Source organism: Budorcas taxicolor, chromosome 18, assembly GCF_023091745.1.
Source record: "Budorcas taxicolor isolate Tak-1 chromosome 18, Takin1.1, whole genome shotgun sequence".
In the NCBI taxonomy this organism is placed as follows: Eukaryota; Metazoa; Chordata; class Mammalia; order Artiodactyla; family Bovidae; genus Budorcas; species Budorcas taxicolor.
The window spans coordinates 56,444,150-56,560,042 of NC_068927.1; the positions used below are offsets into that span (position 1 = coordinate 56,444,150).

Sequence of the window (115,893 nt, forward strand, 5' to 3'; positions counted from 1 at the left end):
CCTGATGCTGGGAAAAATTGAGGGCAGAAGGAGAAAAGGGCATCAGAGGAAGAGATGGCTGGATGGCATCACCAATGCAATGGACATGAACTTGGGCAAACTCTGGGAGATGGTGAGGGACAGGGAGGCCTGGCCTGCTGCCATCCATGGGGTCACAAGGAGTTGGACACAACTGGGCGACTGACCAACAACAGGACAACTTTATCATTCTTATCACTTAGGAAATTCCAAGGGCTTTAGGAACTCTGTGGAACAAAATATATATTTCTTATTTTGAATCACATTAACACGATATATGACAAGATTTTAATGCATTTCAAAGTGAGTTGCAGAAACGAGCACACTCTACCCCTTCAATGAACATTTTAACTAGGGTTCCATGTTCACAGTTGTATTTTTTGGAACAGGGTGAAATTTACAGGATGTGAAATGCACAGATCTTAACTTGTGTTTCAAGAAAGAGCTAATTTGTGTGACGATGTCCTTTTGCTGTTCTAGGTGCTGAAGAGCCTGGTATATTTTCCCATATGGAATGTCCCACCTCCCTGACTCATTTCTTTCCTTGTAAATTTTTTTAGCTTGCGCCTTCCCCCTACCCTCCCCACCCCACCCCACTCCCTGCCACCTGGTGTTTCCCCAACACTAGAAGATGTGCCTGGAGCAGGGCTCCTCACCTTGGCCCTGCTGCCACTTGAAGCTGGAGGAGTCATCCCCGTGGGGCCACCTGTGTGCTGTCAGACGTTGAGTGGCCTCCTTGGCTTTGACTCGTTAATCCCAGTAGCATTTCCTTCCCCAGCTGCAACAACCAAAAGATATATCCAGATATGTCCAAATGTCCTTTGGAAGGGACAAAACTGTCCCAGGTCGAGCAACCAACAGGCTCAACATTTGTGTTTTGACTTCTTCCCAGTTTGTTCCAAGAGCCTTGGGTCCCTGTTGCTGAGCGGGGCAGACAGAATCCCCCCTCCAGAGACCACCAACCAACCCCCAGGAGAGACTGATAGTTACACGAGGACCTTGGAGCTTCTGACTTATCTCAGCCTGGGGAATGGCTTTTAAAAGGGATTCTGATGGGCAGCCAGGATGAGAACTGGTAACCCTGAGATACTGTTGATTAAGCGTTGATGGTGGGCCAGGAAATGTGCAAGAAGTTTTTCCCTCCAGCCCTGTTTATGCCTTTATAGTAGCAGCACTGGTTGCCAGGTTCAAATCCAAGCTGGACAAGTGGTGTTTGCCCTCTGTGTCTGTTTCCTCATCTGTAACATGGACTTAATAATAGTGCCAGCTGTATAAGGTCATCACGGGGGTTAAATGTGGAGCTGGGTAGGCCTCTTGGCACTTCGTCAGGCACTGACTAAGGGCTACGTAAGGGTTTGACAGATACAACAAAACTATGACTGTGTATTTTGGTATGGCAAGCGTGTCCCTGTGCCTTGGGAAGGCGTGTCAGTTTCCCTGAGCCGGGAGAGAACCTGCCGCATCACAGGGGACCCAGCTCCCTCCGTCTCTCCATTCTGCCTTTTGAGGGGCACAGTCCCACCTCTGAAGCTGTGCCCGTGCTGTCTTCTTTATCCTGTTCGTCTAATTTGAAAGCATCAATTCTTCGGTGCTCAGCCTTCTTTATGGACCAAATCTCATACCCATACATGACTACTGGAAAAATCATAGCTTTGACTATACAGACCTCTGTGGCAAAGTGATGTCTCGGCTTTTCCATATGTTGTCTACATTTGTCATAGCTTTTCTTCCAAGGAACAAGCCACTTTTAATTTCATGGCTGCAGCCACCATCCACAGTGATTTGGGAGCCCAAGAAAATAACATCTGTCACTGTTTCCCCTTTAATCCCCTCTATTTGCCATGAACTTATGGGACCTGATGCCATGATCTTAGTTTTTAGAGTGTTGAGTTTTAAGCGAGATTTTTCACTCTCCTCTTTCACCCTCATCAAGAAACTATTTCATTTTTAGCTGTTGGTTATCTTTCTCCTTGACCACCATATTAGTTCCCTGTTGCAGCTGTAACAAATTGCCACAGATTTAGTGGTTTAGAACAACCCAAATCAGGACTTCCCGGTGGTGCAGTGGCTAAGACTCCATGCTCCCAATGCAGAGGGCCTGGGTTCAATCCCTGGTCAGGGAGCTAGCTATATCCTACATGCCACAACTAGGAGTTTGCATGTCACAACTAAAGATCCTATGTGCTTCAACTAAAACCCAGTGCAACCAAACAAATAAATAGGACACAATTTTATTCTCTAACAGTTCTGGAAAGCAGAAGCCCCAGATGGATCTTGTGCTCAGTCGTGTCTGACTCTTTGCGACTTCATGGTCTGTAGCCTGCCAGGCTCCTCTGTCCGTGGAATTCTCCAGGCCAGAATACTGGAGTGGGTAGCCATTCTCTTCTCCAGGGGATCTTCCCAACTCAGGGATCGAACCCAGGTCTCCCGCATTGCAGGCAGTTTCTTTTACCGTCTGAGCCACCAGGGAAGCCCAAGAATACTGGAGTGGGTAGCCCATCACTTCTCCAGGGCATTTTCCCCACCCAAGAATCAAACCAGGGTCTCCTGCATTCTTTACCGGCTGAGCTACCAGGAAAGCCTAAAAGGGATTTTACTAGGCTAAAATCAAGGTGTCGGCAGGGCTGTTTCTTCTGGGGCTTCCAGAAGAGAATCTCTTTCTTTGCCTTTTCCACATGATGTCCACTGAGTCACTGATGCCATCCAACCATCTCATCCTCCTCCTACCCTCAGTCTTTTCCAATGAGTCAGTTCTCACTTCAGGTAGCCAAAGTATTGGAGTTTCAGCTTCAGCATCAGTCCTTCCAGTGAAAAATCAGGACTGATTTCCTTTAGATGGACTGGTTGGATCTCCTTGTTGTCCAAAAGACTCAAGAATCTTCTCCAACACCACAGTTCAAAAGCATCAATTCTTCAACACTCAGTAAATTACACTGGGCCCACCCAAATTACCAAGGGTCACCTCTCCGCCTCAAATCCTTAACTTTTTTTTTTTTTTAACTGGCAAGGAAGATTTTATTCAAGAGTATTGTAATGGTGTTTATTGCAACCGGGGAGAGATTGAATTCAATTCTGCTAAAACAAGAGAGGCAGAGTTCTTAAGCATTGGGGTGAATTAATGGAAGCACTGGAGGACATTGATAAATGTGATGAGACCATCTGGGTTTGCTAATTATTGTTTATCAGAGTTTAGCTCCTGCCTCCCCATGAAGACCTGGAGATGGGGTATTATCTTTCTTTCTTTTTTTTTTTTAAGTTTTGCCCAGCTTTTCATTCTGATAAGAAGATACATATGCATATGCAAGCTACAAACTACCAAATGTGTAATACTGGTGATTTTGCATACAAGTTACATGTTTTAATATCAAATCCTTAACTTGATCACATATGTGCAAAGTCCCTTTTGCTAGTCTGAGGTCACTTATTTATTCATTTATTTTTTTAGCCTGAAGGCTTATATGATCTTAGTTCTCCAATCAGGGACTGAACCCAGGCCCTCGGCAGTGAAAGCAGTGAGTCCTAAGCATGGGACCACCAGGGAATTCCCGATCCGTGTTCGTTCTGAGGGTAGGAGGTAGGGTCACTATTCATTTTTTGCGCCCTACTATATCCCCAGTGCCTGGAACAGCGTCTGGCACAGAACCGGGGCTCTGTAGGAGTTACTGAATGAATGAATGGAACAGAAGGAGCAGGACGGGCAGGACGGATGTTCCGTGGAGCAGGTTTGGGGAGAGACTGAGGCCAAGGAGGAAGTGCCAACCCCAGTTGCCCAGGGCGGGATGATCGAAGGATCAGGGATCAGCTGGAGCAGCAGGGCAGGCAGGAGGCAGAAAAATGGAGCACCAGTGGAGTCCTGGTCTCCAGGACTTCAGCCGGCGCTCACCCACCTGCTCACCCACCTACTCACTGCCATCGCCTTGGAGCACCTTAGGGGGAGGGGGTCATGGGGATGCCCAGCTAGCACAGCTGGTTTGTCTGGTTCTGGCCTCTTGGCCGAGGAGAGCCCTAAGGAAGGGTGAGGATGCTGCTGGGAGGGCCCACCGGAAATCGCTGGGGAGGGACAGCGCCTTTGTTCTTGGGCCCACGCCTGTGGACCCCAGATTCTCATACCCAACACCCTCATCCCAGAAGGCTCCCTGGGCGCTGTCTGGCCCAGCCTCAGGGACCAGAAGCCTAACCTCTCCATCCCTCACCTCCCCCTCTCAGACCCAGGAGTCCGGGTTTCCCCACACGGCGTCAGCACCAGGCTTGATCTCTCAGGATTCCCAGCTTTCTGTACACGTGGGTCCCTTCTTGCCCTGTTTCTTCTTTTAAGACCAGACAGCTGGTAAGGATCCAGGTTCTCAGCCTTCCCTCCTCGCCCGGAGCATCCGTTCCCCAGGGGTCTGTCCAACTCCAGCATCCCAGAGCCAGGGTCCCTCCAGCCGTCCACTCTTCCAGAGAAGGCCAGGTGTGGCCCCGCCCTCGCCCAGCCCCCGCCCTGCTCCTGGAGGGGCGCCTGCGTGAGCGTGTGGGGTGGAGCCCGGTCTACGGTATCGGCCCTGGGGCAGGCTCCTCCACTGGGATGGAGTAATCGGGGCGGGTAGTAGAGACGAAGGTTTCTGCAACGCTGCACACCCCGAGATGGACCCACTGATTAGAGGGCTGGGGGCAGGGAGCCGTGCCGGCTTTGAGGTGTCAGCTGCCTGCCCTTTCCCCACCCCTCCCAGCCTGATTCTTCCGTTCCTCCGCAGAGGAGCCGTTGGTCGCCCTGGGGACAAGGACATCCCCCTGCCTCCCATGACCCAGTCCTTCCCGAGGTCCGGATGTCCCAGTTTCATCTCTGTCTGGGTCACAGGAACCCCAGCCCCCATCCCTTCCTCCCCCAAGAGCCAGGATTCCACACCCCCTGCCCTTCTAGTGGCCCACTTCCTCATCCCATTCAAAGTCTTGGTCCCCCACTCGAAGATTTGGGAACCCTGCCCCCAGCCTCTGCCCTCTGGGGAACCCAGCCGGAGCTGGCCTGTCTTCGGCTTTCCCAGAATTCCCAGCAATTACTAACTTTTAATGGAAAGGTCAGGCTCTGGAGGTGACTGTGGCCCGGATTCTGTGGAAACGTGACCTCATGACCCAGTGACCTCCCTTTGCCCATGTCTGAGCTCCAGGAGCAAAATGGTACATCCTGAGACCTCCTGGGGGCTCTGGGGGAGTCTGGAGAGAACCCAGAGAATTGCGGGGGTGGGAGGATTCTGGGGGCGGGGGTGGCACGCTTGAGAGCTCCCATCTCTGCCCTCAGCTCCAGGCGGGAAGACCACTTTTTGCTACCCTTTCACATTCAGTCCCTGAGGTCAGGTGGAAGGAGGTCCCCTCTGGGTCCAGTGACGCATGCAGGTGATGTGTTCATCTTCTCAGGGGCTCACAGGGTGGAGGGCATGTCCTGACCAGCCCAGCCCTACCTGGCGTTGCTCCCTGCTGCCTTTAAGCCCCCAGGGCTGGGTGTGGGTTTCCACCCCAGGACCCAGGAATGTGTGCTATCCCTGGAAGTCCCCTCTTAGGACCGGAAGAAATATCTCCCAGCTGTCTCCCCAGCCTCTGTGCCTTTGCCAGACCCTGTCTCTGGTTGCTTTGTCCGCTCAGGTCGCTCACCAGGTGTATTTCCCCTATTGGGCCATCCTTGCCCCTGGGAAACCACCCCCTTCCTCTTCAAGAGACTTGAATCTACAGGCATGATACGAAGTAGACTGAAAGTCCCCCAGGCCAGCAGTGTCAACTCAACGAGTATGCTAGCTCTGCGTGGCATTTTATACTTTCTGGCAGCCACATTCTTCTAGGAAAGAGAAAGGAATGAAACTAATTTTAGAAATATGTTTTGTTTAATCTCGTATATCCAAAACATCATCATTTCAACATATCATCAATACAGAAATTACCCATGAGATAGTTCACGTGCTTTATCTCAGTTCTGATGCTCCGCCTCCAAGGGTTAAGTGAAATACAGTCTTCCCAAAGTGTTAATGCTGCATCTAGAAGGACTGATGTTGCTTCTGTTTATTTATTTATCTTTTGCTTCTGTTTTTCAAGTTAAATTTAAGTTGATCAAAATGAAATGAAATGTCACAGGCATCACATTTCTAGTGCTGGATAGCTACCCGTGGCCGGTGGCTCCTGTGTTGGACAGCACAGCTGTAAGGTGTATCTACTTACCTGTCCCGCTTGTGGACCCAGTGCCTGGTCCTGAGTCAGGGGAGGCCTCCCCTGGTCTTAGTCAGAGGAAGAGATGGATGGATGTTTGGAGGATGGATAGAGAAGTGGATGCTGACTGGAGACAGGGATGGATGGAAGCTGGATGAATGGATAGATGGATGAATGGATGGAGCGTGGACGGTTGGATGGATGGATGGGTGAACAGACGGATGGATGGATGGATGGATGGATGGATGGACAGGTGGATGGATGGATGAACGGATGGATGGATGGATGGATGGATGGATGGATGAACAGGTGGATGGATGGATGGATGAACAGATGGATGGATGGATGGATGGATGAACAGACGGATGGATGTATGGACAGATGAACAGGTGGATGGATGGATGGATGAACAGATGGATGGATGGATGAACAGACGGATGGATGTATGGACAGATGAACAGGTGGATGGATGGATGGATGAACAGATGGATGGATGGATGGATGGATGAACAGGTGGATGGATGGATGGATGGATGGATGAACAGGTGGATGGATGGATGGATGGATGGATGAACAGATGGATGGATGGATGAACAAATGGATGGATGGACAGATGAATGGCTGGCTGGCTGAATGGGTGGATGAACAGATGGATGGATGGATGGATGGATGGATGGATGGATGGACAATCAGATGGATGCTGGTATAATCCTATTCCTCCCAGTGCCCACCCTTCCCCCAGAAGCTGGCACTGGGTTTCCCACTCTCTCCTTCCGAACCCCTTCTAAGTCTCGTCCCTGTTCCCAGATGCCAAAGTGCCCCCAACTCCATGTCTGTTTGACCAGGGATGTCCATTCCTGCCCCTCCCCTCCTGTCTCCAGATAAGATGCTATTCTGGTGTCTTCTGGTCCCTCTTGCCACCTCCGTAGGACTCTGGGCCCCTCACCTTCTACCATAAGGCCTTCCACCTCCCCATCCCCATGTTCTGAAGGGACTCAACCAACTCCTCTGTGTGGCACTGCGACCCGTCACCCATTCCCTGTCACCCATTCCCTGTCACCTGTGACATTTCACACACTCCATCCGCAGCATTTATCAAACATCCTACCACATTCTAGGAGCTCCGCCAGGCACCTCTCTTGGGCTACAACTGGGGACAGATAGATAACCAGCCCTGTCTTCAGGGGGTTGACAGCTGGAGGAGGAGACTGTCAACAGGCCAAAGAGCAGAACACTGAGGCTGTCAGGTGGTGCTGAGCGCTGCTTGGAAAAAAGCGAAACAGGAAGGGTGGGGGCGGGGGGAGGTGGAGAGGTTGGGGGAGGTGGAGAGGTTGGGGGCAGACTCTGAGGAGGTGAGACCGGGCAGACTGGTATAAAGGGAGACGTTGAAGCTCGCAGGTGTCTGAGGAAGAGCATGTCAGACAGGGGAAGCGCAAGTGCAGAGGCCCTGGGGTGGGAGTGTTTCCTGCGTCCTGGAACCCCTTCTGCAGCTGGTCCCTGGCCCACTCAGCCACAGCCTCCAGGCCTGCCTTCTCCCTTAAACACCTTCCTTGAAACTTTCACGGGGTCTTCCTGGATTTCCTGGTCCCCCAGGGCTGCGCCCCCAAGGTTTCCCCACCCGCAGTGGCCTTCAAGGATGGGGCACCCCTTTTCCCCTAGACTCTCCCTCTCTTCCGGAACTTGAGGCTTCTGGCTGGCATGCGTGCCCTCCCCCTCTGGTTCTCTGGGGGCCCTGGGGACACGGTTCAGCAGAGGTTCCCGTGGGAAGGGCAGGGCAAGGTTGTCACCTCTTCAGAGCTAAGAACAAAGGGTCATTGAAGGCAGAACAAAGGCCAGGCAGTCCAGACCTGAGGGCCAAGCAGGATGTCTCGCTCAACCCCCTACCATCGTGGTGTGGGAAATCCACTCAGCCCCAGACCAGAAGAGAGAAGTCCCTCTCGATTTCCCTCCTCCCTTTGAGGGAGGCCTTTTCACAGATGGGAACATCAAGGTTGATAGTGAAAGTGGATGAGGTGTGGGAATTCCCTGGCCGTCCAGTGGTTAAGACTGTATGTTTTCACTGCCGAGGGCATGGGTTCAGTCCCTGGTCAGGGACTAAAATCCCGCAAGCCGTATGGCATGCCCACCCCACCCCCAGAAAAGTGGCCAAGGCAGAATTTGAACTTAGTTGAGGTGGCTCCCCATTTCACCGCATCCTAGAGATGAGCCTCTGGGCAGATAAACTGAGAGGGCGAGACGCCCCAGGACATGTGTCTTCTGCCTGTTTTCAGAGTGAGGGTGTGCAATGCTGTGTAACCCTGGGCAAGTCACTCCACCTCTCTGAGCTCCCTGCTGCATCTATTATTTGTCCCACATGCAAAAGATGGGAGACTGTAATTGGTCAGTAAAGAGAGGGCTTCCCCCACCGCCACCGCCCAGTTTTCAAGTCTTCATTGAATTTGTTACCAAGTCACTTCTGTTTTATGTCTGGATTTTTTGGTCAGGAGGCATGTGGGATCTTAGTTCCCTGACCAGAGCTGGAACCTGCACCCCGTGCATTGAAAAGGGAAGTCTTAACCACTGGAAGGCCAGGGAATTCCCAGTTGAGTTTTAAATGATGGTATTTTTGTACTTACTCATCCAAGCAAAATTTCTCTGGCACATACTAGACAGATGAGAAGAAATTTCTAGAATGACACTGCAAAAATATTCATGGTGTTTGTCTCTGCGGGTTGAAGGAGGGTCCCAAGGATCCCTATTTTCTTTCTGGACTTAGTGGCTCAGATGATTTTTTTTTTTAAAAAAAAAGGTACTTCTGTAAAAAGAAGTCATTTCTGGTGAGGAGATTGGGCATCTCAGCCAGACGCCAAGTCTCTGAGGGGTCAGGAGACCAGTAGGTGGGGAGGAGCTGGATTTGGGAGGGAGAGAGCGGAAGGGGGACGTGGGCTTTGCGGAGCCTCTTGTGTGTCAGACACTTTAAGAAGCATTTGAGAAATGTCTCATGCGGTCCTCACAACAGCCTGATGACATGGATATCACTTATAGGGCGGCAGGGGGTCGGGGTGCGCAGAGGACTGACACCCAGGGGGCTGATGAGACTGGTTTCAGGCCGCACCTCTGGGAGGTGTTGGAGCTGAGAGTCAGACCAGGAGCTCTGAGCTTCAGCTCCCCCTACCAACCAGCTCCTGCCGTCATCTGTTGCATCTCTGTAACTCTTTGCATCTCCCACCATCTCTGAGCGTCCGTGTTTCTCGCTCCCCCTCAGCTTCTCCCTGTCTCTGCCTCTCTCCCTCAGTCTCTCCGTGTCTCTTCTTGCCTCTGACCCTGTCTCGGTGGCCTCTCTCTCTCTCCCTTTGGCCCTGGTCGCATCTCAGCCTGTTTCTATGCGTGCCCCTTACAAATGTCAGCCCGCGAGGGCAGATTCTGTCTGTCTGGTTCCCAGTGGCATCCCAACCCTTCCAACAGTGCCTGGCAGACAGGAGGCGCTCAATAAATATTTCTTGAATGAATAAAGGCATGAAGGAATGAATGAACTCTCTGAGATGGGGCTAGCTCCTTGAACAGATGAGCAGACTGAGGTTCCGTAGGGTCACAGGCATGCCCTGAGCCACCAGCACAGAGGGTTCCGTGTGGCATTGTCTGTGACCCCCTGGACTCTGTCCCCAGCCACTGGCGTGGTGCCCAGGAGGTGCCCGTCACCCCTCCTCTCCACCCTCAGAGAAGGGTGGCTCCCTCCTGGCCTCTCCCCGCTGTTGGAGGCGTGGGTAGCAGCTGGGAGAACCGGCTGGATGCGGCCCCTCCCCTTGGGCGTGGAGGTAGGCACCTGGCGGTTCCCCGGGTGGCAGACGCCACCGCTGCACACACCTGGTCCCCGAGCCGTCTGCTCCCAGCGCGTCCTCCTCTCCCCAGCCTCGCCCGCCTGCCATGGGTGAGCCTGCCGAGCCCAGGAACCAGGCCAAATGGGACCCCTATGAGAAAAACATCTCGGCGATCAGGTGAGGCCCAGACCCGCAGGCAGCACGCAGGGAGCCCCCAGAGGAGGTGGCCTGCGGGGAAGCACCAGGAGCCTCTGCAGAGGAGGCCCAGACCTCCCGGAGCCTCTGAACTGGCCGGGCTGTGGCTGGCGCGGCCGCCCTGGGGTGCAGGTCCCTCCTGCGAGGGGATTCGAGGACCCAGGTCGTGCTGAGCCACCTGTTGAGATGCTTGGGGGGTCCTGTCCCTCTCGAGGCCTCAGGTTCCCTGTGTGTCAAATGTAGGACCGGAGGAGGGCAGGGGCTTGGTGCGCCGTCGTTGCCAGGGAAACAGGAAAGCTGTTGTCCCTGGTTTCCTCACAGACACCCCCCCCTCAGAAGCCCTTCTCGTGGGGGTGCTTTCCCTCCAGGGGTTTCTGTTCTGTTTGGGGGAGGATGGGAGAGCAGAGGTGAGCAGGCTTAGATACAGATAAAGCTGAGTCCCCGAGTCCGAGGCTGTGTCGTGAGGGACTTGGGGGCCCAGAGGAGGGGCCTCTGACTCCTCCTGAGGGTGCTTAGGTCAGAGCTCTCAGCGCTTTGGAAGCCTGACTCCCATGTTCCCAGGCATGACTCAGACACTTTTTATAGTCCCCCACTTTCCAGATGGGGAGACTGAGGCTGAGAGGGAAAGTAATGAGACCATGATTATTACGCAGCCAGAAGCGAACTGAATCCCGTCCATCTAACCCTGTCCTCAAGGGCCTCGGTGATACCCCCACAGCTCCATTTCTCAGAGGAGAAAGCGGAGGCTCAGAGGGGGCAGGCAGGGAGCTGCTTAGATGATCCCAACCCTCGCTGCCTTGCACTCTGCCAGGCGAGTCTCCCATCGCCTCCCGAGCCCCTCCAGCCACCCCTGGCTATACTGTTTCAGGTTCTTCTCCTCCCCTCCCTCTCCCTTGTGCCCCCATTTCCCCCAAACTCCAGAGACTGGAGTAGTTGAGGTCCGAGTGCTGTGTGACATAGACAAGCCTCGCGACATCTTGGACTGAGAGTGGCCACCGGGCGGCTTCCAGCTCTGTCTGAGGAAACCTCCAGCATCCATTTCTCTGGGTCCCCTGGGTTCTGCAGTTTCTCCCTCCCGAGATAAATAGGTTCCCCTTCTGGGTTCTCATAGCTGGGAGATTCTCCTCCCACCAGGCCCCGGCAGCCCCCCTCCACTTTGCTCCCACACAGCCAGCTGATCATACGATCCCCAGCCCTTTCTTAGTGAGTGAACTTGACCCAATCACCTGTCCTCTCCCAGCCTCAGTTTCCTCATCTGTGAAATGGGGGTACATAACCCTCATCTATGACACACTCACAGACCTGAATTCTGCAACTCCTTGGGAAGTGACCTTAGGATTGAAAATCTTCTTTTCCACGAGCTTCTGGAATCCCCTGGACCAGAAGAATGCTTCTCACGAGGGCCCTCACCATCCTTTCTGGACCTCCCGCTGCAGACCCCCTCAGACACACGGCATCCCCAGCATTGGGTGGGAACTCAGTGGCTCCCCCACAGCTTCCCCCTTCCAAGGCTGTCAGCTCAGGGTTGGCCCCCATCAGTCCCTGGGCCCGACACCACGCCCCGCCATCATCCTTCTCCTTTCCTTCCTCTCCCTCCCACAGCCCGTCACTCCCCAGCCCTGCTCTCCTGTTCCCCGACCCTCTCCATTTGCATGGTCCCAGCTCTGACCTCATCTGCCCCTCGAGCCTCACCCTGGCCTCCCTGCCTCTAGTCTTTCCCAGAGCTGCTGCACCACTCCTCCCAGTCCCAAGGCCCTCCAGAGCCCGGCACCCTGGCCTCTCCAGGTCAGTCCCCACCCTTGCTTGTACTCCGTCTACCCCAGCATTTCAAATTCCCTGCTTACACCTCACTCTTCCTGCCCTGGTGCCTTTGCATATGCGGTTTCCTCTGCAGAGATTCTCAGAGGTCTCTACACCTACCCGCTGACCATCGCCCCGGCTCAAGTGCCTTTCTTGAATCCCTAGCACCCACAGCAATGGTTTCCCTAAAGCTTTATAAGACACAGATTCCTTTGTCCAGGAGAAATCTTATGTCCAAGCCGAAATACGTGATAGAGATCAAAACCGAGCTGCTACGGCTTAAAATGGGGGAGTGAGGCTGGGGTCCCGCCGCTGCCCATGCTCCCTCTGTGAGAGTGCCTCTCTGCACACACCTTTCCCTCAGCTCCATCCTCCACCTTCCTGGCTGCCTGGGCCTCACCTGACAGCTTCCACATCCTGTCTGACCCAGATCTCACACCTTCAGGCCTTTGCTCCTAAAATGACCTCGCTCCTTCACCTGGCAAAATCCTCACCCAATTTAAGACTCTTGGCCCCCATAGGTAGGTTTCCTGATCATACTTCTGGTTTCAAACATATGCCATGGTTCTCAAAGGTGGACTCGTCCAGAGACAGGGACGAAGCTGGGACCACCTCTGCCATCCTCTGCTGGGGGCGGGTGGGGGAGGCGCCCTGGGAAGGCTCTGAGAATGATGTCAAGGAATGAATGGAGGAGAGACGAGGCAGGCTTGGAGCTGGTGCTGGCAGGATGACTCAGGGTTGGAAGACAGGTGAGGAGGGGCGGGGCACGCAGGGGAGGAGACTGGAGAAAAAGGACCATGGCTGTTGGAAGTGACGTGAATGACTTTCAATGTTAAGGGCTAGAATGGACTCCCAGGAACTGACTACAGCCCACTCCCATTTTTAAGCTTCCCCTTCTCCCAAGCCAGGAAAGCTATGCCATGTATCATTTTTTTAATACAAGCATAACAATTGACTGGGACTTCCCTGGTGGTTCACTGGTTAAGGTTCCTCACTTCTAAGTCAAGGGATGTGGGTTTGATCCCTGATTGGGGAACTAAGACTTCACATGCCGCACAGTGTGACCAAAAACCCAAACAAACGAAAACACACAGTAGTTTTTTTAAAAAGTCCAATTGAAAAAAAAAAAGACTGGTAAGGATTTAATTCAGGATGGTTGAAGGGGGAGGCCAATGGTACAAGGAGGAGCCCAGAGCCTTACTGTTTGGAATGTTCCAGTAGTTCAGGTGATAAAGAATCCGCCTGCAATGCAGGATACCCAAGTTCGATCCCTGCGTCAGGAAGATCCCCCAGAGCAGGAAATGGTAACCCACTCCAGGGTTCTTGCCTGGAGAATCCCATGGACAGAGGAGCCTGGCGGGCTACAGTCCGTGGGGTCACAAAGAGTCGGACACGACTGAGTAGCCAACACATATGCATACATACACACGCATCACAAATCATGGTTTAGAAATGTTATACGTGTTCCATGGAGACGTGTAGGTATCCAGCGGACTAGAGAGGGCTCATTAAGTGCAAAATTAAAATTTTAAGAGGAAGAAGTTAGAAGCAAGAGGTAAGCAAAACCCAGGCAATTATGCTAAGTTTCAGGAGGCAGAGATGATGCAGGGACAAGCCCAGAGGAGGGTAATCCCTAGAGAATCTTTTTAATATCACTTTGCTGAGTATCTTCCACCCATTATCTCATTTAATCCACAACAACCGGTTGAGATTAAGCCATGTGAATGATTAACTATGATCATTCTATTTATGATGAAGGCCACTGAGGCCCAGAGAGGTTGAGTGACTTGTCCAGGGTCACAGAGTTGTCAAGCAAGATGTAGTCAGGACGTGAACCGGTACAGGCTGACTCTATCACGCCCTGGAAGGGGTGGGCAGTTACGAAAGGAATTTGGGAATGAGCAAGGTGAGGAAGCAGGTGGATCTGCGAGGCAGCCCTGCCCAGACGGGAGGCTTAGTAGATATATTGCTGCATTTCCTGGAAAATGGTGTGCGCTGGGCTGCACCTTGACCAGCCCTTTCCCAAGAAGGTCAAGGCCGGAAGCCTCGTGGGCAATTGGATCTGTGCTTGCTGCACCCCTCCCCTCCCCTCCTCTCTCTGATCTTGGAGAACGTTCCCCAAGCAAGGTCCTTTCCGATCTCACCCTCTGAGGGCACCAAACCAGGTTTTACAGCCCCGGCTCCTCCTTTCTTGAGGAGGGCCAAGCTACTAGGACGATTTTAGGACTTTGGGACTTTAGGGCTTTGAGACTCTGTGCTTCCACTGCAGGGGGGAAGGGTTCGATCTCTGGTCTCGGGAAATAAGATCCCTCATGCTGAGCAGCACAGTTCAGTTCAGTTCAGTTCAGTCGCTCAGTCAGTCATGTCCGACTCTTTGCGACCCCATGAATCGCAGCACACCAGGCCTCCCTGTCCATCACCAACCCCCGGAGTTCACTCAGACTCAAGTGCATCGAGTCAGTGATGCCATCCAGCCATCTCATCCTCGGTCGTCCCCGTCTCCTCCTGCTCCCAATCCCTCCCAGCATCAAAGTCTTTTCCAATGAGTCAACTCTTCGCATGAGGCACAGCCCCCCGCCATAAAAAATTTTAAAGGCAGTAAACATGTAATCAAACCTTGAGCTTGTTGCCTGGGTGGAATTTGGGCAGGCAGAGAGGAGGTGGGTTTCTGGGCCTCCATGAATGAATCAGATGCCCTGTGGAGAACTAGAGAGAGATGCTCACATCCCCTAGCTCCTACATTCCCTTCTACCCACCACTCACCCCAAGCAGGCTGGGAGAGGGGAGGGAAGGAAGTCTTTCGGTCTCCACTTGCTCTCCAGAGGCCAGGGAGGGGGTGGTGGGAGGCGGGCCTGCATCCCACCTGTGGCTGCAGTCCTTCGCAGGGATCAGGAAGTGGGAGCATCCAGGCCCTCCTTGGAAAGAATGAGAGAAGCCCGGTTTGCCAAAAGTAGGCTCTAGGGGAGGCAGAGTGGGCCCTGGTGGACCATCAGTGGCATCAAATGCCAAGACAAGAAGGGAGACCCTGAGGACTTCCCTGGTGGTCCAGTGACTAAGACTCCAGACTCCCAATACAGGGGGCCTGGGTTTGATCCCTGGTCAGGGAACTCGATCCCACATGCCGCAACTAAGTCTGCATGCTGCAGCTAAAGCTTCTGCATGCCACAACTAAGACCCAGCGCAGCCAAAAAAACACAGGCCCTTAGTCTCACTGGGAGGTCTGAATCAGAGGGCCTAGCAGAGGGCCAGCTACTCGTGGGGTTACCTGGACCAGTGCCCCTGAGGACTCTGCCCTTGCAGACAGGAATGCCTGTGTCAGGAGTCACGCAGCCCGCAGGAAGGCAGGCCTGAGTTCCAATCCGGCCCCGGACACCCACCAGATGGAACCCACTGGGCACACAGGATCCTCCTGGGAGTTCAGCATCCGTGAAACAGATGATGCCCCGGGACAGGCTAGACTCGCCATACTCTGCTGAGTCAGGGATCACGGGGTTTTCCTTCCTCCTTCTTGGATTCCTGTGACCACTTCTGAGCCAGGAGACCGGGTGCCAAAAAGGGTGGGGACGGGGTGAAAGATGGTAATAATTATGACCTTCCTAAGCACTGGCCACGCGCCAGGCTTGTGCTCGGAGCTTTGTGTGGGTGCTTTCCCATTTTCACAACCGGCTTGTGAGGGTGGTGCTGTCAGGGTTCCCATTTTACAGATGGGAAAACTGAGGCCCCGGAGAGGACTCATACATCTGGGATTTGTTCCAGAGATATTGCTCTTTTATCTCCATGCTAGAAAAAGAGGTCAGAGGGGGGCCTTGAACTAGAAGGAGGGGCTACTCCTCTGGGGCCAGCACCTTGGGAGGGGGCTGGTCTACCTCAAATAGGGTCAATGAGTCTGTGGTCTGACCACCCTCCAGACCAACACTGCCCATAGATACATAACCCAAGCTCCCTTGGTAAACCTTGTCTTAGTCCTACAAAAAAAAAAAAGGTAAAAGAAACAGGTGAAATTAATTTTAAGTCTGTTGCTGTGGGTGTCGCTTCAGTTGTGTCCAGCTCTTTATGACCCCATGGATTGCAGCCTTCCAGGCTCCTCTGCCTGCTGCTGCTGCTGCTTCTGAGTCGCTTCAGTCGTGTCAGACTCTGTGCGACCCCATGGACGGCAGCCCACCAGGCTCCACCGCCCCTGGGATTCTCCAGGCAAGAACACTGGAGCGGGTTGCCATTTCCTTCCCCAATGCATGAAAGTGAAACGTGAAAGTGAAGTCGCTCGGTCGTGTCCGACTCTTTGCGACCCCATGGACGGCAGCCCACCAGGCTCCTCCATCCATGGGATTTTCCAGGCGAGAGTACTGGAGTGGGGTGCCATTGCCAGGCTCCTCTATCCGTGGAATTCTCCAGGCAAGAATACTGGAGTTGCCAAGCTTTCTTCCAGGGCATCTTCCCGACCCAGGGATCAAATCTGCATCTCTTACGTCTCCTGCCTTGGCCAGGAGGGTTCTTTACCACTAGCACCACCCGGGAAACCCAAGTTTAAGTATGTATTTTATTTAACCCAATATACCTGAAATAGTATCAGCCTTTAGGCTAAAGGCACAGCACGTGCAGAGTTCCAGTGGTGTGGTGGAGCATGAAGTGTGTAGGGAACAAATTGAACTTGCTGCTGGGAGCAGAATAACCCTGGCTGTGCTGGTGTGGGGACCCAGTGGAAGGGGGGCAGCGCAGGTCAGCGAGCCCACAGAGAATCTGCTGGGCTTCGAAGGACAGAGGCAGGGATCCAGTACAGGGAACACTGAGATTTCGAAGAGAGTAATCCACAGACAGAGCTAGACTGTGGTCTATCACCGTCATCAAAGTAATAATCAAAAAGTCATTGAAAAGTACGTACAGATTTTAAATGTGCGAGGAGAGCCAAGGGAAGGGAAAAAAGGAACGAGGAGGAAGAACTGACCTTATCAGATTTCAAAGTCTATAGTTACTATCATCCAAAGAGTGTGATGCCCTAGCAATTCCATTGCTACTCAATAAGGGGCCCAAGAGAAATGAGAATGCGGGTTCCACACGAAGGCAAAGGATGGTCCCAGTGGGTCTGTGGGCACTAGCCCAAGCTGGAAACAGCCATGAACAGGAGAAGGGGGCAACATGCCGTAACCTAGTCCTACCGTCAAATTCTACTCAGCCATGAAAAGGAACAAACTCTAGATGTAATGTGCATTTATGTTTATACAAGGATGCACATCAAAGAGGAGTATGTTAAGCAAAGCCGGGTGCCGCTGAGCTGGCTCTTCACATCAGGTGCCCAAAGTATTACAGTTTCAGCTTCAGCATGAGTCCTTCCAATCATTGGAAAAGACCCCGATGCTGGGAAAGACTGAAGGCCAAAGGAGAGGCAGGCAGCAGAGGAAGAGACGATTAGATAGCCTCACCGACTCAAAGGACCTGGATTTGAGTGAACTCCGGGAGACAGTGAAGGGCAGAGAAGCCTGGCTTGCTGCAGTCCCTGGGGTGGCAAAGAGCTGGACATGACTGAGCAACTGAACAGCAGCAAGTCAGATACCCGAGTGCTTTCTGTAAGTTGTTAGCTCTAGAAGGTCCAAGACAAGCCGAGTCGATTTACGATGGAAAAGCTCCGAACACCGGTAGCCTCGAGGAGGGGGCTAATTGGGAAGAGGAGGTTTTCTGGGGTGATGACCTATTCTGTATCATGATAACGGGACTTTCCTGGTGGTCTAGTGGTTAAGACTGTGCTTCCAATGCAGGGGCTGTGGGTTCAACCTCTGGTCAGGGAACTAAGATCCCACATGCTATACTGCTCGGCATGGCCCCCCCAAAACTTTTAAGTGTATTGTGATAGAGATTTAGATTACTTGGAGGTATTATGCATTTGTCAAAACTCACTTGAAATGAAGAGGTTTCGAGAAACAAAGTCATTTGTTTCTAAGTAGGGGAATTGCCTATGACATTTATTTTCTTCTCTATTATTTTTTGTATCTTCCAAATGTCCTATACGTTATTTTTCGTGAGCAGAAAAATAATGATTCCAAAACTTTAGGTGATAATAATTTCCATATATCATTAAAATAATTGAAAACATGAAAAACCAGATTAGGAGTGTCCCTCAACAGGAAAATAATGTCAAAAAGGTGGAAACGGGATGTCTGTCTTGCAGCTATGAAAAGTGTTTTTTATTGAATGAAAGATTCTTTAAATTCTGTAATTTTCAAAACTTTCACACACAACTTCATAAAATCCCATAATAACTCTTTTATCATTTTTTGACATTTATTTTATTGTTATTGAATTTCAGTTGCTTTACAGTGTTATGTTAGTTTCTACTGTACAGCAAAGCAAGTCAGCTATATGTATACAGACATCCACTCTTTTTCGGATTTCCTTCCCATTTAGGTCGGCACAGAGCGTTGGGTGGAGTTCCCTGTGCTACACAGCAGGTCCTCGTTAGTTACCTGTTTTATACCTAGCAGTGCATATATGTCAATCTCAACCAATAACCCTTAAAAAATTTCCCTCCCCCTGCCCCTCCCTGCTTCCCTCTCCCCACTGCTAACCACTAGTTTGTTATCTGTGTCCACCAGTCTGCTGTTTTCTGTTTTATTCACTAGTTTGCTGTATTTTTGAGATTCCACATATAAGTGATAGCTACAGTATTTGTCTTTCTCTGTCAGACTTATTCTACTCAACATAATGTCCTCCGGGTCCATTCATGTTGCCATTTTGGCAAAAGTTTCTTTCTTTTTTATGGCCGAGTAGTATCACACACACACACACACACACACACACACACACACACACACACACATATGTATATCACATCGTCTGTATCCATTCATCTGTTGATGGACACTTTTTTGGCTTCTCTACCTCAGCAATTGTAAATAATGGTCTGGCAGCTATTTTTAAAAAGGAGGTGGCTACAGATTTGAAAAAATTGCCATAATAAAAAATCAGCAAGATGCAGAGGAAGGTGTAAGGTCTGATATCGATATTGTTTAGAAGGAGGATGAAGGGCAGCAGAGAAGAGATCTCAGTGCCCACACCGTGAACAGGATGGCACGTACTTCTGTAAGGATGGTTAGGTTTCACATCAAGCTGGTAATACAGGGGGCCCCTGAAGCTGGCATGGCAGCGTTGGGGGAGGCCATTAACTTATTAACAGACCCAGAGGATAATAAATACATATAACTTATTAATAAACCCAGATGATCAATAGATACAGAGATACGATCCAACAATTTATTTTCCTAATTAGATTTTCTTAAAAAAAAAAAAAAGGAAAAAGACGCCTGTGCTATATCCGGGCAGTCTAGGGGACTTAAACTCCCCTCCCCAGCCCCCAGGCTCTCTCCCATCCCCACCCACCCATTGAAGTTCATTTCAAGCTCATATTTCACCCCAGGTGCGCTCTCCTGATCACATGATGCCCGGTCTGGGCTCTGCCATCCTCCACCCCTGACTCCCAAGTCTCTGGAGACATCTCGCTGATCCCACCAGCCATGGGGCGGGGGGCGAGCACCTGGCAGCCACAGCTGCCCCGATCACAATTCAGAATTCAAGACGTGCAAAGACATAAAAGGGAAAATTCTAGTTCTCACAGCCCCCCCCAGACACAGCTTCCCCAGACCCATCCCCTGAGTAACCACTTTTAATACTATACTGCCAGAAGATTTCTAAGTGTGTATCTTGTCTTTACTTACTTATTTGTTATTGTTTATTATAAAATCTTTATTTTTGGCTGCTGGATCCTAGTTCCCCAAAGAAGGATCAAACCCATGACCCCTGCAATGGAAGAGCAGAATCTTGACCACTGGACCACCCGGAAAGTCCCACTTACTTATTTTTTAAACATAATTAAGACACTTTTCGGAGAAGGCAATGGCAACCCACTCCAGTACTCTTGCCTGGAAAATCCCATGGACGGAGGAGCCTGGAAGGCTGCAGTCCATGGAGTCGCTGAGGGTCAGACACAACTGAGCGACTTCACTTTCACTTTTCACTTTCATGCATTGGAGAAGGAAATGGCAACCCACTCCAGTGTTCTTGCCTGGAGAATCCCCGGGACGGAGGAGCCTGGTGGGCTGCCGTCTATGGGGTCACACAGAGTCGGACATGACTGAAGGGATTTAGCAGCAGCGGCAGCAAGACACTTTTATTTCTGGCTCTGCCCTTCGTCTTTTCACTCTCTGCAATATCTCAGACATCTTCCCAAATACATGCCATCTCCTTACTCCTCCAACCTTTTGTTATGAAAATTTCAAGACCTAGAAAAACTTTGAAGGACTCATCCATGGCACACCTGCTCTGTATCCACTACCCCTACAGCTTTACTATACTTGTTTTATCATAGATCTGTGCATCCTTCTATGCATCCAGCAATTCTTACTGGTGATGCATTTCCAAGGAGTAAACTGCAGACGTGGGAACACTTCACCTTAAGCATTCCAGGCTGCATATTATGAAATAGACTTCAATACTTGTTTTCGGGCTTTTTGAAAATAGATGATGTTTATATTCCGTGCACTGCACAAATCTATTAAGTGTGCCATTTTGAGAAATGCATGTGTAGTCCAAATCCCTATCAAAACATAAACGCCTCCTTTCCAGTGGCTGGATTCCAACGTTTTGCCGGCCAGTGATTTATTCACTCAGTTCTGATTTATTTAACCAGTTCTCTTGTTCAGAGAACATGTTTATACCTCTTATAAACAAGGTTGCAATTGGTACTTTGGTACCTACAACATCACCTCACTTCAAGGGCACCCATCTCATAAATTTCTAGAAATCACATTCATTTGTGCTTCCAACAAATACAATGGAGTGCCGCTTGCCTGATGCTGATTCTTGGAGGTGGGACATGGGAGACGCAGAATTTCTGTTCCCTTGTAGCTCTATTACTAGACAAAGAAAATAGTAACAAAGTATTAAAAGGGCCGTGAAAGAAGCAAACAGGATGCCGCCCGGGTGAAAAAGCACATCGACCAGGTCTGCTTGAGCGGGGGGTGGCTTGTATAAGACAAATGTTGCCAAACGATCTCCCAAAGAGGTTACTCTGATCCCGTCTCCCCGGCTGCCTGCCGCAGCCCACAGCAGCAGAGGGGAAGAGCCCGCTTCTCTGAGCTCTGGCCAAGGCGTGAGTCATCCCACGGAGGTGGAGGTGGCCGCAGGAGACGCGGGCGCGTGCCCCAGATGGGCTCCAAGCGGAGGAATTTCGGGAGGGGAAAGAGAGAGAACAGTCCAGGCAAAGGAGGGCGGCTGCCACTGCACAGGGTGTCCTGGGACTGAGGGCACTGAACCCAGCTCAGGCTGGAGGAGCCTTGGCACCGCTCTCCCTAGACAGGCAGGCAAGTTGACCGCAGGCACCCGCTGTGAGTCAGCAGCACCGCGCTGCGGAAAGGCGGAAATACTCCCCTTGCAGCCGCATCGCGTGCTTGGAAGCGCGGGAGTCGGGGCGGAGGGGGTGGGAGAGTTCCCCTCCCACCAGCTTCCAGAGTCGCAGTAGCCTGCCGTCTCCCGCTTCCTTTGCACCCAGTATTCCCTCTGGTGCCCACACTCGGCTCTGCCCTCGCCTCCTGCCGGGCTGCTCAAAAGTCACCTTCTCCGAGAGGGACCTCCCCTGACTCCATCCATCTCAAATTACAAACCCTTCCGACCCCAGATGCCTCCTTTCCCTCACCGGCTTCATTCCCGCCCCGCCCCCCATCACCATCCCATACACTACATTTAAAACATTGGGTTAATTTTATTGTTCATTCGAACGTAAGCTGCGATAGGCTTTTTTTTTATTGTCAGTTGTACTCACTTTTGTATCCCCCTATGGCAATCCACTCCAGTACTATTTACCTGGAAAATCCCATGGACAGAGGAGCCTGGTAGGCTACAGTCCATGGGGTAGCAAAGAGTCGGACACGACTGAGCCACTTCACTTCAGCCCCTACCCAGCGACGGGGGAGCCTGGTGGGCTGCCGTCTATGGGGTCGCACAGAGTCGGACACGACTTAGCAGCAGCAGCAGCAGCGGTGCATACCAGGGATTCAATAAAATACCTGTGGGCTGAATGAATGAATTTGCCTCATTGCAGGCAAAAGGCCTAAAGCTCCCTACACCGAGAGCGCTCTTTGGACATCAGACTGGGAGGTAGGTCCCTGGGAAAGAGGCCTCCAGTCTCTGCCCCCATTCCTGCTCATTCTTCAAGTGAGACCAGAGAGGGTTTGCGAGTGGCTTCAGGTCACACAGCAGACCCGAGGCAGGCCTATAAAGTAGGCAGGAGTTGCATTGTTGCACAATTCTGTGTCACCAAGAGGGACGCTGGCCAAGAGGGTGTCTTGTTATAATGATGGCTAGTGGGAGTTAAGTCTTTATATAAAGAGTTGTTGTTTTTTTTTTAAGTCAATCAGTAAAATTGATTTTTGTACTGGGGGGCAGTGTATAGGTCTATGAATTTTAACACATATATAGATTTGTGTAACCATCACCACAATGAGGACCAAACCCACACCATCACCCCTTTGTAGGGACCCCTCCCTGCCCCATCCCTAGCTGCCCTCTTCCCTTCCACTGCCAACCTCCCGCCCCCACAGCTACTAATCTATTCCCTGTCCAATACCTGTTAACAAATATTTATTTATTCGGATTCACTGGGTCTTAGTTGCGGCACGCGGAATCTTCGATAGTCATTGCAGCTTGCAGATTTTCTTTCTTTCTTTTTTCTTCTTTTTAAGTTGCGGTATATGGAATCTTTAGTTGCAGCATGTGGGATCTAGTTCCGACCAGGGATCAAACCCAGGCCCCCTGCATTGGGAGCGCGGAGTCTTAGTCACTGGACCACTGGGGAAGTCCCCATAGACTTTTGTCCAAAATGACACATTCGTTTCTTGTTGCCACAAACTGAGTGGCTTAAAGCAATATGAATTTGTGCTCATCCATTTCTGAAGGTCAGAAGTCTGCAATCAGAGTCACTGGGCTAAAGTCACTGTGTCAGCAGGGGGCGTTCCTCCCTTTTCCTCCTGTGCCTTTTTCAGTTCCCAGCGGCCACCTCCATCTCTTGCTTTGTGGCCCTTTCCTCCATCTTCAAAGCCAGGTGCGTAGCCTCCTCCAATCTCCTTCCTCTCTGGACCTCTGCTTCTGTTATTACATCTTCTGTCTCTGATTCCAACCCTCCTGCCTCCCTCTTAGAAGGACCCTTGTAATTCGGGGCACACTAAATTCCCTCTCCATTTCAAAGTCCTTAACACGGCGCTTCCCTGGCAGTCCAATGGTTAAGACTCCACAATGTCAACGTAGGGGATGCGGGTTCGATCCTTGGTTGGGGAACTAAGACCTCGTGTGCCACGTGGCCCAGTCAAAAGATTTAAAACACACACACACTTTAAAAATTCTGAACATAATCCCAGTTGCAAAATTCCTTTTGTGGAGCAATGGAACACACTTGCAAATTCCAGAGACTGGAACATGGACCTCTTTGGGGGGCATCATTCAGCCCACTACAGGCGTATAAATGGAAATATACACATTGTGACCTCCTTAGACTGGCCTCCTTCACTTAGCCCAATGCCTTTGAGACCCATCTGTGTGGTGGTGGGTATCAAAGGCTTGTTTCTTGTCATTGCTGAGTAGTATCGCATGGTGGGCGTGTACCACTGTTTATCCACTCACCCGCTGAAGGACATTTGGATTCTTCCCCGTTTGGGGAGATTATGAATAGGGCAGCTATAAACACTTGAGTACTCATGTTGATGTGAACATCATTTCTCTTGGGTGAATTCCCAGGAGAGGGAGAAACTCTGCTTTAAAATCTTTGCTTATATTAAGATATTTCATGGAAGTCTATTAATATACAATTATTGTTGTTGTTTAAGTTGCTAAGTCATGTCCGACTCTTTGCGACCCCACGGACTGTAGCCTTCCAGGTTCCTCTGTCCACGGAATTCTCCAGGCAAGAATACTGGAGTGGGTTGCTATGCCCGCCTCCAGGGGATCTTCCCAACCCAGGGATCGGACCGACGTCTCCTGCAGGTCCTGCGTTGGCAGGCAGATTCTTTACCGCTGAGCCACCCGGGAAACCCTGGTATACAGTAGAGTACTCACAATGGTCACACACATGAGTTAAACGGTCCTGTGACCAAGGGGAAGGAGGTGGACTCTGAGACCCGGGTTATGTGCGTTGCCTGAAGCCAAATCGGTGTCTTCCTGACCCCCCTCCATTCTCGAGCCCCTACAGCCTGTGCCCAGGATGAGCTCACCTGAGCACAACTGAATGGCGAGTGGGGAGGGGCTACCCCCATGGTGAGGGGCGGCTCAGGGTGCAGACTGCAGGGCCACGCTGCCTGGGTTCAGACCCCAGCTCTGCCCTCTGCAGCTGTGTGATAGCAGCCTAGTGACGCTGCCTCTTGGAGCCTCTACTTCCTCATTTGTAACTCGAGGGTAGCAATGTCGGGTGGCCTCCTAGGGTTGTTCAGGGGATAAGCAAATTAAGGCTTATAATGGAATGAGGAGTGTCAGGCCAGGAAGCACTGTGAACGCTATTTTTATTTCTTCAACACACATATTTACTTATTTGGCTGCACCCAGGACTTAGAAGGCAATGGCAACCCACTCCAGTACTCTTGCCTTAAGAATCCCATGGATGGAGGAGCCTGGTAGGCTGCAGTCCATGGGGTTGCGAAGAGTCGGATACGACTGAGCTACTTCACTTTCACTTTTCACTTTCATGCATTGGAGAAGGAAATGGCAACCCACTCCAGTATTCTTGCCTGGAGAATCCCAGGGATGGGGGAGCCTGTTGGGCTGCCGTCTATGGGGTCGCACAGAGTCGGACACGACTGACGTGACTTAGCAGCAGCAGCAGCAGGGCTTAGTTGCGGCATGTGGGATCTAGTTGCCTGAAGAAGGGTCAAACTCGGGCCCCCTGCATTGAGAGCACAGCCTTAGCCACTGGACCACCAGGGAAGTCCCTTCAACAAAAATATTGATGGATGGCACCCAAGTTCTGATACAATTCCCCTCCACCAGGCTGTCGGGCCTTGAGCTCTGGGCCAATCAGAGATGAACAGGAATGAGAAACTGGAGGCCAAGAGACTGGGGAGGAGGCTGGGTTGAGGATCCAGAGGGCAAGGAGGAGAGCTGAGCTGGACTGGGGTGGTGGGGACCGAGAGGAAGAGCCAGGGCCTGAGGGACTGGGAGGTCAGGGGTGGCAGGAAGGAGGGTCACCAGGTTGGGCCATTCATAGTCTTGTGTCCTGGGGTCTCCCTATCAGGGCAGGCCAGGCCTTTTTTTTTTTTTAAGTTTTTATTTATTTTATTTTATTTATTTGACTGTGCTGGGTCCTTGTTGTAGCATGTGGGATCTAGTTCCCCTAGCAGGGATCGAACCCAGGGCCTCCTGTGTTGGGAGTGTGGAGTCTTAGCCATGATCCCCAGGGAAGTCCCAGGCCAGGCCCCTTTGAGGAGGCTAATTACGACCCTGGCCCACTGCCCATCACGTGAGCTGTCTGCTGTTCCTCCTGCTGCAGGTCTCTGCCCCCAGCCCAGTTGTCATCTTCATTCCTCGGCTCCAGCCAAGCGATCGCTGCGTGTCCCAGGGCCTGGAGCTGACCTGGAAACCAACTGGGCTCAGAACCCAGGGAGAAGCAAGGTCACCCCGGGGCCAGATTTAATTTACCAGGTGGGGAGAGAAGACAGGGTGCATAGCACCTGTCTGGGGACACACAGTGAGATTCAGCCAAGCAGGACTCCAGATCCCCGCCCCTCCACCCCCACAACCCCAGCCAGGCCACCATGCTTAAGAGCAGGGAGAGAGCATTCCTGGTGGGAGGAATGGCAGATACAAGGCCAGAGGCTGGAATAGTGCTTGGGGTGTTGTGTGGCTTTGGCGGGAGTGGGGGGACGTGAGGAAGGAGGATCCAGAACAGAACTGTCTGCGGGGCTCAAGGTCACATCTCAGCTCTGTTTGGTGCTTGCCAAGTGGCCTTGGTCATGTGGTTCCCTCTCCCTCAACCTCCGTTTTCTCACCTGTAGCCTCGTGACATACGGGGAGGTCCCAGCTCGCCCCCATCACGCCTTGATTGTTAATTGAATATTGATGTTCAGTCATTTATTGAGTAGCTGGTTGTTCTGGGCTCAAGGGGCACAGTGGTGAGGTTTGGACACTGTTAACCTGGAATGAGGCTGGGCTTCGGGAGTTTCTGACGTCTCCCTGGGGGATTCTAAAATTGCTGGGGACTGAGAACCCTGGAGGAACGAGAACGGAGGTAACAAGTGCTCTTTAACTTTCCTTAACTTTTTCCCCAGGTGACCCCCTTCATTCACTCACACGTTCATGCATTCATTCATTTACTCAAACATTCAATTGTCCATTCATTCACACATTCATTCACGTATTCATCACATATTCGTTCCTTCATACATTCATTCATTCATTCAGTCAGTCAGTCGAATACTGGTTAGGCACCAACAATGTATTAGCACTGTGGATTCCACCCTGGCTTCCTGGGGTAGGGTCCTCTGGGGGTAGTCCCCCAATTTGGAGATTGTGCTGAAGGGGAAGGAGTGAGTAAAAGTCGCTCAGTTGTGTCCAACTCTTTGTGACCCCATGGCCTATACAGTCCATGGAATTCTCTAGGCCAGAATACTGGAGAGATTAGCCTTTCCCTTCTCCAGGAATCTTCCCCACCCAGGGATCGAACCCAGGTCTCCCGCATTGCGGGCAGATTCTTTACCAGCTGAGCCACAAGGGAAGCCCAAGGGGTGGTGGGACACCCTCATATTTATGCATGTATGCATTCAGTGACTATTTCGGGGACTCCTGAAGGGCACAGGATCTTTTCCTTGTTGACAGCTCCATTTTCCTGTTCCGTAAGCTGGGGAGGACATTTCTTCCTTAAGGAGCTGTTGGTGAGATCAAAGTCTAAAATAGCCCTGAACGCTAAAGGGAGCTTCAGTGTCTTCAGTATCAGTCAGGAGTCAGGGACTTAGCATATATTATCCCTTTTAATCTTTAGGTAGGATTAAAACCCTGAGGTTGAGATTACCGTTATCTTCACGTGTCAGACGAGGAAACTGAGGCTCAGAGAGGTGAGATCTGCTGCCTAGGGCCCACGGAGAACACAGGGAACCCACCAAGCCAAGACCCAGGCACTTAGCAGCTAATCTGCCTAGTGACTGATACAGTCACGCCCACTGGGTTAAATCTGCCTGACAACTAGTGACATCACTAATTCCGCTGCCTGTGCTCAACCTCTTAAATCACTGAACAATAAAGTTAATTACAACGTGCTGAGGGCCAGCAGAGGGCCTACTGTGTGCCAAAGGTTGTGCCCAGTAACCTCTCCTTTGGGCTCACACCAACGCCTAGTGTTGCCTCTATTACTGGGTATAATAACAATAATTTTAGTCCAGATTTATTGAACATGGACTACGAGTCAAATCCTATCTTGACTCGACTACAAGTCAAATGATACATTAAATCCTCCCACCGAAAATTAAGAAACACTTATATAATGCATACTCTTATGCCAGGCCCATTTCTAAGCACTTTTTACATGCTCACAACCATCCTATGAGGTAATATTTACTTATTATCCCCATTTGATGGATGAAAGAACTGAAGCGGAGAGAGGTCAAGTGAGTTACCCACAGCCCCACAGCTGGAGGGAGGAAGAATTCAAACTCATGGATTCTGGCTCCAGGGTTTATGCTGTTAACCAAGACACTATGTGACTTCTTCTATCCCCACTTTATAGTTGAGGAAACCAAGGCACAGAGAGATGAAGCGCTGGGCCTTACCTCGGCTAGAGAGTGCCAAAGCTCAACTCTGAACCCGAGACGCCCAGCTCCAGAACCACACTTTAAAAAAATATTTGTTTTTAAATATTTATTTATTTTGGCTGCACCAGGTCTTAGCTGTCGTATGCAGGATCTTCGATATTCATTGTGGACATGTGGAATCTATAGTTGCTGCTTGAGAACTCTTTAGTTGGGTAAGGCATGTGGGATCTAGTTCCCTGACCAGGGATTGAACCCAGGCCCCCAGCATTGGAAACTCAAGAGTCTTAGCTACTGGACCACCAGGGAAGTCCCTCAGAACCACACTCTTATTCACACTTGCCCCACTTTGGATACTAAGAAGCAGGGCTTGCAAAGCCCCTGCCACCACCCCTCTAAGGCAACCAGCCCTTCCTTCCTAGTCCCCTCACCAGGGATAAAAGAGGCCTTGGCAAGTAGACCATAGCCCACCTGCCAACTTCCTCCATAGCCTCCTCTGAGCCCCCCCACCTTGGGACTCTGGCAACCCTGGCTGGCTGGGCCAAGCCTTACCTGGGCTCCCCAGAACCCTCCTGGGATCCCACGAAGAGGAAACAATACCCTAGCCTTTTTTGTCTTTCTCCTGCAAGCCTGAGCCTGATTCCAAGCCCTGGAGAAATTCCCCATCCCTCAAATCTTGGAAGCTGGTGGAGGCCTTCAGGAAGGACACTGGGAGATCCCTGGGCAAGTTGCAGACTTCAGTGGACCTCAGTTTTCTCATTTGTCAACTGGGTAGATGAGGAAGAAATAACAGAAAAGGGCTGTGCAAGTCAGCTGGGGTTTCAGCCTCACTGGGTCCAACACTCGCCTCACTTCCTTTTTATTAAAAGCAGTTATTTTAGGGACTTGCCTGGCAGTCCAGCAGTTAAAATCCCATGCTTCCACTGCAAAGAGGTGCAGGTTCCATGTGCCTGGTCAGGGAACTAAGATCCCACATGCCTTGTGAAGAAAGTGAAAGTGTTAGTTGCTCAGTCGAGTCTGACTCTTTGTGACCCCATGAACTGTCGCCTACCAGGCTCCTCTGTCTGTGGAATTCTCTAGTCAAGAACAGGTTGCCATCCTCTTCTCCAGGGGTTCTTCCCAACCTAAAGATCAAACCAAGGTCTCCTGCGTTGCAAGCAGATTCTTTCCTGTCTCAGCCGTCAGGGAAGCCCATACCAAAAAGTAAAAAACAAAAACCTGAGTCTCCTCCCATACTCCATACTTTTGATGCCAAGCTCCCTTAGATGTGTGATATTGTGATCTGACTTCCATGTCCCTAGCCTTCCTGTCTTTATGCCCAACCAGCGCTCCCAGAAGCAATTCCTGCACCCAACCAGCTCGCCATCCCTGTAACTATACACAGATGTGCCGGCCAACCTTGTAAATATCCCACAGAAGTCCAGTGAAATGTATCCTCAGCTCAGTTTCACCTTAGCTGGGTCCCCCAAATACCTATCTCTCTCCCATGCCACAGACAGGAAACCCCAAGGGAGGCTGCCATAGCAAAGAGTCACAGAATTAAATGGATTGCTCTCAAAGCATCTCACTTTGGGAAACAGTATGTCCGTGTATGGCTCTGTGAACGCACTGCAGGGTTTTGGGGAAAGTGGCTTCAGCGAGGGGCTTGAAGTTTAAGACTGTTCCGGCTTCCCGGGTGACTGCACATATGGGTTTCACAGGTCGGCTCTGCGTCTCAGCGGCCGTGCAGGAATGGGCAGGGCACCTGACTCCTCTGGCCTGTGTTTGTAAAATGCACGTGGTGACTGAGCATCTTCCTTGAGGATTGGGGGGAAGAGTATACATAAGGAGAGCACTTAGTCCCATTTTGCAGAGGTGAAGTGCCGTGTGTCCTGCCAGCTGTGTGACTTTGGGCAAGTCACTTGACCTCTTTGGGCCTTGAAGTCTTCATCCAGAAAATGGAGATACCAATCATTGTCATTTCATATGAACGTTATGAAGTGAAGTAAGAGTGTTAGTCACTCAGTTGTGTCTGACTGCTTGGGACCCCATGGACTGTAACCTGCCAAGTTCCTCTGTCCATGGAATTCTCCAAGCAAGAATACTGGAGTGGGGTACCATTCCCTTCTTCAGGGGGTTTTCCTGACTCAGTGATCAGACCCAGGTCTCCTGCATTGCAGGCAGATTCCTTACCCTCTGAGCCACCGGGAAAGCCCAGAATTGTTACCGGCTGTTAGTAAATCAGCCTTATTTTGCAGATGAGGAAACGAGGTGCAGAGAAAGTCCTACTAATGAACAGCGTGTCCCTCGCCCATGTCCTTGGTCGCCCTCTGTCCTCTGCTCCAAGATCCCTCCTCCACTTCTGTCGCCATCAGTTCTGGAAGCTTCTGCTGTAAAGCTGGACCCCTGGGCAGGCTCCTGGGACCTCGAAGGACGTTCAAACGCAGGCCCCTTGGGTCTTCCCTGGCAGTCGAGGGGTTAAGACTCCGAGTTTCCACTGGGAGGCGTGGGTTCTATCGCTGGTGGAGGAACTGAGATCCTGCATGAGGCAGCGTGGCAAAAAATAATTAATTAATTAATTAAAATAAAAAAAAGGCTCTCCAGGGGTGACCTCTGTCCATGCCTCGTCTCCGGTCCTCACGGTGTCTCCCCTACCTTCCTACAGCCAGAATTTGTCAGGCGAATACTTCAGGTACAAAGGCATCCTCTTCCCCGTGGGCATCTACTCTCCTGAGAGCATCAGCCTGGTAGAGAACGCCGAAGTACAGGACGATGACATCTTCATCGTCACCTACCCCAAGTCAGGTACCTGCCGGACCGGGCCGGGAGGGGGGGCACTAGGGAGAGTGCTGGGTGAGTGTGGGGCCGAGGGTGAGAGGGGGACACCGACGACAAAGGGGGAGAAGAACGCGGGAGGGGCGGTGGGGACGGGGACCCATTTGGTCTGTTCAGATCCAAGGCTTTGCAATGGCCGGTCCCTCCGCCAGGGGGCACCCTTCCCCTATCCCCTGGGTGCCTCGCTCCCTCCCGGCCCCTACGCTGGCTCTTGGAGACCTTTCTGGCTAAAACAGCTTCTCCATCCTTGAACTCTCCTCACACTTGTCTTCCCTGCCAGCCACTGTATTATATTTCCATTGGTTGATTTAGTGGCCGTCTTCCTCACTAGAACCTGGCTCCATGAGGGTAGATTTTCTGGTTCCTCTTGATCGTGACCGTGTTCGCTGAGCCTAAAACAGTGAAACACGTTCAATAAATATTTGTGAAAAGAAGGGAGGAAGAGAGGGCGGAAGGAAAGATCTTAATTTTCTCCACTTGGTTACTGAAATGCTGCTTACTAACTGTCTGCCAGGTGCAGAGACGCAGCTCTGAACAAAGATATTTTTTCAAAATGTTTTTGAAGAATTTCAAAATATATTCACCGTTTTCAACATAGAGTTCTATGAGGAGTTTTTGGGTAACACTTAAAAGAATAATTCTCATACCATACGCTTTGTATACTTCCAGATCCACCCATTGGAAAATGTACACAGTTCTTTGGCTGTAGTACATTCACAGAGTCGTGCAAACCATCACTATAGTCAGTTTTAGAACATTTCCATTACTTACAGGGCTTCCCTGGTGGCTCAGATAGTAAAGAATCCGCCTGCGATGCAGGAGACCCGAGTTCGATCCCCGGGTCAGGAAGAGCCCGTGAAGAAGAGAATAGCTACCCACTCCAGTATTCTTGCCTGGAGAATTTCATGGGCAGAGGAGCCTGGCGGGCCACAGCCCATGGGGTTGCAAAGAGTCAGACATGATTGAGGCATTCACACATGCACTTCACTTTCAACAAGAAACCCTGTACCCATTAGCCGTCACCTCCCACCCCCCACCCCTCCACCCCCAAGGCTTAGGCACCGTTATTCTGCTTTCTTACTCTATGACTTTGCCCATTCTGGACATTTCGTGTAAATAGAATAGTACAATAGCTGGTCTTTTGTGTCTGGTTTATTTTTCACTTAGCCTACTTTAAAAAAAATAAATTTATTTATTTATTATTTATTTTTGGCTATGCTAAGTCTTCGTGGGTGTGTGGGCTTTCTCCGGCTGTGGCAAGCGGGGGCTGCCCTCCGGTTGCAGTGCCCGGGCTTCTCATTACGGTGGCTTCTCTTCCTGTGGAGCAGGGGCTCTAGGCTGCACAGGCTCCCGTCGTTGCAGCACATGGGCTCAGGACTTGTGGCTTTGCAGGCTCTGGTGCCCAGGCTCAGTAGCTGTGGTGTGTTTGGAGCTTAGTTGCTGAACCACGTGGGATCTTCCCGGACTAGGCATCGAACCTCTGTCTCCTGCACTGGCAGACTCTACCGCTGAGCCACCGGGGAAGTTCCAGCATGTTTCTGAGGTTGACACACATCATTGTCAGTGCTTCATCCCTTTTTATAGCAGAATAATATTTCGTGATATGGGTGTACTGCCTGTGTGCTCAGCCACTTCAGTTGACTCTCAGTGACACTAGGGACTGTAGCCCTCCAGGTTTCCCTGTCCATGGGATTCTCCAGACAAGGATACTGGAAGGGGTTGCCATTTCCTTCTCCAGAGATCTTCCCAACCCAGGGATCGAACCCTCGTCTTCTGCACTGCTGGTGGATTCTTTTCTGAAGGGGTATACTGTTGGGTATACTATGTTATGCTTATTCATTTATCAGTTGATAAGCAGTCAGTTGGGTTGTTTTCACTCTCTGACTCTTAATAAGGCTTGTAGGAACATTGATATATAAATGTGTCTATGGACATGTTTTCATTTCGCTTGGAGTTCTATGAATTTTGAAAGACATACACCGGAAACACTACAATTGAGATGTAGAATGGTTCAGGGAACACCCTGGCGCCCTGAATGGTTAGGACTCGGTGCTTTCCCTGCCCTCAAAAACCCCTTCACACCCTTCTGTGATCAGCTCTTTGCTCACCCCATCCCCCAGCAACCAGTCATCCGTTTGCTGCCCCTGTATTTATGCCTCTTCCAAAACGCCACACACGGAGTCATACTCCACGCAACTTTTGAGACTGACGTCTTGCACTCAGAGTAATGTATTTCATTTTTTTCTTAATTTATTTTTGATTGAAGGATAATTACAATATTGTGTTGGTTTCTGCCATATGTCAACATGGATCAGCCATTGGTATGCATATGTCCCGTCCCTCTTGAGTCGCTCTCCCACCTCCCACCCCATCCCGCCCCTCCAGTTTGTCACAGAGCCCAGGTCTGAGTTCCCTGAGTCAGACAGCAAACTCCCATTGGCTGTCTGTGTTACATACGTTTCCACGCTACTCTCTCCATCTGTCCCTCCCTCTCCTTCCTACACCTGCCCCCAGCGGTGCATTTCAGATTCATCCAAGTTGTTGTATTTGTTACTGCTGAGGAGTACTCCAGAAAATGGATGGACCGTGCGGGTTTTATACATTCATCTGCTGAAGGACACTTGGCTTGTTTCCAGGTTGGGTTGAGTATGGCGAATACAACTGCCATAATTCATTTCACACAGGTCTCTGCATGGAAATACTTCTCTACTTATCTTCAGTAAATACTTAGCAGTGGAATTGTTGAGTTTATGGAAGTACATATGCTTAACTTGAGAAACTGCCAAACTGGTTCCAAAGTGGAAACCATCTTGGACTTTTGGGAAAGCTGGTTTACCCTCTTGTGTTCTCACCAGCAAGATCGGTGCACTCCAGAGGCTCTGCTTCCTTGCCAACACTTGATATTGTCGAGGTTTTTTTTTAAACCATTCTTCTTTTTTTTCTGGTCACACCACAGAGAATGTGGGATCCTAGTTCCCCAACCAGGGGCAGATCCCATGCTACCTGTAGTGGAAGCAGGAAGTCTTAACCTCTGGACCACCAGGAAAGTCCCTGAAAAATCATTCTAGCAGACGTGCTCTAGTATTCCATTGTGGGTGATATTTGCATGTCTCTGCTGGCTAATGAAGCTGAGCATTTTTCCAGAGGCTTACAAACCATCATATATCTTTTTTGCAGCAGCAGCAGCAGCTCTGGGTCTTCCTTGCTTTCTGTGCAGGCTTTCTCTAGTTGCAGCAAGTGAAGGCCACTCTTCATCGTGGTGCGCGGGCCTCTCACTGCAGCGGCTTCTCTTGCTGCGGAGCAGGGCTTCAGTAGTTGCAGCACTTCAGCTCAGTAGCTGTGGCGTATGGGTTCTAGGGTGCTCAGGCTTCAATAGTTGTGGCGTACATGCTGAGAAACTTTGGCTCATGGGCCATAGAGCATGCAGACTTCATAAATTGTGGAACCAGGGCTGACTAATAGTGGTGAGCGGGCTTAGTTGCTCTGAGGCATATGGGATCTTCCCAGACCAGGGATCCAACTCATGTCCCCTGCATTGGCAGGTGGATTCTTAACCACTGGACCACCCAGGAAGTCCACCGTTATATACCTTTTTCAGCAATGTGTCTGCTCAGATTTTTTTTTTTTCACTCTTTTTAATTGGTTGGTTGATTTTCTAATTATTTAGTTTTGAGAGCTCTTTATGTAATCTGAGTATGCTTTCTACAGGCATTTTCTCCGAGTCTGTGGCTTGTCTTTTCATTTTCTTTTCAGTGTCTTCTCAGAGCAAAAGTTTAAATTTTAATGAGCTCCCATTGTCAGTTTGTTCTTTAATGGATCAGACATAGCTAAGGAAACTTTTCCTAAACCAAGGTCATAAAGATGGCTTTTTTGTCTCCTAGAAATTTTAGTTTTAGATTTTACACTAAAGTCTAAGATTCATTTTAAGATAATTTTTACATATAGTATGAGACATAGATCAAGGTTCTTTGTTTGCATATGATGTCTAGTTATTCTAGATATTTTTTAAAGTTTAAAATATGTTAATGTCTCTTAGAAAGTCATGTATTCATAGTTCAAAATTAAAGAGGTACAAAAGATTCCTCTCTTCCCAAGTCACCAACAGTCCCTGTGTATCTTTTCAGAATTTTATGTACAAGCAAAAACGTACATTTTTTGGTTACTTTTTTCCCACAGAAGTTAATAAATGATACACATCATTCTGCTTCTTTTTTTTTTTTTATGGTTTTGCCTTCTTTTTCCTTGTATTTTGATATCATCGCATCTTAGAACTGTAAACAAAGAGCTTCCTGGGGTTTTGTTGGTTTTTACAGTTCCATGGTATTTCATAACATTGGATGTACAAGAATCCTTGTTTAACTTGTTTAACGAGCTCCTTATTGATTCACATTTCCTGGTTTCCCATCTTTTGCATTTATACACAATAGAAACTGTATACACACTGCTGCGTCTTTCTGCGCACTGCGCTGCTGGCCTCCGTCCTCCACAAGAGCCATCTGGGGGACTTCCCTGGCAGTACAGTGGTTAGGAATCCGTCTGCCAGTGCAGGGGACACGGGTTCGATCCCTGGCCCAGGCAGCAACTAAGCCCATGGGCCACAACTACTGAAGACCACGTGCCTAGAGACCCTGCTCTGCAACAAGAGAAGCCATCTCAGTGAGAAGCCCTCACACCACAAGAAAGACCCAGCTCAACTAAAAATGAATTTAAAAAAAAAAAAAAAAAAAAAAGCCTTCTGGGAGAAGCAGAACCAGGAAGAGAAACCACATCCTTCTGCAGGGTTCCTCCAGCGCCCTCTACTGACCCAGCGTCACATTGCGCCAGGTTTCCAAGGAGATCTGATCATCCTCTCCAGCTCCAATGTCAAGGAACAGGGAACCCGGAATGGGTTTGGAGCTGAGAGACAATACACTGGGAACTGGCACAGGGTAGTTGTTAGAATCCAGGACGATGTAACACTAAGACCCAGCGACTGTTCATATTATTGTTATTTCTCATCTGACCTGCCGGCAGTCTCCTGGAACCCAGACTTGTGAACCGGGTCATGAATGAGATCCCCTTCCTATAACGTGATGCTTGTGGCACTGTGGCTCAGTTGGTTAAGAATCTGCCTGCAATGCAGGAAGGAGACCCGAGTTCGATCCCTGGATCAGGACGATCCCCTGGAGAAGGAAATGGCAACCCACTCTAGTATTCTTACCTACAGTTTCTTACCTACAGTATGCTTAGCTACAGTCCATGGGCTTGCAAGAGACCGACACGACTAAGTGACTAAACCACCACCAAAGAAATCAAGGGCTTATTCCCAAGAAGGGGTGGTGAATAACGCTGAGATTTTAAGTCCAGCCACCTGAATTCAGTTCCAGCTTCCTCTGTGTATTAATGGAGTGCTTCAGAATCTCATTAAGCTGACCCAATAGAAACTTATTTCTCGGGAATTCCCTGACAGCCCAGTAGTTAGGATTCCATGCTTTGATTGCCCGGGGCCTGATCTCAATTCCTGGTCAGGAAACAAAGATCCCACAAGCCATGCAGTGAGGCAAAAAAAAAAAAAAATCTATTTCTCATTCCTGTAAATTCTGACTGATCTCAGGTGGCCTCGGCCTGCAATGGCTTAGAGCCGGGCTTGGGTTCCCAGCCAGAGAGTGGCTGGCTCGAGGCGGTAAGAGCGCCAGATCCCAGCCACTAGACAGTGGGCAGTGACAAGGGCCCTGGCCCTCTGGCTTTGCAGAAAAGAATTTCTATCAAAAGGAGAGTCACGACGCAAGTCAAGTTATTTATTAAGAGGAAAAGGTACACGGGCCGACTCGGGGAGAGTCTCTGAGTCGCACCTTCGTGCAGTTTGAATTACTGTTATGGGGCATTTCTTCCGGGTTTCCTTTGGCCGATCATTTTGATTTGCCTGGTTCACAGTCCATATCTGGTATATCTCAGGGTTAGGGTTAGGGTTAGGGTTAGGGTTAGGGGTGTGCACACGCATCTCTTAGCCAAGATGAATTTTACTGGAAGGGGTCTGGGTAGAACATCTCTTGACATCATTCCCCTTTGAACTCCAAGGATCCTTTCTGCACAAGTGTGGCTGGGCAGGTCTCCTGATTTCAAGAACGAAAACTATGTGGTCTGGAAGGACCCAGCCTCCTCCCTTAACTGTCCTGGAGTTTGGGTCCATAGGGAATGAATTCTATGTACCCTGGGGGTGGAGATGGGGGATGGATGGAGTGAAGGGGGGGGTATCCATGCAGCTTCCGGCATCCCCGCTTCTTCTGCTTTATGGCTCTGCCATCCCCAGGAGCCCCAGTTTCCACTGGCATCTCTGCATCCAGCCAGCAGACAGGGGGGGAGTGAAAGTGTTAGTGGCTCAGCCGTGTCGACACTTTGCGACCCCATGGACTGTAGCCCGCCAGGCTCCTCTTTCCGAGGAATTCTCCAGGCAAGAATACTGGAGTGGGTTGCCATTTCCTCCTCCAGGGGATCTTCTCAACCCAGGGATCGAACCTGGGTCTCCTCCAGTGCAGGTGGATTCTCTACCATGTGAGCCACCGGGGAAGCCCTACCTCCGATTAACTCGCCCAGTTTTTCCCAACAGGGACCAACTGGATGATTGAGATCCTGAGCTTAATCCTGAAGGACGGGGACCCCTCCTGGATCCACTCGGTGCCCATCTGGAAGCGGTCGCCCTGGTGTGAAGCCATCATGGGCGCCTTCAGCCTCCCTAACCAGCCCAGCCCCCGCCTCATGAGTTCCCACCTCCCCATCCAGCTCTTCGCCAAGGCCTTCTTCAACTCCAAGGCCAAGGTACAGGAGGAGGGAGGGGTGTGTGTATCGGGGGGTGGAGGAGGGGTAGAGCACAACTCTCTGATGAACTCAGCATATTAAGCAGCCACTATGTGCCTGGTCCTGATCTAGAACAGCAGCAAACACATGCCCAGGAACACCTGCCTTGTGAGCCCACGCTCTAAAGGGGGCAAGCCAAGAACAGATGGAATAGATAAGGAAAATGCTGGGGCTTCCCCGGCGGTCCAGTGGTTAGGATTCCATGCTTCCATTGCAGGAGCCATGGGTTTGATCTCTTGTTGGGGGACTAAGATCCTGGATCCCAAATAAATTTACATAAGCATCTTTTTAAAAATAAGGAAAATAGTTAATACAGCCAAGATGATATATTCACATCGAGAAGAAGGAGAAGGCGGGGGTAGGAGTTAGAGGTAAGGGTTGCAATTCTAACTAGGGGAGGGGTCAAAGGAGGTCTCAGCAGGACAATGCCATTTGAGTAAAGACTTGAGATGTGAGGAGAGGAGCCACGGGGGTGTCGGGGATGGTGGAAGAATGTTCCAGGCAGTGGCCTGAGCAAAGGCCCTGGGGTGGGTGTGGCAGGCCTGAGGTCTAATCAGGAGGACTGTGTGGTTGAATCTAAGTGAGCAAGGGGGAGCGGAGTAGAGATGAGGTCAGGGATTTAACAGGGGCCACAATGTGCAAGGGCCATACGGGCTTTGGTGGGGAGTTTGCTTGTCTCTGAGGGGGCCAGGGGCCAGGGGAGGGCTCTGTGCAGAGGAGAAACGGGGACCAACTTAGGTTTTCCCGGGCGCCCTCTGGGCTGCAAGGCAGGGAACAGACGCTCAGGGCGAGGGCAGATGCAGAGTGCCGGGGAGGAGGCGACAGGCCAGGTGCAAGGTGGCCGTGGAGACAAACAGGGCAGTGCCGTGGAGGTGAAGGAAAGGGGCTGGGCTTGGAGTGCATTCTGAAGCTGGAACCAGGAAGATTTGCTGGCAGGTTGGATGTGAGTGTGAGAGGAGCACCAGTCAAGGGTGACGGCAGGGGGTTGGCACACCCAGTAAGGAGCTGGGAGGCTGGGGCTGCCATGGACTGAGAAGGGGAGGAGAGGTTCGGGGGGAAGGTGGGGGGCTCTGCTGTGGCCCAAGTGGAGGATGCCGGTGGGCAGTGAGAGAGACGAATCTGGGCTTGACAGGAGTGATGTGTGCTGGGCATATTTGCAACCTGTTGAGATGTGTGTGTGCATAAATAGAGACAGAGAGAAGCAGAGGTGGAAACAGACAGAGACAGACAGAGATAAAGAAATAGAGACGGAGAGAGGAATTCAAGCCAGGAGACTGGCGGGATCGCCAAGGAAGAGAGTGAGTGTGGACAGAGAAGTGGCGGGAATTGCGATCCAGGGGTCCCCAAGCCCACTTGCAGGCTCAGTGATTCACTGTAAGGACTCAGAGCTCAGCAAAGCTGTTACGATCACGGCTATAGCTTATTACCGTGAAAGGGTAGGCTTCCCCGGTGGTTCAGCGGTAAAGGCTCTGCATGCAGGGCAGGAGCCACAGGAGACTCAGGTTCAGTCCCTGGGTCGGGAGGATCCCCTGGAGGAGGGCATGGCAACCCACCCCAGTATTCTTGCCTGGAGAATCCCCACAGACAGAGAAGCCTGGCAGGCTACAGTCCATAGGGTTGCAAAAAGTTGGACATGACCGAAGCGACAGCACAGAGAGAGGATGGAAATTAAAGTTGGTGAAGGGAAGAGGTGCCTGGGAGCACATCCACAGGAGCCCAGGCACCAGCTTTTATGGGGTCTGTCCCGGTGGAGCTGTCTGGACGGTGGTCAGTCCTCTGGGAAAGACATGTGGTAACACGCATGGACTGTCACCCACCAGGGAAGCTCACCCGAGCCTCGGCATCCAGGGTTTTTGTTGGAGGTTGGCCACGTAGGTGTGACTGACCACCGGCACGGCTAACCTTGGTCTTGAGAGAGGACATATCTGATGGGGCTGGAGTAAGGCTCGTAGCAGAACATCAAGCTGGCAAACAGACTGGAACTGGGTCATCAGGGCCTTGAATGCCAGGCCCAGGGGCTGGGACTCCGCCTTGGGGCAGAGGGCCAAGGAGGGCACAGCAGGTGTGGGTGTAGAAAGAGCCTCTGGGGCTGTGCGGAGGCTAGGAGGCTGGGGAGGAGGCTGGGGCCTCAGCCGTGGGAATAGGAAGCAGAGGTGGCTGCCTTTCTCTGTTGGTCATCGCCCCTCACCATGATCTTCATCACCTGCCCTGCATGCCTGTCTCCTTCACTCTTTATGTCTTGAAGCCAAACTGCCTCTCCACCTGGTATCAAAACAGTCCCTCTCTTTTCCCAGAGTGTGGCTGGAGGGTGCCCTCCCCTGCTGTGGACCGAGGCTATCTGATCTGAACCCCGATTAGCTGGGAAGTCCCTCCAGACGTCTACCCTGAGTCCGTCCTGCTGCAGAGATCAGAAGAGAGAGGGCTGGAGGGCAGGAAACCTCAGGGGCTGACACCCTCTCCCCTCTCCCCCCGCCCCCACACAGGTGATCTACATGGGCCGGGACCCCCGGGACGTGGCAGTCTCGCTCTATCACTACTCCAAGATCGCCAGGCAGCTGAAGGATCCTGGCACCCCCGACCAGTTCCTGGAGAACTTCCTCAAAGGCGAAGGTGAGGACTGGGGCACGTGAGGTTGGGGCGCTGGTGAGCCCCGAGGAGGCCCAGGTGGGAGGAGGGACAGAGGAGGGCCAAGAAGGAAGTGGGGAGAGACAGCGAGGCAGCGACGGGGTGGTGGGGTGGTGGGGGCTTGGAGGGAGGCCTCCAGCTCTGAGGGGCCAAGCCTGGGCCATGGGGCCTTGGTTGGGCTCCTCCAAGCCCCAGGGGGGCTGGCCCGGCTCCCCGTCCCTCACCCTCCTGTCTCTCTGCTCGCAGTGCAGTTCGGCTCCTGGTTCGACCACATTAAGGGCTGGATTCGGATGAAGGGCAAAGAGAACTTCCTGTTTATCACTTACGAGGAAATGCAGCAGGTGATCCCTCCCCCCCCACCCCGACTCAGCACCCTCCCCCCTCCCTCCTCCCACTCACCAGCTCTGCTTCCCACAGAACAAAGGAGAAAAGGCAAGCTGGGAGCAGAGCATCCCTAATGCACATGGGTGCGATTTTCAGAAGGGAGGTCAGGGGAGAGCCATGGAGCTCCCCAGGGAAAATGTGTCTCAGGCAAAGGGAACAGCCGGTGCAAAGGCCCTGAGGTGAGAGTGTGCTTGAAGTGTTCCAAAGGGAGCCAAGAGGCCAGAGCTGAGAGGGGGTGGGGTGAGATAGGGCAGAGAGAGGATGGGGCCCAGAGTGAGGACTTGGGTTTTTTTCTGAGTAGGTGGGAGCCACAGGTGTGCTATAAGCAAGGGAGGTTATAGGTTAAGTGAGATGCTACAGAACCCTGACCCTCAAGAAGTGATGATGCTTCCTGATGGTTGTGACCTGAAACGCAGAGGGAAGCAGTGGAAGAAAATGGTCTTTGGAGGCAGATAGAGAGCCTGGCTGGACCCTGTGGAACGTCCTTGGGGCAGGCACCTGGGAGAGAAAGGCCTTCTGGCTGGGGCAATCAGGGAAGGCTGCCTGGAAGAAGGGGCCATGAAGAATGACTGCAGCTTTGCCTGACTGCAAGGAGGATGCTGGGCTTCTAGTTGGACCAAATCTACAGTGAAGGTGTCCAACATTCCATGTTCCTTTTTAAATTAAAAAAAAAATTTTTGTGGCACCTCAAGGAATATGGGCTCTTAGTTCCCTAATCAGAGATCGAACACAAACCCCCTGCACTGGAAGCATAGTCTTAACCACTGGACCGCCAGGGAAGTCCCCTGTTCTGTGTTCTTAACAGAGCTCTATTCTGAGAGGCTAGGAACCTAAGAGGTTTCCAATGTTCGTTCACCCTTGGCCCCAGACACATTCTCATCCCATGTGTGTGCTTCATGTATGTTTTGTGCCCTGGTTTCTGTCGACACTGTATAGCAGAAAGAGTCTGGATTTCAGGGTTCGAAAAGCCGTTGAAAGCCTCTTTAAAATCCCTCAGAACCTCAGCGGTCTCATCCTTAAAAATGGGTGGAAAATGCTGGCTCAAGGGTTGCTGTGAGAACCCCAGTCCCTGGCATTGGCGTCTCATAACCATCTGACAAGGGACAGCAAAGTGTTAGTATAGTGTGCAAGGTAAGAGTGATTACGTTCTGAGCAAGGGCGTATCTTGCTAATAATAACCATAATTGCAGAGGTTTCAGCCTTTTAAATTGCAAAAAAGTGGTATATTTTATTTTTTATTTCAGTTGCTCTGGACCCTTGCTGCTGTGTGTGGCCTCTCTCTACTGGTGGCAAGTAGGGACCCTGCTTCATTGCAGAGCATGGCTTCTCTTGTTGCAGAGCTCCAGGAACGCGGGCTTCAGTGGGTGCAGCACGCGGACTCTGTAGTTGTGGCGCATGGGCTTAGTAGCTCCAAGGCGTGTGGAATCTTCCCAGATCAGGGATCGAATCCGCGTCCTCTGCGTTAGCAGGCATATTCTTAACCACTGTGCCACCAGGAAAGTCCAGAAAATGGTATATTTAAATGGCTGACCCCAATATTATTATTGCCCCCATTTTATAGAGGAACAAACTGAGGTAGTATAGCCTCAAGAGAGCTGAGAACTTGCCCGAGGCACACAGCTCTTCACTGTGAATCCCATGGGTTTATTTTATTTTCCACTCTGGTAAATCTCTTTTGATGGAAAGATCCAGAAAAGACTTCAGCATCACCCCCTCTCCTATCTTTTCCACCCAGCTTTATCCTCTGAATCAAAAACTGGGCCACACAGCCTGACAGAGCTTCTGGGCTGCCCCTAGGTGTGAGGAACGGCCAACATGTTAGAATTTCTGGGACACATCAGCAGTTCAAGAGGATAAATGCTTATGAAACCAAGAATAACCTGGAAAATCAGGGCCATGGGGTCGGTGGAACTGACCACAAGCACCTATGCCAGGCGCTGCATGTCAGGGAAGGCAGGGAGAGAGACGGGAGTGTCATGAACTTTGGGGACTCAAATCTGAGCTCCTTGTTGGCTGTGTGACCCTAGACAAGTGTCTTTCCCTCTCTGAGCCTCCGTTTACTGATGGGGGTAATGACACCTCTCTGCCAAGCCATTGGGAGGATTGGCACAAATATACCTGAGAGTCCTGGACTAGAGATGGATACACAGTAGGTGCTTAGTCCACAGCGATTTGAACCATCAGTCATGAGGGAGGTGATGTTTGGGTGGCATCTGGAGGGGTAAGTTTGCCAGGCAGAGAAGGGTGGTGCAGGGCATTGTGACAGCCCTGTGCCAAATCCCACAGGGAGGACCGTGCAGGGAAGGAGATGAAAGACCCAGCCACACCTGGCCTTAAAAGCCAGACCTGGTGGGAGTTGGAGGAGAGGGGGGACTTCCCTGGTGGTCCAGTGGCTAAGACTCCATGCTCCCAGTGTAGGGGGCCTGAGTTCGATCCCTGGTCAGGGAACTAGATCTCATATGTCCCAACTAAGACCTGGTACAGTTAAATATATATATAAAAGCCAGGCCTGGGGATTGGGGCACTGGGAAGCCACAGGAGGGCTGGAAGTAGGGGAGAAACAGGGTCAGCTTTGAGTGTGGGGAACTGGAGGCAGGGAGGCCAGGAGAAGGCCAGGGCGGAGGCTGGGGTGAGAGTTCACAGGGAGAGAATGAGGCCGGGCCAGGGCTAGGGGCTGTGGGGGCACAGAGGAGGGGAGGCGGCAGAGAGCTGAAGCAGGAGGCTCAGGGGCTGATGACTGACAGGGGCAAGAGGGTGAGTGGGTAGGGAGGAAGGGGAGCTGAGGCCAGGCCAGGAGTTTGGCCCTGGGTGAATGGTAGGGCTCTTCTGGGACCTGGAGCGGGGCAGGGTTGGGCACAGACCAATTTTGAATCTGAAGGAGAGTTCATTCTGCATGAGATGGTGGACTGACCCCTGCCTTCTGCTGTGACCTCCGACCCAGCCCCATCTTTCCCTTGCCCCTACAAAACCCTCCAAAAGCCCACACCGCAGGAAACCCCAGAAGCCACGGCCCAACCCCTCCACCTGGAGGCGGGGAAACTGAAGCAAAGAGGCAGAATCCCAAACCCCGCCCCAGATTCCGGGGGTGGGGACTCAGGCATCCAGATTCTGGGTCTGGTGCCCCTTCCTGGCCTGGGTCCCCTCCTTCCGCTGACGCCTCCCCCCTGCCCCCAGGATCTCCACAGCTCCGTGCAGTGCATCTGCCAGTTCCTGGGCCGGCCGCTGGGCGAGGAGGCGCTGGAGTCCGTCGTGGCACACTCGTCCTTCAAAGCCATGAAGGCCAACACCATGTCCAACTTCTCTCTGCTGCCCCACAGCCTGCTGGACCAGCGCCACGGTGCCTTCCTCCGGAAAGGTGAGGGGACTCTGGGGCTCCAAGCCCCATTAGGCTACTGCCTGGCTGTGTGTCTTAGGCGAGTCAGTTAACCTCTCTGGGCCTGTTAGCACGGAGCTTGGCACACAACTGATGCTAAACGCTGGAGGGCGTTGACATAGCAGCTCTGAACGCTAGAAGGCTGTTTGGGGTCTTCTTCGTGAACCCTTCTTAGGGTTAACTTTTACCCCAGAAATAGTCAAGTGTTGGATGACGGGCTGAGGGTGGGAGTGTATTAATTTCCTATTCCTGTGGAACCAAATGGAACCAAATACCACACGCATAGTGGCTTAAAACACATGTTCAGGGAAATTCCTGGTGGTCCAGTGATCAGGACTCAGCACTTTCCACTGCCGTGGTCCAAGGGTGGGGGAGCTAAGGTCTTCCAAGTAGTGCAGTTGTAGCCAAAATAATATTAATAATAAAAGAAAAAAAACACACATTCACTGCCTTATCATTTTGGATGTCAGAAGTCCAAAGTCAGACTCACTGAGCTAAAATTAAGGTGTCAGGACCGTGTTTTCTGTGGAGGCTCTGGGGGGAACGAATTCCCTGCCTTCACAGCTTTCAGACCTGCCTGTATTCCCCGGCTCGTGGTCCCTTCCTCCATCTTCAAAGCATCTTCTGCTCTCTGACTCTGACCACCCCGCGCCCTCTTATAATGATGAGTGAGTGGGTGCTAAGTTGCTACAGTTGAATAAGTCTGAGATTCCGTGGACTGCAGCCCGCTAGGCTCCTCTGTCCATGGGAGTCTCCAGGCAACAATGCTGGACCAGGGGGTCTCCCCGACCCAGGGACTGAACCCGCATCTCTTACACCTCCTGCATTGGCAAGTGGGTTCTTTACTGCTAGAGCCACCTGGGAAGCCCCTCTTATAAGAATGTTTGCCATTGAACATTAACATCTTTACCTTAATCACACCTGCGAAGTCCCTTTTGCCATGTCGGGTCACATGTACATAGGTTTGAAGGGTCAGGTCATAGACATCTGGGGGGGGGGGGCGCCACTAGTCAGCCCATCACAGGGAGCGCCCCCCCGAAACCTCACTAGGGGTGTCATGTAACGTGGTATATGCATTTGCGAAAATTCAAAACACTGTGACCCAAATGACTTTGGCCCCAGGATTCCAAGTAATGGCTGGTGCCCCTGATCACCGCATGAGATGAGAAACTTGAGGGGGGATTTCCCCACTGGTCCAGCGGTTAAGGGAGTCCAGGTTCCATCCCTGGCCTGAGAAGTAAGATCTCACATTCTGTGTGGTAAGGCCAAACAAAACAAACAACCCAAAAAGTAAAAATTAATAATTTGCTAAGATAAATTTTTTTAAAAAAAGCAACTTGAGGGGGCCAAGTGTTTGCCTCGGGGCACATGGAGCTAGCAGTCACACCCCTCACCTGCTCCGTGGCTGTGAGACGCACGCCTTCAGCGCGATCCTTGAAAGCACGGGCTCCCAGTGTCCGAGCAGCGCTGGAGGCAGGAATCCCTGTTCTAGCCAGGGAGGTGAAGGACAGGTGGAAGAGGAGGTGATACAAAGCCGGGGAAGGATGCTAGACGGGGAGCCGGATGCTCTGGGTAGAGATTCAAGAGCTTGGTGGGAGAAGGGGAGAGGTCTGCTGGAGGGGTGAGCAGGGCAGAGAGAGCCTGACGGGCAGGGGCAAGAATGGTGCCCGGGGGTCTGGCCGGGCGACTGGTGGCCAGCAATAGAGTGTCAGCCGTCAGCAAAATGGAGATATGGGTGCGGGGAGGGGAAGGACAGCGCTGCGGCAGAGGCCAGGAGGTGGGAGAGAGGCTGCTGGCGTCTTGGGGGCGGGGGCACGACGCTCCGGCGGCGCCTCAGCTCCGCCTTCCCTCCGCTCCCTCCAGGGGTCTGCGGGGACTGGAAGAACCACTTCACGCTGGCGCAGAGTGAAGCCTTCGACCGCGTCTACCGCGAGCAGATGCGAGGGCTGCCGACCTTCCCCTGGGACGTGGACCCCGAGGACGCCAGTCCGGACTCCGACCCCGGTCCCGACCCGAGCCCCAACCCAGATCAGGCCTCCGAAGCACCCCACCCGTGACCCTGAGAATAAAAGCGTCTCTCTCCTGCGCGGGCTACTCGATGCGCCACGGAGGGGATGTGCCGCCGGAGGCTGGGGCCCCCAAGGCCTAGGGGAGGGCGAGGTCCTCTAGCCCACTCGCACGCCGGTGGGCCCGGTGACCCAGAAGCCTCTCCCAGAGGTGAAGATGGAGGCAGGGAGGCCAGCGCGGGGCGCCTGACTCCCCTCAACACCCCCAGCCGGGGTGCTGCGACCCCGACTCGGGATCCTGGGGAGGGAGGCTGATGGGGGCCAGGACTCCCGGGTCTGAGGGACGAAGGAGCCAGGTCTGGACTCCGGGGTCTCTCGTGAGGCTGCGGAAACGCACGTTTCTGGCATAAAGCAGCTTTATTCTGAGCAGAGGTAAAGGGCAGCCCTAACAATCAGCCACTTAGCCCCCGCGAAACAGACTCGGGCCCTGCTGGCTTCCCGTCTCTAGCCCGCACCTGTTCCCCAGGGCCTCGGGATTCGGCTCGGCTACCCCCTCCGGACGCTTCTCCTCTCCGTGGCCAGGCTCCGTTCACCCCACAGCTCCTGAGAGCAGGCGGGTTCAGGAAGCCTCCTCTCAGACCCGAGAACCCCATCTTCAATCCCCACACAATTCCAGCTCGGGGACCGCTCGGCCAGGCGTCTCCTCAGAGAAGTTCTGACCCGGCGGGAACAGCTCTGCTGTTAGGACCTCGCCTAATGGAGACCTCCTGCCCGTTTTCTAGGCTGCGACACTGAGGTCCAGAGTGGGCACTGGGCTTGCCCGCATTCTAGAACAAATGGGGGGGAAAATCCTTGGCATCTCCCAGACACCAAGGCCACAACCTTTGTCCCAGGTAAAACAGGGAGGCGGGGGGCTCTGAGTGACCGCTGTCTGACCAGCCTGGGTCACGGCTAGAGCCATTTGGCTTTGGCTACGGTCAGGGCCGCCCCCTGAGTCCTGGCTGGGTGGCCCTGTCTGGCTGCCGGATGCCTCTGGGTTCCAACAGTTTGGAGGCAGCATCTTCAGCAAACCTCATCCGGGTCGGGGACAGATAGCGGAGGCGGCGGCCAGGGGTGAGGGGCAGGGGGCCGCCCCAGGGCTGGGACCAGGCCAGCGGGCGGGCATCCGCCTCCCCGCCAGGGGCCCCTCCAGCACCCCGTTGCCTCATCAGGGCCTTGGCTGGTGTGTCCTTGGAGCCCCAGGACTTCTTGAGCTGTGGAGGGAAAGTCAGGGAGGTGAGAGGTGGTTCTTGGGGGTGCCAGAGCCTGGGGAGAAAGAGAGCAGGGCCAGGAGGGGGGAGCGTGGGGGAGGATGGAGAGGGTGCTTAGGGAGGAGGGAGGGGAGGAAAGAGGAGGTGGGCTGCAGGGAGATGAGTGTGGAGGGGTTAGGGGGAGGTGAGAAGGCCTTCATGTCTCCAGAACCAGGAGGGAAGTGAATGGGGAGGCTGGGGACCCCCAGACCTACAGAGGGGGTGCGGAGTTGTGTCCCCATGTGCAGCTTTGCAGTGGGGAGAGGAACAGGAAGCAGCAGCCAGCTGCGTGGGGGCGGCGAATGTTTGCCAAGGGAGGTGATGCCAAGTGAGGGCGGCTCAGGACCCGGAAGAGGCGAGGACCTTGCCCTTGCCCATCCCTCTTCTCCTCTCGATCGGGACCGAGGGAGGTAATTCCTGGGATATTCATTTCTCTCTGGAGTGGCTTCAAGCTCCCACTTAAGCAGATGGGGAAACAAGCTCAGAGGGGGCATAGCTCAGCGGAACTGACCCCAGGTCTGCCTCCATCCAGGGACACAGAGAACGGGGGCAGGCTCTGCCAAGTGTCTAAGCAGCTGGGAAAAGGGAGGGGAGACCCCCCCTGACCTCCCCGAGCCCCCTCCACAACATGCGCAGCACACTCGAACCCAGGAAGCCAGTGAGCAGAGCATTTAAATGTTCCACCTGGGAAGCAACCAGGGCTGAGATCCATTTCCTCCCTGGTGCCTTGGTTTCCCCACCTGTGAAATGGGCGAGTGGAGAGCTGTAATCACATCCACCTCAATGGTTGTGGCAGTTCAAAGTGAAAGTGTTAGTCGCTCACTCGTGTCCAACTCTTTGCGACCCCACGGACTGTAGCCCGCCAGGCTCCTCTGTCCATGGAATTCTCCAGGCAAGAATACTGGAGTGGGTTGCCATGTCCTTCTCCAGGGGCTCTTCCCAACCCAGGGATGGACGTGGGTCTCCTGCATTGCAGGCAGATTCAGACTGTTTGTGGCAGAGGTTACATTTAATCAACTGTGAGGAAGCACTTGGCATGGGGCCTGGAGCGTGGCAAGGTGCCCGAAAAAAGATCGTTGCTTTGACCTTGGGCAAGTGAAACTCAACCCCTCTGTGCCTCAGCTTTTCCATCCATATACCGGAGCATTAACAGGAGTATCGCCTCACTGCCATGGGAGGAAGAGGTCAGGAAATCAAAATAAATTCCATCCGGGGGCTTTATTGTAACAAGGGTGATTAATCTATTTCATTTGACCGCACTGACTCCTCCCAAGCAAACTGAGGATGGGGACAGTAGCTCAGCCCATGTCCCCAGTGAGAACGCTGAGGGTCCGAGAAGGAGGCTCTCAGGGTCTCTGCCCTGTGTCGCCAGTGCTCCCCTGCCCAGCACACAGTAGGGATACTGGAAGTGGACCCTGCCATCAGGAATGCAGGGAGGCAGTTTTGCTTCCCCTGCCCCAGGACCAGGCACCTGGCAGGGGCCCTCACAGGCCTCCATCCTCTTCCAGGCCCGCCACCCCGGTCTCACCTCATCGTTGTCTCCATCGCTAGAGCCCGACAGGCGACTCAGGTCCCAGAGGGAGCGGCTGGGCCGGGCTGGGGGGCCGCTGGGGACCCGGGAGCGCTGCATGCTCCTCAGGATGTCACTCAGAGCCGGGCCTGGCGCGGCCGGGGTCTCCTGCCTGTCCCCCTCGAAGACTCGGCAGGCGGCGAGGCGTTGGGTCAGTGAGCCATCGCGCGGTGCTGGCGGCGACAGGGGGGCCACAGAGCAGCGGTGGGCCACGCGGTTCGGGCTGTGGGCCAGCTGCAGCCCCCCCAGGGCTCTAACAAAGGGACCCGGGGTGGGCGCGGGCGGGAGCGGCCAGGAGGCTGCATACAGCGTCCGGAACTCTCGGCTGAAGGCATCGGCGATTTCACCGGTCAGCAGGGTCACCAGGCCACGGTGCAGGCGAGAGTCACTCCATGTGAAGCTGGGGGACACAGAGGGTGGAGGGGAGGGTCAGGATCTCCAAGCAGCCTCAGAAGTCTGGCCTGGCCCGCATCGCCCGCCCCCAGCCTGGTCTCATGGAAAGGCTGTGTGACCTCAACCAAGTCCTGCAATCCCTCTGACCTCAACATGCCCCTCTGTAGAATGGGGGCAACCAGGTATCTACCCTAGAGGGCTGATGGGAAGGCATGAGCTAACATACTTAAATGATCACCTGGGCTCTGCCCCGTTCCCACAGTTTCCACCTCTGGAAAGATGGGATTCTGACACCCTCTGGGACTCTTTGAAGACTCAGTTGCTTCCTATTCTGACTGCCACTTATTAACTGCTTGCTGTGTACCAGGCTCTGGGTGTGCCTGCTCCCTGCCTCTGTTTGCTCATTTGTCACACGGAACTAAAACACAGGAAGATTAGAGTCAGAAAATATGGGTCAGGCCCCCTGCCCAGTAGGTACTCAGCATTAAAAGTCTGGGAGTCGAGACTTCCCCAGTGGTCTAGTGGCTAAGACTCTGCACTCCCAACGCAGGGGACCTGGGTTCAATCCCTGGTTGGGGAACTAGATCCCACATGCCATAACTAAAAGACCCTGCATGCAACTAAGACCCAGCTCAGCCTAATAATGAAATTAAAAAGAAAAAGAAGCTCCACACTTGCAATGCACAGGACGTGGGTTCAATAAGTGTTCAGGGAACTAGATCCCACACGCTGCATGGCATGGCCCAAAAAAAAAAAAAATCCCCCCAAACTATACTTCAATTAAAATAAGTAAATAAATACTTTAGAAGAGTTAAAAAAAATTAAAGCCAATGGTGAGCTGTGCCCTTACTATCCCTGTGATCACACTGGTTGTGATTTAGAGAATCAAGTGCACGTGCTGGTACACAGCAGGTGCTCAGTAAATGCTCTCTTTGGAATTAAATGAACCTGGGCTCTCCTCCTGGCTCAGGGGAACTTGGATGTGTCACGTTCCCTCCCTAAGCTTCGGCTTTTCCATTGCAAAAGCAGGCTCGCCCTGATCCACGTCATCTTGCGCCTCGGCGGGTACCATCGCAGCACACGGCAGAGACGGCCACTTCGAGGCCGGGGTGACAAACGCCGGCCCAAGCATCCTTACCTCGTGGGGTGTCAGCATCCTCACTCCCCGGCAGGTCGGCGGGCCAGCCTGCCCGCTCGGATTGTGACACCCCTTCCCCACCTATGACCTCAGCCCCAGAGCGGCCAGTGGGAACCCTGGGGAGGGGGCGCATCTGTGAGGTCACCCCCATTCCGCTCCACAGAGACTCCTGTCGGGCAGCGGCCGCTGGCTCATCTCCTTCCCTGGGGGGTTTCTGAGACCCGAGGATTTGAGAGCAGTGGTCACAACGGAGCTTGGGAGAAGGACGCGGAGCGTCGGGAACTGAGGCCACGCCGGGTGCTGGGCCTGGGAGATCAGAAGCCCCGAGGGCGCGAGGCGTGTCGTTCAGCAGTTCCGGGAGGCCCGGGAAGCCCACGGCCTGGCTGGGGCACCGTCACCGCCGCCAGGCCACCATGGTCCTCGGCTGGCTGCTGCTTCTGGTGATGGTTCTGGCCCCCGGCACGACGGGCGTCAAGGACTGTGTCTTCTGTGAGCTGACCGACTCCACAAGCTGTCCGGGCACCAGCATGCGCTGTGGCGACGACGAGGACTGCTTCACGGGCCACGGGGTGGCCCCTGGCATCGGCCCCATCATCAATAAAGGCTGCGTGCACGCCACCTCGTGCGGCCACGAGGAGCCCATCAACTACATGGGCGTCACCTACAGCCTCACCACCAACTGCTGCAATGGCCACATGTGTAACGGGGCCCCTGACCCCACGCGCGGCCGGTTGGCGGGGGCCGCTGCCAGCCTGGTGCTGGGTGTGCTGCTGCTGCTCCGACACGTGCCATGACCGACCTGGAGGGCAGGGCCTGGGGCTGGTCTCCCGGCTGCATTGCTCCCCCTGCCCCCCACCTCCATCCCCTTCCCCCATTAAATGGCCAGAGGCCCTGGACAACCTCTCGTGGCCCTGGCCTCATCCATTCTAGGGCTGCCCACCGGAGGAGCCCGATGCTCTGGAAGCAGCCCCAGGCCCTCCAATTTAGTGATGGGGGAGCCATGTCCGACGGGTTGGACTGGACTACTGTGTTTCATTGGTTCTAAGACGCGTTATCTTTTCAGATTTGGATCAGGATGTTTCTTTCCTTTGGTGGCACCTTAGAGTCGATGAAATATGGTTAAAAAAAAAACAACCACACACACAAAAAATCAAATAATAATAAATGACAGCTGATGTTGGTGCAGCACATCTTATGCTCCGTGCCAGGCATGATTATCTTACAGAATCCCCACGTGAAGCTGAGAACAAAGATTCTCTGCCAAAACCTCCCAGTCTCGGGAATTCCCTGGCGGTCCTGTGGTTAGGACTCCGCGCTTTCACTGCTGAGGTCCCCCGGGTTCAATCCCCTGGTTGGGGAGCTGAGATCCAGCAAGCTGCAAGGCGCAGTCAAAAAAAAAAAAACAAAAGCAACGTCCCAGTCTTAATGCTAGTGGTTCTCAAAGTGTAGTCCCTGGACCAGCAACATCAGCATTAACCAGGAACTTGCTAGAAATGTCAATTCTTGGGCCCCAACCGAGGCTGGCTGAATAGGGGTGGGGCCCAGAAATCTGGGATTTATTTAACAAGTCACCCAGGTAACTCTGGGCCTGCTCAAAGTTGAAAGTCACCAGGCTAGGGCAAAGGTAATCAACTCTGCACTTCTGCCCCCGAGGGGGGGCACCTGGCAATGTCTGGAGATGGTTTGGGTTGTCATAACTGGGGAAGCCGGATGCTGCCCATATCTCCTGGGTAGGGGGCCATCCAGCCCAAGAAAGCTCCCCCGCAATACGGAATCATCCAGCCCCAAACATGAGCAGTACCTGTCTTGAGAAACTTTGCTCTAGATGCGCCAACCAGACCATCCCATTGTCTAGAGGGAGAAACATGGGCACAGAGGGGAAGTCAGTTGCACACAGTCACACAGCCAGTAACTTGGAGCTAGAATTTGACCCCAGGCCCTCGGGCTCAGAGTCCACGTGCCCTGCGCCATGCCGTTCCCAGGAAGTAAACGCTGCTATTTTCACACTTTGCAGGTGGGAAAACTGAGGTTCAGAGTAAGGGGAGGTACCAGCCAGCCCAATGTCCCAGAGCTAAGAAGTCATGGAGCCAGGTTCCAGGGTCAGCTGGCCCCCAGGGAGAGAACAGGACGGACAGGAGATGGTCTGAGGACCGGGCCGTTTGTACACCAGCTCTGATTTTTGCATCCTTGCATGCGTGCGAAGTCGCTTCAGTCGTGTCCCACTCTGTATGACACTATGGAGTGTAGCCCGCCGGGTTCCTCTGTCCATGGGATTCTCCAGACGAGAGCACTGCCATGGGTTGCCATGCCCTCCTCCAGGGGACCGCCCCGACCCAGGGATGGAACCCACGTCTCTTATGACTCCTGCATGGGCTGGCAGGTTCTTTACCCCTGCGCCACCTGGGAAGCCCTCTGATTTTTGCACAGATGCTCAAAGAGGTGGAGACAGCCACCCAGAGCAGAGCTTGGACTCCAGTCCGGGTCCCCCTGGCATGGGAGCTCCCACACACCAGGAGCCCAGTCCCCAGGCCACAACGCCGCCCGGCGCGAGGTTCAGTGCCAGCCTGTTCTGCTACAAGACCCCTCCTCTCCCGGGCAGGGTGGGTACAGACCCATCTTACAGAGGAGGAAAGAGAGTCTGGGGAAGGGCATGCCCCACTGCCGGCTGAAGGGGAGCTGGGGACCGGAAGCTGGGTGGTGGGGGGTCAGGGGTGCCGCACCTGTAAGATCCTGAGATGACCCGCTCGCCGTCCAGCAGCACGAACTTCTCCCGCACGTTGCCGCTCACCTGCTGACACCAGCGGCTCTGGAAACTGCATCCCCGCACGACTCGGATGTCTAGGTTCTGCAGTGGGAGGGCACGCCCTTGCTCAAGCCGACCCTCCCCTCCCCGCTGACCTCCACCCGGTGCCCTCCCTCCAGGCTGCTCCTACCTGGGTGTCCCAGCTTCCCCAGGGGTCTCCTGTGGATAGTCTTAACTTTGATGGACCCCACGGGAAGGCTCACCCCAGCTGCCCCACCCCCATGCCATGGGCATCAGATCTCAGGGGACACTCTCAGCCAGCATCCACCTTGATGACCCAGCACCCCCTGGAAGGGTCTGCCCCCTGCTGCTTCCACCCCAGTGCCAGGGAATTGGGGTGTCACCCTCCAGCCACCTGGCCCCTACCTCAGTGGCCCAGGGGTTGACCCCCAGCTGCTGGGCCAGCGTCAGAAAGGCAGGCAGCTGCTGACAGTCCAGGAGCAGGTAGACAGGCACCCAGCGGCAAGTGGCAGCCTCCACCAGGTCCAAAAGCAGGTCTGGGTCAGTGAAGACGTCCATGACCACGGCCACCAGCTGAGGGGTGGGGAGAGGGGCTGTGGGTGGAGCCTGGGGCTTGGGGGGCACATTCCAGGGGTGAGGTCCTCCAGAGCGTTTATTGGTCCAGGCTCCATGGGACATTCAGGGAAGCTGAGGGGGAGACCCTGTTCATTCAGCGCCTATATGTGAACTGACTCAAGGGACAGGAGTTTGAGCAAACCCCAGGAGACAGCGGAGGACAAAGAGCCTGGCGTGCCGCAGCCCATGGGGTCGCAGAGTCGGACACGACCGAGCGACTGAACAACAACGATGTGTGAATGAGAAGCAAACAGCCTTTCTGGAGCCCCTCCACCTCTAACTGCTGGAAAACTGTCATAAAGCACACATCTGCAGCAGTACCCCTGGGCTGTGACACTACATGGCTGCCAGGCTCCAGGGCTCGGTGGGCTGGAGGCCCTTCACTGGGGGCAGCTGCACACCGGGTCCTTGGGTGGGATAACCTGCCAGGCCTCCAAGGTGAGCTCTGGGGACAGGGAAATGCTGAGGAGCCTGGAGCTGGCAGGCAGAAAAAGTGGTGGTGTTGAACCCTGAGTCACCGGCCAGAGGGCCTTGGTTCAAAGCCCCACTCGGCTACTTAAAAGGCAAGGGACAACCTGCCATGCCTCACTTTCCCTGTCTCCTCAGTGGGTACATGAAGCCCAACCTCATAGGACCCTCCTTGGGATTAGGTGGATTAACCCATAAAAAAACACTTAGCGTGGCAGTAGAGACATAAAAAAGTTGTTATAGAATGGGCCGTCCAAGGGGCTGCAGGGCAAACATTTTCAGTTCAGTCGCTCAGTCGTGTCCAACTCTTAGCGACCCCATGGACTGCAGCACACCAGGCTTCCCTGTCCATCACCAACTCCCCGAGCTTGCTCAAACTCATTTGGGGCCCCCTGAAGGAGGATAAGGGCTTCCCTGGTAGCTCAGCTGGTAAAGAATCTGCCTGCAGTGCAGGAGACCCTGGTTCAATTCTTGGGTGGGGAAGTTCCCCTGGAGAAGGGATAGGTTACCCACCCCAGTGTTCTTGGGCTTCCCTGGTGGCTCAGAGGGTAAAGAATCCACCTGCAACGTGGGAGGCCTGGGTTCCATCCCTGGGTTGGGAAGATCCCCTAGAGGAATAAGTGGCAACCCACTCCAGTATTCTTGCTTGGACAAGAATCCCCACAGACAGAGGGGCCTGGTGGGCTACAGTCCATAGGGTCACAAAGAGTTGGACACGACTGAGTGACTAAGCGAGGCACAAAGGAGGATAAAGACATCCACCCTGGCCGTGGGGGTGGGGTTGAGTAAGTGACTGAGGTGTGCGGTCATACTTAGGTCCAAGAGGCATGGATGCCTGAGGCACCCAGGTCTTGGGGAGAGAGTGGGAACCCACAGATCTAAGAAGGTAGGGGTGAGATCGGGGCTGTGTGGATGCCTGGATCCTGGGAAGTGTGGGCATGCGTGGTCCAGAATGCCGGGCTCCCAAGTGATATTTCCTCACGCCCACATCTGGGGGCCGACCCGTGAGGATGGCCGAGTCTTGGGGAGGGACCCCCGGCGGCTCCCACCTTCTGGGCGGCCCGAATCTCCTGATGCACCAGCTCCTTGAGGGATGGCTGGCCCTCGCCAGGCGGCTGGGTGTACAGCTGGGCCCGGGTGATCCCTTTCCAGGCTGAGTCTTCCGGCCAGCCCAGGCGCAGCACGGGCACCGCCTCCTCCGACTGTCCCGGCCAGTAGGTCAGGCTGCCCGAGACCCCATGGGTGGCGTCGGCTCCCTCTGCTGCCCCGCCAGGCTCAGGCTTTGCAGCTGCCCAGTGCTCAGCCGCTGCCACCAGGTCCCGGAGCTCCTCTCTGCCCAGGAAGGGCCGCAGCCCCTCGCGCCGCAGGCAGGCCTCAAACGCCTCTACACCCTGGCCCAGCAGAGTCTCCAGTGCCAGACGCTGGCCCTCGGAGTACAGGAAGCCAGGGCTGGCCTCAGTCTGGGGTAGTCCCCCAGGCCCTGGCTCCGATCCTTCCAGTGCTGCCAGCTGGGAGGCCGCCATCGGGCCGTTTGGCGGGGAGGATGGTGAGGCTGGATGTCCGGAGGGCTTGGCCGTCTCTGGACACCGAGCATCTAGAGGTCTCCAGACAGGCAGACTCCGTGTGGCCGTGCAACGCCACCCGCACAGCCCTCAGTCCCGACGGCTCGTCGTCCTGACGATCGGACTGCCCAAATGAGGGACCGCCCAGAGCGTGGCGTTGCTCAAACCAACAGCCCGCCGGCCACCTGAGCTTCCTGCCAGACTCCGATGGTCTGGCAGAGCCCACGTGTGGCCCCCTGCGTGTCGGTCAGGATGACCGCCTGACCCTGTCTGCAGCCACCCAGCTCTGCTTCCTGACACGCCAGCCCCCCTCCAGCCCCGCTGGCAACACAAGGCTCCAGGTGACCCTGCCTCTGGCTCAGGCGGACTCTCCCGCCAGGCAACAGGCTGTCCGTTTGTCTCTGAGCATCCAAACGTCCCTAGCTAAAGGCAGAGTCGGCTGCCCAGTTGCCCCTGGCAGATAGCACACCTGACCCTCTCTGGCTGTCTCTTTGACGGTACGGAAGACATGGATCGCTTCCAGCTGACAATCTCAACATCTGACCGCCCAGTGGAGCAACCAGCAGGCTCCGACGGAATGGATGGAACGTTTCTCCCGACAACCAGCCGCCTGACTCACCGGTCCTCACTGGCCGACCATCCCGGAATCCTTCTCTGTGAACCGCCCCTCTCAGCCATGGGAGGGTGCACACCAGCCCTAAGTCTTGGCATCACCTTTCCCAGCTGGGGAATTCAGTCTGTCTCCTCTGCAGGGTGAAGACCCTGCTCCCTGAGTGTTCACACCCACTCAGGCTGCTGCGGGGGTGGGTGCCCTCTACAGGGAGTTTCGTTACAATGGAATCAGCCCATTCAGACTAATGGCCGGATCAACTAACCCCAGTTCCTAAGACCACTGATCCGGCCCTCTGAGTGATCTCAGGCCCACTCCAGGCAGGATTTCTGCCTTAACCCCACTGCCTCCGGCCAGCGGACTGTCCACTTATTCCAGGATGACCACTCTGCATCCCTCCCAAGCTGCCCCTTTGACAATTCTGACTCAACCTCTGCTCAGTGGACCTCCCCGATCCCTGTCAACAAGAAGCCCCCTCTCCAGCACCCAGTCGGCTCCCCTCACCAGACCACAGCAAACCAGCCCTGCAAAGAGAAGAGGAATGAAGCCAGGCCAGTCCCTCTCCCTCCAGTCCTCCCCAGACCCCCATCTCTCCCAGGTCTCCATCCCCTTCCCCTCCTCTTGCCTTTCTGGAGGTCAGATCAGGGGCCTGGAGACCTCCTTTATTCCTGTGGTTCTTCCGGCCGGCTGGCCTGCCTTATTCATCAGGTTTCTTCCTGGGATCCGGGGAACCCAGCCCCTTGTGCAAACACAGGGGGAGGGCCATCACAGGCCCCTGGAAGTCTAGGGTGTGGGACCAAAGTAAGGGAAGGTCCCAGCGGCCCGCCAGACTTCGGCTTCGGGGGTGGGAGCTCACATCACCTGTTCCCACACACCCTCTCCCTGTGTCCCAACCCATTTCTATTTCCTGGTCCAAGCCCTGCCAGCCATCCCTAACATGGAGATCCCTGAAGGGAGCACTGGTCCTTTAAGAGTAGGTGTGGCTGGTTCAAAAATGAAGCAGGTGTCATTAACACTAGACACCTGGGAAGGAGGTGGGGCTTCAGCCTTAGATGGCTGCTAGGTCCCAAAGGTGCAGCAGGGTCCAAGGGCGCCAACAGGGTTAGGGTGGGCACCACAGACACTCAGGCCCCTGCAGACTCTGCCCCCCACAGCACAACATTAAGGGGCTCATCCCAGAGGCTGGTCTACAGAGGGGTTGTCACTGAGTCACTATGTCCCACTTCTTGCAACCCCATGAACCTCAGTATGCCATGCTTCCCCATCCTTCACTACCTCCCAGTTTGTTCAAATTCATGTCCATTGAGTCAGTGATGCCATCCAACCATCTCATCCTCTGTCGCCCCCTTCTCTTCCTGCCCTCAATCTTTCCCAGCATCAGGGTTTTTTCCAATCAGCCATTCACATCAGGTGGCCAAAGTATTGGAGTTTCAGCTTCAGCATCAGCCCTTCCAATGAATATTCAGGGATGAGTGACTGGTTTGATATCCTTGCTATCCAAGAGACTCTCAAGAGTCTTCTCCAGCACATCTCAAAAGCATCAATTCTTCTCAGCACTCAGCCTTCATGGTCCAACTCTACATTCATACACGACTACTGTAAACACCACGAAAGTCGCTCAGTCATATCTGACTCTGCAACCCCATGGACTGTGGCCTGCCAGGCTCCTGTCCATGGGATTCCCCAAGCAAGAATACTGAAACGGGTAACCATTCCCTTCTCCAGGGGATTTTACCAGCCCAGGAATCGAGCCCAGGTCTCCTGCTTTGTAAGCAGATTCTTTACCATCTGAGCCACGCTTCGATCGTACAGATCTCTGTTGGCAAAGAGAGGGGCATGGTACCCACTGCCCAAAATGATGGGGTTCTCCTTGAGGGCTCCAACCCTCTCCGTCCTCCCTACTCCGTTCCCCAATAATATACAGAAGACTGTTAGCATCCAAAACCATTTTAATCGCAAGGTAGACTCTCGGGTTAGTTTTTGTAGCCACGGCTGGCTCGTCGGCCTCTGGCGCGCTCGAACTTCCGGCCCTTGGAGCGGACGTAGGGTCTGCGGGGAGAGAAGGGGCCCAAGTTAAGAGTGAGTCGGGGCTGCTGGGGCCCGCCAGCCAGCTGGGAGTTGAGAAATGTCTGCTCTAACAGAGCGGCCAGCACAGGGACACCAGCAGAGGGCCTCATCAACTGAGGCGGGGTCAGCGGGAAAGCCTGGCAGCGCAGGGGGCCAGATGGCCAGGAGTGGCTGAAGGGTCTGCACCAGGCCCTGGGGGTGTCAACCAAGGCGCCCCAGAACTGGACAAGGGGCAGGCCCCACCCAGGGCAGGACAGGCCCCGAAGAACCCACACCAGTGATGCTGGCTGGGCAGGAAGCTCAACACCCAAACAACAGAGCTTTAGGCAGAGCTGTGAAGGAAAAGCGGAGATTCTAAGCTGACGGAAATAGCTGGAAGCATGGCGAGGCCGATGTGCAGGGCATACTCACTTGGTGTGGCTATGTGGGGTTCCTGGGGCCTTGCCGAAATGCCTGTACACCTCTCGGCCCTTGCGAGGACCTAGGGAAGGGGAGGAAGGGGCGGCTCAGGCTGATCCGGGCTGGGGTGTGGGGCGAGGGCTGTCCCTGACCTCCCAGACCCAGAAAGGGAAAGGCTGCCAGGAGCCCCACGGCTCATGACAAACCCCTCGAGCCACAAAGCACCACTCACCAGAGAGGAGGACAGTGCCACAGCCCTTGGGGGAATCCAGGGCCAGCTGGTCAAAGGTGAGGATCTTGCCCCCGGCCTTGAGGATGCGACTCCGGGCGCGGCTGCTCACTCGCAGAGCACACACCTAGGGGACAGAGGACGGGCATGGTCAGAGACCCCTGGACGGCGACCCAGGAGCTGCTGGGACCTCTGGTCCCCTGCCCAGACCCAGCAGGAGTTCCGGCTGCTTATTCTGCCCGATGACCAACTACTGGAGGCAAACGCCTGAGCCCTAAGAATGCAGCCATTCTTACCAGTTTACATCTAGAAACCCCTGACACCACAAACCTAAGCCAGCACACAGGTGAGAAAGCTGAAGCAGAGATACTGTGGAACACTGTCCAGAGGTAACAAGGTGGCAGAGCGAGCACCATCAGCAGGGCCCCAGAAGGGGCTTGCCCAGGGACGCCCGCCGTCCACACCACCACCCTGCAATTCAGGCCTGATGCCTGCCTCACCCAGAGGCGAGACGAGCCTGACGGCACCAGAGCAGGACAAGGGCCTCTGCGTGACACCCCCCGTGCTGCCGAGCCACACCTCCCCACTCACCTTCAGTTTGGGCACCTCCTGCACACGCACATCATCGGTTACAGTCCCCACGACCACAGCTGTCTTGCCCTCCCGGCCAGGAAGCTTCATCTTCCGGATCTGGGATGGGCACAGGGGAGGGGACCGTGATATACACGTTAAACAGGTCCCTTCTGGCGCTTAGATCCAACCCCACTGATCCAGGCGTCCCAAGGGCCAACAGTTGTGCCTCATTTGGGCTAAACCCACCCATGCCACACCTCTCTAACTACCACAACAAGCCTACTCTCAGGTCCAGCCTGGGGAAACCTCCAAAAAACGTGCAAACAGATCTCTCCTACAGAAAGCTTTTGATACAGAGGACTTGCTCTAAGACTTCAAGCCTCAGGAAGATTTCATAAAAGACACTGTAAAGTGCAACCCCACAGACACGGCGAGAAAGAAAATGAGGCTAAGCCAGTCCAACGCTCCCACTATACTGCTTCCATCAGAGGGGGCAGAGTTCTGCACCCACCGCTGGATGAAGTTAAGCCAGCTAACAGCCAGGCTGCTACCAGAGAGCTCCAAGCCCACCCTTCTTCTCGAAGTCGGGCTCCAGACATGACCCAGTTGCTCCCCCAGGTTGGCTAAGCCCCAGCATCAGCCCCTCACCATCCGGGAAAGGGAGAGCGGTGGCCGGTTGGTGCGGCTCATGAACAGTCTCTTGAGGACAACCTGATTGAAAGTGGAGTTGGTTCGTCTGGCCAGGAACCTGTACAACTGGAGCGGAAGGAAAATGAAGAGTGAGAACCCAGGGTAGCCGAGCCCAGCCCCTTCCTCCCAGCTTTCTAACAAAGGGGCAAACAGATGACTGAAGGCTTTCCCCCATCCCATAGAGCCCTAGGGAGAGCTGGCCGAGTCCCGCTCGGCCAGGGACCCAGAAAATCCCCCACACCACCCCCTGGCTGTGAACAGGCCCAGAGACTGAAAAAGCTGGAATCTCCAGCAGCTCTGGGAAAGCAGCAGACTCGTGCCTGCACTCCAGGCCCCTGCAGGGAGCCTGTGAGCGAAACCACATGGAGGCTCTGAAGTTCTGTTTCTGGGGTGGCCTTAATGAGGGGTCTCTGGCCCAAACCTCACCTTGACCAACAGCCTCAGGTAAATGTCCTGGCTCTTGGGCTCCTTGCGTCGAACCTTTCGGTCCTTGTTGTGGCGGATGTCAACTCCCTGAAGGGGTGAAGGAAGGGAAGACCGTGAACCCAACCCTCGTTTGGCAGATACCACATAAACATTTTCAATTATTCCTTACGTGCGAGAAACAACTAAAGGCGAAGTCTCTGGAGACAACCAACGCCAGACCCACACTGAGAACAATCTGGGAAAATCACTTAAAACTCCCTGGGTCTCAAGTCATTTTTTTTTTTTTTAAAAAAAGGGAAAGAGTGCTAATTTTACACAGTAAGCTGTCAGCTCAGCACAATGACCTTAATGGCACCCCTATTAACTCAAATTTTTAGTTCTTTAGCAGCTATGTTTTTCAAAAATGTAAGTACCATTTAACCTCTCAACGCTTGTTCCCATACGTGGAGCGTTATCAGAAACAAACCAAGGACTGACTTTAAGTTATCATAAAAGCAACGAGCCTTTTTCTCAAATACTCTGTACAGAACCAATCTTAAAACCACTTTTCAAGCATTATCTTCTTAACTCCAAAAACCTGACCAGGTGCTTTCCCACTCTAGGGCTAAGAATGCTGAAGGAAGCCTATGACTATGTCATGAATTGTAAAGAACTACCTGTTAATAGCTCTCATTCATCCAGCATTTAGGTATGCAAAGACCCTTGGTGAGCACCTTCTGTGAGCACTTCTTACCCAACTCACATCTTTGAAACAAAATTACTGGGTCTCCAAAGAACAGACAGATGCTTTCCAGTCACAGGGAATGCAGAGGACAGGGAAATGAATCTCGAACGGAAGCCCGCCTGGCCCCCAAACACGGGCACCAGCCGCTTGACGACTCCCCCCACCAGCACCCAACTTTCCAGGCTGGGGAGTGACAGAATACAGGGGCAGCACAGGCAAGAGTGGCTGTGGAACCAGTTCCTGGGTCCGAATCCTGGCTCCGCCATTTACTGGCACTGTAACCCTGGTCATACTACTTAACCTTCTTGCCCCTCAATCTGGTCACCTACGATGGAACCTATACAATAGAGAAGTACAGGAAGGGTGGGAGACTGAAGAAGCCCAGCCCCGGCCTTCGGGCTTCCAAAACAGCTCCCCACCGCGGGAGGCGCCTCCTTCGAACACCCGTGAACCCCTGCCTCCCTTTGGAACGTCCCCAGCCCGGGGCCGCAGTGGATGGCGGCGGATGGTCGAGGCCAGGACGCCGCAAAGCTAGCTCACCATGATGGCGCCTCCTCCTTAGCCAGGTCCGGAAAGAGAGAGCAGACCCGGGATGGGCGGAGAAAGCCTTCAGCGTATGGCGCCTACCTGACATCACTTGGGCGACGCGGCGCTCTACTATGACTCACGCCTCTCTATGGTGAATCAGAAGGCCAGCTAGATGGGCGTTTCCGGAATTGAGTGGAGGAGCATCTAAAAGGGAACAAGGGCTGCGCCAAGGACGGAAGGACCCGCACGTCGGGGGCCTCTCTAGCCCTATCCACGCTCTTCTTGATAGTCTTCCGGAAGAAAAGGCTCTCGGAGCGAGAGAGATGTCGCGCGGAGCTAGTAAGAGGCGTCGCGCGGTGACGCTCTGGCCCGACGCCGACGGCCTCTCTGTGGCTCCCGGAGGACCCAGAGAGCCGAGTGTTAGAGGTGAGGAGGCGGGGCTGTCTGGCTAGTCCGGACCTCGGAAAACCTCTGACCTCAAGCTTTGGGCGTTTCCTCAGGAGGCTCTCCTCTGTCTTATTGCTTGCTGCGCCTCTCAGGTGAGGTTGCAGCTCGCGAAGTCTTACTTGAGATGTAACCCGAGATCATCTTGCTGCACTTCGTTTGTGGCATCCTGTATTACCAGTTTTTAGGTTCACCTCCTCCCTCTGGCCTCAGATGGCCCTTCCCTGAACCCTGCTTGTCCCTGCCATCAGGAGGCTGCTTTTCCCAGCGGGAAAGATTCAGGTGGTCCAGCGCGTTTCAGTTTCAGGGATGTGCACGGTACTGGAGAGTAGAGGAGGCAGGCTGAGGCCCCCCGGGCTTTGAGGATGGGGGGTAGAGAGGGGATGGGTAAAAAAAAAAAGGAAAAAAACCTCCTGAAAGAGGGGAGGGGAGCCTTAGGTTCCAAGAGGAGGAGGAATGGAGACCGAGAAGGGAAGTGGACAGAAAGTGGGGGTGATGAATTGGTGACCCGGGAGAGTGAGAAGACCTAGAAAGGGGGAAGGTGGAGATCCAGAGAGGAGCAGCGACATAGAAAGATGGTGATATTGTTTGTAATCTAATTCAGTTCGTGGCTTTGTTGTTAATCCTTACTAATGGCGTGACCTTGGGCAAGTCGTGTAACTTCTTGGTGCCTTACTTTTTTTATCTGCAAAAGGGGGATGACAGTAGGCCTGGCACATAGAGTGTTTTGGAGCATTTAGTTTAAAAATTAGTTTAAAAGCTCAGGACAATGTTTGGTTCATAATAAGTGCTTGCTAAAAATTAGTATCTATTCTTGTTATTGACTTTACTGGATGGGACCAAATGGACTGGTTGGGACAGTGATGAAACTTCTTCCTTGTGGAAGCCCTGCCTCTAGGGCCTGCAGTATTCCTATAATAGCTTGGCCTCCTTTACTTTGCCCTTCAGGCTCCTACTTACTTCTTCAGAGCCACAGACCAAACCTGCACCATGAGCCCTGACTCCTTGCCCATACCACCAACCCATGGCCTCCGAACCAGGCCCAGCGTCTTGCTGACGTGGTAACACAGCGGAGGACTAGCAGATGAATGGACACCTTGAAGCAGAGGAGCAGCAGGACCAGGTAAGGGTCTATGTGAAAGTCAAGCTAACCAAACCATGGGACAGTTTTCTTCTCCCCCTTGTCCCTGTGCCTTGGTCTTTGAGTCTCAGCCTCTTTGATCACTGTATCTTTCTTTTTCCTGGCTCCCTAAGCACACACACTGTTTCTCGGTCTCTCCATCTTACTGGGTGTCTGTCCCTCTCTCAGGGTCATTCTTTGGCACATATTAGCTGGTGCTGTTGCTATTCTCAGTTGAACGCTAGGTACGTTGTTTTGCAGGGAATGAACTTCATCCTCCATTTATTTCTTTGTAGCAAGTTCAGTCCCTGTCTCCTTCAGCATGTGTCTTTCTATCTACAGTTCTGTTTCTAGGTCACCTGATATTATTCTTGCCTTATTTCTTTCAGTTTCCTCATGTCTTTGCCTCTCTATGTCTCTTTGTCCATATGTTTGCTTTCTGTCTCTTGGTCTCAGTTCCTCTCAGCCTCCAACATTCTCTCCGTCCCTCACCTTTGACCGAGATACATATCTCTCTCATATACTGTCTCTCCCATTCTCTTTCTTGTGTCTCTGTCTTGCCGTTTCACTGGGCAAATATTTATGCCATGATGTCCCCAGTTTTTGCCCAAGGTAAACAGTTTGTGAATTAATGAGCCTCTCCTTCCTGGTTTTCATTCCAAAAGTGTCTGTCCCCATCTCTCTATGCGTCCATAATTTTCTGGGTTTTCTTATGTCCTTACCTTGCACATTCTTAATTCTGTTGTAGTTGTTTATATCTCTTTTCTGCTCTATGTCTAAGTGTGTTACCGCCTCTGCCTCTGCTTCTCTTTTACTGTTTTTGCATCTCTCTGCTCTTTGTTAGATGTGTTAAGATCATTCTCTATCTGCAGTTAACGACCTCCTCCCCCACGCCCCCTTGTCTTTTATAAACTCAAAGAATGGGCCAGGCCCACGTGCCCTCAATAAAGATGGGAACAGGGGCGCTGCCATAGGACCGTGTAGCCGCCTCTACTGCGCCTGTGCCCTCACCTTTAATGGCGGCTGATCTCGCGAAAGGCGATACCCCGCCCAGTTCTCCGGCGCTTCCGCGGCAAGCCCCTGCGCAAAGCCCTTGCGCGAGTCGACTGGTCACGCCCCCGCACCCTCTCATTGGTGCAATTCAGGCCGGCCGCGCAGCCATTGGCTGAGCGGATGCACACCCTCCCCTCCCCCCCAGGGTCTGGTGCGGACAGTTGATGACTAGAGGGGCTGTGTGAAGGAGGACCCGGCGTGTGAGGAGGGCTCGGGTCCGGGACATGGGCCCAAGTCAGGAAGACTCAGGGACCAAGAGGAACGTATACGCAGGCCCGAGACTGGGGTACTAGTGGTGTGGGGTGGAGATGGAGAACCAGAACCAAGACTGAGAGATCCAGGAATGAAAACTCAGGTCTGGAGCCGGGTTCTGGAAATGGGGTGGGGATGAAGGCCCGGAACCCAGGGAACCGGAGACAGAGACTTAGGCTTATTGATTGGGGGGAACCTATGGATGAAGACCAGGCCAGAAGCCTGGGGACCTAGGGACAGAATCGCCGGCCAGGGACTGGGGGAGAGCTAGGGCTCCGTGCAAACTGATTTAAGGTAAGGGGACTGGGGCGCGGTCAATGCAAGTTTATGGGTGAACCTTGAAGAACCCCCCTGGGTCGGAGACAGAGGTCACTCCTAAGAGTGAGTCCACAGATGGGGGTGTGTCTGGGGCAGTTCTGGGCCTGGGCTAGGTGAGGGGCAGAACTGATAGGTGACTGGGTGGGCGGGGCAGTGGGGAACAAAGGTGAGCAGGAAGGAGGAGGCAGGAACTGGGCAGAGGGCAGGGGGAGGGGATCTCAGGCCCAGCTCCCAGTCTCCCTGGAGAGCAGGCGGCCAGACGCCCAGGTCAGTGCTTGAGGCTCACCTCTTGGCCTCTGTCCCTTGCAGGTTCCCACATGTGGCTCTCCCTCTCCAACCCCTTAGTCTCTCCATGTCACACCCCTTTCTCAGTCTTTCCAGATACTGGACCCCCTGACTCCTGCCTCTTCTGTGTCTTTCTCTCCACTGTTATCTTTCTGATCCTCGGTGTGCCTCTGGAGCCCCTACACTCTTCCTTGCTCTCTAAATACCTTTCATTGTATTAGGTTTCATCTCGCTGAGGCTGTTTGTCTCCTCTCTGTTTCTCTGGCTCTCAGACCTGTTTTCCTGTGTCTGAGTGTGTGCCTGTGTGTGCTCAGTCGTGTGTGACTCTGTGACCCCATGGACTGTAGCCCACCAGGCTCCTCTGTCTGTGGAATTCTCCAGGCACGAATACTGGAGTGGGTTGCCCTTTCCTACTCCAGGGGATCTTCCCGACCCAGGAATCAAACCCACATCCCTTGCATCTCCTGCACTGACAGGCGGACCCTTTACCACTGAGCCACCAGGAAGCCCCATTGGCACATAGTATTGAATGATTATTGGGGGAATAAAAGAATGAATCTTTGCATGCCTGGGTGCGGACCGTCCCGGATGCTGGCCTTCTCGTCCACCTGACCTCTGCCCTGTGTCCTCAGAGTCTTCCCACACTCTGCCCGGGCCGGTCTCCCTCTGGTGCTTCCATCTCGCCTGTTGGCACCCCTCGCCTCACTGTCCTCCTGTCCACAGGCCTTGCCCGTGCTCCCCTCTGCCCACCACGGGGCTCCTGGACTCTGACTCCTGCCCTCCTTCCTCCCCCACAGAGGCCAGAGCAGGAGCTGACCTGGAGCTGGGGCTACCGGCCTAGAAGCGCCCTGGACAGGGTCAAGGCCATGGCCCCCCCACCGCCACTGACCCCCAGCACCCCACTCCTGCATGGCGAGTTTGGCTCCTACCCAGCCCGCGGCCCACGCTTCGCCCTCACTCTCACACCACAAGCCCTGCACATACAGCGGTTGCGCCCAAAGCCCGAGGCCCGGCCCCGGGGTGGCCTGGTCCTGCTGACCGAGGTCTCAGGCTGCTGTACCCTGCGGAGCCGAAGCCCCCTGGACTCAGCAGCCTACTTCTGCGTCTACACCTACCCCAGGGGCCGGCGCGGGGGCCGGCGCAGAGCTGCACGCACCTTCCGGGCCGATGGGGCAGCCACCTACGAGGAGAACCGCGCTGAGGCCCAGCGCTGGGCCACTGCCCTCACGTGTCTGCTCCGTGGACTGCCACTGCCTGGGGATGGGGGTGAGGCACTGGGCAGCCCCTCTGCCCTAAGGCCACCTCGGTGTCTCTGCGGCTCTCCCTCTGTGGGCGTCTCTGTGTCTCCTTTTCTGTGTGTCTGTCTGTGTGATGTGTCCCTCTGGCTTCGTCCTGAAAGAGTGATACACAGGGATGGGCTACAGAAGGAAAATCACAGGCCGAGGAGGAGTCGTGTTCGCTGCTCCTGCAGGATTTCAGTCTGTTCCCTTCCCCTTCCCCGGGTCCTGACCACAGATGAGTCAGAGGCACCTGGGCTGGTGAGAGCAGCCAAGAGATGTGCTCCTAGGCCTGGAGATGGCATCACATCCAGCTCTGGTTGGGGGGCGGGGGTGGGATCAAAGAAGGCTCTCGGGGAGAGACCCCCATCCAGGGTACTCAGATGGCACGAGGAGGTAAAGGTTCCGTGGGCCCCAGGTGGTGGGTTTCTTCCCACAGTGGAGTAACCTGACCCGGGGCCCAGGTGTTTGGGGGTGTGGAAGGTGGAAACAGCTCTCCTCCTTCCTCCCTCGAGTCCAAAGGGCACGGGATTAGACTCCCCAGCGCTGCCTTTGTCTCCTCACCTGGGTGTGGTGGGTGCACGGGGCTGTACACCTGGGCCTGAGCTGGTGAGGCCCGGGAGGAAAAAGCTGGACTTCCAGGTTTTGACGCCAGCCCTCCACCAGCTCCACTGGGGCTATTTGCAGTTACTGTTTCTGAGGTGAGGAGCCTGGGTCCCTGATCTCTGTAGACTCCTTCCCCTCTCTCTGCAGAAATCACCCCTGACCTCCTGCCGAGGCCACCCCGATTGCTCCTATTGGTCAATCCCTTTGGGGGGCGGGGCCTGGCCTGGCAGTGGTGTAAGAACCATGTGTTGCCCATGATCTCCGAAGCGGGGCTGTCCTTCAACCTGATCCAGACAGGTAAGGGCAGTGTCAGGAAGGAGGTGGGAGCTGGAGGCTAGGGCTCCGGAGTCTAGAAGCGGGGGGATGGGGGTGGGGGTGAGGGGGTGTGGTGGGTTCGGGGGCATGGAAGAGCCCGCCTCACTTCTGGTTCCCCACGTTAGAACGACAGAACCATGCCCGTGAGCTGGTGCAGGGGCTGAACCTGAGTGAATGGGACAGCATTGTCACAGTCTCGGGAGATGGGCTGCTGCATGAGGTAGGGCAGGACCACCCTTCCTCAAGCCTGAGCCCGGGGGTCTGCGGGGGCCAGGACCAACACCTGGGTGTCCGGTCTCCCACCCTCCAGGTGCTGAATGGACTCCTACAACGCCCCGACTGGGAAGAGGCTGTGAAGACCCCCGTGGGCATTCTCCCCTGTGGCTCGGGCAACGCGTTAGCAGGGGCCGTGAACCAGCACGGGGGGTAGGTGGGAGGAGCCCTGCTGGGATGAGGGGCCTAGCCCATCTGCTTTGCAGCCCTCCCCTGCCACCCCACCCCCCAGACATTTTTGCCTGCCTTGTTCTGAGCAGTCTCCCTAGTGCCTAGAACTGTGCCTGGCACACAAGAGGTACTCAGTGAATGTTTCTGCAGTGAAAGAACTGACAGGGAACCTGGTCCAGTAGAGCCTGCCTGGAGGTGGCCAGATGGCTGTGGGTGGGCCCAGGCCTGGTTCCCCTCCCCAACCCCCTTGTCTGCTTCCCTGCCAGTCCACGTCCCGTGCACATGCCTCGCCCCGGCCTGGGCACGGAGCGTCTCACCAGCCCTGTTTACTCTTTCCTGCTGTGTCTGTCCGTGTCTGATTGTGAAGATTTGAGCCGGCCCTGGGCACTGACCTGCTACTCACCTGCTCCTTACTGCTCTGCCGGGGTGGCAGCCACCCGTTGGACCTGCTCTCCGTGACTCTGGCCTCTGGCTCCCGCTGTTTCTCTTTCCTGTCTGTGGCCTGGGGCTTCGTGTCAGACGTGGACATCCAGAGCGAGCGCTTCAGGGCCCTGGGCAGTGCTCGCTTCACGCTGGGCACAGTCCTGGGCCTTGCCACGTTGCACACCTACCGCGGCCGCTTCTCCTACCTCCCTGCCACTGTGGAACCCGCCTCGCCTGCCCCTGCCCATGGCCTGCCAAGGGCCAAGTCAGAGTTGACCCTGGCCCCAGCCCCAGCCCCTCCCGTGGCCCACTCACCCCTGCATCGCTCAGTGTCAGACCTGCCCCTGCCCCTGCCTCAGCCTGCCCTGACCTCCCCTGGCTCACCTGAACCCCTGCCCATCCTGTCCCTCAACGGTGGGGGCCCAGAGCTGGCTGGGGACTGGGGTGGGGCTGGGGATGCTCCACTCTCTCCGGACCCGCTGCTGCCCTCGCCCCCGGGGACCCCCAAAGCAGCTCAGCTCTCACCCATCAGCGAGGGGGCCTCAGAAATGGCAGCATCCTCTGGGCTCCCATCTCCCACCCCTGGCGCCCCAGTAGCCATCTCTGCTGGGGGACCCCCTGATCACCTGCTCCCTCCTCTAGGCACTCCACTACCCCCAGGCTGGGTGACGATGGAGGGAGACTTTGTGCTTATTTTGGCCATCTTACCCAGCCACCTGGGGGCTGACCTCGTGGCGGCCCCCCACGCCCGCTTTGATGATGGCCTGGTGCACCTGTGCTGGGTGCGCAGTGGCATCTCGCGGACAGCGCTACTGCGCCTGTTTCTGGCCATGGAGCGTGGTAACCACTTCAGCCTGGGCTGTCCGCACCTGGGCTACGCCGCAGCTCGTGCCTTCCGCCTAGAGCCGCTCACGCCCCGCGGCGTGCTCACGGTGGACGGGGAGCAGGTGGAGTATGGGCCATTGCAGGCGCAGGTGCATCCTGGCCTTGGTACATTGCTCACGGGTCCTCCAGGCTGCCCTGGGCGGGAAGCCTAAACTCGACCAAGTTTGGGGCCCGCCAGGGGCGGGGCTTACATTCCCAAAGGGGCGGAGCTCGAGCTAGGGGGCATGGCGAGGCTGCTGGAGTGGGCACGGAAGCTGCACACCGGTCCCAGCCCCATCTCAGGATTGCGCCCTACCCTAGGGGACCAGAGGTGATGCTGGAGGGTGTCCCGAACTCCAGGGGCTTGGGGTCGGCAGGGTCACGGAGAAATGGGCTCGCCCCAAGGGTAGTGCCTGATCAATGAGGGCGGGATATACTCCAGGTCCTCGTGCCCGGCTCGTGAAAAGCCAGGTCGGCTGAGGGCGGAGCCTGTCTTAACGCGTCCAGTGACGCGACCTGGAATGTACGGGCCGGGGAGGCCTTAGCTAATTGGCCCCGTTTACTCCGGTGCCTCCATCGAGCTGGCCAATCAGCCCGGGAGGGGCAGGTTCCCCCGGGCCGGCGCTCCGATTTGCACTAATGTTCCTCTACCCCCGGGTGGGGAAGTTCGTGTCCTGTCTTCTGTGCGTTCCCCCAGCCCCAATCTTCAAAGCAATTGAAAAGGTCTATGCAATAAAGGCAGTGGCTTCATTCCTCTCAGGTCCTCGCCCCTTCCTCCATCCAGCAGCCCGTGGGAGGGATCGGACTCTGGGCACTCCTGCGTTACGGACCGAAGCCCAGACCTGCCTATGGACTGCAGCCAGCGTAACCCGCTGGCCTTTAACTAGGGCCAGGGAGCTGCCTCCTCCCCCACGACAGCTGGCTCTGGGGTTCTCAAGATTTATTCAGGATTGTGTTAACGGAGGCGGTGGGAGGATGGGGGACACACTGAGGACCCTCCCCGCCCCTGTGAGGGAGCGGGGAGGCTCGCTTTTTCTTAAAAATATAAATGTATTTATCTGCATCATCACGTCCCTGGGGCACCCAGCTGGCCGGCCCGTGGGCCACAGGGCAGGGAAGGGAAGAGGGTGTCAGGGCACAAGTCTGAGCGAGGCGGAGGAGAGCTCCGCCTGGGGGTGGGGGCGGCCTCACAGGGCTCCGTGCTGGGCCTGGTATCGGGACAGCACAGCGCGGTAGTGGGACAGCTCCTGGCGCACGGCCACCACCTCCTGCCGCAGCAGGGCGTTCTCCTTCTCCAGGAAGGCCGCCCGCACCGATATCTGGTTCTCCTTGAGCCTCCGGGCGTCGCGGGACCGTTTGGCTGCCTCGTTATTCTTGTACCGTCGGCTCCAGTATTTCTCGTCCTGGGTGGGCAGGAAAGCACTGAGGTCCAGACGGGCCCAGCCCCAGCGAGAGAAGGGAGGAACAGCTTTGCTTGTGCCTTCTGGGACCAGACTACAGCTAAGAGAGCCCCCACCGTCCCGGGGAGCTGCTTCTCCCCCAGCAGTGGAGCCGAAAGGATACTAGGTCTCCAGTGGATGGATGAGTGCCCGAGTCTGGCCTTCTAGGGCCCTTGTTGCTAAGGAAAGTGGACCCATAGCAACAGCTAAGGCAGGAGATAGCCTCCTACCTTAAGCAACTGCGCTTTATAGTCTCCACTGTGCAAAGCAGACCCAAGCTCTTCTAACTTGACAAAAGGCCTGCAGTTAGCTCCCAGGTTTGCTAAGGATACTGGTTCCCTAGCAACAAGGCCTTCAGGGCCTGAGGGCATCTCCTAGAGAAAAGCCCTACAGATCACCTTTTCAGATCCTGGTTGTTCGGCTTCCTAGTGATGGGGTTTCGTGTCCCATTTAAAACCTCTCAGAGCTGGGCCCTTCTGACCTGGTTGCCAAGGCGATCTTATCCCTCCTCAGCAAACAAAAGTGAGGTATAAGTGGTCCCAATGAACACAGCCAGTTTCTGATGCACTGGCTCAATTATTGTCTTGTTTTTGGCCACACAGTGCAGCATGCAGGATTTTGGTTCCCCAACCATGAACCAAAACTGTGCCCTCTGTGTTGGGAGCTCGTTGTCTTAACCACTGGACTGCCAGGGAAGTCCCTCTGAACCACTGGCTTTGCATAGAGGCCAGGGAGTTGCCTTCTCCCAACAGGCCCTGGGTGCAAAATGGTCTGTCCCGAGACCTTCCCACACCATGTTTAGAGTTCTCCAGTCCTTGAATTTGACTGTGAGGGAGGACCACTCCTTGGTAACAAGGACCACCCAGAGCTCTGAAAGATGCCCTTCCAACCTCATTCCATTAAAGCCTAGTCCCTGCTTGCTAGGGCAAATCCAGTTCCTAACAACAGAGCCCTGTGGCAGGAGAAACCACTGGTCTAGATTTGGTTTACAGGCCAGTACTCACTGGGCTTCCTCAGTGGTGCTAGGGATAAAGAACCTGTTTGCCAATGCAGGAGACCTAAGAGACACGGGTTCGATCCCTGGGTCGGGAAGATCCCCTGGAAGAGGGCATGGCAACCCACTCCAGTATTCTTGCCTGGAGAATCCCATGGACAGAGGAGCCTGGTGGGCTACAGTCCATGGGGTCAGAAAGAGAAACGACTGAAGTGACTTCGCACACACACACACCCTCACTCACTGGTTCAAGTAGTTGTATCTTACACAAGGACATGGCAAGGTCTTGTGAGACCAGGCCCAGGCACCCCTTGTTAGGGAAGACCCCAGGCCTGGCAAAGACAGAGTGCTAGAGAGATGCAGTTACTGCGCCAAATACCTCAAATTGGAATGTGGCCCTGGCTGCAAATGAGAACCTGAGGCCTAGAGGGGCTGGCAGTCTTCATCCTAGGCAGAATGCAACTGCCCTGAAAAAGTGAAAGTCGCTCACTTGTGTCCGACACTTTGAGGCCCCATGGACTGCAGCCCGCTAGGCTCCTCTGTCCATGGAATTTGCCAGGGAAGAATACTGGAGTGGGTAGCCATTCCCTTCTTCAGGGGAACATTCCCAACCCAGGGATCAAACCCGGGTCTCCTATACTGCAGGTGGGTTCTTTACTGTCTGAGTCACCAGGGAAGCCCTATTGCCCTGAAGGATGCCCCAAACCAGAGATTAAAGGACCAACCCCAGCCAAGCTGGCTGCTCAGAAGAAACAAGCTGATACCCCATTCCAAAGGGATGCTATCCTTAGCAACTGTAGTGACTAGTAGACCCTGAAGCCTGCCACAGTGAGGGTTTTGGGTCCAACTGACAGGAGAAACTCCAATCCTGTAAAACCAGTCCCAGCAGGGCTGGCTGAGTCTGAGTCCCATAATGATTTCCTTTTCACAAATCTCAAGCCCAAACCTCTGCCGCCCCGCCCCCTGCCCGCCATGCAGCTGCCCATGGTCCTTGGCTGTAGGTTGGAAGAACATGAGTGCTAATCCCGGTGAGAAATCCAGGTCTGACTGTGAAGGGAGGGCCATCCCAGGATGTGGGGCCAGCATGCACAAACCTGTGTCCCACACCCAGCAAAGCTCACCTTCTGCTCCTCTGGCACCTGGATCTTCCTCGCCTTCTTCATGATTGGCTGGGGCTTGAGTTCCTCTTCGGAGAAGCGGTGTCTCCGAGGGTCAAAGGTCTCATGGCCGGGAATGCTGGACAGGGCTAAATCGGCTGGGTCAGGCTCAAAGGTCATCAGCACCTCCACCGTATCTGGGTCCACAGGGCTGGGTGTGTCCCGAGAGGTCAGCCCTTGGGGAAACAGAATGTGCTACCTGAGGGCGTATTTATTTGGGGAAGGGGGTTCCCCAGAGGCTAGCAAGGAAGGTCCTTATGGGGTCAAACATAAAGCCCACCAGGGATTAACCTCCCTAATATATGAAGATTCCCTAAGCCACAAAGATGCTTAGCAATCATGAAACCAACTCCCGCTTGTCACACAGGAAAACCAAGGCCCAATCCTATATGACTTGCCCTAAGTAGCACAAGAACCTGGATCACTGCCTCTAAAAGCCTCAGGACTTTAGAATTAGCATCTTTCCTACAGTCCTACCCTTCTTAATTGAATCCCCGACCAAAGCCTAGATCCCAGGGAAAAGTGTCCTGATGACACTTCAAGTTAGCTTCTTATGAGTCATTAAGTCCGAAGAGTGAGAAAGCATAATGAGGTTGGTTCAAGCGTAAAGGCTGCCTGCATCTTTAAGAAAGAGCCAGCCGGGGCCAACTGAGGACACAGGTTCAGGGCCGAGTCACGTGCTGGCGCCTGCTTCCCGCCCCCACCCCACCCCCCAGCCCCGCCGCCACGGGCGCCCTCACGTTTCTCCAGTCCCGCCCTCTCCCTCGTGATCGCGCGTGCGCGAAGCACGGAGCAGGGAGGAGGACTCACGTGGCGCGGGAATGTGCGGCTGGGAAGGGGAGGGCCTTAGTCTTGCGGGGAGGTCAGGGCCAGGATCAGGTGTGTCCGGGAATTCCCGACCCGCTGTCCTCCCGTGGCAACGCCAGGGTGCCCACGTTTCCTCTTGCTCCCTGGGGTCTCAGCTGTCAACCTCAAGGCCCCTCTGCTCTCTAGGGAACAATCGAGGACGGCCCCCCTCTATATTCCCAAGTCCCAGACATTCTCGCCACTGGGATAAGCATGATTCTGGGACCCCGGGGCACCTCTTGCAGGAATATAGAAAGCTCAGTCCTTGCCCCAGTCAATGAAAGACCTAGGATGACGATCCCTTCTGAAGGACTCTGGGGATCCAGGGCGCCCGCCTCTCTCCACTAGGGGGACCGAGGAAGCAGGGCCGCCAGTCCCTTTTGTCCTGGAGAAACACGTCTGTGCGTCTGTGGCCGGCCCTTGTCTTTCTCGCTCGCAGAGGGCCTAGGAGCTCCGGCCCCTACCCCAGCTGCACCGATTCCGGGCCCAGATTCTAGGGCGCAGTCCAGAATAAACTCCGGTAAATAACTTCGGTGTTCTGGGATCTCGAGTATCCAGACCCTTTGTCCTCACCTCCCACATAAAAGTTCACACGACCTCACCACTGGGCAGGCTTCCTGGAACTTGGGGTCCCAAGTCCCTCATCTCCTATAGGTCTGGGAGACCCAGTTCCCTGGTCTATTAGGGAACACAAAATCTGGACACCTCCCTCGACGTCTCCCGATTAGGGGTCACGGACTGAGGCTGCCTGCCCGAACCCTTGCCACTGTCCCAAACCCTTGCGGCACAGCCCCGCCCTCTGGAGCCCAAGCCCCGCCCAACCGGGGCCCTGCCTCGCCCCCGCAGTCGCACCTGCGCGGTGGCCGCCGGCGGCCCCGAGAGCAGCCCGGGCGGGGGCGTGCCCGGGCGAAGAGCGAGGGGAGGCCGAGCCGCAGGAGCCGGGCCCCGGGGAGGGTGCGGGAGTGCGCACCGGTGAGGGCGCTGGCGACGGGCCGCCCGGGGGTGGCGGGCTGGGAGGGAGCCCGTGCTCGAGCAGGAAAGCGTCCAGGTCCACGTACTCCACGTCGCCGAACGGCAGTGTCCGCTCCCACAGTAGCGGCGTCAACAAACCCGGGCCGGGCGCAGCCCCCGGGCGTCCCCTCGGGGACCCGCCGCCCACCACCGCCCCAGCTGAAGCATCCGCCGGGCCCGCCGTCTCCAGGCCCGGCCCGGGGACTGTTGCTGCTGGCGGGGGCGCCTTGCGCTCCTTTTCCTTCAGGAGACCTGCAGGCCAGGGAAAGAGAGAGCAGGGTGGGGAGGAAGAGGAAGATAGAGATGAAGAATCAACTCCGAGTGGAGAGAAACGCGAGGAACAAGGGGATAGATCCCCGCACCGCAGAGATCCAGAGAGCGGGGACACAGAAAGGAGGTGGGAGAGAGGCCGGAGAACGAGAGCAAGGACCCAGAGACAGGAGGAGGTAGAGGCTCAGAGAGGGAGAGAGACACAGAAAGCAAGAACAGAGACGGGGACGGTGGCCCAGGAGATGGGGGGAAACTCAGAAAGATCAGAGGACAGGGATGCAAAGAGGGATGGGGACAGAGACCCAGGAAGGGGAGCGGAAGTTCAGACAGAGGTAGGTGGAGGGTTGGGCAGGTGAGAGAAAAAAACGACAACTCTGTAATTCCTCTGTAATCTACAACCCCCTCCTCCAGCCCCCACCCCCCCACACACACCCGGCGCACAGTACCCCCTTCTCCCCGCCTCCACACTCTTTAAGGGGGTAGGAAGGGGCTCTATTCCTGGGGCACATTCCTCATCCCTAGACTCCATGTGACCCCAGGAGGCCCCGCCCAAGCCCGTGTAACAACCGTGTGAGCCTTCGACACACCCCCTCCCTTCTCCCTGGACCCCAGGGGTCCAGGCGCTCGGAACCAAAAGGAAGACGGGGCTGGGGCCTAGAGTCTTGAGTCCTCGGGGTGGACTGGCATGAGGGCCGGTACCTTTGGGTCCTGTGAGCTAGGGCTCTAAACACCTAAGTATTGGGGTATTTAAAGGTTGGACTTTAAGTATTTAAAGAGGATGGACTCTTGGCACTTAGAAGGTAGCTGGGGACCCTCCCCGGACTTGAGTCCCTAAGGGAGTACGGTGTCTGAATTGGGTGAGATGGGGGCTAGAACTCACAGCTAGTTGGCTCTTTGGGCTTGCTGGTCCCCTGTAGAAGGCTTCGCAGCCCAAGCAGCGCTCCCCCACCAGGGGGGGCTCCAGTCGGGCCGCCCAGCAGCAGGGGAGCCGGGGTCCTGTCGCTCACAGGCCGCGCCATCGCCCGGCACCTGCCCGCAGGCTCACGGATTCATGGAGAGGCGAACAGCTGGCTTGCCAGTCAGCGGCACACTCCGATGGTTCGGGCAAGTGTCTGCCCAGAGGCGGGCGAGCGTAGCTTGCAAGCCTCCAGTATCCAGAATACTGCAAATCCTAGGAGCGACGGGGATTTGCAGTCCTCGGTGCAGAAACGTGCAACTCAAGAGGGTCCCAGAAGAGCATACAGTCTGGGTGAGGGGGTGATCAAATCAGGCGGCCGGCTCTTTGCAACTGAGAGTTCAGGGGGACACAAGGCGCTCCTTCTACAAGGTGGGCGAGCCTGGCTCTTGCAAAATCTGCAGCTCTCCCCAAGGAAGGAGCTTTGCAATCTGCACCGAGAGGTGTGCGCGGACCGCCGGGGGAGAGGGCAGAGGGAGGCGGCTGCCTTGAGGCGTGGCCAAAGCAAACTTCTTTCGCGGAAAAAAAAAAAAAGCCAAACCAAAACACCCGACGCCACAGAGTGCACCCCTCCTCTCAGCCCCCACCCGACTCTGGCCTTGCACCCCAGCCGCGTGCCTCCCTCCAGCTGAAAGCGCGAGCCAATCGCATCCTGACCCCTCGAGACGCACAGCCAATGGGACCCCTGGATCCGTCAAGGCCCAGAAGTGCGAGAGAGGGGCTCAGAGCGTGAAGTTACCTTGCCTTTTGGAGGGAGGCGGGACCCTGACCTACATTTACCCAATGGGAGATGGCTCTGGGGGCGGGACCGTGACCCAGTTCGGGCCAATGAGGCAGACGGGAGGGGGAAGCACATGGCTCTGCGCGTGCTGCCTGCCCAGGAGGGTGGGTAATTGGGTGGGAGGGGAGAGGCGCTGCTTAAAGGAGCCACACATCCAAGAAACTCTTTCTGGAACCCGGAAGCCAAAAAACCGATTAGTGGGGTTTAGGAAAAGGCAGATGGTTTCTAGAAGAAGGCTACTATTCTTTAGTACCCAAATGTTTCCCCGCCGTGCCTAGAATGAGACCACTGAGATACAGGAAGTATTCTGTCCCTTTAATAGCTTTGTTTTGGGGGTGACTCCCCTCCCCTCGTGGGGAGGCTTGGGAAAGGCAGGCGCAGTCCTCGATGGGGAGTCTCAGAGACCATGGGGGACACCATCCACTGTAAGATGACACGGGTAGAGGACGTTAGTTAGGGCAAGATAGGATGGACCTTGCAGGGGGCGTGCAAGGGGCGGGTAGGGGGCGGATGGGTGAGGGCCAGGCGGGGCTCTACCACAGGGAGGCTGCAAAGGGGGGAGTCGGAATGTACCAGGTTGAGAAGCTGGGGGAAATGGCCAGGTTGCCTGGCACTGGGCTGAACCATAGCGGGGCAGCAGGAGGGTGGAATAGGGACATCCAGTATCAGCATTAGGCTGAACTACGTGAAGGTATTCATGGCGAGGTCTGGGCTGTACCATGTTGAGAAGCCAGTGAGGTGGACTAGATCACGGGACTGAACCACGAGGAGGCAGCAGGGGGAGAAGGGGAGTGTACCACTTTTTTTTTTTTTTTCTTTTTTCTTTTCAGTAAGGGACATGCCAGATTATGGAACAGTATAGGGTTTTACCACATGAAAACAGGGGAAAGGATCTGGGCTGTACCATTTCGGAAAGCCCTAGTTACAAGAATCATGGACCAGTACAGGATCGTACCACAAGGAAACCAGGGGGCTCGGGTTATACACCGAGTTGCAAGTTGCAAGCAGTGAAGAATAGCAAATCACGGACCTGCAATGGTCTGTGACAGGAAGGTGGGCTGTACCACTTTGACACAAAGGGAGAAAGAGCGAGGGAGAGTTCAGGAGGCTGGGCACACAGAAGCAGCAAGGGAGGGGTTGGACTGCATCATATTGAAACATCAAGGGGAGACACATAGGTGGGTTAGACCAAGACGTGGAAGGGGTTGCAAACTGCATCATACCATGCAGGCGGTAGTTGGGGCCTCGGCAGCGCCTCTCGGGGTGCCGGGGGTCCCTGTTGCCCCTCAAGGCCCTGTGGGCCAAGGGCTGCAGGGGCCGGCCGTTACCGCTGAGGCTCTGGAAGATCTGGGACGGAGGATTCTGGCTCAGAAGTCTCAGGGAATGCATCTGCCACGGAAGCGGGGTGGGAAACTGGGAGTGAGTAATGAATGGCTCTAGAGGCAGCGGGCAGGAAGCCCCGCCCCTGGAGGCGGGTGGGCGGAGTCTTGATCAACTCCGCCCCCCACAGCCCCAGGGCGGTAGGACCCTCGAATTCCCTCCAGTTCCCTGTCAAGCGAGGGTAGAAAGGTAGGTGAGGCTAGGGGACACCCAGGCCAAGGAACGGGTTGGGGGGTGGCAGGGGGGGGGATGGGCTGACAGGGTCACCTGGAGGGAGGTGATATTGAGGGCCCTGTCAATGAGGATCCAGGTAACAGTCTCCGAGCAGGGTGGGGTGCTGAGAGAGCCCTGATAGGTGATGAAGCCAAAGGACTCGGGGAACAGAAGCTCCAGGCTCAGGTCTTGAAGAAAGTAGGCATCATCTGCAGGAATATCAGGTCAGAGTGAAGAGGGGTGCCCCTGCTGAACTCCCCTGTGTGCATAAGCCATCCCCCATCCACCCCCTCACCCTCCCAGTGCCCAGGGACTTACTCTTATAGGAGATGCGGGTGATGGTGTCACGGTTAAGGAGGCGGCTGAGGAACGGGTTTGAGCTACCAGCCACCTGTGTGGAGGTATGCAGTGAGGAGAGAGGAATCCAGAAATCCAAGCGTCCCCAAGCCCTTCCTCCCCTAGGACCCCAGAGACTGGGCTTCCTAGTTCCCTCTTCTCAGATCCCAGGTCCAGACCTTCCCTCCCTCCCTGGGCTCACATTGACAAAGAGGCTGAGAATGGCCAGGCCATTGGGGCCCCGGGTGGCGGCACTGAGGTTCCCATAGAGTTCTTGGTTGAAGTGGATGAGCTGCACCTAGGAGGGAAGCACAGAGAGTGGGGTCCTCCGGAAGAAGGGGAGGGCAGAGTGGGCAATGGGAGCAACTTTGGGGTTCCAAGTCAGGTTAAGGATTAGTGCTCACGAGGTGGGGGGGGGGGGGAGGCAGGCTGTGGATTCTATGGAGAAAGATGGGATGAGGCATGAAAAGGAGGGTGACTATGGCTGATTCACGCTGATGTTCCACAGAAAACAACCAAATTCTGTAAAGCAATTATCCTTAATTAAAAAATAAATAAAATTTTAAAGGAAAAAAAAAGAGCAGGGTGAGGTGGTTGGAGGGCTTCCCAGGTGGTGCTAGTGGTGAAGAATCCACCTGCCAATGCAGGAGATGTGGGTTTGATCCCTGAGTCAGGAAGATCCCCTGGAAGAGGAAATGGCACCCCCCTCCGGTATTCTTGCAGGGAGGATCCCTTGGACAGAGGAGCCTGGTGGGCTACCGTCCATGGGGTTGCAAAGAGTCAGACATGATTGAACATCTGAGCATGCATGCAGGAGGTGGGAGGAATTTGGTTGACTTAGAGTGAAGGCCGAGGGTCAGAGGTCAGCGGCCATCACCTCAGCAGAGAAACCCTGATGGTTGATCTGGTGTTCAGAGCCAGCTCCATCACGTGCTCCAAATAGCAGCCGCAGTTCACTGAGTCGGTGGCTATAAAGGAGGGGCCCCCCAGACACATTAACCACAGGCCTGGGTGCAGGCAGGAAGGAGACATGGCGACCGGTGTTGTACAGAGTTCCACGGAGCTGTAGGGGAGGTAGAGGCAGTCATGGGAATGCAGAGAAATCTCTTGCCGACTGTTTTCCATTCATACATTTCCCACAGCCAATATCCATTTAATCATTCAGCATAGTTTGAACATTGGAAAAGACCCTGATGCTGGGAAAGATTGAAGGCAGGAGGAGAAGGGGACGACAGAGGATGAGATGGTTGGATGGCATGACCGACTCAATGGACATGAGTTTGGGTAAACTCTGGGAGTTGGTGATGGACAGGGAGGCCTGGTGTGCTGCAGTCCACGGGGTCACAAGAGTCTGACATGACTGAGCAAGTGAACTGAAGTGAATGGTTTGAACACTAATGTCTTTCCAGGGTCTGGGCTGATCCTTGGTAGGTGCTCAATAGTGGTGAATATAATTAACAAGTATTTATTGAGCTGCTACTATGTGCCATGGATGCCAGGGAGAGAGCCATGAGCAAGTAGACAAAAACTCTGGGGCTCATGGAGCTTCTGTTCGAATGAAGTAGAAACAATAAATACTGACTCATATAAGTAAATGCTTAATTAATTACATCCTATGCCCACACCGAGGAGCACTGGGAGTTCTAATAAATGGAAAACCCAGGGAATTCTCTGGCAGTCCAGTGGTTAGGACTCCTGTGCTCCCACTGCAGGGGCCTGGGTGTCAATCCCACGTTGAGGAACTAAGAAGTTGCAAGCAGCACGCCAAAAAAAAAAAAAAAGGAAACCCAGAGAATGGAGTAGGGGTGGAGTGTCAGGAATGGCTTCCAAGAAGAAGTTACATTTGAATGGTGACCTGAAGGATAAGGAGGGGTTATTTGCAAGGAGCAAGGAGAAGGGTATTCCAGAAGGGGGAACAGTCTGTGCAAAGGCCCTGAGGTGGCCTATTTCAGTAACAGTGAAGCAGCCTGGGACCAGAGCCCAGTAAGCAAAGGAGAGTGTGGTGATGGGAGCCAGGTGATGCAGAGCCTTGTGGGCAATGATGGGTATTTTGTGTTTTTATTTAAATAATTGAATAGATATAACACATTTGGCACAGTACCAGGCACATGCTAAGTGCTGTGTAAATGTATGCTGTCATTACTTATCCTAACAGAAAGATTTTGAGTAGGAGAGAGTGGTATGATCCAGTTTGTGTTTTTAAACATCTCTCTATTTATGGGATGGAGAATGGGTTGCAGGAGGCAGAGAAGCAGGCCAGCAAAGATGCTATAGCATCAATCCCAATGCAAGATGATGGTGAGGCCAGTGGAGGGACAAGAAATGAAATGCTATTTAGCAGGAAAACTAGAAAGGGAACGGATGGAAATGGAAGTGAGGGAGGAAATGGGATGGGGAAGCTCTGAAACTTTTGGCTGGGTGACCGGAGAGTGCCAAAGAAATAATATTGCGAAGCGGGCAAGAGTGTGGATTCTGGAACCACGCTGCCGAGGTCTGAATCCCAGCCCTGGCACTCTCTGGCTGTGTGACCTCAGGTAAGTAACTTAACCTCTCTGTGCCTCAGTTTCTGCATCCATAAAATAAGGATAATAATAGCACCTATTTCATGGTGCTGTGAAGATTAGAGGATTCATCAAGTTTGAAAACAGTGCCTGGCCCAGGAGACGATCTGTTTTACCATTGCTTCTAAGAGAGAGGAAGACTAGGAGCCATGTCTGCGGAGGGAAGATTTGGTGATCATTTGCGAGTGTAAGTAGCCTCCTCTCCACGGAGTAGACTTCCTCCCCCAAGGCTAGCCTCCCAACTCAAAGCTCCACCCTCGATGCCCACTCAGGCCCCGCCCCAGTGGATTCGGTAACCCCTCCCTCCCACCAGGCTCCCTACCTTCTCTCCCCCGGTGCTGAGTCTCAGAGGGGGCAGAAAGGGGTCATAGAGGACCCTCTTCAGCTCCACATCCACGGGGCTCTGACGCTTCCCCACGGCACAGAGACTCCAGGCTGCGTTCACCAGGCCCCAGAAGGGAGGTCCTGGGAGCCGAGGTGGGGTAGGGAGAAAAGGAAGTCAGAAATAAGGACTGGACCCCTAGACTGGGACCCGCTGCGAAGGCTGTCGTCTGGATTCCTGGATCCCACGAGAGGAAGGGCTGGGAATCTGGACTCCTGGCTCTGAGGGAGGCGGGGGCTGGGATCCAGAATCCTGGGGTCCTAGAAGAATCTTGGAGGCGTTTCTTAAGGACCCCCTCCCCCTTACCGCCCTAACATCTCTAAGTCTCTTTGATCAAATCTATCTTAGTCATCGGGGGAAGAAACTACAACTCCCAGCAGGCCCCGGGACTGCCAAACAGCCCATTCACTGCCTGCCTGCCCCAGAGGTCATGGGAGTTGTAGTTCTTTCAGTCTCCTTGTCCCACAGCCGGATAATGAATGAAGTAGGAAGGAGTTGCAAGAGAGGGCAGGAGGAGGCGGGGGAACGGGGCCACTGAACCTCTGGTTCTCAGCAAGAGCCAGGACCTACCTGCCTCTTTCCCAGGAAACACACACACACTCTTCCACCCCCACACTCTCTTACCTTCCAGTCACTCCCACTCACTACTTGAAATGCGCATGTATAATGTCCCATGCTGAGCCACTCGGGTTCAGAAACTGGGCCTCCCGAGGGAGGGAGGAAGGGGCTGGGACTCTCGGGTCTGGGGCGGGGGGAGGGCGGGCGGGAAGGAGAGGACTTCTGGATCTCAGGAAGAAAGCGCCCGGCAGCCCAGACTCCAGAGTCCCCGCCCCGGCTGCACCTGGCACGAAGTTTCCCTGGAGATTATCCTTGTAGCTCCACCAGTCCTCTGGGTCAGGTGCGGGTCCGATGTGAGCTGGGGAGAGAGCAGCCTGCACCCCTCTCCTTGGCGCCCCACCCCACCCCTCCCTCAGGGGCTCCTGCCCCAACCCCCAGGCCTTACCTGCCGCTCCCAGTGCGGCCCAGAGTGCCAACACCCGAGGGGCGCTCAGACGAGGTGCAGCCCCCATCCCCAAGAGGCCTCGGGGTGACCCCTTCCCAATGTCCCGGCCGGCCCTCTCTCAGCTTCTCCCCCTGTTTGTGGAACCCTAACCCCTCCCAGGACTTCCAGCCTTCCGCTCCTCCCTGCAGGGAGTCCCAGTTCCTCAGTTACCGAGGCAGCCGGGATCTGGGACCCCCACCCCTCTCCTCTCTCCTCCTCTCCCTCGCTTTGCCTCCCCTTTCTTTTCCCGAACCCTCCAGGCTTGCTCTGCCTCCCAATCTTCCTACTCCTCTCTCTGCCTTCTGCTTCTCCCTCGGGTTCCCTCTGGGTTCCTGATGCACACTCCCCTTCTTTGCTCCCTTTTCATTAAAAGCTCTTCCAAGCCCCCTAACTCCATCCCTCCATCCTGCTTCCCTCACCTCCTCCTCCCTCCCTTCCTTCTCGGTCCCTGCCTCTCCCTTCTCCCTTCTCCCCTTCTTCTCCTCCTCACTCTCTCCCTCTCAGCCTCCAGCTCCTCTCTCCCTCCCCACCTCCTCCTCTCCTGCCTCTTCTGTTTCTCTGTCTCTCTCCTCCCTTCCTCCCTCCTGCCCCTCCCTCTCTTCTCTCTTTTGCAGTTATTTAATTTTTCTGTCGTTGTTTGGGGGTGGGGGTGGGGGCTCTCACAGCAGAGAACCCTCCTCTTCGGGCTGGTGTGGATGGAGTAGGGGCGCCCAAGGGGCAGGATGGAGGGGTCATTGGGGGGCTGATCCCCAGCTCCCAGATGCACTGGGGCCTTGGGGGTGGGGGTGGCCCAGACACCTGGGGCCCAAGAGCTGGCAGTTTCCATCCTCCGCAGAAGAGGGAAGGGGGGGCGCTTAAGGTGGAGCTGGGAGAGTCCTCGAGGTCTCTGAGCCCAGAGCCGCTGGCCCCAGAGGATCAGGGGTTCCCCCAGCTCACGGGGACCCAGGGTGGAGCCTGCATCACTGCCTGCAGCCCCCTGCCCAGTGCATCACTCGGGCCTCCGCCAGGGGCTCCCTTAACTCGGCTAGGGGATCCCCTGGGAGACTTGAGTGCGGTGTGGGCGGCTGACCAGGAGAGGGAGGCAGAGACTTGTAGAGAGAGGCAGGCGGGAGGTGGAGCCGGGAAGGCAGAGAAGAGAGAGCAGAGGTGAGGGCAGGGAACTGTGGCGGCTGGGATCAGTAGGGAGAGAGACAGGGCGGAGGGAGATGCAGGGTAGAGAAGAGAGGACAGGGTGGGGCGGCTGCGGGTTTGGGCAGGGGGAGATGGCTGCAGGAGAGACAGACAGACTTCCATACCTTGAATGAAAGGAGAAGGCAGAGAGAGAGAGATCCACCACCACCCCCACCCGCCCCGCCCCGCAAATGACTGGGGGAAAACAAACACAAAATGAGACAGATACAGATGGAGGCAGAGAAAGAGATACACAGAGAGAAAGACATAGACACACAAACTTAGAGATAGACACAGAGACCCACAGAGAGAGAGAGTGCGGGCACGTGCGTCAAACAGCAGGTTCAAGATGGAAGAGCAAGACGCCAGGCCGGAGGTGTGCAGGGAGAGACAGAAACAGAAGACGAGATCTGAGGACAGACATAGAAACACACGCCTGGAGAAAGCAGCAGAGAGAGGCGAGGACAGGGAGAAAGAGGCAGACATCCACGCACACCTGTAAAGAGAGACCCTCATGAAGAGGAAGAGGTATCAACAGAAACAGAGACCCAGGTAGGGGGAGAGAGACCCAGCAACAGATCAACTGATAGGAAGGATAAGGCTAAAGAGGGTTGAAAAAGACAGAGGCATTCATAGAGAATTGGAAATGGACATGCAAAGACTGTGTTGGAGAAAGACATCCCTGGGAGAGCTGGAAGTGAAGAGAGACACTGAGAAAACACAAGAAAGGAATGTGTATTCATGATCTGCTGTCACATGACAAATTACCCTGAAACTCTGTGGCCTAGAGCTACACATATTTATTGTCTCACAGTTTCTGAGGAGTGGGAACTGTGGAGCAGTTTAGTTGGGTGGGTCTGGCTCTGATAACAACAGAGAATTCAGTCTCTCAGGAAGGGGCAATAGGCTATGGGCCAGGGCTGCAGTCATCCGAACTCTTGACCGGGGCTGGAAGAATACCTTCAAACTCACCTACATGGCCCTTGGCAAGAGGCCTCAGCTACTCAACGTTAGGGTTCACAAGGGTCTCATGTGGGTGAAAGTCGCTCAGTCATGTCCAACTCTTTTCGACCCCATGGACTGTAGAGCCCATGGAATTCTCCAGGCCAGAGTACTGGAGTGGGTAGCTGTTCCCTTCTCCAGGGGATCTTCCCAACCCAGGGATCAAACCCAGGTTTCCCGTATTGCAGGCGGATTCTTTACCCACAAGGGAAGCCCCATATATATAGCGTATAGTTAAAATATGGCCCTTTGTGGTGACCTGACAAACAAGAGATGAAGTCACAGCGGCAATATTTTAATTATATGCTATGAGCCCCTTGTGAACCCTAACACTCACCACATGAGCCTCTCCATAGGACTCCTTGGGTCACAACACGGCTACTGGCTCCCCTTCAGAGCGAGTGACTGGAGAGACCGCAGAGTCTTATGTAACCTATGTCCAAAATCACACACCATCACTTTTCTTTGTGTATTGGCCATGCTACTTAGCCTGCAGGATCCCAGTTCCCTGACCAGGTACTGAACCCAGGCCCCAGCAGTGAAAGACCACCAGGGAATTCCTAGCACCATCACTTCTTTATTCTATTCATTGGAAGTGAAAGTCGCTCAGTCGTGTCTGACTCTTTGCGATCCCATGAATTGTACAGTCCATGGAATTCTCCAGGCCAGAATGCTGGAGTGGGTAGCTGTTCCCTTCTCCAGGGGATCTTCCCAACCCAGGAATCGAACTCGTCTCCTGCATTGCAGGTGGATTCTTTACTGCCTGAGCCACTAGGGAAGCTGTGGATGTGTATTCATTGGCGGTGAGCTGCTCAGTCTAGCCCACAGACAAAGGGAAAGGGATTGATGCTTTTTTTTTTCTCCTAAAATGTTATTTATTTTGGCTGCGTTGGGTCCTCAACAAAGACCCAGTGCAGCCAAAATAAATAAAACCTTAGGAAAACAAAAACAAAGAGAAAGAGATTGAGCTCCTCCTCTTGAACAGAGGGATATCAAAGAAGGTGGGCGTCTTTCAAAACCATCACAGAGGGACTTCCCTAGCAGTCCAGTGGTTAAGACTGCGCTTCCACTGCAGGAGCTGTGGGTTTGATCCCTGACTGGGGAACTAAGATCCTGCATGCCACATGACATGGCCCCCAAAAATAAAAAATAGAGTAAAATAAACTCATCGTAAATAGGGAGAGGCAGAGAGACAGCAAGGGAGAGAGATAGACTTTCAATGACTCTCAAGGCTTAGAGGTTGGTGAGGCACTTATTCAGAAAGGCAGGAATGTGTTGAGAGGGGGAAGACAGAGGCAAGATAAAGGAAACCAAAACAGTAGTAGCAGTAATAATAATGACGATAATAATAATAATAATTACAGTGACAGCAGCTAGCAGGTAAAGCACCTGCTAAATACCAGGCTAAGTTCTGAGCACTTTCTAAGGACTCACTCGTGCAATCACACAGTCTCTTTATGAAAAGGAGGAAGTTATTATCCCATATGACAGATGAGGAAACCAAGCCTCAAGGGGCATAAGTGACTTGCCCCAAATGACACAGGCAGGAAACAAAGAAGGATGGGGAAATTATGACAGAGACATATGTGCAGAGAAATGGGGAAAAGGCAGGAAGAGACTGGCAGAAGAACCCAGCTCTGATGGGAAAAATCCATTGGCAAGAAATGGCAGCCACTCTGACTGAGGGTTTCCTAGACACTGGAGCTGGACCATGCACTCTTTAGGTTTTGTTAACCCTCAAAGTTGCCCCTTCAGGTGGGAGTTGGTATTAGCCCCATTATACAGATAGAACCCCTGAGGCTCAGAGAGGAAAGTGACTCACCCAAGACGTTGTGGGTTGACTGGTGCCCCCCATCCGCCCCAAAAGAGACACATCTCCCTGAAACCTGTACATAGGACCTTATTTGGCCAAAGGGTCTTTGCAGTTGTAACTAAAATGGTGATCTTGAGATCAGATCATCCCATATTATCTGGGTGAACCCTAAATCCAATTACATATGTTCTTTTAAAATAAAGACATAGATAAACAACAGGGCTGTACTGTATAGGACAGGGAACTATATTCAATACATATATATTTTTTTTCTTGGTTGGGCTGCAAGGCATGTAGGATCCCAGTTCCCAGACTAGGGACTGAACCCATGTCCTTTGCATTGGAAGTGCAGAGTCTTAACCACTGGACCACCAGGGAAGTCCCTATTCAATATCTTCTAATAAACTATAATGGAAAAGAATTGGGAAGAAGTATATATATACACATACATATATATATATGTGTGTGTATATATGTATAGTTGTTGTTCAGTTGCTCAGTCATGTCTCTCTCTGCCATTCCATGGACTGCAGCACACCAGGCTTCCCTGTCCGTCACTATCTGCCAGAGTTTGATTAAACTCGTGTCCTTTCCGTGAGTTGATGATACCATCCAACCATCATCTCACCCTCTATCACCCCCCTTTTCCTGCCCTCAAAACAGAATCATTTTGTGCACACTTGAAACCGGCACAATATTGTTAATAAACTAAACTTCAATTTCAAAAGAAGGAGAAAAGAAAGGCAGAGGGGGATTTCAGACAGAGGGGATAGTATTGTGAAGACAGAGGCAGAGGGGACGTCCCCGGTGGCCCAGGGGCTGAGACTAAGACTCTGAACTCCCAATGCATGCATGTAGATCCTACATGCCGCAGCCAAGAGTTGGCATGCCGCAGCTAAGACCTGGCACAGTCAAGTTAATTAATTAATTAATTAGACAAAGAAAAGAAATGGCTAAGAGAAATTTTTTCTTGTATGGGGGTAAGAGGAAGTCTTCCCAGTGTAGGTGACATTTTTCTGACCCTCTTTCTGTCCCTAAAAGCCCAGCCCTGGCACTTTTCGCACCCGGATCCTCTCTCCAACCCCTCCCCCACCCCAGTCTCCCTGCCCCTCCAGTCTACCCTCTAGGGATCCCAGAGGAGTCTGCTATGTCCCGAGGTGACCTTGCCTCTCTTCAAGTCACAGTCATCCCGTATCTCCCCAGCACCGCTGGACAAATTCCCCGACTCTCTGCCTTTCTAGTCATGACCAATTCCTTCCTCTGTCCTTCAAAACCCACCTCTGATGTTACTTCCTCTGAGAACCCAACTTGCAGTCTGGGTTCAAGGCCTTCTCTGGGCTCACCCAGTGAACCCAGCCACCTCTACAATTGTCCAAATCATGTCTGTTGCTCATGCAGGGCTGACCCCGCCCCTCCACTGCTCATAAATCTCCCACCGCTCTCCAGTGCCCCTGGGGGAAAAACTCAGGCCCTCAGTCTGGTCTTAGAGGCCCCATATGTCCTGGTTACTGCTTATTCCAGCCTCAGATCTCTTCTCTGACCATACAGCGCCCTCTGGCTTCTGGACCTTTGCACCAACTGTGACTTTCTGAAAGTGTGGAAGTGTAGCCGCTCAGTCATGTCTGATCCTTTGCAACCCCATGGACTATAGCCCGCCAGGCTCCGCTGTCCATGGAGAAAGCAAGGAATGCAGGTTCCACTGAGATTTGAACCCAGATTGCTGGATTCAGAGCCCAGAGAGCTAGCCATTACAACTGTAACTTCTAACTTGGCCTTTCTTTCTATCTCCTCTGCTGGGCAAACTCGTCCTCAGCTCACACGCATTTTAGGAGTCTGCTCTTCCAGGAAGCCAACGACGATGCTGTGGAAGGCAGGGGCCTCTTCTGAGTTCTGGAAGCCACCTGTGCTGCCCTCATTATAGCAATAAGACAGACTGGGCTCAGCGCCCAGAGGCGGGAGGGAATGGCCAGGCCGGAGGTGCGGCCCAGATGTGGATTTCACGCCTATTCGTCTTGGGTGCTGGGAACAAAGTTTGGGTCATAAGGAACATATGGGGCTCGCCCTGTTCCTCACTTTCATCTCCTACCTCCCCGGCCCCTGGGTGGGAGGCAGCCGGGACAGGACTCTGTGCCTGGGTGGTTCCCACAGCCCTTCCTGCCACCACTCTCAACTCCCACTCCCCAGGGGAGCCCAGCAAAAATCCTCCTGACCTGTGATCTCACCTTCTGGGTTCAGCTCTCCTGGGGAATGTCTGGCCACCAGGTGTTTAAATCATGAAAACAAACTCCAAAAGCTCTTACTCTGTGCAGACACTATTTTAAGCTCATTGCATACACATCTCTTTAAAAATTAAGTATTTATTTATTTATTTGGTGGCGCCAGGTCTTAGTTGCAGCACTTGAGCACTTCGATCTTGGTTGTGGCATGAGAGATCTTTAGTTGTGGCATGTGGGATCTAGTTCCCTGACCAGGGGTCAAACCCAGGCCACCTGCATTGGGAACTCGGAGTCTTAGCCAATGGACCACCAGGGAAGTCCCTAGATGTTCACGCATGCTCAGTCACTTCATTCATGTCTGACTCTTTGTGACCCCATGGACTGTAGCCTGTCAGGCTCCTCTGTCCACAGAATTCTCCAGGCAAGAATACTGGAGTGGGTTGCCATTTCCTCCTCCAGAGGATCTTCCCAACCCAGGGATCGAACCCACATCTCCTGTGTCTCCTGTATTACAGGCAGATTCTTAACCACTGATCCACTGGGGTAGCCCTACAGACACATGTTAATTCATTTAATCCTCATAATATGCCCTGTGGGTTATTTCCTATCATCATCGTCATCATCACCATTCCCACTTTACAGATGGGAAAACTTAGGGGACAGAGAGGGATTTGAACCCAGGCAGTCTGGCTCCAGAGTCCATGAGTTTCATGAAAATCACCTCTAGAGCAATGCCATCTAATAGAAGTTTCTGTGATAGTGGACATGTTCCTTATCTACGCTGTTTGATATGTTAGCCACCAACTACCCATATGGCAGTGGCTACTGATTGGGTAGCTCAGAGAACTAAGTCTGAATACTGGCTACTTGCTGTGTGATGGTTGTTAAGATTCCCAGCCTCTCTCGTTCAGTTTCTTTATAGAAGAGGTAGTTAAGGATTCCAGCCAAACCCAAACACATGTGGGTTTCAATCCTTGCCCCCATTTCAAGGTGGTCTCTCTGAGAGCCTCAATTTCTTCAGAAAAGGATGGAAAGAGCAAGATCAGGCATCCAGTGATTCCTGAAACAGAGAACTCTTCTTAGAAAACCCCTTGACATGCTAAGTTGCTCAGTCGCATCTGACTCTTTGCAACCCTACGGACTGCAGACTGCCAGGCTCCTCTGTCTGTGTGATTCTCCAAGCAAGAACTGGAGTGGGTGGCCATGCCTCCTCCAGGGAACCTTCCCAAACCAGGAACTGAATCCTCGTCTCTTATGTCTTCTGCATTGGTAGGTGGGATCTTTACCACTAGTGCCACCTGGGTAGCCCTATAAAACCTCTGAAAGATGCCTAACTCTTGCTTCAGATATGCCCACAGCCAGGGCCCTATTGGAGGCTAAAGGCAAGCCTCCCCATATACAGGATTGTATTGGTAGCTTGGGGGTCAAACAGTCACCTCCTGCAGGCTATTTTCTGCCTTTTTCAGCTTCCTTAGGGGCATACTCAGAACAGGGGCGGGAGAGCCATACTCAGAACAGGGGCGGGAGAGCCTGTTCTCTCTGCCTAGCACCCAATGACATCATGGTGCAGCCAGACTCCTCATTGGCTCAGGCCTGCTTTTCCTCTCAGGGAAAGAAGAGGTTGCTCTCTAGGCCCCAATGAACCTTAAGTCATATCTCTTTGTCTGAGATTCCCTCAAAGTACTCACTGTCTCTCCTACAAAGGTCACTTAAATTTGAAATTTTGCTCTTCATTGTGGGTTCAGAGGCCAAGGTGACCTGAAAAATCATAAGTCCCATGACCTTCCATTCCATAGTACTTACTACTTGCTGCCTTTTTTAACCCCCACCCCTCTGGCCTGTTGGGGCTTCCCTGGTGGCTCAGACCTGTAAAGAATCTTCCTGCAATGCAGGAGGCCCAAGTTTCCCTGGGTGGGAAAGATCCCCTGGAGAAGGGAATGGCTACCCATTCCAGTATTCTTGCCTGGAGAATCCCGTGGACAGAGGAGCCTGGCAAGCTACAATACATAGGACCACAGAGTCAGCATGACTGAGCAACAAATACTCTGGTCTGTAGGTACCCAACTGCTGGGTGGAATACAATTCTGCTTAGCAGCAAATGAAATCAGACTGCTCTGTGGCTCCCAATTGGCTATTCTCTCAGGAAAGGGTTTAGCCTTTGGTTCAAGACCGGATGGACCCAACAGAACCCTCTTCAGATAGTCACTCAAAGTTCTATTATTTTCTAAGACCATCCTGGGGCCATTAGGAATCAAGTGTTTCTTAACTTGGAACTTTCTAGAAATGCGACACTGCTGTGCTTTCCTCAGGTGTGTTTCCCGCCTTTTCTAGCCACCCTCCCTTCCACTGGCTTTAGCCAATGGTTAAGCAACACAACTCTGACTAGCCTCTGTAGCCATGATTGGTTTCAAGACTTTCCTCATGGCCTTCTTCACTTGCCCCTCCTAGACTGTCCAGCACAGATCAGGCATCTGGAGCCGAGATTCCTCAAGAGTTGAGACTTTATTGAGGGGACTTGCTTCATAAGGCAAAGGTCAAGTGTCCGAGCCAGAGAGCAAGAGTTCTACCGCCTTTAGTTAGGGCCTTCCCAACTCCTGGGTGCTGACGCATGCCAGTGACGTCTGGCGCTCCGTGGCATCTGACTGGCTCGCTGAGGCTCCGTGGCATCTGATTGGCTCACTGAGGGACGCCTCAGCGTCGAGGTAAAACACTCCTCCCCTGATTGCTTCTAGCTCCTTCGATGGCATTCGAGGTCGTGGGGCTTCGGCTCTAGAGCCTGGGTTCGGGGCTCGGGGTCGAAGGCCGCAGGGTGCGGCACCCCCCGGCGCGCTCTTCCTGCTGCAGCCGCCTCAGCGGCCGGGCCCAGCGTGGCCTCCAGGGCAGCGCGAGGCCGTGGCGGTCGAGGACGAGGCGTGTAGGATCTGGGCCGCCAGCCGTGCTGCCCAGCAGCAGGTAGTGGTTGGCGAGGCGCAGGCGCAAGCATCCGCACGTCAGATCGGCACGGGGCACCCAAGCGACCTGGCTGCCACGGCGCACGGGCCTCGCTCGCTGCTTGTACACAGCCAGCACGCGCACGGCCAGCCGCTGCCATGTCGTGTCTGCGGCCTCGGACGCCAGCACCTGCGCGTGGAGCACTGCGGGAAGGGGAGAGGTCAGGCCTAGGTCGGGGGATAGCCTGAGGGCTCCGTGAGGTTAGTCTTGGTGGGGAAGGGCCTGGGACGCAAGGGTGGGCTTCCAGAATCGCATCAGGAAGAACAGAGACCTTGAAGCTTTGAGGGTGAGAGGCCCTGTGCTGTTAAGAGTGAGGTCTTTCTAAGGACACGGGTCAAAGCAAGGAGGGCGGGGCGTTTGGAGTGTGAGGTTGGGTCCCAGGATTGTGATTGTGAAGGGGAGGTGTGGGTGGGCGATCCCTCTGGAGTGGAGGTCAGGCTGGGCCAGGAACCCAGGTGCCCACCAGGAAATATGCAAGCACCACCAGGGATGCTTTTGAGATCATATTAGAAACAGCAGGTATGGGAATGAGTTAAAGGTTAGAGGTCTCCCGGGACCCTGCAGTGGGTGGGGCTGGAACAAGGTAGAAAAGGCAGGTCCAGGTCTCTAATGCCAGAGAGTCAGAAAGTATTAGGAGCACACAGAGCCCTTGGAAAACAGAGAGATTGCCCTAGGAGGGATCTGCATCTAGGATGGATTTGAGGGCCAGAAGGAGGTCAGTCCTTGGAAGCCCAGGGTTGAGGTCTTACTAGTGGTGATTCAGAGAAGTGTCCCCTCTAAGGGGGATAGATGAGATCTGTTGGCAGCAGCCCTCTGGTGGGCAAGCTGAATCTATGGGCTAGAAGATCCCGGTGGGAGGTGGGGGGAGAAGCCTCCACATTTGGAGTTCAAGGATCCTAGTGGCCAGATGGTGAGCCTCAGGGAGGGGAGGTCTGGGATCCTGTACCATTGAGGGGAGTAACTGGGGCTGGGCTGAACTCAAGTGTCCAAGAGAGTTGAGGTCATAGGCCCTGGACTCAGGGGGCTGGTGTAGACTGGCGGATTAGGAAACTCTGGGGAAGTCTGTGGGAATGGGGCTACAGCCCTGAAGGAGGGCAGAGGACCTGAGACAGACAAGACAGCCCAAGGGTCCCCTCCATTCAACCAATTTGCCTTTCTCCTTCCATCCTCAGGAGGCCACCTCCCCCACTCGGGGACGTCAGGCTGAAGGAGATTGTGAAACTCTGCAAGACCAAGAACGTGGGGAGAGAGGAGACTTAGGAAGGTAGGGAGTAACCCTCCCTACTCCCCCTTCTGCCCATTGTCTGCTGTCCCATTAGGTTCTAGATCAGGACAGGCCCTTTAGAGTTCAGCACGCCTTCCCATTTAAGATGAGGAAAGTGAAGGCCAGAGAAGAGAGTGGCTTGGAGGCAGATCAGAGCTCCTGTGCGCCCGCTGGCCCTTGTTCTCCCCAGCACTCACCGTAGTCCTGCTGGCAGTACCTCCGAAGGCTCATGTGTATCCTGGTGTCCGAGGTATTGCAATAGTTTTGACACTGAGGGTCTGGGGAGGGTCAGGCTCCTGAGGCCTGGACTACAGCATTCTGCCCCTGCCCATCCCCCACAATCCATCTTAATGGACAGCTAGGGTGCCTGAACCCTTGGGACTGCGCTCAGTGGACCACCCCTGGATCCCTGCCTGGTGGCCCAATCACCTCATCCCCTCTCCTTCTTGCTACCAGGAATTTGTAGGCCAGCCTGTCTTACCCGAGCTGTAAGCATGAGGGGTTGTAGCAAGGGTGGTTGTCGCCTCTGGGATTCCTGTGAGAGAGGAGAGGAGAGGTAGGGCCTCTTAGCACCTCCCACCAGCACCCCGCTACCCTCAAGGGAACCGGGCATCCATACCCTGTAAAGTCTGTCCCCTGAGGCCCAAGAGTGGAAGCACACTTTGCCTTTCTCCCCCAGTACCTGGAGTTCTGATCCCTCTCCACTTTCTGGACTCAGGAATCCCGGTCTTAAGACCTCTCTCAGACCCAGGAATCCAGGCTCTTAGCCTTTTCCTCCACAGGGTGAGAGACTGGACTTCAGTCTTCGCCTCCCCAAGGCCGCAGAGTCCGGCTTCCAGTCTCTAGCTTCCGTCTCCCAGGGACCCGGTCCTCACCCCTCTTGCCCCCTGGAGGTCTGGCTATCTCCTTCCCACCCAACTTGGGACTCAGGGCCCCGCCCCCAGGACTCACGCTGGCAGGGCATCCTGGGGGAGCGGCTCTGCTGGTAGCCAGGACCACAGCGGTTGCAGGTCAGGCCAGTGACCCCTAACTTGCAGGAGCACTGCCCACTGGTCTGGTTGCAGGCACCGCCTGTCGCCCCAATAGGATGGCACTGGCAGGCTGCGTGAGGAGAGGAGCTGGGGAGGTGGGGTGCGGGCTCCCAGCCTCTTCCTCCCCAAGACTGGGGAGGCTGGAATTCCCTGCCCCCTCCGCCCTCAGGCCCCATAGATCTGGCCCTCAGCCCTTCCTCCCTCAGAGCTGCCTGCCCCCTTTCCCTCTAGGCGGGGCTTCAGGCTGCACTCACGCCTGCAGGCCTTGCGGCTGTTGACGGGCTGGCCAGGGTCCCTCCAGAACCCTGGCTGGCAGTAATGGCAGTGCCGGCCGGCTGTGTGGTGGCGGCACCGCTCACACACGCCCCCGCTCCGGCCGCCCGACAGCCTGAACAGCTCAGAGTTGAACCTGCAGCGTCGCGCGTGCTGGTTGCAGGAGCAGGCTGGGAACAAGATGGAGTGAGTGCGCCTCAGGCAGCCATTCCGTTCCCCTTTCCCAGCTTTCCCCCCACCGCCCTCAGGAGAGAGACTGCCTGGGATTCCCCGGGTGACTGTGGTCCCCGAAGCCCTTCATTCTCATCTTTAAAACGGGCGGTGCTCTGGACTGGAGCTGGATGAGCCCGAGGGGACTGATGAACACGTAGGGTGTAGAGAGTGGCAACTCTGGGTGTGGGCTACAGAGTCAGGCCCTCGCGTGGAAGTGTCTCACTCTTTCCGTGGGCAAGTGATGCTTCCTTTCTGCAGCTCAGACTCCTTTGCTATAAGATGACATTTATAGTATCTACTTCCTTGCAGGAGGACCACCTACCATGTACATTTTGCTGGGGAGCATCGATCAGATTTCAAAGGCAGTGACTCTCAAACCTTACCACTTATTCGAGTTACTGGGGAAACATTTAAAAAGAGCAACACAGGATCTCTGTGCTAGGTCCTGTATTGGGCTGCATCCTAAGGACTTTATGTATATCCGTGATTTGAATTTCCACTGCAGCCTGTAGAGGAAGTCCTGTTGTTTTCCTCACTTTACAGACGAGGAAATGGAGACACAGAGGGGTTTGGTCACTAGTTGTGGGGGGGGGTCACACAGCCAGGAAGCCGACGAGCTGGGACTTGAACCCAAGCAGTCTGGCAGGCTCCTGAGGTCATGTGCCCATCTGCTGCCCTAGAACATCTAGTGTGAGCATGTTCAGGACAAGCTAGGACCCTTGGGATCATCCTCCTGAGCTCACGGTCCAGCCCGGCCACCTGCTGACTGCTTGTCCTTGGTACACAGAACTCCCCAGCTCTAGCCTCAGTTTCCTCATCTGTAAAATGGGCCAGATGCAATCACTGCCCGGCACATAGTAGGTGCTGGATAAAAATGTGTCTAATGAATAAAAGCTTCCCCCAACGTGGTTGATTTGATGAGTCCAAAAACATCCAGTTGCCCTGTGTTTCTGCAGCCTCTCACTAAGTACCACCTGAGCGCCCGCGCCAAGCCAACCCCCGGGTGGGGGCTCAGAAAGTGTCCTGCACATCACCGTCACTGTGATCAGGTGTTACCAAGAGGCTGGAGCACCCGGGTGGGCATGGAAGCAGCAGAGGTGGCAGGGGAGAGCCTGGGGAGCCAAGAGAGGTGCTGCCGGAGGACAGTGTGGGGAGAAGCAAGGGGCAGGCAGCTCTGGGGTAGGAGAGAGCCTTCTGCCCTCAGGGACACGGCCCGGCTGCTGGACCACGGGCCCAGCTCCGGGTCAGGGCAGGTCAGGGCGGCCCCAGGACTCACGCAGGCAAGGGTGAGGGTGCCGAGGCGTGGCAGGCCGCCAGGGCCAGTCGCGGTGGGATGGCCGGCAGCTCTCACAGCCTGGGCCGGTGGTGTGGTGGCGGCAGCGACAGCGGGGCGGCCGGTCGCGGGCAGCACAGCGGGCCGCGTGGCCGTGGCACTGGCAGCGGCCTCTCACGCCTGCGGCTGCCAGCCCCCCACGGCCCCCGAGCTCCAGGCGGAGGTGACTGGCCACCACGCTGGCCTTCGGGCCCGCTGGGACCCTGAAAGTCACCCTCTCGGGCCCTCCCAACGCCCCTGGCCAGGCGGGCCTGCGCCACAGTGACCTCCAGGGCCCTCCGGTGGCCCAGGCAGCAGACAGGACCAGGGCTGGGGGTCCTGGGGTGCAAAAGCGCAGGCTGACGGACGACAGGAGGAAAGGGGCCCCCAGGCCCAGGGTCAGACTGCCATTGCAGGGGGCCCGTGGGCCGAGATCCGCGCTTGGGGAGGGGCCACAGGCCTGGGGACAGGAGGCGGCCATGCCAGCCAGCTGGGTCACGGGTGGAAGGCAGAAGCGGGGGCGGCCCCCGGGGTGGTAACACGGGTCCGCGCTGGCCTGGCTTAGGAGGAGCCAGAGGGCAAAGGTCACGGGCATGGTTCCAGCAGAGGCAAGTACCTGCGGAGGAGAGGAGTGGCCAGGCTGGGGGCCTCAGGCTGCCCCCCGAGGTCAGCCTTCACCCCGCTCTCCAGGCTCCCTGAGGAACCCTGGCATTCCACCCCCAGCCCTGCCCCAGACCTCTCCCGGCTGCTTCTGAGCGAGGAAAATAGTTCCATCTGGGGAGAATTACTGTTTACATAAGCCAAAGGGGAAAGAACGCAAGCAAAATCGAGAATTTTGCCTGAACTAATCCGTAGCTTAACACCCCGGCGCTATCAGTCAGTGTCAAGGGGCAGGGGGCCCTGGGGAGAGGACGGGGAGGGGGGACAGATGGGGAAACTTCGAGCAAGGATAAGGGGGAGAAGGGGGGAGCAAGGCAGGGCAGACAGAGTTACAGACAGATGAACACTCTGTGACAAAGCAACAGAGACAGGGACAGATAGGGGCGCAGACAGATAGATGGAGGGAGAGGGGGCAAGGCAAGCGTAGGGCAAGGGCCAGGCAGGGAGAGGAACCAGGAGGGGCGAGGAGGACGCAAGGGGAGACCACGAGGCCCAGAAAGATGGCGGCTGGGAAACCGGAGTCCACAGGGTGTCGGGGGAGCGGGTGCCTGGGAGCCTGGGGGCCGGGACCTCGGAGACACCTGCAGAGCTGGAGGAGAGCGGGCAGTGCAGCAGGCCTGACCTGGGGGGAGAGCAAGGGTGCTGGGCCTGGGGGTCAGAAGCAGGAGGCAGGTCCACGGGGATCGGGGATCCAAGGGGAGGCCTCTTTCCCACATGGGGCCCTAACCTCGTTCTCCACACCCAGGGCACGGAGGGGGATTACCACCAAACACCCAGGCCTCCCTGCCACCCACCCCCAGCCTCCACCCACCCTTAACCCTTTCTCACCCAGACGCAGAACCCAGAGAACCGTCCGAGGGACCCCGGTGGGGATGCCTGGGGCCTGGAAGCCTGGGCTGGGAGGCTGGTGTGGAATGCCTGTGGGGCTGAGAAGGTCAAGCCCTGGTGTCCCGACTGGGATGGGAGGGCCCCGTGTGCTCGCATTTCTGAGGACTTCCTGATAATCTCAGCCCACCTGGCTCCCACTGCCATCCTAGGCCTCAGGGTCCAGGAATCAGAGCCCCCACATTCCCCGCTGGCTGTAAAGTCCCCAGAGCAGAAGGGGGAACAGACGTTGGGGGTGGCGAGTGCCAAGGGAGGAGAGAGAGGGGCCGAACAGGGCAGGGCTAGAGGCCAGGGCTACCGCAGGGGCCGGAAGTCCAGGCTTGGGAAGGCACGACCGGGGAAGGACTTGGTGCTGGAATGCTCCCCTCCCTGTCCAGGGCTGACAGCCCCCACTGGAGAGCTCCCTCAGGTCTGGGGGTCTTGCACCCCTTCTGGGCCCCACTGTCCAGGCCCCTGGGTCAGTCTGGACCTGGGTGTGGGCCCCCACTGGGAGTCTGAGGCACCAGTGGGTGCAGTGGGGTCACATCCCTCCCCAGCCTGATTTCACTGCCCCCAGGGTCCCCACTGCAGACGCTCTGCGCGCAGAGTGCCTCCCCTGCCCCAGATGACTGCCATGGCCTCCACCCCTCCCGAGGAGGAGCCTGGCGCCATTTTGAGCTCTGGCGCGGGGCATTTGCCCTGGTCCTCTGGCACCTGCCTTGTTAAGGCACTCACCCCATCTCCCACCTTTCCTCTCTCGCCTGGGTGGTTCAAGGGGCACTGCTTTCTGGCCTTAGTACACCAGGCAAACGGGTTGAGTCCCCCGGTGTTCCTGGGGGAATGAGAAGCCAGCCCCTGCCAATGGGGAGCCCAGATGTCCGGCCCCTGGTCCCTGCCCCTTGTGGGAACTGTAGCCCACCCTGACCGCCCCCACCCCCCATTCAAGGAGCAGAGACTAGCTGTGTTTCCACCAGATCCAGAGTCAGGCCCCTCGCCTGGGCAGTGTGGGGGTCCCTCTGGGACCCAGGCTCCTCTTGCCTGATTTCTTTGGCACCCACCCGACCCTTCACCCCGCCGTCGTCCAAACCTGTGCCCTGGAAGAGGTTGTCCTCTGCCGCTAGCTGCTCACGTGTTCTTCTCTCCCGCAGGAGCTTGGCGGCCAGCGTGGGCTCCGGGGAGTGAGTGCGGAGTGGCTGTTCTCAGGCCCCGGGCTAGTGGGGGTTCTGGGCGGGAGCTCAAAGCAGAGCCTAAGAATCCAACACCACCCCCACCACCCCCACCCCTGCCAGTCCCCTCGCTAAGGCAGCCACGCTCTCCCCACAGGGACCCCTGGCAGCCACGCCACCCAGGAAGAAGTGGGACGTGAGAGCCGTTGCCCCGCAGGGGCCCGCAGCTGGACATCCCCGAGCAGGCTGGCCCAGAAAGCTCAAGACAGGTAGGAGGGGACAGCGGCCAGATGACCTTCCCAGGTCTGGGGTCTGCGCTCCACTCACACCCAGCCCCTGCCCCACCACTCCTAAGGGCGGGCAGGCTGGGGCTCAGCCCCGCCACGTGGTGGTGGCTGCGATCAGGAAGGGGCAGACCTGCTGGGGGTGGGGGGCGGTGTCAGGGCCACTCATATGGAGGTGGGACCCCACGCCGGCCCCTCCTGCCCTCTGGAACCTTCTGCCAGCTGTGGGTTAACTGAGCATGAAGGTCAGGCACTTTCAAGTCCTAGAAGTCAGTGCCCTTTGAAGGGTCACACCAGCCACCTGGAAACCCAAAGACTTGGGCCGCTTTCTGAGTCGGTGGGGTGGGGGTGGGGGAGAAATGAATGCCGGGACCTCGATGGTTCTAGCAGCTGGAGGGAGAAATCGGGGACCCCCCCAGGGGTTCAGAGCTCAAAGCGGCTTTCCCCAGGACCAGGTCACTATGAGGCCTCAAGACTTCGGGGGTGAGAATTCCATACAAATGTTGCCCTCAGCTGTATTACATACCTGAGTGGTTTTGACTAGAAGGGTAACATTTTTTATCACTTCCCACTGGGAAAGGTGCGGATCTCGGGACGATGGGGCACCGTATTCGCTACTGTGGCCTTGAGCACACTGACTGCGGCACAGCGTGGGCCCATGGGGTTTGGGGACCCACTGCTCGGGCAGGAGGGCACAGCTGAGGCAGTCTGTGCTTCTGGCTCTGGGTGACCCGCACAGTGGCAGAGGCAGAATGGGAACATAGGATTTAAATGTAAGCTGTGAGGAGGGGTTAGCTGCCAGAAAAAGAGACACCCCCAGATCAGGGGGGACACATGGGATCTGGGGCAGGCGGCATTAGGGGCAGGCGGCATGAGGGGCAGGCTAACTCGTGCAGAAATTAGAAGTTTCTTAAGCTAATGTTCCCTGGAGGAAAGCTTGCTTTCTCACTTTTGCTTTTAATAACCTGAACTTCCTGAGGTGATGATCATCTCGAAAGGAGCCAATGAAAAATCCGCTGCCAATGCAGGAGACGCAGGTTCGATCCCTGGGTTGGGAAGATCCCCTGGAGAAGGAAATGGCAACCCACTCCAGTATTTTTGCCTGGGAAATCCCACGGACAGAGGAGCCTGGGGGGCTATAGTCCATGTGCTCACAAAGAGTCAGAAACGACTGAGCAACTCAGCAACAACTGCATTGAGAGTGTCATCTGAGTATCCCCTTCTCAGGGCAGAGTAGAAAAACTCAAGACAGTAATCAGGATCCCAGATTCCTGAACCACACTGGTTCCAAATCCAGGCTTCACCGCTTTCCTAGCTGTGTGACCCAAAGAAAGTTTCCTAACCTCTCTGTGCCATAGTTTCCTTTCCTGTTAAATCGGCATAAAAATGTACCTTCCTCATGGGAGATCATGAGGACCAAATGAGTGAAGATAAGCCTACAGTCTAATATCTGAAACTCTGTGCACCAGACATGCTGCAGAAACTATTTTGACAGCACCATGGGCTGTGCAGGTTATACATTATACACCCCTCAGTGGGGCCTGGGCAGCATCCCATCAGTTTAGTTCAGTTGCTCAGTCGTGTCCGACTCTTTGCGACCCCATGGACTGCAGCACGCCAGGCCTCCCTGTCCATCACCAACTCCTAGAGTTTACTCAAACTCATGTCCATTGAATCGGTGATGCCATCCAACCATCTCATCCTCTGTCGTCCCCTTCTGTTCTTGCCCTCAATCTTTCCCAGCATCAGGGTCTTTTCCAATGACTCAGTTCTTTGCATCAGGTGGCCAAAATATTGGAGTTTCAGCTTTAACATCAGTCCTTCCAATGAATATTCAGGACTGATTTCCTTTAGGATGGACTCGTTGGATTTCCTAGCAGTTCAAGGGACTCTCAAGAGTCTTCTCCAACACCACAGTTCAAAAGCGTCAATTCTTTGACACTCAGCTTTCTTTATAGTCCAACTCTCACATCCATACATGACTATTAGGAAAACCATAGCCTTGATTAGATGGACCTTGGTTGACAAAGTAATGTCTCTGCTTTTTAATAGGCTGTCTAGGTTGGTCATAACTTTTCTTCCAGGGAGCAAGCATCTTTTAATTTCATGGCTGCAGTCACCATCTGCAGTGATTTTGGGGCCCCCCCAAAATAAAGTCTGTCACTTCTTCCCCATCTATTTGCCATGAAGTGATGGAACCAGATGCCATGATCTTAGTTTTCTGAATGTTGAGCTTTAAACAAACTATTTCACTCTCCTCTTTCACTAAGAGGCTCTCTAGTTCTTCTTTGCTTTCTGCCATAAGTGTGGTGTCATCTGCATATCTGAGGTTATTGATATTTCTCCCAGCAATCTTGATTCCAGCTTGTGCTTCATCCAGCCCAGCATTTCTCATGATGTACTCTGCATATAAATTAAATAAGCAGGGTGACAATATACAGCCTTGACGTACTCCTTTTCCTATTTGGAACCAGTCTGTTGTTCCATGTTCATTTCTAACTGTTGCTTCCTGACCTGCATACAGATTTCTCAAGAGGCAGGTCAGGTGGTCTGGTATTCCCATCTCTTTCAGAATTTTCCACAGTTTATGGTGATCCACACAGTCAAAGGCTTTGGCATAGTCAATAAAGCAGAAATAGATGTTTTTCTGGAACTCTCTTGCTTTTTTGATGATTCAGCGGATGTTGGCAATTTGATCTCTGGTTCTTCTGCCTTTTCTAAAACCAGCTTGAACATCTGGAATTTCACAGTTCACATTTTGTTGAAGCCTGGCTTGGAGAATTTTAAGCATTACTTTACTAGCATGTGAGATGAGTGCAATTGTGTGGTAGTTTGAGCATTCTTTAGCATTGCCTTTCCTTGGGATTGGAATGAAAACTGACCTTTTCCAGTTCTGTGGCCACTGCTGAGTTTTCCAAAATTGATGGCATAGTGAGTGCAGCACTTTCACAGCATCATCTTTCAGGATTTGAAACAGCTCAACTGGAATTCCATCACCTCCACTAGCTTTGTTTGTAGTGATACTTCCTCAGGCCCACTTGACTTCACATTCCAGGATGTCTGGCTCTAGGTGAGTGATCACACCATCATGATTATCTGGGTCGTGAAGATCTTTTTTTGTACAGTTCTTCTGTGTATTCTTGCCACCTCTTCTTAATATCTTCTGCTTCTGTTAGGTCCATACCATTTCTGTCCTTTATCGAGCCCATCTTTGCATGAAATGTTCCCTTGGTATCTCTAATTTTCTTGAAGAGATCTCTAGTCTTTCCCATTCTATTGTTTTCCTCTTTTTCTTTGCATTGATCACTGAGGAAGGCTTTCTTATCTCTCCTTGCTATTCTTTGGAACTCTGCGTTCAGATTGATATATCTTTCCTTTTCTCCTTTGCCTTTTGCTTCTCTTCTTTGCTCAGCTATTTGTAAGGCCTCCCCAGACAGCCATTTTGCCTTTTTGCATTTCTTTTTCTTGCGGATGATCTTGATTCCTGTCGCCTGTACAATGTCATGAACCTCTGTCCATAGTTCATCAGGCACTCTGTGTATCAGATCTAGTCCCTTAAATCTATTTCCCACTTCCACTGTATAATCATAAGGGATTTGATTTAGGTCATACCTGAATGGTCTAGTGGTTTTCCCCCAGTTTCTTTAATTTCAGTCTGAATTTGGCAATAAGGAGTTCATGATCTGAGCCACAGTCAGCTCCTGGGCTTGTTTTTGCTGACTTTATAGAGTCAGCATCTTTGGCTGCAAAGAATATAATCAATCTGATTTTGGTGTTGGCTGTCTGGTGATGTCCATGTATAGTGTCATCTCTTGTGTTGTTGGAAGAGGGTGTTTGCTCTGACCAGTGCGTTCTCTTGGCAGAACTCTATTAACCTTTGCCCTGCTTCATTCTGTACTCCAAGGCCAAATTTGCCTGTTACTCCAGGTGTTTCTTGACTTCCTATTTTTGCATTCCAGTCACCTATAATGAAAAGGACATCTTTTTTGGGTGTTAGTTCTAGAAGATCTGGTAGGTCTTCATAGAACCGTTCAACTTCACCATGCAGGCATGCATGCATGCTAAGTCACTTCAGTTGTGTCCGACTCTGTGCGACCCCATGGACAGCAGCCCGCCAGGCTCCTCTGTCCACAGGGTTCTCCAGGCAAGAATACTGGAGTTGGTTGCCATGTCCTTCTCCGAATCAAATGTTATTATTTCTACAAGCAGAACAAGTGGGCATTCACTCCAAAATAAGTCTATGAATAGCCTCACATTGGTTAAAATTTTGTCTCCAGATGAGTTCAACTCAGGTTGTGGTTCACCTCCAATCTTCATAAAAGTGGTCGATAAGGAATTGTGGACCGGAATGTAAGCAGCGAAACCAGCCCTGGGCTTCATCAGCTTTGATTCACTATTTCCCTTGGCTTTTCAGCTGTGTAGGCTGATGAGCGACCAGGAGAGGGAGCCCTTGAGACTCAAAGACGTAGTAGCCAGACTGGCCACCTGCCTGATCAGCAGTGTTAGTCGCTCAGGCCTGTCCGACCCTGTGACCCCATCGATTTTAGCCCACCAGGCTCCCCTATGCGTGGGATTCTTCAGGCAAGAATACTGGAGTCGGTTGCCATTCCCTTCTCCAGGGGATCTTCTCGACCCAGGGATCGAACCTGCGTCTCCTGCATCACAGGCAGATTCTCTACCATCTGAGTCACCTGATTGGCAGAACCGAGGGCAAAATGAAAACCGGCTGCCTTGCCCATGGTCATGGGGAATTTCTAGATGGCTGGAGCAGAGCAGGGGCCCTGTGCAGCTGCGTGGGTCACACATGGTGGAGGTGACCCTGAGTAGGGGCTCCCTCTGTCCTGAGCTGGTTTCTCCTCCCTAGTAGTCCTGGCTCCAATCCTTGCTCAGCTTGCCTGCTGGTTTGGGACTTGCTTGGGGCTCTGACTGAGGTGGGTGAGCTGACCAGAGGCTCAAGTCCTTCCTCTGCTCCCCGCCACCCCCCCCCCACCACCACCCCAAAGAATAGGACTCCAGGAAGGGCCCGAGATGGGCAGGCTGTGGTACAGATTGGGACAGAGTATAGCTCAGCTGGTAAAGAATCTGCCTGCGATTCAGGAGAGCCCAGTTCGATTCCTGGGTTGGGAAGATCCATTGGAGAAGGGATAGGTTACCCACTCGAGTAGCCTGGCCTTGAGAATTCCATGGACTGTATAGTTCATGGGGTCGCAAAAAGTCGGACACGACTGAGTGACTTTCACTTCACTTCACACTTATCACCAGCCCAGAAAGCAGAGGGGCTCAGGGACAGATTTAATTGGCTTTTTAGAAATCAAAGCAGTGAGCAAGGCATTTCCTGTACACCTCAGGAGAGGGAGCATGACATATACTTAGTCTTCATGTGGTAAGAGCCAGCTGACCGCACTGGGAACCCACACTTAATGGGAGACCTTTGAGGAGGGCCTGAGAGTGTTCATATTTCCCAAAGGGATCAGATTAATAAAGTGAGGGACCCTGGGATATAGGAGGAAGAGGAGAGTGGAGGCGAGGCCCACAGAACCCTGACATTTAAGGGGACCGGCGGAGGGACAGATGGGGAGCCTGGAGGGGGTAGATGGGAGCCAGATGAGGAAGAGTGAGGGCCACACAATCCAGGGCTCCTGTGGGGCCTTGGGGGTCTCCTGGCCACAGGGAAGCCAGGCATGGCTGGTCAGGGAACAGAGCAGGGAGGGGACGGAGGGCCAGGACACACTGGAGACGCACTGTGAGAAGACCGCTTCCCGGAGCCCAGGGGAGAGCGAGGGGCGCGGTGGCCTGGAAAAGAAGCAGCCCCTGAAGAAGGGCTCATCCACCCCACTACATGGATGGGGAGGCTGAGGCTCATGGAGCCCAGTCAGAGCCGTGGAGTCGGGGCAGGACCTGCCGGGGCCCCGGGTGAGTTCAAAAGTGGAGGCTTCACTGAGCTAGCATGGCACTCCCACTGTGGTCAGAAAGACAGACAGTGGCGAGTGTTGGCAAGGATGTGGAGAAATCAGAGCCCTCATACGCTGCTGGTGGGAATGGAAAATAAGGCAGCTGCTCGGAAAGCAGTCTGCAGTTCCCAGAACTGTTAAACACAGAGTTAGTTACCAGACGACCCAGCAATTCTACTCTCAGGTAAACCCCCGAGGGGAGCGAAAGCTTAGGTCCACACAAGGATTTGCACATGCATGTCCATAGCAATGTTATTCCTGACAGCCCCAGAAGGAAAACAACGCAGGTGTCTAGGAACCGATGAACTGATAAATAAAAGGAGACAGAGCCATGGAGGGGAACATCAGAAATCAGTGACATGCTAACACATGCTGCCACGTGGATGAGCCTGGGAAACACGACACAGAGTGAAGGAAGCCAGTCCCAAAGAGGCCCTTAGTGTGTGATTCATTTACGTGCAATGTGCAGAGTAGGCGAATCCGCTGAGGCAGAAAGCAGATTAGCTTTCAGGAGGTGGAGAGGAGGGGAAGATTGGGGGTGGGGATGGCTAAGGGGTTTCTTTTGGGGGTGATAAAAATTTTTCTAAAAGTAATTGTGATGCTTGCCCAACTCTGCGAATATACTAAAAGCTATTTTACACTTTATATGGGGGAATTGTATAGTATTGGAATATTATCTCAGTAAAGTGGTTACCTACAGAAAAGAAGCGCTCATCAGAGACCTAATATAAAAGCTAAACCTAGGCAGCTTGCAACCCACTCCAGTACTGTTGCCTGGAAAATCCCAGGCAAGCCTAGTAGGCTGCAGTCCATGGGGTCGCTAAGAGTCAGACATGACTGAGCGACTTCAGTTTCACTTTTCACTTTCATGCATTGTAGAAGGAAATGGCAACCCACTCCAGTGTTCTTGCCTGGAGAATCCCAGGGACGGCGGAGCCTGGTGGGCTGCCGTCTGTGGGGTCGCACAGAGTCGGACACGACTGAAGCAACTTAGCAGCAGCAGCAGCAGCAGCAGCAGGGAACTAAGATCCCAGAAGCTGCATGGCACGGTCAAAAAAAAGAGAGAGAGAAATGGTGCAACGTCAGTTCTGCCATATTTGATTGGCCAAGGCCCATCACAGGCCCCGCCCTGAGTCAGGGGCAAGGGCGTCAGGGCCCCTGTAGACAGCTGGAATCCGCCACGTCCACTGACAGAAGCAGGGAGCACTTACCGTGCAGGGGGCCTTCCAGAAACATCCTTCATGCAGGCGCTTGGTTAACCCCATTTTATGAAGAAGACTGAGCTCCAAGAGGTAAAGAACAGGCTCCAGGCTGCCCACCAGAAGGAGGCGGAGTGTGCACGCGAACCTGGGCTGTCTGGCCTCAGAGTCTATGCTCTGAACCTCTGCACTATGCAGCCTTAATAGACTGTGAGCTCTCAGGTTTACATACAGTAAATACGCCAGAAGTCTTTATTTTCCAAGACTTACAGAGTGCCTGCTGTGTGCTAAGCACTGTGCTAAAAGTCTTATGACTGAGGTAGTTCTGTGAGGTTGAACCATAAGAAAGGACTGTGTAGGAAAAAGACACGGCTGAATGTTGGCACTTTCAAGTGGTTGGACTTCGTCATCCCCTCTACTCTTTTTTTGTTTTTGGTCCCATCACATAGCATGTGGGGTCTTCATTCCCTGACCAAGGATCAAACTCGCATCCCCTGCTTTGAAAGGCAGAGTCTTAACCACTGAGCTGCTGGGGAAGTCCCAGTCACACCTTTTAACAGGCAAGGAAACTGGGATTCAGAGAGGGGGAGTACCATGACTAAAGTCCCACAGCTTTATAAAGGCTGGAGCTGAGACTTAAACCCAGGTTGGAGGGGTTCAGGGTCTGTGCTCCAGATGGGCTGAGTGAGCACATGCGTGGCTGGTTTGGGGGGTGATGAAGGAGCTCACGCCAGCCCAGCCACCCCTGCTAAATGAAGTCATCTCTCCTCCCGCAGCCGCCAGGAGATTCTGGGCCACCTGCCCTTCCTCGTCCACCGTCTGCTTCCTCTTTGTCATCTTTGCAGTGTCCACCGTTTCCACTGCCACCGGCGCCTGGCCCTGGTGCCCACTCCTTGGGCCTATGCAGGTCGCGTGGTCTTGTTCCCCAGACACCTGCCGGCGGGGGGCGTGTTCACCATCAACGCCAAAGGCCGCCTGGGGAACCAGATGGGGGAGTACGCCACCCTGTACGCCCTGGCCAAGATGAATGGGCGCGCCGCCTTCATCCCACCCCAGATGCACAGCACGCTGGCCCCCATCTTCTGAATCACACTCCCGGTCCTGCACGACGACACAGCCAGGAGCGTCCCCTGGGAGAACTACTACCTGAACGACTGGATGGAGGAGCAGTACCGCCACATCCCAGGGGAGTACGTGCGCCTCACCAGCTACCCCTGCTCCTGGACCTTCTACCACCACCTCCGCGCCGAGATACTCCAGGAGTTCACCCTGCACGCCCACGTGCGTGAGGAGGCCCAGAACTTCCTGCGGGGTCTGCGGGTGAATGGCAGCCGGCCGAGCACCTACGTGGGGGTCCATGTGCGCCGGGGGGACTATGTCCGCGTCATGCCCACCGTGTGGAAGGGCGTGCTGGCCGACCAGGGCTACCTGCAGCAGGCCCTGGGCTGGTTCCGCGCTCGCCACCGCAGCCCGCTGTTCGTGATCACCAGCGACGACATGGCCTGGTGCCAGAGGAACATCAACAGCTCCCACCAGGATGTGGTGTTTGCAGGCAATGGCCACCAGGGCTCACCGGCCAGGGACTTCACGCTCCTCACACAGTGTAACCACACCGTCATCACCGTGGGCACCTTCGGCATCTGGCCGCCTACCTCACTGGGGGGAGCACCGTCTACCTGGCCAACTTCACCCTGCCTGGCTCCCGATTCCGCATGATCTTTAAGCCCCAGGCGGCCTTCCTGCCCGAGTGGGTAGGCATCGCAGCCAACCTGAGGCAGGCCAGAGAGAGCCACCCCTAGCCATGCTCGGGTCCCTACCGCCCCGTCGGGCCCAACAGGCGTGGATGCCCGAGTCTAAATCCAGGCTGTTCAGCTTCCCAGCTGGGTGGCCATGGACAAGTGACTTAATCTCTCTGTGCCTTAGTGTTCTACCTGAGAAACGAACCTGACGCAGGCTCCTTCCGAGAACACGAGTTCATGTAGTTCCTTGGAAACAGGTGTGAGGGTTGGCCACTCACAGGTTTGTGATTGGCAGGTCTGGACCTTTGGACAGCCTTGCGGTGGACCCGTATTTTTGCCCTCTCCTTCTTTATAGCTCCAGGAACGTGGAGCCCAAATATTTGGTACTTGCCTCCTTGGAGGGTTCTGCAATGAAACTCTTCCTGCCCTTGATTGGGGTGTTTGAGGCAGCTAAAGAATTTGGGCTTTGGGCTTGATGGGGCCTTAGATCATGAAAGAATGGGAAAGAACATAGGATTTGAGAGGCAAGATCTCGAGGAGGTAACCTTGGTGAGGAGGGGGAGTCCCTGGAAGTGAGGGTGGGGCATGGGAGGGCCTCCCAGAGATGGCAGGACTCAACCCCAGGCCTGGCTGGCAGCGGCAAGGACACCCCGAGTCCGCACGTCATGGAAGCAGCAGGTTGGCCACGGGGGGGGGGGGGGGGGGGCGGGGGCGGCGCCGCAGAGACTGCCACGGCCACGTCCAGCGTGCGCGCAGGCGACTAACGCCCTGGCCGTGCCCATGCCTGCAGGACCTCGTGCTGCTGTGAGGGGCCCTAATGTGGACTAGAGTTGGATTCAGTGATTTCAATACTGATTTCCTTGTGTTTGGTGTAAAGTATGGAGATAAGCAATATTTTTACTCCTTTTTTACAATCATTTAGGTTCACTTAGAATTTTCTCTGAACACGGCTGCACTGGCTTTGAAAACATTTCAGTCACATCTCTTTCCTGTTTGAAAACCCTCTCCAAGTGTCTTTTTTAATTTCAATTTCCATTTCTTGGCATCCTTGTGAGGCTGAACACCTTTCTGTTCATATATTGGTAATATTGTATCTCCCGAGAGCCATTCAGGGGCCCTGTTTACTTCCTTAGGGGCTTCCCACGTGGTGCTAGTGGTAAAGAACCCACCTGCAATGCCAGTCGAACCCGACTCAAGTTCAGTCCCTGGGTCGGGAGGATTCCCTGGAGGAGGGCATGGCAACACACTCCAGTATTCTTGCCTGGAGAGCTCTGTGGATAGAGCCTGGCAGGCTACAGTCCGTGGGGTCGCAAAGAGTCGGGCACAACTGAAGTGACTTAGCATGCACGCACATTACTTCTTAAGGCCTTGATGGTGTCATCATGATGTGGGGTTACGGATTCAGGGATGTTAAAGCAGGAGAAGGGTCTGAAGGGGAAGGGAGTTGAGGAGGGAGGTTCTGTATTAGCTGCCTGTTGCTGTGTAACGAATTACCCCAGAGCTCGTTAGCTTAAAGTCACAATAATTTGTCATTACTTATAGTTTCTGTGGGCCTCCCTGGTGGTTCAGTAGTGAAGAATCTGTGCCAATGCAGGAGACCCGGGTTCGGTTTCTGGGTCGCACAGAATTCTTGCCTGGGAAATCCTAGGGTCAGAGGAGCCCACTGGGCTACAGTCCATGGGGTCACAAAGAGTCGGACACGGCTGAGGGACTAAGCAACAATAATGACAGTTTCTGTGGGTCCGGAATCAGGGAGTGGCCTACCTGAGTGACTGTGTTTGGGATAGCCAGGGAAGTTGCTGTCAGGCAGGGTCACAGTCATCTGAAGGCTTGACTGGGGTCGACTTCCATGGCTGGAAAATTGTTGCTGGCCCTTGGCTCTTGGCCAGATTCCTTTGATGGGGATCTCTGGGGTTGCTTGAGTGTCCTTCCAACACGGCAGCTGGATTCCTCCAGAGAGAGAAGCCCAAGAGGCCAAGGTGGGAACCTACCACGGAGCCTGACCTTGTCACACAGCGCCGCTTCTGTCATGCCCAGAGCAGCCCGATTTAGTGTGGGAGGGACCAACCCGAGGGCGTGATACCCAGAGGTGAGGATGGTTTGGGGCCATATCGGAGGCTGCTGTACTAGTTTGCTAGCACTACCAAACTCTAGCAGAGTGGCTTAAACCACAGACATGCATGATCTCCCAGTTCTGGAGGCTTGAAGACTGAGATTAAGGTGTCGGCAGAGCTGGTTTCCTGGTGAGGGCGCGGTCTGCTCCCAGCCCCTCCCCTTGGCTTGCAGACAGCCACTCCCCACATGAGTTGGCGTGGGGAGTGTAATGCATGTGTCCAGAGTCCCTCTTCTTACAAGGGCAGCAGCCATAATGAACTAGGCCCTACCTAATGACCTCATTTTAATCACATCTGGAAACATCCTGTCTCCAAATACAATGGCATTCTGAGGCTCTGGGGGTAGGAATTTTAATTTATTAATTTTTTTTACTTGCGGTTGCACTGGCTCTCGGTTGCTGTGTGAGGCCTTTCTCTAGCTGCAGCGAGCAGGGGCTGCTGTCTGGTTGCACTGGCTTCTCTTGCTGTGGAGCACAGGCTCTAGGCACACAGGCTTAGCTGGCCCACAGCAAGTGGAATCTTCTGGGGCCAGGGATCGAACCCATCTCCCCTGCACTGGCAGGTGGATTCTTGCCCACCACGCCACCAGGGAAGTCACAATACAGGGATTTTTGTAGCGACACAGCTCAACCCATACCAGCTCCCAGCCTCCCTTCCCAGCCCTGCCCCCCAGAGTCAGATGGGTTTTTCTCCCTTTCTCTCTTTCCCTCCATTCTCACAGGGCCAGCCCCTTCTCCTCAGGACGATTTGCCTGAGCCGGGATCTTTCCCCCACGTTAACTCTGTGGGAGAGATTCGGGCCAGAAGGCTAGAGGAAACCGATACCTGGCTTCTGGCTCTCTGTCAAGTGTGGCGGCGCCCAAGCACAGCAGTGGATGGCAGCCGCACGGCACGTCTCAATGGAGTACTCACCTCTTCCTGTTGCCGGTCCAGATCTCATCTCCAGTGTTCCCCACCCTGCCCCGCACCCTGGGAGGCTGTCTGATGTCATCAGCTGCGGCCTGAATGCTTGTGTTCATCTCCCACCCCCAATTCAGATGCTGAAGCCTGAATCTCCAGCGTGTTGGTATTTGGAGGTGGGCCCTTGGGAGGTATTGGAAGAATTATGTTGTAAGAAGGAGGTCTTCATAAATAGGATTGGTGCCCTTATAAGAGAAGTGAGAAACATGTCTGTCTTTGCTAACTTTTTTTTTCTACAGTTTTTAAAATTTTTAATTTATTTTTGGGTGGGCTGGGTCTTCGTCCTTGCTGTGCGGGTTTCTCTCTAGTTGCGATGGGCGGGGGCTACTCTCTAGCTGCTGTTTGCAGGCCTCTCACTGTGGTGGCTTCTCTCATGTGGAGCACGGGCTCCTAGGGCACACAGGCCTCAGTAGTTGACGCCCATGGGCTCCGCAATTGTAGCTCTTGGGCTCAATCGTTGTGTTGCACAGGCATGTGGGATCTTCCTGGACCGGGGCTCGATCCCCTGTCTCCTGCGCTGGCAGGCAGATTCCTCACCAGTGAGCCGCCAGGGAAGCCCCCAACTTTTATTTTTATAAGGGCAACTGGCAAGTTGGCCAGCTGCCAAAATCAGTTCAGTTCAGTCGCTCAGTCATGTCTGACTCTTTGGCACCCCATGGACTGCCGCACGCCGCGCCTCCCTGTCCGTCACCAACTCCTGGAGTTGACTCAAACTCTCATGTCCTTTGAGTCGGTGATGCCATCCAAGCATCTATCTCATCCTCTGTCGTCCCCTTCTCCTCTTGCCCTCAATCTTTCCCAGCATCAGGGTCCTTTCCAGTGAGTCAGTTCTTCACATAAGGTGGCCAAAGTATTGGAGTTTCAGCTTCAGCATCAGTCCTTCCAATGAATATTCAGGACTGATCTCCTTTAGGACGGACAGATTGGATCTCCTTGCAGTCCAAGGGACTCTCAAGAGTCCTCTCCAACACCATTCATCTAACAAATATATTTATTAGAGCGGACTCTCACTGGGAACACAAAAAGCAGGCCTTGGGTTTCTCAGCTCTCAGAACTGGGAGGAAGAAATTTCTGTCGTTTAAGACACACAGGCTGTGGCATGTTTGTTATGGCAGCCTGGAACTGACCAACACAGTGTCTGTGGGCTCCCCTGCCGTACGCCTTCCTGTTGGTTTGGACCAGTGAGATCACAGTCCAGATATCAGAAGAGGAAAGAGGAAGCCGGGGTCTTTATACTCTGAGATCCATCCAGAAATCAGAAGAGGAAAGAGACTGAAGTTGGCGTATATATTCTCCCAGATGAATCCCAGCTGACCTAGAGGTGGTGGTAACAGCTCCCCGCAGGTACATTCCAGGGGAGTTGTACCATCTCAGTCAAAATCAGGTTGGTTTACAGAAAATAATGAAGAGAGGTGACATTTCTTGCAGACCTGACTTGGAGGATGGAGGTGAAGTCTGTGCGGAGCTGTCATAGCACCCATGGGTGGGAAGCAGGGTGCTGTTTTCCTGCACGTCTTTTCTTGCACATCCTGGGGACCTTTAGGTGCTGGGGGAAGACCTCCCAGGAGGTCTCCACGGAGGAAGGGTCCTGCCAGTGGACAGAACAGGCATGGGCTGGCTTCCGAGCACTGAGTGGAGTAACACCATAGACTGTTCTGAAGTGAAGTATTAGTCACCCAGTTACGTCTACTCTTTGCAACCCCGTGGACTGTTGTCCACCAGGCTCTCTGTCCATGGAATTCTCCAGGCAAGAATACTGGAATGGGTTGCCATTTCCTTCTCCAGGGGATTTTCCCAACTGAGGAATGGAATCCAGGTCTCCCACATTCCAGGCAGATTCTTTTACTGTCTGAGCCACCAGGGAAGCCCGCATGCTGGGCTGAGCTCTGTTTAATCCGGACACTCAGGGGACCCAGCTCCTTCTCTGTGTTTGAAATGCCTTACTTGGAAGAGGAAGTCGACTTTTATTTTATCAGGGCCAAAGCAGGAACTGGCCAGCTGCTAACACTCTGAAGTTATCCTGAAAAGAAGTCGCTCGGTCGTGTCCGACTCTGCGACCTCATGGACTGTAGCCTACAAAGCTCCTCTGTCCGTGGAATTTTCCAGGCAAGAGTACTGGAGTGGGTTGCCATTTCCTTCTCCAGGCTGCTAATCATAAGTTACACTAATTCGTTCAAGAAATATTCACTAAGCTCCTTAGTGGGTTTTTAGAGCTTCCTAGGTGGCACTAAGTGGTAAAGCACCCAACTGCCAATGCAGGAGACTTATTGTGAGGGTTCAATCCCAGGGTCAGGAAGATCCCCTAGAGGAGGACATGGCAACTCTGCTGCTGCTGCTGCTGCTGCTGCTAAGTCGCTGCAGTCATGTCCGACTCTGTGCGACCCCATAGACGGCAGCCCGCCAGGCTCCCCCGTCCCTGGGATTCTCCAGGCAAGAACACTGGAGTGGGTTGCCATTTCCTTCTCCAATGCATGAAAGTGAAAAGTGAAAGTAAAGTCGCTCAGTCGTGTCCGACTCTTAGCGACCCCATGGACTGCAGCCTACCAGGCTTCTCCATCCATGGGATTTTCCAGGCAAGAGTACTGGAGTGGGGTGCCATTGCCTTCTCCCATGGCAACCCACTCCAGTATTTTTGCCTGGAGAATCCCATGGACGGAGGAGTCTGGTCGGCTACAGTCCATGGGATCTCCAAGAGCTGGAAACAACTGAAGCAACCTAGGTGCTTAGTGGGTTTGCAAACCCTTCAACACCTTCCCCCTGCCCCTTGCCAGAGGGGACACAAGGATACCGGAACAGGGGGACTACTTAGGGTCTCTGAAGGCAGAGCTCTCACAGCCCAGCACTCCAGATAGCATCAGCGCATCCTATGTGTTTGTTAGGAGTTGAAATGTGAATTATGTCCCCTTAAAAGATGGGTTGAACTCCTAACCCCCAGTACTTCAGGATGTGATATTTGGGAAAAGGGTCTTTACACATGTAATGAGTTAAGATGAGGGCTTCCCTGGTGGCTCAGTGGCGAAGAATCTGCCTTCCAATGCAGGAGACATGAATTTGATCCCTGGGTTGGGAAGATCCCCTGGAGCAGGGCATGGCAACCGGCTCCAGTATTCTTGCCTGGAGAATTCCTGTCCACGGGTCACAAAGAGTCACACACACGCACAATGAAGTAGGGTGGTCCCTTACCCCAACATGAAAGCCGGGATGACAGAGGCAGAGATTGGCTTTTAGTGTCCAAAGCCATGAGAGAATAATTTCCTATTGTTTTAAGCCACCCGGTTTGCAGTATGCTGTTCTAATAACCCTGTAAAACAAATAGCAGTGATAATTGAATATTGACTGAATGGGCTGAACAAGCGCTGGCTCAGCACTGAGTTCCTGGCTTAGGACACAAGCCGATTACAGCTGGCAAGTCCCCGGATGCCCTGACCCAGGATCTAGGTTTCCTGCTCACAGCCTGGAAGCCAGGGGCCATTAAGAGGACAGTGGGGCTGAGTCCAGCAGGGTGGGGCCTGGCTGAACCTGGGAAGCTGCCAGAGGCTATACAGGTGTGGCCCAGGGATGACCTACAGCTTATAAATAAGTCCCCGAAACGCTCAGAGCCCATTAACATCATGTGAGCGTTATCTTAACGGAAGAGACTTGCACTTGTCAGTTGGATGCCTGGACCGGAACCAAACCAACCCAGCTGGGGCGGGGGTGGGGGTGGGGGTCCCTTGGGTCCTCCCCACGTGTTGATTTGAGTCCAACCAGACAGTGTCCTGGGTGCGACAACCCTCTCGGGCCTTCTTGGACTGAAAGGAGCCAGGGAGTCTGGGTCTGTTGAACAAGATTCATTTGAGGCTCCGCTGGGGCTCAGGAGATTCAGCCTTATCGCTTACAAGCTCCAGATAAGGCTCCTTCCTCGTGGCCAATGGAAGAGAAGCCACCTCACTTCCACTTCAGCACCCTGGCCCTCGGCAACCACCAACCTGCTTTCTGTGTCTGTGGATTTGCTTTTTCTGGACATTTCCTATAATATGTAGTTCTTTGGCTAGGCATCATTTTTGTTTTTAACTTATTTTAAGAAATTATCCTTGTTTCTTTTCTTAAAAAATAGTTGTTTCTGGGTCTTAGTTGCGGGATGTGGATTCTCTCGCTGCGACGCGGGGCTGAGTTGCTCCACGGCATGTGGGATGTTAGTTCCCTGATCAGGACTCCAGCCTGTGTCCCCAGCATCTTAACCACTGGACCACCTGGGAAGTCCCTGGTCAGGCACTGTTTTAACCCTCAGAGAGGGGATGTTGCTTGTCCAGGATCACACAGCAACTGAGGCTGAAATCAGCATCCTGTGGCCAGAAGGTGTGCATTTTCCCGTGTGTCCTCTGAGTTATCCCGTGAAGTACATTCTAGGCAGGGCCGAGTGAACAGAGGCCTTCAGGTACTGCTCAACGTGGTGTTATACACATATAGTGAGGATCAGCCATCAGCCGTCATCACACACACAGCAAAGGGTGCTGGGAATTCCCTTGTGGTCCAGTGGTTAGGACTGTGTGCTTCCACTGCCAGGAGACAGGTTCCATCCCTGGTTGCAGAACTAAGATTAAAAATTTTTTTAAAGCACAGTGTGCCATTACAGGTGGGCTCTGGGGCAGAGACCAGGGCATTTTCACTTTTGCATGAGGATGTAGCTGGTGGTGATTCAAAGGAAAAAGACAGCTTTGAGATCATCCAGGAAATTATAATGTATGCTGGGTATTACGTGGTATTCAGAGATGACTGTTAATATTTAGATGTAGTAACAGCAAGGTGCTTGTTACATAGTTTTAAATATTCTCATCAGTCTGAGGAGCACCGTGAAATGTTTACAGATGGAATGAGGAAGCCTGGGAAGGTGAGGTAAAGATGCCCAAGAATGCCAACGCGTTGAAACAGCATTTGGTGGGGTTTTAGTTCTGCAGAAGATCTCAGAGATAATGTTATCCTTTGAAGGGGAACCAGGACCCTGCCCCAAGCCCACACTAATGTTTCTTTTTATTTTTCTTAATAATGAGAATTTTCAAAATAAATATCTATTTTTTTTGACTGCACCAGGTCTTTGA

At 54.2% G+C, this 115,893-nt stretch overlaps 9 protein-coding genes and 1 non-coding gene across 11 annotated transcripts; 5 read left to right on the forward strand and 5 right to left on the reverse strand.

Annotated features, from left to right (window-relative positions):
- Nucleotides 1–10,092: 10,092 nt before the first annotated feature.
- SULT2B1 (sulfotransferase family 2B member 1) lies at nt 10,093–45,832 on the forward strand. Its single transcript, XM_052656487.1, has 7 exons — nt 10,093–10,163; nt 30,390–30,529; nt 37,146–37,354; nt 39,877–40,003; nt 40,265–40,359; nt 43,577–43,757; nt 45,639–45,832. The coding sequence occupies exons 1-7, from the start codon at nt 10,093–10,095 to the stop codon at nt 45,830–45,832; spliced, it is 1,017 nt and encodes a 338-aa protein (XP_052512447.1).
- Nucleotides 45,833–46,758: 926 nt separating this feature from the next.
- FAM83E (family with sequence similarity 83 member E) lies at nt 46,759–55,541 on the reverse strand. Its single transcript, XM_052656486.1, has 5 exons — nt 55,068–55,541; nt 53,341–53,508; nt 52,892–53,016; nt 48,599–49,040; nt 46,759–47,034 (listed from the first exon to the last, which is right to left on the reverse strand). The coding sequence occupies exons 1-5, from the start codon at nt 55,539–55,541 to the stop codon at nt 46,759–46,761; spliced, it is 1,485 nt and encodes a 494-aa protein (XP_052512446.1).
- Nucleotides 49,541–49,613, forward strand: TRNAG-CCC (transfer RNA glycine (anticodon CCC)). The gene has a single exon. It is a non-coding gene; the product is annotated as a tRNA-Gly (tRNA).
- On the forward strand, nt 50,585–50,965 carry SPACA4 (sperm acrosome associated 4). Its single transcript, XM_052656488.1, has one exon. The coding sequence runs from the start codon at nt 50,585–50,587 to the stop codon at nt 50,963–50,965; it is 381 nt and encodes a 126-aa protein (XP_052512448.1).
- Nucleotides 55,542–58,121: 2,580 nt separating the features above from the next.
- RPL18 (ribosomal protein L18) lies at nt 58,122–61,951 on the reverse strand. The gene is made up of 7 exons (XM_052655499.1): nt 61,839–61,951; nt 60,575–60,661; nt 60,107–60,214; nt 59,477–59,575; nt 58,889–59,012; nt 58,669–58,738; nt 58,122–58,239 (listed from the first exon to the last, which is right to left on the reverse strand). The coding sequence occupies exons 1-7, from the start codon at nt 61,839–61,841 to the stop codon at nt 58,164–58,166; spliced, it is 567 nt and encodes a 188-aa protein (XP_052511459.1). The 5' UTR covers nt 61,842–61,951; the 3' UTR covers nt 58,122–58,163.
- Nucleotides 61,952–62,237: 286 nt separating this feature from the next.
- Nucleotides 62,238–69,947, forward strand: SPHK2 (sphingosine kinase 2). The gene is made up of 7 exons (XM_052655497.1): nt 62,238–62,365; nt 63,219–63,393; nt 66,096–66,564; nt 67,329–67,478; nt 67,622–67,716; nt 67,807–67,922; nt 68,308–69,947. Exons 2-7 carry the CDS (start codon nt 63,355–63,357, stop codon nt 69,398–69,400), a joined length of 1,962 nt encoding a protein of 653 aa, XP_052511457.1. The 5' UTR covers nt 62,238–62,365; nt 63,219–63,354; the 3' UTR covers nt 69,401–69,947.
- A 217-nt stretch (nt 69,948–70,164) lies between these two features.
- DBP (D-box binding PAR bZIP transcription factor) lies at nt 70,165–76,627 on the reverse strand. The gene is made up of 4 exons (XM_052655498.1): nt 75,825–76,627; nt 74,516–74,926; nt 72,782–72,993; nt 70,165–70,630 (listed from the first exon to the last, which is right to left on the reverse strand). Exons 1-4 carry the CDS (start codon nt 75,961–75,963, stop codon nt 70,415–70,417), a joined length of 978 nt encoding a protein of 325 aa, XP_052511458.1. The 5' UTR covers nt 75,964–76,627; the 3' UTR covers nt 70,165–70,414.
- A 350-nt stretch (nt 76,628–76,977) lies between these two features.
- Nucleotides 76,978–82,662, reverse strand: CA11 (carbonic anhydrase 11). 2 transcript variants are annotated; one of them, XM_052656213.1, is made up of 9 exons: nt 82,556–82,662; nt 82,394–82,468; nt 81,493–81,635; nt 79,487–79,672; nt 78,812–78,907; nt 78,592–78,664; nt 78,328–78,482; nt 77,904–78,069; nt 76,978–77,103 (listed from the first exon to the last, which is right to left on the reverse strand). In XM_052656213.1, the coding sequence occupies exons 1-9, from the start codon at nt 82,620–82,622 to the stop codon at nt 77,078–77,080; spliced, it is 987 nt and encodes a 328-aa protein (XP_052512173.1). In that variant the 5' UTR covers nt 82,623–82,662; the 3' UTR covers nt 76,978–77,077. The 2 variants fall into 2 exon arrangements, with proteins under 2 accessions (XP_052512173.1, XP_052512174.1); XM_052656214.1 differs by lacking the exon at nt 79,487–79,672.
- Nucleotides 82,663–91,564: 8,902 nt separating this feature from the next.
- On the reverse strand, nt 91,565–96,474 carry NTN5 (netrin 5). The gene is made up of 6 exons (XM_052656480.1): nt 95,844–96,474; nt 94,336–94,524; nt 94,002–94,151; nt 93,532–93,585; nt 93,248–93,328; nt 91,565–91,929 (listed from the first exon to the last, which is right to left on the reverse strand). The coding sequence occupies exons 1-6, from the start codon at nt 96,472–96,474 to the stop codon at nt 91,565–91,567; spliced, it is 1,470 nt and encodes a 489-aa protein (XP_052512440.1).
- A 10,687-nt stretch (nt 96,475–107,161) lies between these two features.
- On the forward strand, nt 107,162–107,933 carry LOC128063999 (galactoside 2-alpha-L-fucosyltransferase SEC1-like). Its single transcript, XM_052656820.1, has one exon. It carries the CDS (start codon nt 107,162–107,164, stop codon nt 107,717–107,719), a length of 558 nt encoding a protein of 185 aa, XP_052512780.1. The 3' UTR covers nt 107,720–107,933.
- The last annotated feature ends 7,960 nt before the right edge of the window (nt 107,934–115,893 follow it).

What these genes read in the sequence shown, in the direction of transcription:
- CA11 (XM_052656213.1), bottom strand. Translation starts at nt 82,622, where the DNA reads ATGGGGGCTGCACCTCGTCTGAGCGCCCCTCGGGTGTTGGCACTCTGG. An exon ending in TCAGCACCGGGGGAGAGAAG is followed by an intron (nt 79,673 to 81,492) that starts GTAGGGAGCCTG and finishes CCTCCCCTACAG; the next exon opens with CTCCGTGGAACTCTGTACAA. An exon ending in ATCAGGGTTTCTCTGCTGAG is followed by an intron (nt 78,908 to 79,486) that starts GTGATGGCCGCT and finishes CTTCCCTCCTAG; the next exon opens with GTGCAGCTCATCCACTTCAA.
- RPL18 (XM_052655499.1), bottom strand. An exon ending in AGGAGGTGCCCAAACTGAAG is followed by an intron (nt 59,013 to 59,476) that starts GTGAGTGGGGAG and finishes TCTGTCCCCTAG; the next exon opens with GTGTGTGCTCTGCGAGTGAG. An exon ending in ACCCCACATAGCCACACCAA is followed by an intron (nt 58,240 to 58,668) that starts GTGAGTATGCCC and finishes CTCTCCCCGCAG; the next exon opens with ACCCTACGTCCGCTCCAAGG.
- LOC128063999 (XM_052656820.1), top strand. Translation starts at nt 107,162, where the DNA reads ATGGAGGAGCAGTACCGCCACATCCCAGGGGAGTACGTGCGCCTCACC.
- DBP (XM_052655498.1), bottom strand. Translation starts at nt 75,963, where the DNA reads ATGGCGCGGCCTGTGAGCGACAGGACCCCGGCTCCCCTGCTGCTGGGC. An exon ending in GCCCAAAGAGCCAACTAGCT is followed by an intron (nt 74,927 to 75,824) that starts GTGAGTTCTAGC and finishes CCTGGCCTGCAG; the next exon opens with GTCTCCTGAAGGAAAAGGAG. An exon ending in CGCCGGCGGCCACCGCGCAG is followed by an intron (nt 72,994 to 74,515) that starts GTGCGACTGCGG and finishes TGTTTCCCCAAG; the next exon opens with GGCTGACCTCTCGGGACACA.
- SPHK2 (XM_052655497.1), top strand. Translation starts at nt 63,355, where the DNA reads ATGAATGGACACCTTGAAGCAGAGGAGCAGCAGGACCAG. An exon ending in GCCACTGCCTGGGGATGGGG is followed by an intron (nt 66,565 to 67,328) that starts GTGAGGCACTGG and finishes CTCTCTCTGCAG; the next exon opens with AAATCACCCCTGACCTCCTG. An exon ending in GAGATGGGCTGCTGCATGAG is followed by an intron (nt 67,717 to 67,806) that starts GTAGGGCAGGAC and finishes CCCACCCTCCAG; the next exon opens with GTGCTGAATGGACTCCTACA.
- NTN5 (XM_052656480.1), bottom strand. Translation starts at nt 96,474, where the DNA reads ATGCCCGTGACCTTTGCCCTCTGGCTCCTCCTAAGCCAGGCCAGCGCG. An exon ending in CAGCCGCAAGGCCTGCAGGC is followed by an intron (nt 94,152 to 94,335) that starts GTGAGTGCAGCC and finishes CTCCTCACGCAG; the next exon opens with CCTGCCAGTGCCATCCTATT. An exon ending in CCCCAGGATGCCCTGCCAGC is followed by an intron (nt 93,586 to 94,001) that starts GTGAGTCCTGGG and finishes CCTCTCTCACAG; the next exon opens with GAATCCCAGAGGCGACAACC.
- FAM83E (XM_052656486.1), bottom strand. Translation starts at nt 55,541, where the DNA reads ATGGCGGCCTCCCAGCTGGCAGCACTGGAAGGATCGGAGCCAGGGCCT. An exon ending in AGATTCGGGCCGCCCAGAAG is followed by an intron (nt 53,509 to 55,067) that starts GTGGGAGCCGCC and finishes CCCACCCCTCAG; the next exon opens with CTGGTGGCCGTGGTCATGGA. An exon ending in TCAACCCCTGGGCCACTGAG is followed by an intron (nt 53,017 to 53,340) that starts GTAGGGGCCAGG and finishes CTCCCACTGCAG; the next exon opens with AACCTAGACATCCGAGTCGT.
- SULT2B1 (XM_052656487.1), top strand. Translation starts at nt 10,093, where the DNA reads ATGGGTGAGCCTGCCGAGCCCAGGAACCAGGCCAAATGGGACCCCTAT. An exon ending in CGTCACCTACCCCAAGTCAG is followed by an intron (nt 30,530 to 37,145) that starts GTACCTGCCGGA and finishes TTTTCCCAACAG; the next exon opens with GGACCAACTGGATGATTGAG. An exon ending in CTTACGAGGAAATGCAGCAG is followed by an intron (nt 40,360 to 43,576) that starts GTGATCCCTCCC and finishes CCCTGCCCCCAG; the next exon opens with GATCTCCACAGCTCCGTGCA.
- SPACA4 (XM_052656488.1), top strand. Translation starts at nt 50,585, where the DNA reads ATGGTCCTCGGCTGGCTGCTGCTTCTGGTGATGGTTCTGGCCCCCGGC.